This window comes from Carassius auratus, chromosome 6 (genome assembly GCF_003368295.1).
Source record: "Carassius auratus strain Wakin chromosome 6, ASM336829v1, whole genome shotgun sequence".
NCBI classification, from domain to species: Eukaryota; Metazoa; Chordata; class Actinopteri; order Cypriniformes; family Cyprinidae; genus Carassius; species Carassius auratus.
This window is the reverse complement of record NC_039248.1, coordinates 7,744,697-7,888,875: the sequence shown is the minus strand read 5'-3', so window position 1 is coordinate 7,888,875 and position 144,179 is coordinate 7,744,697. Positions and strand designations below refer to the sequence as shown.

The window sequence follows — 144,179 nt, the reverse complement described above, 5'->3', positions numbered from 1 at the left end:
TGTTAAAAAAAAATTATGTTGATTTGTAAATGGTATTTTTTATTAATCCACTAGATTAAGTCATCTTGTTCAGATAGCAGGTGAAACCATTCACATTTTGTTTGTTTGGTCGTTTTTGTTTGAAGACTCCTGTAAGTTCATGCTAACTCTCGCGTGGGAAAGAGAGCAGGGTGAGCACATCCTATTCATTTAAGAAAAAGTATTAAACATTTGACCAAACTTTTTTATTATTTTGACAAAACACAACAACATTAAAGAATGTTATCCGTTCCTATGGCCATCTTCTTTGACTCAAATAAAGCAACATCTCTGGTGTACGCAAGCATCTACAATGTGTGTATGTGCTAAACATCTGTTTCTCCACTTCTGCCAGATTTGTTAGATGGGCTTTTGTTGTAATACAGACACATTTGAGAACTACGATGTTCTCACTTTTGTAATGGTTATAGAATAATTCAAAAATAACTCTTGCATACGTAGCAAAACTGACTAAAAAAATCACTGAATTATGAAATGCAAAAGTGTGTACGGCATTTGACAAAAAAGGATTTTAGCTGTAATGAGCACATAAGACAAAAATGGTCAAAGTGTGACTTGTAAATATATTCTATTTTATTTTATTTATTTATTTATTTTTACCAGAGATAGTCGACTGATCTGTTTACATGTTGTTTTGCCGTTTTCTGATGAAGAGTTTTCTCTGACTGTGGTCAAACATACAGTGCCTGTTCATATGAATTTTTACAGCATAAAACTATCGCCCCTACATCTAGAGCTCTTGTTCATATAGCTGATGATGATGTTCACATTTTTATTTGTCGTACTCGTTAGTTTCAACATTTCTACTGGACATTAAAGAGTAGGCCTATGTGTACTCCCTTTATGTCAGAAGCATTAACATCTACTGTGTGCTAAGAATTTTCTGCTTTCTCCACTTTTGGTCGATTTGCTAGAGGGACTATGTGACCTTGTTGTAATGTGATTACGTTTAAGATCCATATGATTGCACTAAACCCCCTTGAATAGGTTATAGACATACTCTTTTATACAGAAAATGTTTCCACAACAGAAATATGTATCAGAATAGCAAATACCTAATTTGAAAATATGAAATCCTCTATTCTAAACTATTGTGAAAACTTTTAATGTTGATCCGGCCCACCAGCCGTGTATCTTTTTCATTGTTTTTTAGATAAAGACTATTCTCAGAGTTTGGTAAACAGGCAAAAACATGAACAAAATGTAGAACAAGATGATTAAATGATTGTCAAGAGACTGTTTAAACTGAGATTGTGATGCACTTTAGAGCTTTTTCTGGTCAATCAACTTGAAAATGAGTCCTGCCATTTTCTGTTCTGACTGTTACACTTAATACAAACCCTTCTATTACACTTAAAGTTAGACATTAAAAGTCATGGATGCCACAGGAACTATTTCCTTTCTCTGTTTCTCTAAACATCACACTAAATAAACCAGAGATCACATGTAGAAAGAATTCATTGAAAGGGGTATGTTTTAGTCCATTTTAGATGGTCTGCACCAACACATGTTTTAGATGTTTTAGGTATTCATCAGACTAACAGGTTTGATTCGGGAAACACACACAACTGGAACTGAGTGTTGTCATGTCTTTATAATTGATCTAGTTTTACTTTTAAAACAACACAGTGTGAAATTATGGTCTTCGACAGCATGGGCCCCCTGAAATTTTGTAGTATATCTTTGTTTTCACAAAATATCTAAACATTTATCTATCTTAACCTCTTGAGACCCTGTGGCCTCATATGAGGACATTATATTTTTGTGAATTTCTCTGAGTCTGTTCATGCCACAGTTTTAGATCTGGATGTCCTGTACAGAGCACATTCAGGGCTTTTCAGAGATACCAAATGATTGGATGTTTCACATGACCACTCCCTCTCCTTGGTCATCAAAATGTCTGAAATTAATTTAGTGACACTCTTATAGAAATATGATAATATTTCTATAATATATTGTAGTTATCATTTAAATCTGTCTAATTTTTAAATTCTGTGTCATAAATCAACATCTCAGAAATATGTTATGGGGTTTCAAATCAAAATATGACTTTCCGTTACTAAACAGGACATTGATTTCATACATGTCCTCAGATGAGGACACCGGGACTAAACGCATGCTTATGACGCATTTTTGGAGACATAACAAATGAATAGAGAAAGAAATTATATTTCAATATTCTATGAAATATTATATATTATTATGAAAATCTTGACAATTATTACTCACATTATTACACTTCTTTTCTCATTACATGTTGCCCCAAAAACACATTTATATGCAAATTAGATTTAGTTTATAGATACATTGTATATAATTAGAAAACCCATTAATGGTAATTTTACACACATTTTGCAGAAAGAAAAATTTTATACTGAATTATTCTGTTATACCATAGTTGAGAATCATCTTTATACAAAGTTTGGTAAAAAAAAAAAAAAAAAAATCTTGAACATTAAAAATTTATTGGTGATTTAAAAAAATCTATTGTTTTTGCCTATGCATTTTCATTCATGTCTTTTCATTTTTTTTTTAGAAATTGAGTCCCGATGTCCTCTGCCGAGGACATAACATAACTTTATAAATGAAATGCATGAATGCAGAGCACAAGGCTGCACTGGGAAATCCTGTGTGCGATGCATGACATGCAATGTGCATCTGTGCTTGCAAAGTGAATGAAACTGCTTTGCAGCATTTCACATCATGATAGACCCACTGTCCTCACATGAGGACATCTTTTTTCTGGGAAAACTACTTCCTGTACAAAAACAAATTTTAGGTATTATACTTATTAGGTCCTACATATCCCAAATAGCAAGAAAAATTATAAAATGCACAACAGGCAATCTCTCGGGTTTCAGGAGGCTAAAATATTAGTTATTACGTGTTTACAAAGTTGTCATGTCTGACGTTTACATTTTTAAGAACATCTGATATAGTTTATCATCTTTTAAATTTTATAACGTATATTTCACCAAACCTTGACGCCTGAAAAACGGGTTTAGCATCAGTCCACATTTCAGTTGTTAGCCAGAAAATGCAAGTGAGCCGAGATTTCATTACTGAGATAATCTACATGATGTGAAACTAGCTCACAGTTACATTAGAGTTTTGGGGTTCTAGTTTATGTTGAATAGTGTTTGTTACTGCTCCAAATGTTGAACACCACATTACTCCATTGTGAAGATATGTACTGTACAAAAAGTTTTTCACTGTAGTAGTCCAACTCTGAAACCAGACCAAACAAAAATGAGCTTGAGGCTTAGTTGTGGCAGAATTAAAATGTTTTCTTTTTATCTTTCCATGATTTGTGCGTGTTGTTCTGAACCATGGTTTCATTTTAAACATCACAATCGTATTGTATTGTCCCGCATGATTGTAAAGAGTTTTGTGTGTGTCAGTCTCTGGATTTTTTTTTTTTTTTGCAAACAGAACTGCTGTAATGTTAGCGAGCTCTTTGTGTTGTCTGTTTTACTGTGTTTATATACCTCAGATTTCTTTAAATTTGCTCGATTAAAGTATTTAACACAGTTTTGGGTAATGTGTGTGTGAATATAGAGGATCTTTACAAATATTTTTTCTTGAAATATCCATCTAACACTCTGAACCAAGACTGCTTCTTTTAAATATAACATTAACACATTTTTCATGAGCTTAGACCCATTGTTTCATAAACCACAAAAGATTAAAATGTGATTCAACTTTTTATTTCAACAATAGATTTTTGAATATACATTCATACATTGAAATAGTAAAGAAAATGGTCAAATTGGCATTACTAACAAACAGTAATAATGACATTACAGGTGGTCTAGCCAGAAAAGAAAATCTCTACAGGCCAGCATGTTTTGTTCTAGTATGTAGTTGACGTAAGTTTGAACAATTTCACATGTCATGGAACCATAATTTTTTGAAACCAACAATGTACATAAATCTGTTACACATGTACACAGACAGAGAACCTCGTTAATGTCTATCTCATCGTCACATTCAGACACCACATCCAGAATTTTTCTAGTCGTTACACAGACTGATTCTTTACTGGTAATAAACATACTAGTCAAATCAGGCCATGGGTTATTTTTCAGGCTTCTTACAACATTCATTTCATTCTTAAGATTTTTTACACACTTGGTATCCCCGGTACAATCATGATTTGGATTCTCTATGACAGCATGCATCAGTTTGATCATTTGTTCTCGGTAACGCTGTTTAAACATAGTATCTATGTAGTCTGTTACATGACACGCTTCCCCCCGGGGTGCAGTCGCACTTCATCTGATCATCCGTAGTGGCGCCAGAACTCCAGTTGCAATCCATCTGCTTTTGCCCTGCGTCAGACATCCTTTTCAGAATTTAATTCAAGAGATAAACTTTGTACCCTAATCAATATAGAATGTTGTCACCATTTCCCAGAATCTGGACTGACTGTATTAATCCACGACGATCCAGGCCTTGTGCAATTTCAGTTTCAATTTCTGGTTTATGGTTCAGATCCGTCGAAGCCTTATTATTTGAAAAATTAGAGAGTGCATCAGTTTCAGACAAATTTGATTGTTGAAGCTGATTCTGTCAGTCCACGTAGATGATGTTTTGATCGACAAGATGTTGCAGTAGCTCCGCTGACCGTGCTGTAAAACCCTTGTTCGCAGATCTAGGAAAACCTGCGATAACTGCAGAGTTTATGAGGTCAGCCGCTCACAGGGGATGAAGACTAGCCATAGTCACGAAGAAGTAGTGGTGGATATTCTGTACATTTGAACAAAAAAATAAAAATGGGTGGTCTTGTTTCTATGTTTCAAATGTTGGTTGTTTGTTGAGATGGGGGTGTTGCACTCTAAAAGTGGAGGAGGGTGAAGGGGCCTAATTAGGAATGTGTTTTGACCGGCGAAGCCTAGCTTAAGAGAATTCTGTCATTTTCACTGGAAGATATTTGGATTAAAGATTACAAGGTTTATTAGGATTTTTGTTAAGACACTTGTTTCAAGTAACGGTAATGTATTGTGCCTTGGGAAAACTTAATCCAACAGCCATTTATTAAACACAGAGCAAGGAACACATAGAAGGGTGATTAAACACTGAAAAAGAAACATTACAACATCATTGTTCAGGTTTGTTATACCGAATACACTATTATCTGACTGATCATTCGGTTTTAAAATAAATTTAAATTGACTTGTTTATCATTGAAAAAATTGTGTTCAACATGGGTATGTCACATTGCTCAAAATATAGTCTCTTTTTGCAGCATTCGTAAGAGTTGACCTCAGGAAGGGGCCAGTCACGATCAGACTCATCAGAGTCAAAGTTTGTTTCAAAGTCCTCCCGACGTTTATTTATCTGCATGAGATAATTCTGGTCATGAAGCGTTTTGTTCCAACAGGATGCTATAGATATGTAGTCTGGTGGCTTTCTTGCATAGTACCGCATACCAGGCGTTGTACCATCCCATTGGAAAATGTACCAGATGTTTTCATCCATATTAAAGTTTCTCCAAATTTGATTGTAGAAGTATGCCCAGTCTACGGCGGTCAAAAGCAGGTAGGTGCATTCGGATGTATATTCTTCATAAGATTCCAAAACGTAGAGCTTCACAATCTGCAACTCTTTGTCAAACACAAATCTCCCCACACGATCATAAGACACGGTGAAATCTTGTTTCACAATATCTTCATCTTCACTGAGAACTTTTCTTATGCTCTTCCCTTGATTTTTTCCTTGGTACAAAAGTCAGCTCCTCTCTCATTTCAGCAGAACTTCTTGGCGGTGTTACACACATCATTCTTCTAGATGTTTCAGGACTGTTTGGAGCAGCGGCCGCCATTGTAACAGGAGCATGCAGAAAGTCTTCTGTGGTTAACTATATGCCCCTAAAGCTTTTTTAAGTATCACACTTGGAAAGTAGGTAGGACCCCACAGGTGTGAAACAATCAAGGATGTGACACCTTCAGTAGTCATAAAACATTGGATGCTTTAGCACATTCAGTGAGATTATTTTCTCTTAAACAATGTATGTTTTCCTTGTGAACAAAGCATCAAAATTATCTTTCTAGTAAATCTAAAGTACACTGTTGCATGCTGGTTTTGTTTACACCTTAAGTTTGTGATGACCACTAATATAATTTAATAATGTACAAATCGGCCGAGAACTATAATTATTATGAATGTGTTAATGTTATATTTAAAAGAAGCACAGTCTTGGTTCAGAGTGTTAGATGGATATTTCAAGAAAAAATATTTGTAAAGATCCTCTATATTCACACACACATTACCTAAAACTGTGTTAAATACTTTAATCGAGCAAATTTAAGGAAATCTAACGTATATAAACACAGTAAAGCAGACAACACAAAGAGCTCGCTAACATTACAGCATTTCTGTTTGCAAAAAAAAAAAAAAAATCCAGAGACTGACACACACTAAACTCTTTACAATCATACAGGACAATACAATACGATTGTGATGTTTAAAATGAAACCGTGGTTCAGAACAACACGCACAAATCATGGAAAGATAAAAAGAAAACATTTGAATTCTGCTTCAACTAAGACTCAAGCTCATTTTTGTTTGGTCTGGTTTCAGAGTTGGACTACTACAGTGAAAAACCTTTTATACAGTACATATCTTCACAATGGAGTAATGTGGTGTTAAACATGTGGAACAGTAACAAACACTATTCAACATAAACTAGAACCCCAAAACTCTAATGTAACTGTGAGCTAGTTTCACATCATGTAGATTATCTGGGTTATGAAATATCGGCTCACTTGCATTTTCTGGCTAACAACTGAAATGTGGACTGATGCTAAACCCGTTTTTCAGGCGTCAAGGTTTGGTGAAATATACGTTATAAAATTTAAAAGATGATAAACTATATCAGATGTTCTTAAAAATGTAAACGTCAGACATGACAACTTTGTAAACACGTAATAACTAATATTTTAAGATAGATAAATGTTTAGATATTTTGTGAAAACAAAGATATACTACAACATTTCAGGGGCCCATGCTGTCGAAGACCATAATTTCACACTGTGTTGTTTTAAAAGTAAAACTAGATCAATTATAAAGACATGACAACACTCAGTTCCAGTTGTGTGTGTTTCCCGAATCAAACCTGTTAGTCTGATGAATACCTAAAACATCTAAAACATGTGTTGGTGCAGACCATCTAAAATGGACTAAAACATACCCCTTTCAATGAATTCTTTCTACATGTGATCTCTGGTTTATTTAGTGTGATGTTTAGAGAAACAGAGAAAGGAAATAGTTCCTGTGGCATCCATGACTTTTAATGTCTAACTTTAAGTGTAATAGAAGGGTTTGTATTAAGTGTAACAGTCAGAACAGAAAATGGCAGGACTCATTTTCAAGTTGATTGACCAGAAAAAGCTCTAAAGTGCATCACAATCTCAGTTTAAACAGTCTCTTGACAATCATTTAATCATCTTGTTCTACATTTTGTTCATGTTTTTGCCTGTTTACCAAACTCTGAGAATAGTCTTTATCTAAAAAACAATGAAAAAGATACACGGCTGGTGGGCCGGATCAACATTAAAAGTTTTCACAATAGTTTAGAATAGAGGATTTCATATTTTCAAATTAGGTATTTGCTATTCTGATACATATTTCTGTTGTGGAAACATTTTCTGTATAAAAGAGTATGTCTATAACCTATTCAAGGGGGTTTAGTGCAATCATATGGATCTTAAACGTAATCACATTACAACAAGGTCACATAGTCCCTCTAGCAAATCGACCAAAAGTGGAGAAAGCAGAAAATTCTTAGTACACAGTAGATGTTAATGCTTCTGACGTTAAGGGATTACACATAGGCCTACTCTTTAATGTCCAGTAGAAATGTTGAAACTAACGAGTACGACAAATAAAAATGTGAACATCATCATCAGCTATATGAACAAGAGCTCTAGATGTAGGGGCGATAGTTTTATGCTGTAAAAATTCATATGAACAGGCACTGTATGTTTGACCACAGTCAGAGAAAACTCTTCATCAGAAAACGGCAAAACAACATGTAAACAGATCAGTCGACTATCTCTGGTAAAAATAAATAAATAAATAAAATAAAATAGAATATATTTACAAGTCACACTTTGACCATTTTTGTCTTATGTGCTCATTACAGCTAAAATCCTTTTTTGTCAAATGCCGTACACACTTTTGCATTTCATAATTCAGTGATTTTTTTAGTCAGTTTTGCTACGTATGCAAGAGTTATTTTTGAATTATTCTATAACCATTACAAAAGTGAGAACATCGTAGTTCTCAAATGTGTCTGTATACAAAAGCCCATCTACACCAGAGATGTTGCTTTATTTGAGTCAAAGAAGATGGCCATAGGAACGGATAACATTCTTTAATGTTGTTGTGTTTTGTCAAAATAATAAAAAAGTTTGGTCAAATGTTTAATACTTTTTCTTAAATGAATAGGATGTGCTCACCCTGCTCTCTTTCCCACGCGAGAGTTAGCATGAACTTACAGGAGTCTTCAAACAAAAACGACCAAACAAACAAAATGTGAATGGTTTCACCTGCTATCTGAACAAGATGACTTAATCTAGTGGATTAATAAAAAATACCATTTACAAATCAACATAATTTTTTTTTAACAATTGTATTCTGAATTTTATATGCATTGTAAACATTTGCTTTCTTGCTATACTCTCTTTCTTAGTGATTTGGTCACGTGAATACACAAAAGGTTATGGATAAAATTTATCTCTACACAGGAGTGTGGAAACTTTAACATGCTCAAACTTAAACGAGTGGGCATCTTTCAGTGGAACCGTTTCATTTGTTTAGGTTGTAATAGTTTTAAGTGTAAAACAGCTAGACTTAATTTTTTGTTGTGTCGATGCTTCATGTGATCACACTTTTTGGACAGACACAAAGTTGCACTAAAAGAAATATCTCGAAGAGAAAAACTGTAACTTAATTTCTTAATTTTCATTTATTCCTATTATGATGACACCACACAGAGATCACCTAAAAACGTACAGTCCAACAAACAAATTGTGAACGGCCGTCCAAAATCTTGATATGGCTAAATCTTGAGGTGTAAGAAAAATGTCATTTAAAAAACATTGTGATTCTTAGATGTGAAACACCCTTGACATAATCTGCTGGCATGCAAAAATAGTCATAAATGTTTTAGCACAGCTATCTACACAAATAGTATGAGAACTGTATATCGTGTCACTTGCATAGAAAATTCATTACCAGTTTATCAGAGTCAAAAGGAAATGATGATAATAGTTGAAACATCCTTAGCTTGTACATTTCTTTCATTTTGAAAATCACAGCTGCTGGTACTAAATTTTTTTTGTAAACCATTTAACATTACATGATGCCTACAAAATAGTCAAATAGTCAAAGTGTATGTTTTCTGTTCTAGGTAAGAACATTTACACCAAGTGTTATAGGCCGGGTAAATAATTAGAAAATAGTATTTCTGTCGAATGAGAAAAGTTCAGTCATGCATTTAAGATGTAGAAATGATGTTTGCCAAACACATCCAAAGAGTTTTCTACTCGTGCGAAAAAAGCACTTGTGTGCGTAAATGATCTAAAGAAACAATGCTGGTCATCAGGTTATTTAAACATTTTTTAAGACAATAGACAGTGTGCCTTGCTTTAGTGACACACAATGTGTAATCTTTTAAACATGTTTAAAATGGAAGGTGTAATTATTTTACTGAGTTTAAGCTAAATGTATATTTGTTCATTTACAGTACACATACTACAGGCTAGATTATTAAATTAAAACATTTCTTACATAACACAAAGTAAAAACAACAAATACGAATTTGCTCATAAATAAAATTTAGTTTACTCAGATTTACTGTGTGTGTCTGTGTGTGTGTGTGTGTGTGTGTGTGTGTGTGTGTGTGTGTGTGTGTGTTTGTGTGTGTGTGTGTGTGTGTGTGTGTGTGTGTGTGTGTGTGTGTGTTTGTGTGGTTCAGGTATACCCCATGTTATGGGGAACAATGATGGCAATATCCAAAATCCTTGGGGATTGTTTTTGTCCCCGTGAGGAAACAAGTTTATAAAGCATACAGAATGAAGTGTTTTTGAAAATCTTAAAATGAAATAAATTTTCTGTAAGGGGTAGGTTTAAGTGTAAGGTTGGTGTAGGGTGATGCAAAATACAATTTGTACAGTCTAAAAAACATTACGTCTGCAGGATGTCCCATAGAACATGGAAAACCAATGTGTGTGTGTGTGTGTGTGTGTGTGTTTAGAGTTGGTTTTAAAATTAGCGTGAGATTTCAACTCCTTTTACACATCACATATTATGGATAGTATTTTCTTAACATTAAGGAATGCCTTTTTGATTTTATTAATTCCAGATAACATTCAATTATTTATCTCTTCAGCGGCTTGGTTAGTTGATGATTTAGATAATTGTCTCTCTCACTCTTTGAAATTCTCACCTGGAAAGACACCAGACATCGTCCTCCTTTTCAAATGTGTTTGTAGACGGGGGGGGGCATGTGGCCTGTCGGTGCCTAGGTATCAACACCATATAGAGCAAACAAACATTGATCCTGTTAAGGTGTCAAAACCCTCACTTTTGCACAGCCATTTTTTTTCCCAGGAAGAACCCAAACACCTCCCCACTGTCTTTAGGTGTGAACAACAGGACTTCACAGAAACCCCCCACAGCTCTGGTTACAGATACAACCATCATAAGAAACCCCCTACTGCTCTGGTAAAAGATACAACCATCATATATCCAGTAATAAACACAACAAAAGTCAAATCTGAGATCTCTTTGATCTTTTGATTTACACACCTATGCTGCCATGTCAATCAAGGGTCACAGGACCCAGTGACATGGCAACCGCTTTGACTGACAGGCCTTATAGTCATAAATCAATCCAAACTGACCATGCACACTTCTGACTACCTGTCAATCTACACGGACTGTACGGCCATAAATCAGGCCATAAATCAGGGTCATAAATCATCAAGACTTGAGATAAAGTGTATGATAGGACTACTAACTTAATTAATTATATTGGGTTTATAAACATTATTTTAAACATGATGCACTTTTTCAAAGATAGTCATGTTATTTTATTGCTTTGAATAAACATTCATTCGTAATATTTTGCTTGATGCACCCTGTTGTGGCCTCAAAAGAGAAGCCAAATTCTTTTTCCCCCCTAACTGAAGTTATGCCTTTTAAATTTGTATATAATTTGAATATTGATCATATTTAAGTACAAAATTCCAACATTTTACACTGCACACATCTGAGGTGCATTTCAGCTCCACCACCGGAGCTGATTATGGCCATTGGCTTGTGCTTATACCAGCCGTGCTGTAGCATGTTTCAAAAGTGTCCCAGAAGCAGCTCTCTGTGCTGCTTTGCAAAAAAATACTCACCTTCGTCTAAAATAATGGCTAATGCAGTGGCTAAGATATATGTAAACCTACCAACATGTCTTGATGTATCATAAGAGGAAAATAATGTTTTAGTCGCATAACGTCGGTTGATGAAAACATTGTCATTTCATAATCATTTTATATATATATATATATATATATATATATATATATATATATATATATATATATATATATATATATATATATATATATATATCAAATATCCCAAAAGTCTTGCATGAATCTGTAATGGAAATGCAGCTAATGAGATTTGCTCTGTTGGTCACATACCCAGAGCTGCTGGTGGTTCCAGAGATGGAAAGTCACTGCTACCCAGATAATTTCTGCTTTGCCATAAGTGCCATATACTGTCAGAGAGTAAACTTGAATTTACATTTGCATCGCATCAGCTTTTTGTTTTTGTGTGTGTGTCTGCATGTGTGTGTGACAAATCACATGTTAAAACTGGACCAAATGCTTTATTTTCACATGCTCACGACAGACACTGAAACTGGGTGTTATAGGTTATAAGTGTCAGTATTGGTGGGGGGGGGGGTGTTAAATGATAATAGAAAATGTGTAAAATGGAGTTAATTGGAGAAGAGATTCATTCTTATCTTTACAGTCCGAAATGCATTCAGTGACACTGACATAGCAAAATAAGAATGTTAGGGTTTAAGAACATTGTGAAAAGTAAGCAATCAACAGAGACTGCAAATCTGAATCAATGCAATCAGAGTCAGAAAGAGAATAACCTTATTTTAGGACTATTACAAGTGATGCTTCTGCAACAAATTGTGCTCTGAACTCTTTAGTTACACTATAATGATACTAATGCATTTTGCTTCTATACTGTAGTACAATATGCTATAGACATCATTTATTTCTGTCTATGTTTTTTCTAGTATGTTCACCTTTGAGACTACAGCTACCCAACTTTTTACAACACCAAACTATTTCTGTTTTGCGAGGTGTTGCAGGTTACACCGAAGCCAGTCACTGCTCACCACGCCACCTAAACCATGCACACAGACTCACATACACGAACAACACACCCTCACCTCCCAGCCCTCTGCTGAGCTGTTTGTTTAGGAATCTTGGCCTGAAAATTGTATTCCATCGACCATGCTCGCTATCAACACACAATTATCTGGGTTAATCATGTGGAACAGTGGCAAATTCACCTGGGGCTTAGGAACTAATGACATTCGCGTCTGGCCTGCTTTAGTGAAATAGCCCCACACCTGCAGCAGGAGAGACGAGATTGCCAAAGAAAATTTGGTCTCATTTTGTCCCCCTCCCATCTAGCGCTGCACCCTCACCCCCTTTTTTGCAACACTCCCTCTCTTGCTTTCATTTACCTGCTCTCTTTTTAAATCTCCCTTTTTTTGCTCTTACGACTGTTTACTCTCCCATTACTTCACCTGTTTCCATTCATACCTTCTCTTTCCTTCTGTACATTTCTCTATTTTTATCCTGTCAACTTTTTGTTTTTTGTGACTGCCTGTCATTCTTTCAATCTCCTTCTTCCACGTACCCATTGCTTTCCTTCAGGTGTCACCTTCCTTGTTCCCATTTTTAAACAGTGAGTCTGCCAGAATACATCAGCGAAGGCGTCTGAGTTGTCATTGTCAATAGGGTGAAGAATACCATTCTGATCAGCGTACCAAGACTCATCAGATGGGAAATGCATAAAACACCAGAGCATCAGTCGAGAGCCGAGATGCTCACATGCGCGCTGGACAGCGAGATGTGCTCACACTGCATAATCATGGTGCGATTGTGAGCCGGCAGAAAGATGCTGTCACAACATCACCTCTCCCACAATCCCCCGGCTTTATGAAGTCATTTCAGCCAACTTCCAATACAGGAAGAGAGTCTCATCGCTCATAATTATTTATCGATACTGTAACATACTTTTCTCATCACAGGCCGCATCCATGTGTGAAATAGCAGCGTGCAACTGGGAGATTATTACCTGTGTGATTGTGATAGGCTCCCTGTGTGCTTGGGATAATCAGCAAGGCACCGCCACAGACAAGGCTGCCAATCAATGCGGCACTGAATCAACTCAACTCCTTCCCCCAATCACATGGGTGTTGCATCTGGGTAAGCTGGCATACCGTCTTACATGCAAACTGCATTGCCAGCACCCGTCGCGTCCACAATAGAAGATGTGCATTTACGTTAATCATTATGTCGGATGCCAGGCAAGCATGAATAGAAAGTTATTGTATGGCTGTTCAGTCCTAGAATGCAGAGTATAATATAGCAAACAGCTCGCACGAGAGGCCAGACGCCATCGAGCACTCTTGTTTATGCTATCTATATGCACACAAAGCACATCTCCTCTGCAAGTCGACTCCTCCACACTGGGCCAAGATGTTCAAAGTTAATTGAAAACTAAAATAAATAATCAAATTTTAGGCTTAAAGGTGCATTTAAGCACATGCAAAGGAAGCTTGCACATAGGACCATGCTGGTGTTATCCTCCAAAGTCCATGACATGGTTTAACAGTCTCATAGAATTTATAAAACGCCCCTGAAGGCCTACATAATCTCTCCTTTTTTCCGCTTAATGGGAGATAATACAGGAGCGTACCCTGATGAATCAACACGCAACAGCAGCTTTAGTTTGATAATTAATACCAACGTTGGAAATAGATTTGTGATTTGGCAGCGAAGGTCTCTCAGTCTGATACGGCACAAACCAAGCCCACCGTTCCAGCCGGATCTGCATCCATTCAGCTAATCTCATTTTTTCAATAGTGTTAATTCTTTGACTAAAGCCTGTTATCTCATTAAGAGCCCTGCCATGGGATCCGATGGCACCCTGACATCTGTATTCATTTGCCTCAAAATTAGTCCTGACACAAATTTAATGAAAAAAATGTCTTCAAAAAACACAGGAGATTAGAAGACGGGCCAGGAATATCAGAAAAATTCCTTTCTATAGAAAGGGATGTTATTCTATTTTTTTTTTTCCTTCAGAGGTGGTTTAATAACATTTGCATGCTGCCTCTGTATTCGGTTGTTTCATTAAAACCTTGTGTGTATTGAGGTCAGACGTAAATCCCTCCTTCTAAGATCCTTAAATCTTGAAGCTGAACTGGTCTTTTCTACTGCGAGTTCAGGATTCTTCATGTCAGTCTCAGATTCAATGAACAATGACATATTTGATTAGACTGTCGCCTCACTTTCTTTATTAATCTCGCGACCAAAACAATTCCAGACAAAAGAGGCGGATACTCAGTAAAATCCCTCTTCATCAGGCACCTTACTACATCATTCTTCACACCTCCTCCCATCAGTCCCTGCTGAACGAGTACCAGCGCTGATAATTCTCTGCTTGAAAAAAGACATGAAAGCACTCATGGATGAAAGAAACTTGGATTTAATCTTTCTTACGCTCACACTTCCAGTACACTGTGTCGATCATTTTTCTCAGGAAGAGTGTGGAAAGGCTGGGATGTGAAAGGGGGAGGACAGAAGAAAAGAGAGAATGGGTGCAAACTCATTCTGATCATTAGTGAGAAGAAGTTTTCCCTAATGTGTATGGTGACAAATAGGGGTGTCTGTGATAATGAAAGGAAAAACTTCTTTAAAATGTACTATTTGAATTCAGGTTGGTTTCATTTGATTTTGAAAAACTTTGAAAAGTTTACATTCAATTACTCTGAAATGTCTCGTGGTGCAACCATTAAGTAAAAAGTAATTACATGTTTGCTTACTCCTTGCGAGTGTACACACCTTAATTATTTTGATTTAAGTATATTTTACAAATATCTTGAATTATTAATACATAAACAGTCATACCTTGCTTCAAAATGGTCATATTATTTGATATTTTAAGAGACTTACTGACTTTGACAAACATTCATCGGGGTCGAGCAGAGTCCTTATAATGATGGGTCATCCAGTGTCCTTATAATGATATCATTTCCTGTTTTATAGTTTTTAAAACATTAATAAGCAAAAAATAAGTTTTGTTAAAGTATTTTTTCCCCCTAAGAAATAATCATAGTAGTCCGTGCCGATCAAGTTTCAACCCTCAAAATAAAAGGCGAAAATACCAAAACAATTTAAAAATAAAATAAAATAACATTTGAAAAGAAATAATCATAGTAAAAAAGTTTGTTTACAAGTGTTGCATTGTTTAAATTAGGCTTTCTCTTCATTAATGTCTATAAATTAAAAACATAAAATGTGTATCAAAGTCATTGTATGTATGAATTGCATAATTTATTTATTTTCAAATAGATTAACACAAAAAAAGGCTCTCATGTCAGTAACTCTTAAAAACTGACAATAAACCAACAGCATCACTACAGCTGCCGCATCCATATTTATTTCTAAGCTCCTAAATTTAGTAATGTTTGGAAATACATTTTAGTAACATTTGGGGCCTAATGTTAATAACCAAGGGAAATTATAGAAATAAGAGGAGAGATTTTCTTCCTTCAACATGACTTTTCAAATTAAAATGATTAGAAGACAAACAAATAAATCAACAGATAAGGAAAATGAAACAAAGAAAGTACAATATGATGCAATACATACAGTATGTAAATATTATCTCTCCTAAAAAGAGTAGCTAGCAGCACTGGCGGGGTAAAAGAGAGGAGGATCTGCCAGGCTCAGTGCCAAAGATGGACAGGGGTTTGTTCAACACCTCAGCGTGTGTGACATGTCTAACAGCGGCATGCTGATCTCTCCGATCCTCATTAACCTGCTGCAGAGCAGAGAGGGGAAGTACAGGGCACAGGGGCGCACAGCAATCACAGAACTCATTATGGACCCTAAAAGAGTTGGCCAGAGCGAGTGCACAAAAGAGAGAGAGAAACAGAGAATAGCCAAAGGAATGAGAGAGCTGGCTGGCATCTTTGGAAAATTAAAAAACAGCCTTTTGCTGAAGAGTTCTCCACAAATGAGATATAAGTGGGATTCACACAATGCAGAAGACGTTCACAGCACAGTCGATTGTGGCCCCAGAATTTGATTCAACTGTCTGTTTTCCTCCCTGATAATATAAAAGCAGTCATCCAATGCCCTCTCCAGAGACAACATGCCAGGCCCCAGGCCCTTTGAGCAAGAGCCCAGACAAAGCATCATCTCAGAAAATGACCTCCGGAGGGCCCACTCATAAACAGGCAGCGCTCAAAGGAAGAAGGGAGCATAATTGTGGAGGGGACAGTGGTCCAACACCAGGTCCCCTGGTTGAGAGGTCTTGAATCCAGAAACAGTCATTTTCTCTTCTTGGCTAGCATGTGTAGGAGGTAATTGTGCCCCCTGGGTGTGTCCTCTAGATGAATAGTATGATCCAAAAAATGAGAGCCAGGTATACAAGCGGCCTTTGGACTTTGGCCTGCATTGAATAAAATCATATGGAGTGCAGTTTATAAGTTAATATAAGTTAATTGTCACAATAAAATGTCACGTGTAACCATCAAGAATAACATGATGGCATATTCCCTTAGACCTTGAATATATACATATATATGTATGCATCTTAATACTTCATAAAATTACATCTTCTTTTTTTTTCAAATTGAAGAACTAGCTACCTAGAATTAATAGGCTACATAAATATTATGTTAAGTGCCACAAAAGTGTAAAGTGACACATATAGCCTAACTATCTTTGTTGCAAATATATTTAATTTTTATATAGCCATATAAATCTATTTTATATAGCTTATTACTTGCATGTAATTCTGCATATTGTCATCATAATAGTAAGTACATGTAACGTGTAACAAGGACACCTAAAGTGATAACAAATTTTCCATGTTAACATTAAAAGAATTAATTCATGTGCGCATTCACATTTCACAAAAATGAGAGGGATGCCATAAGAGGCCTGTGTGCTTGCTTTGCAGTAAACTTTAACATATTTTATTCATTTATTTATTTATGCGAGCGAGTTTAGTGTCAAGTATTTCCGTCTAGTCGCCTCTTTTAACCGTACCTCCGAGAGAAAGTGCGAAGAGATTAAAATGCTTCACCGCTTGTCCTTAAAGGTCCTGAGTTAATTGTTTTGGACAGTTCTATCTCTCTGGGACAACGATAGTGATGAGGGGGACGAACAACTGCGTGAGCCACGCGGGTGACAGTCGAGCCGCCTGAAAATATCGCGCGGGGGGTTGTGGGCAAGCATCTGTAATGAATCTGCCAACGGACGCCGTGGAAGGAAGAAAAAAATTTAATCCGAGGTGGTATGACCGAATCCGACTCCCCCTTATTCATTAAAACCTACCTTAAAACATCAATACATTGCGGTGGTTGGGTCGGGACTGACAGAGATGTTTAAATTGGTTGCGGCGGCGGAAGCGGATGTGACAGGTCCAGGTGTAATTATACGCGCCAAACTAGCGACTCAGATTAACAGTGAGGCGCGTTGCGTCAAACATTAAAGACAGATCTGCGTTGATGATGCGCTTCACATCATCTAAGTCAAACTCCACCATCTATCGGAACATCTCAGGGGTCTGTTTACCTTTTCCAATTATAAAGGTGTGACAATAGACCCAACGAATGTATTGTAATTCTTTCACGCAAGAATGACTGTAAAGGAAAATGGAGAACACTGGGGTTTGATCAAAATGTGCCAATTTGATTCATGTTTATTTCAAATGTACAATTATTATCTGAGCTCCCGTGTCTTATTCATAAAACAGTGATTTATTTTTCAATCTCAGCACTGTTGTTTCAGCTATCTGGGATCAGCTTTTGGATAAGTCCCAGAGTTCCCTAGGGTGAGCGATTCTTCCATAATTGTGAAAGCTTTCAAGATCTGAAGCAACACTGCTCTCTAGTGGTTACTTAAATAAGACAGGGTCTATATTTATTCATTATCCAAATTAAATGCATCCTCAAATTTAACTATATATTCCTTTTGCGTAAATAGGAATATATATATATATATATATATATATATATATATATATATATATATATATATATTTAATAGACATGAAAAAAGACATGAAAATGCAACAACAGTGAGATTTCTGTTTTAATCACAAATACATTTTTTATACCAAACTTTATATAAAGATGATTCTCGTCTATGTTATGAAAGATGTAGCAGAAGGATTTGCTATACGATTTTTTGCATTGTTTTGCATTTATATACAATGTATCTATAAACTGTATGTAATTTGCATATTAATGTGTTTTTTGGGACAACATATAATGAAAAAATAAGTGTAATAGTGGGAGTAATAATTGGCGAGTATGATACTAATTCATGAGATAATAATAAATATTATTTCATAGGTAAATAATTTTTTCCCTATTCATTTGTTGTGTCTCCTAAAATGTCTAATGAACATGCTTGGTGTTCTTTACAGTGGAAATGTATTACAGAAAGTCATATTCTATTTTGATTTTAAAGCCCATATAATTTTCCACAGATGATGATTTATAACAAACTTTGAAAATTAGTCAGATTTGATAATTAGTCAGATTAGATATTGTCCACTACTAAGGACAAAACTCAGTAGTGGACTGGTAATCAGGAGGATATATCACTTATATATATAGTGATATATCCTCCTGATTATATTATAATTGGTGCTGTCAAATGATTAATCGCATCCAAAATAAACATTTTTATTTACATAATGTACTGTATGTGTGTGTAACGTGTATATTTATTATGTATATACAGTACAGACCAAAAGTTTGCACACCTTGATGCCTTCAGTGTGAATCTACAATTTTAATAGTCATGAAAATAAAGAAAACTCTTTGAATGAGAAGGTGTGTCCAAACTTTTGGTCTGTACTGTATATATAGTAAATACATACTCGTGCATGTATATATTTAAGAAAAATATGCTATTTTTATATATTAAATATATTAATATATAATATTAGTTATTATGAATATAAATATATACATGTAAATACATGCAAAACTAAAAAAAAAAAAAATACTGTATGTGTGTGTGTTTAGGCTGTTTTTACAGTTTTTGCTATTTTAGTGCTTGATAAAAATGTTCACCTGGATCTGATTATGGCCTTTTAACAGTCATAAAGAAATAGTGCATCTGGTAATAATATAAATAAATATACAAATAACAATTCAGTTTTTTCTTCTACCACTTTTTTCTTCTACCCAAAACTAGAAGTTTAGCTAAATTTTGGGGGTTTACATTTTGCTCTTTTAGATACAGTGAAAGTGAATGGTAACTATAGCTTTTCAGAGCTGTGGGTGTCAGTAGAACAAAAAAAGTGAAAAATTCCCACCTTTAAAAGCTATTTGAAATATCTGATGAAATTATCATGGATAGTTACAAAATCTTTTCTGTAAACCCTGTAGCACCCCCTTGTGGCCCCCAGATACTTTTAATTATTGCTTCAATGAAAATGTTATAAAATTTTGATTACTCTCAATTATATTCTCATTGTAAAATGTCCTCTGAATTCTCCTTTTGTTGTATATGGAGGGCAGAAAACTCTACACATTCAGAAAAAATACTTGAGGAAAATATTACATAACTCTACACACATTCCTCTCGCAGTGAGAATAGCTGATTCTCTGTGTCTCTGGCTGATGCTTTGCTGACTGATGGAATAAGCAGGAGAAAAAGGCCAGTAAGCAGGCAGAGGAAGGCAGCAGTGGGAGCCAGCATAAAAGACGGACCATAGTGCACACTGAGCTGCAGATTGTTGCATACTAAGCGTCTGCGCTGGAGGCCATACCGCTCTAAAGAGTCTGAGACCTGGACCCACACAGCAAACAGCATCACTACAGACATGATTAAGATTCCTGCATGGAAAAGAAGAGAAAAGGAGTGAATGTTTCAGAAAAATCAATATAGAATAACTGGTAACTGGATGTTTTGGCAACTATTTTCTCACCCCCGGTTATAAAGAGAGCCCCTCCAGTCTCATAAAGGCGATGACTGGTCCCTGGGGTTGCACAAATTGTGACAAACCCACCAGTCACAACCAAGATGACACCCAGCACAAATATAACACACCAAAAGGCCCTTTGCACTAATAATGGAAATCAAATTATGTTATGTTACTGTGACAGTAAATGAGAAAGAATTCCATTATATTGGGAACATATGAGCAAACTGCTCCTTGAGATCTCACCTGTGGCAGAGTCTGAGGTTAGAACACTATTGGGAAGTCCAGAAACTGGAGCATGAGACAAGTAGGCTGGCACGCAGACCTTCTGGCAAGGTTGATTGGCTGGTGAAAAATGAAGGAGTATGTTTACAAGAAAGAGCAAACACTAAGGTGCTGTGGTGTCTCTGCAGAAAAGATGCAAATAAAGTTTATTTAAAAATAAGCATCTTTAGAAAAGAGAAAGTAAAGAGAAAATGTATCCAGATTTAAAATCAAAGATCTTTAGAAAGTATTCAGAACCCTTGTTTTTTCCATATACTGTATATATTTATATATATATATATATATATATATATATATATATGTGTGTGTGTGTGTGTGTGTGTGTGTGTGTGTGTGTGTGTGTGTGTGTGTGTGTGTGTGTGTGTGAGATTAATAAGGGAATTAAGATCAATATAACTCAAAGGGGATTGAATTGCAGTGAATAAGAACCAAATTAGTATGTAAATTTTTAAGAATTAATATTTACCACTTTATCAACTATTCGTCCACCGATAAATTGAAATTAGGGTATTTTATCAATTCTGGACAAAATATTATCCCGTGGCCTATGGTAATAATATCATAAAATTATGATAACTGATTACAGTATGAGCAAGGTAACAGAATCTACAGTTTAAGGCAGTAACTTGTAAGCACACAGCAAAAGAAGCTGGTATGTAAAATCAACCAAGGCTTTACTGAACTGCTCTAATACACACAAACATTCATCCAAACAGTGACAGAGAAAAGTGAAGTTATTAACGGAGGGTAAATGAAGTCCTAAGTGTCTAGCATTAGACACTATTTCTTGACCGCAACCTGAAAGAATCAATCTACTAGCACTTTAATCTTAGTTTGTTTTCTTAATAAGATTTGCACCAGTTCAGCCAGAATTAGGAGTACCCTTATCGAGTCGGTCTCTCGACATTACATATGGGGAAATCCATTTCCTCGAAATTTGAGCAACTATTGAATAACTATTTTGCTAGCAAATAGCCAATGGCACCCCCGCCCTCACCTGATTGGCTGACAGCCATCAATATAGGTGACGGTGGGCGCCAAAATACCTCAGAATCTTTTTTCTTCACTTGAGTCTGGTTTAGCAGTGGATTCAAGCATTCAGAGCGGAAAATAGTGGAAAATTATCCCCTCTCGTGTTCCGGCGATTTTTCTCTTAAAATGTCACTTTGCCGCATGTGTGGTGGGCCCATTGATTTCCTGGACGCACACAAGCAGTGTGTGCTGTGCCTGGGTTTGAGCTCATGCAGAAGCTGCATTTGAAGGATCGGTATGTCGTGCCTGTGAGGAGCTTCCCATCAAGATCCTTCGTGCTAGGCTGGCCGTTACCCGTAACGGTGGCCCTGTATCTCCTGCCTCTCCCCAGTCCGCCGCCATCGAGCCACGAGACTGCAGAGAGCTCTGTCGATGGATTCTGTCGAGGTATTGGCATCGGCCCAACGCCCACGCCATCCTCACGTGAAAGATCCCCTCTCATACTCTGAAGCCAATTCCCGCCCTCCACTAGAAGCGCGGGAAATGGTCTCGTTTGGATATGACGAGGATTACGCCATGTTTACGAATGCCTCAGACCCGGTAGTGTGGTCCACGGCCCCATCTGAAGCCGCCCCTGCCTCGCTGGATGCGGAGCTTATGGCGATCTTCACGGAGGCGGTGGCAGATATGGAATTATTGGAGTGGAAAGCCCCCAAGGCGCTGCCATCTTAGAGATGGATGGAAGGATCCTTCCTTGGCGCGGGCCATCAGGCTGAAGCCCCGCAGAGACCCGCGCCCTTTTTCTCCAAGGTCCACGTGGAACTCACGCGGTCATGGCGCTCCCCTTACTCAGCCCGAGCCCATGCACAGGGGACCCAGCTGCTGACGACGGTGGAAGGGGCAGAGAAATTAGGATACGCGTGACCGCCTCCCGTCGAGGATGCAATCGCGGCCCACCAGACGTCTTCTCCCGGCTGGAAGAGCGCCTCTTTGCCTTCTAGGCCGTGTCAAGCTACTGCTCACATCGCAGAGAAGGCGTACATATCGGCTGGACATGCAGCATCTGCCCTCCACACGATGGCAATCCTGCAGGTCTTCCAAACTCGGTTCCTGGGGTCCCTGGACGAGGGAAGCCAGGATCCAGAGTCGCTCAGGAAGCCAGGATCTCGCGGCATCGAAGAAGGTCGCACAGGGAATCGGCCGCAATATGAGCAGCCTTCAATGCTGCTGCATTGCCATCTGTGCCTGACGCTGTCCGGCATGAGCAATGCCGAAAAGAGGCAGTTCCTGGAAGCGCCAGTGAGCCCTACCGGTTTTTTCGGTGTTGCATTGGAATCTCTGTTGGAGAAATATGCCGAGACCGTTAAGCAGTCTCAGATGATGCCTCATCTCCTGCCGAAATGGTCTCAACCCCCCCCCCTGCAGCAAGGTCCAGGTCCTCTTCAGCGCAGCGCCTGGCAGGATATACTAGGCGGCGTTCCGTGCACAGTAGAGCGTTGTGAGCCAGAGCCACCATTCCGCTAGAGGCATCCCAGGAAGCCCTGTTTTGGTACGAAACTGGCCTCTAGCAGCCAAGGGCGCCCGGCGGGCAAGAAGGAGCAGCGTTCCTGATGCTCGTGCCAGGGGGAAGAGAGCGCGGGACGTGTTCGTTGGACCCGCGGCGAAGAGGGCGTGTTCCCGCCCAGAGTTCGTCAAAAGTGTAAATGTTGTGTCAATGAAACTGCTGTGTTCTGTTTCAATAAACATGCATTATATGCATCAGCAAAAGCTTTCTTCCTCCCTCTACTATTACCCACGAAAAAAGCGAAGCCTCTTCCCCGAGAGACGCTTCGCAAAGCGGATTCTACTACGAGCAGAAACATTCTGTCTCCTGGCCAAACAAGCAGTAGAGATAGTGCCCAGGGAATGGAGAAATTCTGGTTTCTACAGCCGTTATTTTCTAGTTCCCAAAAAGGAAGGAGGTATGCGCCCCATCTTAGACCTGAGATTACTGAACAAAGTGCTTGCGAAACGCACGTTCAAGATGATAACTGTGAAGCAGATCCTCGGGCACATTCAGCCTGACGGTTACTTCATAGAGTATCACAGTCCCGCCCACAGCCCGAGAGAGCTTTGGTGCCGGAAGTAAATTTCCCATTCATTTCTCCCATTGACTTTCGGAAAAATACGTATCTAAAGTTTTAGAGCATGTCTGAGGATAACCAGCTACGGCTGAACTCATAATCATACAACATATCATTTAGAGTGAAAAAAGTAAGAGAAAATCCAAAAAAAGTCAAAGGTACAAGACTGTGTATATATTTTCATTTCGAGCGAAGGAACTACTCATCCCATAAACCACCGCGCCTCACTGAATTCGACTGAAGCCCACAGCCGCGAACGAGCCATTTGAGTGACTTCCAAATTTGACGACGGCCGCACAAACTTTTTATATAGTGAATGTGCAGTAATAGCAGTTCTTTCAGTATTGAAAATAAATAAATAGTGTTTTATATAGGTATTGTGTATGGATTTTTATATTTATCATCGTGTATTTTATATATTGTGTGCGTGTTTGAAAGCGGTTAATGATAACGTCAGCAACATGGTGCAGTGCTTTGTACCTGACTGCAATCACCACTCAGTAGTCAACACATGTCGTTGCCATTACACAAATGTTCAGTAAATGCACAAAAAGGTATGCCTAGGCTAAATATTGTTTTGACAGCGGCATCATAAAATGCCTGATATGACTCATACCGTATGAAGGCTACAGTAGCCTAGCTAAAGAGCACGATAATGCTGACTAATGTTACCAATCAAATTGCAATCCCCTTAAGAACGTTTCAGAGGTTGCTCGGTCTGATGGCGGCTGCAGACTGGGCTTGTTGCACATGAGACCGCTTCAACACTGGTTACAGAGCCAAGTGAAGCCGCGGGTGTGGAGAGCAGATGCATTCATGCATTCATGTCTCGAGACTCTGGCGCCTTGGTTCGGCACAACCATATTCAAGCAGGGTGCTGCTATGGGCAGAGTGGTCAGACGTGTAGTGGTCACTACTGATGCATCACTGTCAGACTGGGGAGCCCTATGCGATGGCAGACCAGCATTCAGTACGTGGACAGGGGACCAGACGCACTGGCAAATAAACTGTTTGGAGATGGAAGCATTTCTTCTAGTGCTGCAGAGTTTCCTTCCGTTCGTGAAAGACTGTCATGTTTTCATCAGAACGGACAACACGGCGGTGGTGGCATACATCAATCGCCAGGGAGGTTTGCACCCAGTCAAGTTAATGCCACTGGTGCTGCAAAAGATCAGGGAGGAGAGATGTGCGCTGATCCTGGTAGCACCCAAATGGCCCAACCAGCCGTGGTTCCCGGAACTGGTGAACATGTCACAGCTTTCCCCGTGGTGGATCCCGCCGAGAAGGGACCTCTTATCCCAGGCGAGGGGCACCATATGGCACCCCAACCCAGAGCTTTGGACCTGCATGTGTGGCAGATCAGAGTGGAGTATATCAGCGAGTGCTGCAGACAATAGCTGAGGCTAGAGCGGAAAGTGGAATGTATTTGCTAACTGGTGTGTTGACAAAAATGAGGACCCCAGGAGTTGCGATATCTCCATTATGCTGACCTTCCTACAGGAATGTCTGGATGCTGGCAGTTCTCCATCTACATTGAAAGTCTATGTGGTCGCTATCACCGTTTTATCGTGACTTGCTAGACGCCCATTCAGTGGGCAGGCTCCCCCTGATAACGAGCTTTCTTCGGGGAGCTAGGCGGCTTAATCCACCTCGCCTTCGTCATATGCTGGTCTGGGACCTGTTGTTAGTGCTTAGTGCGCTGTCTGACCCACCTTTTGAACCAGCCGAGTTTAGTGACCTTAAAGTGCTCTCATTTAAGACGGCGCTACTGTTCGTGCTAGCTTGCAGGAAATGAGCGGGAGACTTACATGCCCTGTCAGTGAACAGCGCGTGTATGCAGTTTGGACTGGACAATTGTATGGTCAGAATTTTACCCAAACGCGGCTATTCGCCTAAAGTGCTCTCAACGCCTTTCAGAGCTCAGATAGTTACAATTCAAGCATTTTGCCCTGAGGAGGACAGTAATTCATTGTCTCAGAAGTGCTACGCGGGTGCCAAGAAGGGCACCGTGCTGTCGAAGCAGAGGTTATCACACCGGATAGTGGAGGCTGTGCGACTGGCTTATGCTTCCCGGGGAACCGCCTGCCCAATCAAGGTGCACGCCCACTCCACAAGGAGTTAGGCGTCGTCATGGACTTGGGCGAAAGGCATGTCTATTCAGGACATTTGTTTCGCAGCGGGCTGGTCATCTCACAACACGTTTGCGAGATTCTATAATTTGGACATTCCCTTGTTCGCATTACATGTGCTGTCAGTGCAGGAGGAGGGAGTTGAGCAGTCATTGGACTAGGCTATGGGCATAATTAGTGCTTATGCTCTACTGTGGCTCGATGCAAGCCGGGCCGGACAGTTTTTTTCCGCACAGTGGGGGTTTTATTGCTCCCCATACATAATGTAGAGAGACCGACTCAATAAGGGAACGTCTCTGGTTACTCACGTAATCTTAGTTCCCTGAGAGGAGGGAACGAGACATTACGTAACCTGCCGTGTGGAAAGCCTTCCAGCCTCGTAGCTCTGGTTCAGTCGAAGATTCTGAGGTATTTTGGCGCCCGCGGGGGCGCCATTGGCTATTTGCAAGCAAAAGAGTTATTCAATCAGACTTCATAATTTCGAGGAAATTATGAAGTCTCGTTCCCTCCTCTCGTTCCCTCCTCTCAGGGAACTAAGGTTACGTGAGTAGCTGAAATCATTATTGTGTACTTGCATTTGGGTGCTCCTGTGTGTGCGTTTGTTCCTTTCTTTAATGAAGTTGGTTGAGAGGGAATCTCTGGTTGTGATTGGCTGGCAGTCGGTCGATGACACGTTCTGAGGGATAGCACTCGATGGTGAGTGGTTGTTTGGCTTAGCCGGGTGGCGCTTCATTCGCGAGACTTCCTGGATTGCGGGTTGCTATGCAACGGAGTTTCCTCTGAGTCTGGAGTGACTCTGAGAGGGTTTTCTTTGACGTTCAACGAAGAAACTTACAGAAGAGTTGATGAGTTTTGAGTGAGCTCTTGGTGGTTTGAAGAGTACGTAAGCATACACGCTGGACGATGGAAAGGTCAGCACAAAACATAGGCAAGAGCAAAAGTCACTGCAAAAGCAAGGCCAAAAGCAACGCATAGCTGCCTGTCATTGGGTTATAAGCGTGTCCATCTGACCCGTCCTTCCTAGTGCGACAGCCAATCAGATATTGTCTTGGGTGGGACTTACGCCCCGTTCTCTGGTTCTTGCATGTAATTAGTGTAATGTACACGTGATCGTGTGTGTCCAAACTCCTGAGAGTTTAGTTAAACGCTTTAATAAGCAAACCTATTTTTTTAAGTTGCTGACCTTCAATGATCCAATTAAGCCATGCAAATAAGCAATGTTGGGCAGTAACTAGTAATAATGTCAGTAACTAGTAATGTAATTAATTATTGTAACTATTAAGCTATCAATAATAATAATACATATACAACCCATAAGACAGCTCATTACTTAGTTACTTTTGATGCCTCAACCCATATTGATTTGAAGTCCAACAATCAAATAATTCCTAGATGTATTGTCATTATTTCCATGACTTGCACAGATACACGAATCACCAGTGTAGCAATACAGAGTAATATAATAATAAATTATTTTTTTGAGTAACAAGCCAACACTGCTAATAAGCAAAAATGACTTCTCCTGCATCCTATAGTAATAATATTACAGATGCAATCCAGAATGGCAGCACCGCTGAAAGGTTTGTTTGAGCTGCACCCTCTAATGTACAGACGTGAATTTACATTTCATTTAGCCTGCCTCTTATTAATTTATTCTTATTAATTTATTCATTCCTTTACACTGCCACAAATATAGCTTTTTTATTATTATAAACAAGCAAGCAATCCCATCCCAGATGAGTAAAAGTTACAGAAAAGTAGTTTAACACATTACTTTCCATAAAAAGTAACTCATGCAATGAGTTACTTTTTAGGGAGTAATGCAATATTGTAATGCAATACTTTTAGAAGTAGCTTTCCCATTCACTGGCTATATATATATATATATATATATATATATATATAGTGCTTTTGCTCAAGTTTCAAGTTAATACAGAAAGTTAATATACACAGTTAATACACTTACTTATTGAAAAAGCCAGTATGCTGCCCTGCTGTCCACTTGAATCCCTATGGTAGGAACATCTCCAAAAAAGACCCTCATGGTAGAACAGAAGTGAGTTTTCAGCCTGATTGCTACTTTCTGGTTGTGCTTGAGAGATATCCTAATTAATAAGATGATAAATGAGTAAAAAAGATGATAAATAAATGTTCCTTCAAAATTGATATTGTTCCAAATATATTAATCATACTGAAAATGTACCATCATGTTTGCTTTTTTGATGCTAGTGTACCTACAAGGTTTAACTAGCTTAAGAAGCAAACCTTCTTTAGTCAGCCAGCTTCTTTAGAAAGACTATGCTGCAACTACAAACTACAACACAATGAAGACTTATGATTCTGGTCCCAGGTGGATTAATTAATTCTTTGTATGTCTGATTTGTCATTAAAAAAATTATTGGTGAATTCTCTCATAAATTGTTTAAATATATAGTTAAAGTCTAATCAAACAGATGGACAAATCTTTTTAAAACATGGAAAATATGTCCGAGCCTTACCTTTGTGACTCTCCATAATTTGAAAAGAGCAGCATCTCCACAAGATTCAGATGCTATAAGCCAGTAATCAGACCCAAGAGATCCCAAGAGGAACACTGAGCTTAGAGCTCCAAAAAATCCTGCCAGGAACTGTAAAACTACCAGACGCATAGCTGCTGAACAACAATTTTCTCAGTCTTTCAATTTTAAATGCACACATTACTAGTTGGTTTGTGTTCCAAACACTGTTCAGCTGGTTTGCTTATCTGTCTACATTATTTGTTGTTCTTCAAATGTTTGGTTCTGTCTCTAACTGGTGTGGCCACTGTGCAATGACCAGTGACAAAAAAGGACAAGACACCACTATTCTTAGAGTGTAGCTGTAGGGACTTATTTAAAAATAGAAGTCTGATCCAATTCAACAAAATAAATAATATCTAATAAAAATAATCTGTTTGAAGAGACCAACTGGATGTGACTGAAATTCATTTTCAATCAATAATTGTAGCCCTACTGATATCAAGTTCCACTGGCATCCTTGGATTTTCATGAAGGAATCTGTACTGGTGAGGTAATGGTATAGAAAATAGCATCTGTCATCATGGGTTGCTAGAGTCCGTATTTAGTTACCTACTTCAATAAAAATAGCTGTGCGACTGTGAAAAGTTTATTTAACTGTGAAATGGATCTACACATGTCTCAAGACACCAATGTTTTAATTAAATGTATTCATGTTATTGTGAAATAGGTTTGCTGAAGTATTAACTTGTATTGTCCATTTTAAATTATATAAAATATACCTAAATATAAGTTCACTTTAGCATGACAGATTATTCATGTGTGTGTGTGCACTGGTGGTTTATGAGGATGCACAAATTTGTATAATGACATCGGTACAACCAGGGGCGATTCTAGGATTTTGATTTTAGGGGGGCTCAGCCCCCAATAAGGGTATGATTAAAAAAATATTGTTTGACTATTAGGGTAGGGTGGTATGCTACTAACCTTACTGCAATCCACTATTCCATTGTATTCCCTGTATTTCATATATGGGAGTGGGAGTACTGACTGAGCCATATACAACACTGTAATAAAAAAATAATTATTGGATGTGACCACTAGAAAATAGGGAATGTTGATTTTTTTTTTTTTTTTTTTTTTTTTACAATGAAGACCTCCTGATTCATTCACTGTACAAACACACGCACACGTTTCCAGTACAAACACAACATTTTACTGTTTGCATTTCTATGCTCACATACAAACCTTAGATAGGAATTTTTCTGACAAAATTAAATAACATTTTAACCAGAAAATAACATAAAAGCCATAAACTTTGATCATCCATATCAGCAATATAAACAACACAGGTATGAGGCTGGACAATGGATTAAGTGGGGGCTGTGGTTAACTATCAGAAGTAATGGAAAAACAAGCCAAAATGAAGAAGCAGCCGGTGAGAAGCAGCAGTCTTGCAGCCCAGTTACTGGTCTTTCATTGGGAGCATCAACCTGTGTCTTCTCTCCTTAAGAGTAGCAAACCTGTTGATAATTTTATGATCCAATTGCTCAACAACATCTTTCTCGATGGCCATAACTGCCAGCTGATGGAGCCTGCTCTGACCCATTGTTCTCCTTAGCCAGTTGCGGAGACGGCGAAGAGCACTGAAAGACCTCTCGCACGAACAGCTGCTAACAGGTACAGTGAGGGCAACCTGGATGACAGATTTCAGTGATGGAAACATTTCAGAATCCAGCAGGTTATAAAGTGAAACCATGTCTTGTGGAGCTGCACCAGCTTGCTTTTTACGTGTCAAAAAGTGCCTTGCTACCATGACTTCCTCTGTCTTTAAATCAATGTTGTAATGGTGTGCTAGTTCTTCCAAATGTGACTCAGACAGGAAGTTTTCAGACACTGGACTGCATGCTTGAATACCTTGCAGCAATGCGCCATTTACAGCAGAAAAACGGTTCTCCAGTTCAGTTATCATTCTATCCAGACATGGATATAGTAACTTTGTTTTGACTTGTTCGGCATCTGTGCTGATTCTCCTATGTGCACCATAAGTTGTTTCAACAACAAAATCATCCATCCTTTTTTTTTCTGTCTCTGGCCAGAAAGTTGCTCCTCAACTACAATGTCATTATCTTCACACACTGCCTTTGCTCTAGCATATATATCTGCAGCAGTGGGATCACTGCGTTTCTGCTTTAAGGAGTCACACACAGCATCTTTGTATGCCACTGCCTGGGGAAGGTCAATGGTCTCTTTTTGGAGATATTTGTGCAAGCCTGCTACTACAGATAGGAGATCCTTGAAAAGAATCAACAAATACACAAATGAGAATTTGCATATTTTTGTTTTCAACCCCACTGCAGTTGCTGTATTGATGGCAGAGAGGCAATCAATGATGGCAGGCAGATTTTCAAGCACAGCATTCATTGAGTGAAGCTGGCACGCCCACCGTGTGTTGGACAGCTGCACCAGTTCACATGGTTGCAATCCTAATTTTGCTTGTGCTTCTTTAAACTTGTGGTGGCTGACCAGGGAAACACTAAAAAATGAATACAAACTTTCCAGCAGGCTAAAGAACTCTGCGGCCTCAGTAATCCCTCTGCATGTGTGGCACAAGACAAGATTCAACTCATGAGCATAACAGTGAACATATATAGCCTCAGGGTGCTTCTCCCTGAAAAGAGACTGAACACCTCCAGCTGCTCCACTCATAACTGCTGCTCCATCGTATGTCTGGGCAACACACTTCAACTGAGCAATTCCTTCTTCTTGTAATTTTCTTTCTAATGCCTCGGTTATTGACTTTGCGTCGAAACTTCTCAGCTCTGTCAGGGACAGGAATCTCTCTTTAACTGTTCCCTCAGTGACATACCTCACACAAATTGCTAGCTGTTCTGTGTGTCCATCTCTGGCCTCGTCCGCCATAATGGCAAACATTTTTGACTCATGCATTTCTTTGATAAAAGTTGCTGTCACCTCTTTCGAGCAGCACTCTATCATTTCATTCTGACTGACAGGGGAGAGGTATGTGCTGTTTGATTGGGCAGTGTAATGCTGCAAGAAAGGATCAAACTTCTGCAAAAGCCCCATGCATTCCAAGAAGTTGCCCTTATTATGACTTTCTGCTGTTTCATCATTACCCCTTAATGGTAGCCCTTGCTTCCCCAACATGCAGGTCACAGCCACAATACGTCGCATATACTCCCTTCTTTGTCTAATTTCATCAGCATTTGCTGCTTCAATCTGCTGTATAACATTTCCCTGTAATGCACTAGCCTTGTAACTTTTCCAGGAGACAATACAATCCTTGTGTGACTGAGTCCCCTCATGTTTGTGAAATGCTTTGAGTGCCTTTTTCCAGTTTTTGTATCCACTACTCACAAATACATCATGCTTCAAGTTTTTACCAAAGACACGGCAAGTAAAGCAGTAGGCAGAATCTGTCTTCTGTGAGTACTCAAGCCAAGCAAAAGTTTGAAACCAGCTTGGCTGGAATGATCTTTTTTGTAAGCCAAAGTTCTCCTGGGGATAATAGTGTAATTTTGCCTGTTTTGGGCCTGTGTCCTTTTCACCTAAGTCACACTGATCTAAAGGTGCAGCTGCTGTCTGTGCTTCATCTGACATTTGTTTCTCTGTATGTCTGTCCTCTCTCTCCTGACTCATGTCTTCCTCTTCTTCATGCTCTCTCTGTCCTTGTACTGTGACAATCACGTAAATATAGTTTGGTAACTAAAGAAATCTTAACTTCATTTGTATTTATTAACTGACCAGACAAATTATCCAAAACAACTGTTCACTTTCTGACCTCGATCATGATCTTGCCCTTTCTCTGATGTGCCTTCATCAATCTTCTCTGCCTCCACTTCATTCACTTTTTGCACTGACTTTTCTGAGAAACCAAAAAAATAGTTTCAGTTCAGTTGACTGAAAGACAGTTAATAATTTCTTGTTGAGTGTCAATAATGTCAGGAGTCAGGACATTTGTGTTTATCCTTTGACGATACCACTGCTTTTTCTTATAAAATGTACAGGGAAATTGGCAGACAATTAAAACAATGTCAGGGTTCAATGACTGAAATGAGTCTTGGGAACACAGTGGTATTGTGTGTGTGTGTGTGTGTGTGTGTGTGTGTGTGTGTGTGTGTGTGTGTGTGTGTGTGTGTGTGTGTGTGAGAGAGGCTGTCTACGTTCTATTCTCACCTGACTGTTGCTCATTTGCAGACCTACTCCCGCACGACAAGAAGAAATGTCGTATATCCATCTACGATGAAATATAAATTATTTTAGTTTTTTAGCTTTTTAGCCTTTATAATCAACAATATGGTTGGATATTCATAAAGTCACCCCATGAAAATTGATGTCATTTTAAGTATTTTAACTAACCAGCTAATATTCATTAAGAATATAGACAAACCATGTATTAATGTAATTGTCTATTGGCAATATAATTAATTTGTTCTATATTTATTTCTATTTATTAAAAATAACAACATGAATTATCAATTTGCCACTTCTATAAATCAAGTACAAAACAAAAATCCCTTTACTCTATGCTTACTCTAATTTATGTATCATGACACTCCTCCTGATTCATTATTACTTAATACAAAACTATATTTAATAATACAGAACAAAATAACTCCATATTCTCTCTCTGGGCCATCTAGTGCTTTCAGACAATGTGTGTCATTTCTGTGCATGGCTGCATAATGCAATGTCAAAATACATTATAATATGTCTGTAATTGTAAAAAGTAAATTAAAATAAATCATGATCGTTTTCTGAATCTAAAGTATGTTTTCATGGGTGTTAATCACTTCATTTTTGTAGGAATAAAAAACAACTATCACCCAAGGGCTGAAGGTGAACGCAGCGAAACGTATTGGTATTGGATGAGAAACCGAGCCGTCCCGTGTGCTCCCAATACTCCAGTAACATTACATTATGTAAACTGCAATGCATTTATGACAAAGAACTGCACCGATGCAGGTGTAATATCATAGCATTAGCAATCTATCAATAAATGCACGCACACACAACACACAACACACAACACACGCACACACAACACACACCTTGATGTTCGCTCTGCTCGGCGCCCCTGCAGATTGAAAAATGCGCTAAAACCAAGCAGACTCAGATAAGAGGAGGAGCCGAAACTTGACGCAGCTTGTCGTCGTTTCAAATGAGTTTTTTTTAAAGGGGACTGAAGCGATCAAAAATGTATTAATCAAATATATTTTTTAGGGGGGCTGGGCAGAAGTTTAGGGGGCCCCTGAAGCCCCCCTAAAAAGGGCCTAGTGACGCCCCTGGGTACAACAACTTAAACATGGTTTATGAGGACGCTCCCTGTGTCCCTGTAAAACAAAAAAAAACAAAAAACATACAAAACTGTGTTTTATGAAATTCTAAAATTGCCAGTAGTTTTTTGTAAGGTATAGAATGACAGAAAATACAGTTTATACAGTATAAAAACCGTTACACCTGGAGAGTCCCCGTAAACCACAAATGCAAGTGTGTGTGTGTGTGTATGTATTGATCTTTGCCAAAGCAAGAAATAATTTCTGGACAGATATTAAGTTTAAAGTACCATGTGGTTCTCAGTGTAAAAACATAACATAGGAGGCATCTGCAAATATAGTGATTTATCACTTTTATAGTGACTCTTGAAGATACATATGTTAAATATACGAAAAAGCAGTTTACCCCTGTTTTACACTAACAACCATGTGAATATTAAATGTGCCATAGAATGCAAAAATCACTGTTATAAGGTGTTTGTTGTTCCACAGTGTGTGGAAACAACCTATAATGGTAAAAATCCCCTCATCGTTTTATAATTCCAAAAAACTATTAGCATATACATACAGCCCTGAGTGAGAAGCAGCGGTCTGCCATTACTGTTCTCTTGCTGTAGCTGCTGACGATAAAATGTCAGCGCCAAAGAGCCATTTAAAAATTCAGTTCAAGTTTATTTGTATAGTGCTTTTTATGATACAAATCATTGCAAAGCAACTTTACGGAATATATAGTTTCTACAACATTTAGGAGTAGGTTATCAGTGGTGACTAACAGTTTATGTGCTTATTGAAGAAATTTTCTGAAAAATGAATTAAAGACGTAGTCAAACAGACGATGAACACTATTAACAGCAATTATTATATACACACTCGTAGCTAAATTTGGTAGTTCAGTATGTTGTTTCAGGGTTAGCATCATCTGAGCTCCTCTGGGGGGGTGACATCATCTTTTCTCAGGTGTTGTGGATCCAGACTGGAGCTTGTGTAAATCCTAACTCATGGCAAAACAGAGAAACAAATAGAGACATAATTAGCATAAGTAGCTGCTGTTCCAACAAAGTAAAATTTGTTTAACCCAAGCTAAAGAATAATAATACAAATTTTTCTAAATTATGAGATCCATTATTTGAATACTTGGCCAAAAAAATGTGTTTTTAATCTATATTTAAACAGAGAGTGTGTCTGAATCCCGAACATTATCAGGAAGGCTATTCCAGAGTTTGGGAACCAAATGCAAAAAACCTCTACCTCCTTTAGTGGACTTTGCTATCCTAGGAACAACCAAAAGTCCAGCGTTTTGTGACCTTATAGGGAGCGTAATGGATTGTAGCTTGGTAGAACGCTAGTTAGGTATGCAGGAGCTAAACCATTTAGGGCCTTATAGTTAAGTAATAATATTTTGTAACTGATACAGAACTTAATAGGTAGCCAGTGCAGAGAATTGGGGTAATACGATCATACCGTAATTCCTAAAATAAAAGCCAAGGGGCCTTTATTTACCTGAACTGCAGAAGGTAACAGGCTTTTATTTCAAGCAGGTTTTTATTAGAGGCAGGCCTTTATTTCTAAGTCCATCTATTTGATAAGTAATTGTTTTAAATAACCCATTTTAAATTAAAAGCAATAGCGTTCCAGTGGACAGAGATCATAACATTAGCACAGAATCAGTTTAGAATCAATCACCAAAAGAATCAGTTCGGTTCAGACACTCTCTGTGTCAGTCTGCTTCATGCTGAATCTTGCATGCACACTATCATCAGCTCCTCGGTTCTCAAATCGGACACGTCCGACAGAAACGGTTCTCTGTTCAGTGTACTGGTGATCCGAAATCCGATGCAACTGGTTCTTGACTCGAGAACGAGAAATGCTCCAGCAGTAGGCGTGTATGTCACGCTGTCAGTCTCTGTTTTCCTGGCTGTCCACTAGTGAGCTCACTTCTCCTTAGGCACTTCACCATAGGTACTATAATTCCTCTAGTCTGGTCCTGTCTTCACAGTAATTGCACTCCAGTTAATTGCACATGTGCAGGCAATCGATTGTCATTAGTCTCCTTATAAATACCTGTCTTTCCCTGTTGTTTGTATGGAGTCCTTACCCTTCGTGTACTAATGTTCTCATCTATAAGAGGCCCGGCGTTTATTAGACTACTGGTTTTTATTTGAGGAATTACGGTATTTTCTTGACACTGGTAAGGACACTAGCTGCCGCATTTTGGACTACTTGTAGCTTATTTATTGAAGATGCAGATATTACCAAGGGGCAATATATAGATTAAAAATACCAAAAGACCTATGACAGATCTGTGTGGCACTACATATTTTACTGGCAAATAAAATTGTAGTGATCGGACAGGTAGGATCTAAACCATCTTAAAGCCTGTACTTGAATAGACCTACCTGTATAGTTTTGCAATTGATCAATGAGTATGTCATGATCTATGGTGTCGAACGCAGCACTAAGATCAAATAAAACTAGCAATGAGATGCAGCCTTGATCTGACGCAAGAAGCAAGTAATTTGTAATTTTAACAAGTGTAGTTTCTGTGCTATGGTGGGGTCTGAAACCTGACTGAAATTCTACATACTTCATTTTGCAGGAAGGAGCACAATTGAGAAGACACAACTTTTTCAAAACTTTTAGACATAAATGGAAAATCTGAAATGGGCCTATAATTTGCCAATTCACTATGATCTAGTTGTGGTTTCTTAATAAGAGGCTAAATAACCACCAGCTTGAATGGTTTTGGGATGTGACCTAAAGATAACGAGTTAATAATATTGAGAAGCGGCTCTTCAGCTACAGATAACAACTCTTTCAGAAATTTAGTGGGTACAGGATCTAATAAACATGTTGCTGGTTTAGATGCAGTGATAAGTTCATTTAGCTCTTCCTGTCCTATAGCTGTAAAGCACTGCAGTTTATCTTTGGGTGTGATGGATGAAACTAAAGTATTAGAATCTACATTTGTTATTGTATTTCTGATGTTATCTATTTTATCAGTGAAGAAACTCAAGTCATTACTATTGAACGTTGATGTAGGCTAATATTTATATCGGGTGGGTAACATTTTACACCGGACTCGAATGCAAAAGTTGTGCAAAGATTGCTTCTTAAAGAGGGATCGATAATGTATGTTAACATAATTTTACTGCAGGTTTGAAAGAACACCCATCACCTGCCCTGAACGCCTCTCCACACATCCATTCACAATAACAACTCCTGCAACCCACCCTGAACACCTCTCCAAACAACTGTTCACATCATTAACAACTCCTGCAACACGCCCTGAACACCTCTCCAATCAAGCGCTCTCACCAGTTACACCTCCTGCATCCTCCCTCTCCCCCACACCTGCAATTCAGATAAGCGAGGATGCGGTGCGCCAGGTCTTCCGGAAGCAGAAAAGGAAAAAAGCACCAGGCCCAGATTGTGTTACACCAGCCTGTCTGAAATCTTGTGCTGACCAGCTGGCCCCCATCTTCACACAGATCTTCAACAGATCACTGGAGCTGTGCAAAGTCCCTTCATGCTTCAAACGCTTCACCATCATCCCCATCCCAGAGAAACCCTAAATTACAGGACTGAATGACTACAGGCCTGTGGCTTTAACATCCGTAGTCATGAAGTCATTTGAAAAACTGGTGCTGGCCCACCTGAAGGACACCACTGGACCCTTGCTGGATCCTCTTCAGTTTGCCTACTGATCAAACAGGTCTGTGGACGATGCAGTAAACATTGGACTGCATTATGTTCTGCAACACCTAGACAGACTTGGGACTTATGTGAGGATCCTGTTTGTGGAATTCAGCTCGGCCTTTAACACGATCATCCCAAACCTCCTCCTGCCCAAACTAACTCAGCTTTCCGTGCCCACCTCCGTCTGTCAGTGGATCGACAGCTTCCGGACAGACAGGCAGCAGCTAGTGAGGCTAGGAAAATACACATCCAGCACCCGTACAATCAGCACCGGAGCTCCCCAGAGCTGCATTCTCTCCCCACTACTCTTTTCCCTGTACACTAATGATTGCACAGGACCCCTCTGTCAAGCTCCTGAAGTTTTCAGATGACACCACTCTCATCGGCCTCATTCAGGACGGTGGCGAGTCTGCTTACAGACAGGAGGTTAAAGAGCTGGCTGTCTGGTGCACTCTCAACAACCTGGAGCTTAACACCCTCAAAACAGTGGAGATGATCGTGGACTTCAGGAGAAACCTCCCCTCACTCACCATCATGAACAGCACTGTGACTGCAGTGGAGTCATTTAGGTTCCTGGGCACCACTATCCACCACTATGTAGTGGGACATTCACATTGACTCCATTGTGAAAAAGGCCCAGCAGAGGATGTACATCCTTCGCCAGCTGTGGAAGTTTAACCTGCCACAGGAGCTGCTGAAACAGTTCTACTCCACCATCATTGAATCCATCCTCTGCACTTCAGTAACTGTCTGGTTCAGCTCAGCTTCTAAATCTGACCTCAGAAGACTACAGAGGGTAGTCCGGACTGCTGAGCGAATCATCGGTACAACCCTCCCTTCTATTCAAGAACTGTACTTATCTGGAGTGAGCAAAAGGGCTGGTAAAATCACTCTGGTCCCCTCACATCCAGCACACTCCCTCTTTGAACTGTTGCCATCTGGTCGAGGCTACAGATCACTGAGCACCAGAACGAGCAGACACAGGAACTGTTTCTTCCCTCAGGCAATCCATCTAATGAACAATTGATATCTAATGAACAATTGATAATAACTGTGGAACACACTACACTTTATATTTATATACACATACACTTATTTATCTAAGACACATACTTAGTGTACACTTACATTTGGCACATAGTATACCTGTACATACATAACCGCTTTTTGTAATATACCTGCCTACAATTATCAATTTGTATATTGTCATTCCTTACCTACTTTTTGTATTTTTGTATTCTTTTATTATGTGTTTTATGTTCTGTCACTGTCATTCTGTTGTACTGCGGAGCTTCTATCACGAAAACAAATTCCTCGTATATGTAAACATACCTGGCAATAAAGCTCATTCTGATTCTGATTCTGATAACGCTTAGTGCAAAAACGTCCAGACTCCTCCGGACAAAGTAAGCACCACGCATCATATTTTGTTTTCCAAAAGAGATTCTTGGCTCACTGTCAGGCTAATGTTGCTAAAGCTACCACTGACAATTCCTTGTTTTCACTAATGCTGCCTAACAGAATGATAGGAATGTGGTAGTTAAAAATTGCGTTTGGAAGCAATGTGTGAGGTCAGTAACACACGGTCACCAGCAGCCTGTGAGCATGCGCTTTTGAAGCTCTGCTCTCTTCTTAGAAGGGAGCTGGGTTGCCAGGTTTTCGCAACAAAAGCCTCCCGCGGACATGAAAAGTAACACGTGGCAACAGTGTTAAAGTAGCCAAATTCCGCTGGAAAACCGCGGACTTGTCAACACTGGATAGAAGGCGGGAGCACCAGCTCATTTTCATTTAAAGGGGTCAAACACATAAACAGTTTTGGCTCATACCCCAAAAGTGACAATTTCATGAAGCTATAAAAAATTATCTGTTGGGTATTTTGAGATAAAACTTTGCGTACACACTCTGTGGACATCAGAGAACAATTTAAAATATTGTAGGAATTTTAATCAAATACACATTTGTGACCCTGGACAATAAAACCAGTCATGAGGATAATTTTTCTTAAATTTGAGATTAGGAATTTGTTAGGATAATATTTGGAAGAGATACAGCTATTTGAAAATCTGGAATCTGATATATATATATATATATATATATATATATATATATATATATATATATATATATATATATATATATATATATATATATATATATATATATAGTAAATATTGAGAAAATCGCCTTTAAAGTTGTCCAAATGAAGTTCTTAGCATTGCATATTACTAAGAAAAAAATTACATTTTGATATGTTTACGGTAGGAAATGTACAAAATATCTTCATAGAACATGATCTTTACTTAATATAGTAATGTATTTTTTGCATAAAGGAAAAATCAATCATTTGGACCCATACATTTTTCTTTTTCTTTTTCTTTTTTTTTTGATATTGCTAAAAATATACCCAAGCGACTTAAGGATGGTTTTGTGGTCCAGGGTCACATTTATATTAAATACACATTCGCATGCATCTATGTAAATATGTGGTATGAAAACTTTTATCTATCCACCTAAGAAAATATTCATAAACCAGTTTAGGCTATTCATAGAAATAATAGTATTGCAGTGTTAATTTGATCTTGAGGCTAAGAAAGACCTTTGAGGTTCACTTCTCTCTCTAAAATAACAGTCTGTTACTGAGCTTATTGTAGATGCACCTGCTATCTAAAGTGAGATTTTTAATCAACATCTTCTGATGTCCATAAGTACAAATGTGTCAGCTGTATTAGCTTTCTTTATAGATTTAACAATTCACAAATGCTCTTCTTCTGGAACATACATCATGAGTTAAATCATATTTAGTGTTAATTAATATTAATAATTTGTTGACCCCAAATAATGGATTTCTATTTCCGTTACCTCTACATTTTTGTTTCATGATTTTATGATTTTACTGTTTATATTTTTGCTAAATGTCCTATAAAACATACAGCAGAATTGTGGCTATTTACATCATTTATTGTGACAACAAGCCACACTACTGAATGTATGAACTGTGTCTTCTTCCAAAGTATAATTAAATAAAACTTAATTTGAGCAATATTTACTGGAGTAAGAAGTATGACAACCAGCCCTAGTCTCCCTTATATTGATTATTTATTGTCATGTTATTGTAAGAAAAAAGAGACTGCTTTTGATTAAGTCTCAAATCATTTTGTATACTAAAATGATTTTATAATGAAAAATATGAACACCTGATTCTTCTTTATATTTCATGATATAACATTGTTTCCAACCTGCATCGTGTAATACGATTAAAAAAAATTGTTAGGCTACTACAAACAGAAAGTGAAATAAAATTAAATGAAAACTGTGACTGTGACTGTTTTTTTACAAGCATCCACAAGATGGCAATATCGTTTTTGGAACCCATGACCTCACATATTTTGTGAGGAATAAGATTTGTGGTTGCAGATAAAAGCATTGCACTATGAAACGAGGATCAATCTCATCAGTATAATTTGTAAACTAATCATAATCAGAGATATACTGCCTCTCTTCAAAAAAAACACTTAGTGTCCAATTAAAATAAATGTCACAAATATAATTAAACGAATTAAATGCAAACCAGTATTTTCAACTATTATATTGTTTTATTTTTATTTATTTTTTATCACTGCGTTGTCTTGGATAATATTTCGTGTTTGTGTCCGCACGTGTAGTTGCGGAGAGAGCGCGTGGGAAAGACGGGGCCGAGCGGGGTGACGTCGCACATAAGGGCGGGGCCACACTATGCTGCAGCGCAAAGCAAAGAAGAGCGAGAAGCAGCGCTCCGGAATTTGGCAACAGAGCTAGCATGTATAACAACTCTTCTGAGGGCAATATGGATTAACACAGCGCCCACTGAGATGTAAGTACATTTGGTTTGTGAAACATTCGGAACAGTCAGTCTCGAGGTTCTTTGTTGGTTACACAACCAGAGAAATAACCATAAAGTAATCTGTGTTGTTTGTATTCTCTGTAGTGCGCAGGGAGGCGAACTGGAGATAAGTTACATTTGTAAGCTGTTTGTATGACTTGGCTGCGATATCATCTTATAATCGCGCTCGGAATTTTCTGTAAAATAACCTCCTGACACTGCCTGCCAAATCGAAAGCTACTAATGTTTATTTGGGGGAAACACTGAAACGTCTTTCATAGGCAGAGGGTGAAGGTATGTGACGTTATGCATGCGGTGTGACCTGAAAGGCCAGTGTTCGCTGATCTCACGTTTAAAATGTACTATGACAGCGAAACAGGGCCATTCTGAGCTGTCCATGATTTGACTAAATCCCAGTGCATCTGTAATTGCCTTGCAAACTTGTTAAAATTAATTATATATGTCATTGCTTAATTGGATGTTTAATGTCTTAACCCTTTAATATCCAAATTGTGTTTTAGGAAGATATGATATATGACAGGGTACTTTTTTTATACTCTAGATGCAATTTTATAAGATGTTTGCGTTTGGTTAAACCAGTTTATTATATTTTATATAAAGATAACTCCAAATAGAAATGTTGATGCAATGGAGTGTAATGGCTAATTTCTGTTTGTTTACAGGCAAATGTTTTTGTTGTTGTTTTTTCCGTTTGGTAGCATGTTCTGCATATTTGCAAGAATTAGAGTGAGACTTGTTTTTAAAAAGTTAGACTTATATTTAAAGTTCAGCTAATAATTGGCTCTTTAGAAAATCTCATAAGTTTTGTCTGATAACCAGAAATTCCTTCCATAAACAAAGTCCTAAGAGGTTTGGACTGGTTTGCTTCTGGTTGGAGTTTGATATTTCATGAAGCTGGCAGGCTGTTGCATAAGTACAGTTCAAATGCAGTGTGCTTGATCACACTTCGGTTGGGGATTTGTTGTAGTCTGGGCCATGTGCAGGCACCACACAGCAGCATTAAGTGGCGTTCTGCATTAAGACTTCATGACTGTACAAGTCAGGCCCTGTAAAATCAAGTAGAAGATTCATTTCTTGGCTTTATGGTTATATAATATATTGGGTCCCACTTTATATTAGGTGGCCTTAACTACTATGTACTTACATAAAAAAATAAGTACAATGTAGTTATTGTGTTCATATTGTATTGTAAAACACTTTTGCTGCTATAGAGGTGGGATAGGGGTAAGGTTAGGGAGAGGGTTGGAGGTATGGGTAAGTTTAAGGGTGGGTTAAGGTGTAAACTATGGGTCAACAGTGTAATTATACATGTTATTACAGAAATTAAATACAGATGTAATTACATGTCGTTTTTTTTTTTTTAATATAAGTACAATGTAAAAACATGTATGTACACAATAAGTAAATTGTACTAAATTATTAATTAAAATGTAAGTACATAATAGTTAAGGCCACTTAATATAAAGTGGGTCCATATATGTCTTGTTTTTCAGTTACTTTACATCAGCAAAAAAAAAAAATCCCCTTTAATAAGTGAAACAAAGAAAGACGTGTTTGTCTACATAAATTGGGTTGTGTTTTAGGGCATGATATACACTTGGCAGGTTTGCAGTTTGACTGAAATATGAAAGCTGTGTACCTAAGACATCTAAATGAACCAAAAACAGGATGTAATGTCACAAGATGTGACCTGAAAAAGGCCAAAATGTTCAAGCGTACAATCTGTACATGGTTCTTCTCGTCATAGGGGCTATTGTTGGCCATGACAGTTTGGTTACAGGGATCAGAACGGCCGTCTCATTACAGCAGATTTCCATGTGTCCAACTGAGATATTCTTTATAAGCTGTTAGTGAGTTATCAGCTGGTAAAAATACCACTGTATACACATGTACATTGAGCACATTTATCCCAGCACACCTTAGTTTGGATGATTGGTAATTTCACAAAATATGATGTGTATTTTGAAAACTTGCCGATCATTGAAAACAATGTTGTTAGGCTAAATGCACGCATCCAATCGGGGGTGCACTTAACTGAACAATTTTTCATACACTATGGTCAATAGTTCAATTAAACTGTATTGGTAATTACATAATATGATTAATGTGACTACCTTAATTTATGTGTTAGAATATGTATAACTCAATATTTTAACTAATTGCAAAAGCTGATTAATCAACTGAAGTCTACAGATTAATCAGTGAAATAATCGACGATTAATCGTCGTAATAATCAATGATTAATCGTCATAATAATCATTAGATAAATTGATTTATAATTTTTTTGTTGCAGCCCTAATAAACCCATCATTTACTTGTTTTGGTCCAGACCAAAAAAAAACAAGAAAACCAAACTACTACTGTAAACCTGCTTAGATGGCTGATAAAAATGATCTTACCCTCTTTATCGGCATCGCCTCAACCCAAGTCACATGTAACTGTAACATGTTGTGATCAGTGTCATGTCATAGCCTGTTACAATCAGTCATGTCTGTGAGTCAGATATAACCCTTTCCTCCGGCGGTGTGAGCTGTTTGATTATTCCCCTTCACTAACCGAAAAGGCACCTTCAAAAGATTTTCAGACTGAGAATTTCAGTCACAGACATGTTATTCTCTTAAAGATTGGCAGTATCCTCAAGAGATGCTGCAGCCCCGTTCCAGGTTTTCAAAGTATCTATTTTTTCCTTATGGCTCCTAGAGACCATTAGGTCTAGCCTGGGAAGCACTTTACCACTGAGGTTATGTAAACTGTGTGTGTGTGTGTGGGGGGGGGGGGGTCATTAATTAAGTTTAAATAAAAAGTCAGTTATTATCAAATATTTATCAGAACTAGACTAATCATCTTTATTTAGAAGAGAGTTTTTTTTTTATCTTTAAATTGGTAACATTTTATTCTAAGCTTCTGTTGCATGCTGAACACCAAAGGGCTCATGCTGAGCTGAACTGAGATGCATGATGGGATACATGCTGTGGTTCACATGGAATCAAATTAGGATCTTCTTGTTATATCTATAATGACTCAGCTTCTTCATCTCTGCCTGCAGGCTGGGAGCAGATCAGAACCGATTAGTGGAGCATGTTTCGTTGAACTTATGCCGTGGCGATTCCCAAGACTTGCCCACTAGTTATGCAACACAGGCCTGCATTAATATTGATATTTCTTTGGATATAAGAAAGTGTGGAACTAAAAGGTCTGTTTGCTTCTATTTTTGCCCTGTAAAAGCACTTGTATGATTGTAAATGTGACGGTGTGGAAAGGGTCCTCTAACATATGCTATATGTTGAGGCAAGAATGTTATGTAATTGTGGTCCAGATGATGATTTCCACAAAATGTTCTGTTCTCCATTCATGTGCATGATGGAGTCTTGAAAGCAATTTGGGACGAATATAGTAAATATGAAACTCTTTATCAGAAACAGCTGCTCTGTTTTATAATGACCACTAATGTACTATTTTATAGTTTTGATACTAACTAATCAGTGCAAAGACATAAAATGATTTTATAATTGTGCTAAATGTTAAACTCTGAATATGCATAAAAATGAGGCCAAATGCTCTAGTAGCTCGTGTACCTTTTATAGCTCTGTAAAAATGTGACATTCTGGCTTAACAACCCACCAAGCATGCCCTACTACCATAAATTAGGTTACTATTATTTTCTTCTCTACAGTTTTGTTGTTGTTGATGTTGTTTTAATACATTACAAATGGCACATATTATGTTCATTTCACTCAAGACCCCACAAAACCTAAATGGGCTAAATACAGTAATTTTAGCTAGTTTGATACCAGAATAGAGTCATGGAACCTAGCAATCTCTGCATTTCTCTCTTCCCGCATGTGCTTCTGTGAAATAGGAGCTCAATACCTGACTAGCTTCTGTGTATCAGTGGAGAGCTAAGTCATTTCCTGATGACCTTCAGAGTCGTCCTCCTTGTTAGTCATAGTGAAGCATGCTGAACAAGTGTACTAGATTCAGTGATTGGTAATTATATATATATATATATATATATATATAATTTTTTTTGTTTGTTTTTTTATGTTAGAGAGTATGCTGTAGGTCAGGGTCTAGTAAAACTCTTTTTCTAGTAAAAACACAAGTATTCAGTATAGAATAAAAGTCATCGCATCATAGTCCAGAATAGGGAATGTGATCATCCAAGTTGAGTACCTTTGATTCATTTTTATCTACTTCCTCATAGTAGTGCTTCTGCTGCAAGTGACAAACAACTTCCCAGACCCAGACAAACCAGACCTCTTACAAGCTGCAAAACATCCTGGTTCAGCTGCAATTACTTGCACATATGCATTTCCACTGCCCACTTCTTGTTAACCCGTTTCCTGGTAAACACTCTGTTTTAAACGATTCTTTAGTTGCAGTGTTCTGTACTTGCTAATTCTTCAGTGGGCAGTCGTGGCCTAATGGTTAGAGAGTCGTAACCCTGAAGGTTGCGGGTTCGAGTCTCAGGTCCAGCAGGGATTGTTGGTGGGGGGAGCCCTCTCTTCCACCCTCAATATCACGAATTGAGGTGAGACCCTTGAGCAAGGCATGGAACCCCCAACTTCGGATGTGTGTTCACGGTGTGAGTGTGTTTACTACTGTGTGTGTGCACTTGGATGGATTAAATGCAGAGCACAAAATCTGAGTATGGGTCACTATACTTGGCCAAACGTCACTTCACTTTTCTTTAATGTTTTCCTATAGATAACATAATTTAACTTTTACAATTGACTTTAAACAAAATCTCAAGCTTTCTCTTACATGTAAATAAAGAGTAGGGAAATTCCCTCTTCACATTCCATTCCTTTTCCCCTTTACATTCCACTAAGGGTGTCATCCAAATGAATTGCGCAACCCAAAACATGCACATTGTTTTGTTTTCATCCTTTTTTTTAAAAAGAAACCTCTTAGGCACCTATAGCCTAATGATCATTGCATCAACATCTAATTAGGGATGCAATGATACCATTTGTTTCTAGAGCCCGACCGATATATCGGCCGGCCGATATGAGCTTATTGCATTTAAATCGGCATCGGCGTTTATAACGGCCGATGGAACATGAGAAACGGAGTCTCATGCTTTACTCATGTTATGAGTGTTGCATAGTTTACCCACCAGAGGGAGCTCTGCAGCTCCAGAGTTGACAACAGCGCCAGAAATCCACTAGCGAAGAAAGCGATCAGCCAAGCCAGCCACGGAGATTTTTTTTCTGTTTTGACGGTGAGTCTGTCGTTCTTCATGTGAAATGATTTAGTTCATACACTGTATATACAGTGATGTGGTAGTTCTAGCTAACGGTCCTATCATTATCACTTATAAATATTCTGTAACATCACTTACAGCCACTAATGCATTGCTATATTAGAATCTATATATTAGATTAGCCACGGAGCTAATACCATGTTTATCAGTGGAAGAGTGCGAACGTTAATAAGATGTCAAACTATAACGTTATCGTTTAACTTATTCTAAATATATCTGCAGTGTTTCCCACATAATGACCGGGTAACTGTGGCAGGGGGGCAATGACTAGAAGTTATGTACAGCGTGCCTCGAAAAAACAACAGCTGTTATGTTATTGAATGAATTCATTAAAAATAGGTCATTGCACTTACATCAAATCACGATATTGACGAATATCTGTAAGTATTAAGACGGAATAGTCTGTTTAAATATGAATCCTGCATGTTCTGCGTGTCTCTGTTAATGAATGGTGCAGAAGCGCCTCTTCATTCATTAAACACACGTAAGCGCGCATTAAGCTCGCGGTGAATTCAGCGTCCGCTGTCTCACTAAATAAGCACGTGAACACATGAACAACATCTCCAGAACTGCTCTGACAGTCACTTCATGAGCATTTGACCGTTTGATTTAAGTAAAAGCAGCATCACATCACACACACAGAACTAATTATTACTGTAAATGTACGCCAACCCGTCAAAATAAAAGTCCAGTTAAAGGCTGTTGTTCAGCAGAATGTACAAAAGCCTATCATAGACTCGATTACTAAAATATTCGATATTTACAGCCTTATGTTATTCTAACGCTAATATAGCTTCCTTTTTAGCAGGCCCCTTATGCTTGCTATTAACGTGATTGAAGGTGGTTCTTCTCAAAATTGACAGCGGTGTGTTCATGACACTAACGTTAACCATTCAACTTCGAGTAGGTGCGTCAGAAATGATTAACCAGAGGGGACATGTAAATAAATGTGAGCTGAACAAGCGCTTTTTTTATTTTATTTATTTTTATTTTTTACAGATTGTTTCAAAGCAGCTTTAAAGACATAACAGGAAAATGTTGTAATATTGTTAAATAGAAGTAGGTAATAGGTAATACCTATTGGTTGACAAATAAAAAATATATATATTTCTCATTTTTGCCTATGTAGGAGATCCCTGTTTATTATCATTCTAATTCTAATGATGACACGAGTAATGATACATGGTGATATTATTAATACACATGCTTATTCTTTCTCTGTCTCTTTCTGCCCTACAGATGGCTGAAAAAGGTGAATGCTGTAGCAGCAAAGTGTCGGACTACTTCTGCAAATACTTTAACTTTAGTATTATAATTTATTTACAGAACACACACAGACTGTTAAAACCAGCTTCAACTGGAAGAAAGTAAAAGTGTTAAATGTTTAAAATCAGACTGTTTTTTTGACCATTAAAAAATATATACTTTTGATGTGCAATTGTTTAGTCATTTTTTTTACATAATCTCTTCTGGAAAATGGTTTATACAGCCCACATACATAGAACAGGCAGATATTTTGCTATTGAATGTTGTGTAAGTGCAGTATATAGGAAATGGGTCTAATATCCAGTTTATTTTCAAAATCAAAATATCGGCTTATAAATCGGCTCTTTTCGAGTTAATATCGGCATCGGCATCGGCCCCCAAAAATCCATATCGGTCGGGCTCTATTTGTTTCAGAACCATGTTTCATAAATCAATGTAGATTTTCTATACTTGACCTGATTAGGGATGGGTATGATTAATCGATGATCAATAATTGATCGTTAATAATTCTGTCGATCACGTTATTTTGTTATCGATTAATCTAATGCATTTTTTTTATTTAATGCAGGTTGCATTGCGTAGTGTGAGTCTTGAAGCAATTAAATGAATTTCACTGTGTGGCAACAAGTTTTGGCAGCATATTTGACACCATACTCGGTTATCTGTGATCTTCTGTTTTGATTTCAAAAGAATAATCATGAAGAGGTCACGGCGAAGTGTGGTGTGGGACCATTTTGATTTAAAAAGCAAAATAGTTCAATGAAAACGATGCCAATGCGATGCCAACAACACGCCACCACTCAAATGATGTACCACTTTAACAAAAAGTATCTGATCCTGGTTAATGTCGGTGGCGGTGCATCCTGCTCTCAGACTCAACCTAGCGTCAAGTCGGATTTAGCATGGACTCTGAGCTATTATGCACATCGAGCAGAGAAAATTACCCAAGGGATCTGCAAGTTCATAGAGATGGATATTCTTCCCTTAAGTGTTGTTGAGGGCAATGGTTTTCGAGAACTGATAAATTTATTGGAACCAGCATATCAAATTCCATCACAACGTACCATCACCAGACTGGTAGAAACTCACTACAAAGAACGAAAGCAGCAGCCGTTAAAAAAATTTAGCAAAGCTGAGAGAGTTGCTAGAGACTGCTGGACTGCTGAGAGCTACATCACCATAACCTGCCACTACATCAGTGATGACTGACAAATTAACTCAGCGGTCCTGCTCACAGAAAGCCTGCCAGACCAGCATACAGCTGACAAAAATGAATGGAGCTGTAGAGCAGTGGGGACTTAAAAGGCAAGAGTTATTGCATGCGTTCATGACAACGCAGTCGATATTGTAGCTGCCAACAGTCCCACCAGAGTGCCCTGGATTTCCGTTGCCTGCTTTGCACACACCCCCCAGTTGGCCATAAATGATTACTATCTGTATCGGGTAATATCAGTGGCTAGTAAACTCGTTAGCCACTTTAATCACAGCACTACAGCAACCAAAGCGTGTGCAAGATGTTTGATCGGCTGGTGGAGCAGCGGTGGGCTGTTTTGTTGCTGTGCTGTCGGACTGGACCGTGACGTAGCTTCAAGATGCCAGGATCCTGGAGTTGAAGGATGAGTACTGGCAGCTGATGGAGGACACACAGCCCGTGCTGTCAGCACTTAAAGGGTTAGTTCTCCCAGATAGCAAAATTATGTCATTTAGTAACACACCCTCCTGTTGTTCCAAACCAGTAAGACCTCCTTTTATCATTGAAACACAGTTTAAGATATTTACAGTCCTTCCATTGAAGCTGTGTGTACGGTATACAATACTGCAAGTCGGCTACAAGGTTGCCAAGTCTGCGGTTTGGGGAAGCCTTCCACAAAACGTGTATTTTACCCCCTGGAATACTGGTGGACCCCCCTTGAAACATGATTGGGATAGTTTTAAGTAGCAATTTTGTGGGTTTTGGTGTGAAAACCTGTCAACCCTATGCACGGAAATGTTTGAAAGTGTGTATATATAATATGAACGTATTCCGAAACGGCACATTGAAATTACTCAAGCAGTGTTACGGTGCATTTCATTACTGAAGACTTCGACCTTGAAATAATATATATATATATATATATATATATATATATATATATATATATATATATATATATATATATATATATATATATATATTATAATAAGGTACAAATATATATTCTTATTTATTTATTTAAAGTCTTTTTAAAGCTATGGTTCTCAAAGTGTGGGTGCGTGGGCCATCAGCAGAAAAAGAAAAGAAGTAAAACAGTCAATGGACGTAACTTAGAATGGGAGATGAATCGGTTTGTGAAAGGGAAGAGAAAAGCCATAGATGATGGCGCACAGACCCAGACAGATGCTGGTCATTCAAAAGCTAACGGCAGAACATATGACAGGGCATATCTTGCTCTCGGCTTCACTGACTGTTAGGGCTGTCACTTTTGTGAATAAATCATTTTCTATTTTTTAAGACCTAAGTGTTCATTGAATCGATTGTAAAATCGATTTTCCATGTCTAAAAAAAAAAAAACGTTTCCTTTTTCAACGTCAAATAACGGACAAATGCAAAGAGAGAGCTGGAAACGCACAAGTCAGCAATATTTCTAATTTATTGGTATGAAGTTTTGTGCAGAACAGCAACAGGAGTGCAACATTCTCGAAAAAATTTATATGCAGAGGGGACGGCTGCCATAACAAAAGAAAAACATCACTGCAGGCTTCAACCCGGCTGTATTTATGATTTAGGCAATTCAAAAATCTCCAAGATTATTTTAAATAATGATTCAATCCATTGCAAACAACTGTTCAAAAAAATTTAACTTTAAATGGAATTGAGAACAGGCCATGTGTGTTTTTTTTATTGAACGTAACCGACACTTAGGCTAGATTGTGCAATCGATTTTTGAACTAAAGGTGACAGCCCTACTCAATGTGTCCATACCAGATGCACCACAGAAGCTCTACTGTACACTGGATGCGACAAAGCGACTGTTGCAAGTCATTTTAAGTTTGTGTCATTATGCCACAAATAGAACAAGGCATCAGTTTAATGTCTGGTTTTGTTGCGCTGTGCCTCTTCCATTGTAGACCATTGTCACTCGCATCCAGTGTAGACACTGTGTTTAATGTTGTTGGTGAGGAGGAAAGCCCGTGTGTGTCCTATGCCCGTAGTGGACAGTAGTGGTGGGTGATATGGAAAAAGTATCATATCGCAAATTATTTATTTAATTTTTTTTGTAGAAATATCACGATTTTATCAAAATTCTTTGTCATGTTGGTTTTACTATTTTGCAAGTTTTCTGGGCATTACAGCCAAACTAATTTCCCTATTATAAAGACAAAGCTTTTCAATGTAAAAAAAAGAAAATAAAAGAATGGCAGATATTTAGGCCAAAGATAAAAATCTTTGTTCTTATTTTTTAATAGCAAAGATAAAAGAATGACAAAGATAAACATTACAACTAGGGCTGGGCGATATGACGAAATATATAGTCTGGACAATAGAAAATATCTATCGTTTTATATAAGGCTCTATCGTTTACGCCACGATAAGGATTTTACGTCAAGATGCACCTCACGCAACGGCATGCCCATGCACGCTGCAATACATAAACAAACATGGAGGAAGACGGTAGTAGACGCGGTTTAGACCAGGGTAATTCTCAACAAGATGACCAGCCAACCCAAACCGAGGAGCTTGTACCTAAGAGGGGCGACTTCTGTTGCATGGACGCCTAAAACGGATGAAAAAGTTGAAATGTTTATAACTCAATGCGGTGCGGACGCGCCTGAAAAAAAACAGGCGCGTCGCACCGCGCTTCCATTATGATTATGACCGCGCGTACCGCGCGCCTACATTGGTAATAACGAACCTGAATGCGCAAAATATGAAATATGTGAACAGCTCCACAGGCTTTTACCCGTGGCACACCATATAGCCATAGCTCCCGCAGATGGAAGGAGATCACTTCTGCTGTTGCCAAGCATATCTACACGGTCGATAATAGCGGGTTGAAATATTTTAATGGCAGGTGTTAACATGACCAACAGTCTTGCTTGAAAAAAAGGTTCTAAATAAAATACATATTTAGTCCATACTACCTTTATTTGTTTTGTATCATTTCAAACTGCATTTCCGCATTGCAATTTTATATAGACTATTCATAAACTGAATTAACAGAAAAATTGCTATATCGTTATTGGGATATCAAATGAGCTATATCGGGATATGAAATTTTGGCCATATCGCCCAGCCCTAATTACAACTACACATAATATACAAGAAAAACAAACAGTGCTTTATTTCCAGGTACAATATTTAGCAGGAGAATTTAAGATATTTACTGAACAAATATAAAAATAAAACACTATATAAACTGATTCCTAAAGCAACTGTATAAAATGTATTCAGTCAAGAGCAGTGAGTGATAAAGGCTATTTTGAGGAATGTGGAAAACCAAACAGTTGCTGGTACACAGTGATTTCCATAGTATTTTTTGCTACTATCAAATGCAATGTGGACCAGCAACTGTTTGGTTACCCACATTCTTCAAAATATCTTCTTTCAGAATCAGAATGAGCTTTATTGCCAGGTATGGTCACACATACAACGAATTTGTTTTCGTGACAGAAGCTCCGCAGTGCAACATAACAGCGACAGAGCAAAAAACAATAGAAAAATACAAATAGGTGGGTAAGGAATGACAATATACAAATCGACAATGTATGGCAGGCATATTACAATGAGCATTTATGTATGTACATGTATATTATGTGAAAAAAAACTTAAGTGTACGCTAAGTATGTGTGTTAGATAAATAAGTGTATGTGTATATAAATATAAATAGTGTAGTGTGTTCCACAGTTATTATCAGCTTTTCATAAGATGGATTGCCTGAGGGAAGAAACTGTTCCTGTGTCTGCTCATTCTGGTGCTCAGTGATCTGTAGCGTCGACCAGATGGCAACAGTTCAAAGAGGGAGTGTGCTGGATGTGAGGGGACCAGAGTGGTTTTGCCAGCCCTTTTGCTCACTCTGGATAAGTACAGTTCTTGAATAGAAGGGAGGGTTGTACCGATGATTCGCTCAGCAGTCCGGACTACCCTCTGTAGCCTTCTGAGGTCAGATTTAGAAGCTGAGCTGAACCAGACAGTTACTGAAGTGCAGAGGATGGAGTCTCAATAAAGATAAATGCACACACTACAGTCACATATTCACACATAGGATTCATACATTCACACACATAATTCATAAATACACACACAGGATACACAAATGCACACAAAATTCACAAATGCACACACAAAATTTAAAAAGCACAGAAGATTTACAAATGCATACAAAATTCAGAAATGCACACAAAATTCAGAAATACACACACAATTTAGAAATGCAAACAACATTTAAAAATGCACTCAAGATTCACAAATGCACAGGACAAGATTCAGAAATGTATTTCTGATGCACACACACATATATCTTGATTTACAAACTGCTTGCGGTCTGTTAACTTCACTGCATTTGTGTGTGAATTTTGTGACTCCCTTGACTTGGCTCGACACACAAATGCCTTTTTTTAAACAGGGAATGATCTGCAACCAATCAGATATCTCCCTTGTTTTAGCCAATCACAAGAATGCACCCCACGTGGGGGATTGTTTACTTATAAGCCAATCAGCGAACGACTCACTTTCCTCAGCGAACGACTCACTTACCTCACACAGCCGGCGACCCACTTTGCGCAGCGAACGACTCACTATCCTCATGAGTCACGCAGCGAACGACTCACTTTCCTCACCCAGCGAGCGACTCACTTACCTCACGAGACACGCAGCGAACGACTCACTTTCCTCACCCAGCGAGCGACTCACTTACCTCACGAGACACGCAGCGAACGACTCACTTTCCTCACCCAGTGAGCGACTCACTTTCCTCAGCGAACGATTCACTTTCCTCACGAGTCACGCAGCGAACGACCCACTTTCCTCACCCAGCGAGCGACTCACTTTCCTAAGCGAACGATTCACTTTCCTCACGAGTCACGCAGCGAACGACTCACTTTCCTCACCGAGCGAGCGACTCACTTTCCTCAGCGAACGATTCACTTTCCTCAAGCAGCGAAGTTGAGCGAAAGATTCACTTTCCTCACGCAGCGATCAATTCACTTTCCTAAGCGAACGACAGCCGGAGACCCACTTTTCGCAGCCAGAGAGCCACTTTCCTCTCGCAGCGGACCACTGACTCTCTCTTCATGTAAGGACTGAATATTATAATTAAAGTGACTTCTATATTGCATCCAAAAGAATATTTAGATATATTTAAATATTCATAAAGGTTTAAACATTTTTTTTTTTTTACTTTCATTAAAATATTTCAATAAAATGAAATAATTGCCTATTGCAAATTTATGAATCCATGTTTAACTTTTTTTCTGCAGTCACTGGGCTATATGTATTGAGACATTTTTTAATTTATAAATACAATTGCTGTGTGAACACGTTCATGTGATTGGCTTATAATTAAACAATTCCCCCACATGGGGTGCATTCTTGTGATTGGCTAAAAGAAGGGAGATATCTGATTGGTTGCTGATCATTCCCTGTTTAAAAAAAAGCATTTGTGTGTTGAGCCAAGTCAGGGGAGTCTCAAAATTCACAAACAAATGCAGTGAAGTTCACAGACCGCAAGCAGTTTGTGAATCAAGATATATGTGTGTGTGCATCAGAAATACATTTCTGAATCTTGTCCTGTGCATTTGTGAATCTTGTCCTGTGCATTTGTGAATCTTGAGTGCATTTGTAAATGTTGTTTGCATTTCTGAATTGTGTGTGTATTTCTGATTTTTGTGTGCATTTCTGAATTTTGAATGCATTTGCGAATCTTCTGTGCTTTTTAAATTTTGTGTGTGCATTTGTGAATTTTGTGCGCATTTGTGCATCTTGTGTGTGCATCTATGAATCCTGTGTGTGCATATGTGAATGTAGTGTGTGCATTTATCTTTATTGAGACTCTTCTGGCTCCATATAGAACTGTTTCAGCAGCTCCTGTGACAGGTTAAACTTCCTCAGCTGGTGAAGGAAGTGCAACCTCTGCTGGGCCTTTTTCACAATGGAGTCGATGTGAATGTCCCACTTCAGGTCCTGAGAAATAGTGGTGCCCAGGAACCTGAATGACTCCACTGCAGTCCCAGTGCTGTTCATGATGGTGAGTGGGGGAAGTGCAGGGGGGTTTCTCCTGAAGTCCACAATCATCTCCACTGTTTTGAGTGTGTTAAGCTCCAGGTTGTTGAGACTGCACCAGACAGCCAGCTCTTTAACCTCCTGTCTGTAAGCAGACTCGCCACCGTCCTGAATGAGGCCGATGAGAGTGGTGTCATCTGCAAACTTCAGGAGCTTAACAGAAGGGTCCTTAGATGTGCAATCGTTAGTGTATAGGGAGAAGAGCAGTGGTGAGAGTACACAGCCCTGGGGAGCTCCGGTGCTGATTGTACGGGTGCTGGATGTGTATTTTCCCAGCCTCACTAGCTGCTGCCTGTCTGTCCGGAAGCTGTCGATCCACTGACAGACGGAGGTGGACACGGAGAGCTGAGTTAGTTTGGGCAGGAGGAGGTTTGGGATGATCGTGTTAAAGGCCGAGCTGAAGTCCACAAACAGGATCCTCACATAAGTCCCCAGTCTATCTGGGTGTTGCAGAACATAATGCAGTCCGATGTTTACTGCATCGTCCACAGACCTGTTTGCTCTATAGGCAAACTGAAGAGGATCCAGCAAGGGTCCAGTGGTGTCCTTCAGGTGGGCCAGCACCAGTTTTTCAAATGACTTCACGACTACAGACGTTAGAGCCTCTGGCCTGTAGTCATTTAGTCCTGTAATTTTAGATTTCTTTGGGATAGGGATGATGGTGGAGCATTTGAATCATGAAGGGACTTCCAGCGATCAGTTCCACAGTTCCAGCAATCTGTTGAAGATCTGTGTAAAGATTGGGGCCAGCTGGCCAGCACAGGATTTCAGACAGGCTGGTGTAACACAATCTGGGCCGGGTGCTTTTTTCCTTTTCTGCTTCCGGAAGACCTGGCGCACCACATCCTCGCTTATTTGAATTGCTGGGATGCAGGAGGTGTGAATGGTGAGATCGCTTGATTTGGAGATGTGTTCAGGATGGGTTGCAGGAGTTGTGAATGGTGTGAACGGTTGTGTGGGGAGGTGTTCAGGGCAGGTGATGGGTGTTCTTTCAAACCTGCAGTAAAACTCGTTCAGATTGTCTGCCAGTCGTTGATTCTCCACAGTGCTGGGTGGTGTTGTCTTGTAATTGGTGATCTCCTTTAGACTTTTCCACACTGATGCGGAGTCGTTCGAAGTGAACTGAGTCCTTATTTTTTCAGAATAATTCTCTTTGCCACTGTGATCTCCTTTTCCAGTGTGTATTTAGCCTGTTTATACAAGACATTTCCCCCCTTCATGTAAGCATCTTCTTTGGCCTGACGGAGCTGTCTGAGTTTTGCAGTGAACCAAGGTTTGTCATTGTTGTAATTTAGTTGAGTCCTGGTAGGAATGCATATATCCTCACAGAAACTGATATAAGATGTTACAGTCTCTGTGAGTTCATCCAGAACGGTGGCAGCAGCTTCAAAAATACTCCAGTCAGTGAGGTCAAAACGAGATTGTAAATCCTGCTCGGCTTCATTAGTCCATCTTTTTACAGTCTTTAAAGGGGGGGTGAAATGCTCGTTTTCACTCAATATCCTGTTAATCTTGAGTACCTATAGAGTAGTACTGCATCCTTCATAACTCCAAAAAAGTCTTTAGTTTTATTATATTCATAAGAGAAAGATAGTCTGTACTGATTTTTCCCGGAAAAACACGAGCGTCTGTAGGCGTGACGTGTGGGCGGAGCTAAAGAATCAGGAGCACCCGTAGGCTTTTGCTTTGATAGCGTTTGGAAGCTGTGACATTACATGAGGACAAAACCAACCAAAACAAACATGGCTAGCAGTCAGATTCAGCATATATTTATGATCCAGAATCAGATCCAGAGGCTGAAATTTAACAAGAGCAGCAGCAACAACAGCGTCTCTATGTGGTATGTACTGAAACTGTATATATTTGCTTAGCTTGGAAAATGACTAAGTTCCACTTTGTCGTCTTTTTTTTTTTTTTTTTTTTAAGCTGTACATGTGGGAAGTGCAGTCTGATGACAACATCGCATGTTGTTTACTTGATGTGCTTACACGCTGATAGCTAAGTTAACAACACTTAGCAGTTTTACTCACCGCATGCGGTTCCAACACACGATCGTGACCCTTTTTCGTTGGGACTGCATTATCCTTAAGAAATAAACGATGTGCAAATCCGTCGTCAAACTGGGCATTGTTTGTAAAACAAGCATCTTCGAAATGCAGGGGAACAAACACAAACACTTACACAACTCCGTTGATGCTCTGTAAAAATAAACTCCATCCACTGGTCCCTTAATGCTGTTTCTCTTTAGGTAATCTGTGCAGGGTTTTCTTGCCCTGGCAACCAAAAACACACTCCTTTTGTGACATTTCGCGACGCTCTCACTCTGATCAGTGAAGTCTGTTGTGCTCTCAGTGTTGTGCTATACGGGAGCGCGCGCTCTTCCGGGAGAAGTGCCCTCAGGACCCATAAAAGGAACTTCCGCTCCATCTAACGTCACACAGAGCCATACTCGAAAAAAAACTTTCAGAAACTTGTGACAAACCGGAAGGAGTATTTTTGGAACAGAAATACTCCTTCAAACGTACAACTTAATTTTTGAAACTTTGTCCATGTTTAGCATGGGAATCCAACTCTTTAACAGTGTAAAAAACTCAGTATGCATGAAATAGCATTTCACCCCCCCTTTAATACAGGTTTAGCTGATTTTAGTTTCTGCACATCTTCTTTAACACAGTTACATCTGTACACCACCGTTCAATGATGTAAAAGCATTTCCCGCCGCTGCGTGATTTCCCTCGTTGATTCTGCTTCGCGATCCACTCTAAACAGCTGAAAGTCCGGCAGATGTAGTGTGTTGTCCGGTATGGCGTCATTCAGCCAAGTTTCTGTGAAACACAGAGCAGCAGAGTGTGAGAAATCCTTATTTGTCCGAGAGAGCAGAAGCAGTTCATCCGTTTTGTTGGGTAGAGAGCGGAGATTTGCCAGATGGATGCTAGGCAACGGCGTTCGAAATCTGCATTTTATGAGCCTCACGAGCGTGCCAGCTCTTTTTCCCCGTCTGCGCGTCCTCTTGAAGCGTGTGATCAGCGCAGCCGCTCCCCCGACAAGAATGTCCAGCAAAACATCAGAATAGTCGAAATCCGGTGATATATCGGGAGATGTGTGTTGCCGAATGTCCAGCAATTCGTCCCTGGTGAAACTGATTGCAGGAATATAACTAAAGACAGGACAAACTAACAAAAACTAGAGCCCGACCGATATGGATTTTTGGGGGCCGATGCCGATATTAACTCGAAAATAGCCGATTTATAAGCCGATATTTTGATTTTGAAAATAAACTGGATATTAGACCCATTTCCTGTAAACTGCACTTACACAACATTCAATAGCAAAATATCTGCCTGTTCTATGTATGTGGGCTGTATAAACCTTTTTCCAGAAGGGATTTATGTAAAAAAAAAAAAAAGCCTTAGATTACGGTCTCAATGACTAAACAATTGCACATCAAAAGTATATATTTTTTAATGATCAAAAAACAGTCTGGTTTTAAACATTTAACACTTTTACTTTTTTCCAGTTGAAGCTGGTTTTAACAGTCTGTGTGTGTACTGTAAATAAATTATAATACTAAAGTTAAAGTATTTGCAGAAGTAGTCCCACACTTTGCTGCTGCAGCATTCACCTTTTTCAGGTATCTGTAGGCAGAAACAGAGACAGAGAAAGAATAAGCATGTGTATTAATAATATCAGCATGTATCATTACTCATGTCATCATTAGAATTAGAATTATAATAAACAGGGATCTCCTACATAGGCAAAAATGAGAAATTTATATATTTTTTTTATTTGTCAAGCAATAGGTATTACCTACTCCAATTTAACTATATTATTTCAACATTTTCCTGTTATGTCTGTAAAGCTGCTTTGAAACAATATGTAAAAAAAAAAAAAAAAAAAAAAAAGCGCGTGTTCAGCTCACATTTCTTTACATGTCCCCTCTGGTTTAATAATTTCTGACGCACCTACTGTAGTTACTGTAACTACACTGTATTTGCTCTCACAGACACATTCACAACGGACCCGTATATCTTCTCCTCTTCTCTTTCTGCAGTCTGAATCAAAACCTCGTCATGCGCTGGCGAATGTAAAGTTAGCCTACTGTTACCGGAAGATTACGGAATCAATTCGAAGTTGAATGGTTATCATTAGTGTCATGAACACACCGCTGTCAATTTTGAGAAGAACCACCTTCAAACAAGTTAATAGCAAGCATTTAAGGGGCCTTCTAAAAAGGAAGCTATATTAGCGTTAGAGTAAGGTAACCAGCCTGAATTCACCAAATTGTTCTTTGGACCTGAGGGTAGCGTCTTCTTCCTTGCTTCTCTCATAATTATCATCAGCTGGACTAGCGCTATCGCTCTCTTCTTACAACGGGACAGATACATGTTTGCTGCTGACCGAAAGGAGGAACAACAGACTATGAAAGAGCTCCCGCTAAAAGTTTTTAAAACTCCGCCAAAGCCATAGCGCAGCGCAGCGCAAATCGCGTTGTATCTGAAGGGCAACGTTGTCAACTCTGGAGTTACAGACCGCCCTCTGGTGGGCAAAGTATGCAACACTCATAACATGAGTGAAGCATGAGACTGTTTTTTCATGTTTCATCGGCCGTTATAAACGCCGATGCCGATTTAAATGCAATTAGTTCATATCGGCCGATAATATCAGCCGGCCGATATATCGGTCGGGCTCTAACAAAAACACAAAAACAACTGCAGAGCACTTCACGGAGGCAGCCATCCTGTATCGGCGCCAGCATGAGAGTACGTGTTCAGCACAAGAAAGAAATTAATACAGGTTGGGGACAACATGACAGTGAGTATATAATAACAGAAATGAAATTTTAGGGTGATCTATCCCTTGACAGTAATGACAGTAGGCAGCATTTTTTATAGGCGTATTGTCCCTTTAAGACCGCTGAGTTAACACTGCTTTGAATGCATGTGGTGTTGTACAGCATATGATGGAGGTGCCAGAACTGCAGCTGATAGAATATGCGCTGTAGCATATTTCTTCAAAAGCAGATTGTGGAGACATTTTTATCCTCCATAATCATATCCCACACCCCTAGCGGACAGCATGAAACCCACAATAAATAATAAATATAATAACAGTTATTCACTCTGTGGTATTTTATTTTTCAATGTTTCAATGTTTTTTTTTTTTTTCTGTAGGTTTTTAAAATTAAAAAAAGCATTATTTTTCATAACGTTTACTAAAATTATTTGGCAAGACCAATAAAGTTTGAGAACCACTGGTCTAAAGTTAACAGACGGTGTATAAAGTGCAGTCCAAATGTTCACATATGTTTATTACAGTGACTTTGAATACCTAAAGTAGTGTGGTAAAACAACAGATTTATTTTTATATTTCTGCAATATTCTTCAATCTACTACTGTGATTGTAGTTGTTTAATACAAATGTAATTCATATCAATTCATGCATCACCTAATTTCATCGTAACATAGGCCTGGCCTACAGAAATGAATGTTTCTGTTTATTCTATTAAATATTGTGTTGGTCATACTATACAATGATTTTTTTTTGCTCATCTTTGTTGAATAATACAGAACATAAAGTGCTTTAAAAAAATTGCATATTGCAATATTGGTAAAAAAAAAAAAGTTAGATTTTCCTATTTTTGTCTTTGTTTGTTTTATTTTTAGTTATTTTATTTATTATAGGGCTGAACGATTTAGCTAAATGCTTGATCAAACATAGGCTTACTGTCTGGTGCTGGCAGCTTGGTGGTTACAAAAAAAAAAAATATTTTTTATTTATTATTTATTATTATTAATTATTATTATTATTAATTTGTTATTATTATTATTTTTTTTATTTTTTTTAGTAACCACCAAGATGCCAGCACCAGAGAGTGAGCCTATGTTTGATTAAGCATTTAGCTAAATCGTTCATTGTATTTTTTTTAACAAACAAAAAAAAATACTTCTAAATTAACTTAATAAATCTAAATCGTTCAGCCCTATAATAAATAAAATGAGTAAAAAAAAAAAAAAAAGACAGACAAAAATATGGCTTTGTATTTGTGTGTTTATGAGCTCATGCTGGGGGAAAGATGGCTGTTGCTCATTTTCATCTCAAAGGGTAACATCTGTCGTTGTCCTCTAAAGAAATTATACCAGCTTCAATTGGATGAATAGACCATCTAAAAGGAGGGGTATTCTCTTTTTTCCGGAGCACAAAAACGCATACACGCTTGCACAAGGGGTCTCTCTCTCTCTCTCTATCTCTGTCCCTCTCTCTCTCTCGGTCCCTCTCTCTGTCCCTAGGGGTGTGCTGGATCACCAGCTTTCTGACAGATAGGCAACAGTTAGTGAGACTGGGGAAATACACATCAAACAGCTGCTCCACCAACACTGGTGCCCCTCAGGGATGTGTTCTCTCCCCTCTGCTCTTCTCCCTGTACACCAACGACTGCACCTCTAAAGACCCCTCTGTCAAGCTCCTAAAGTTTGCAGACGACACTACAGTCATCGGCCTCATCCAGGACGGTGATGAGTCTGCTTACAGACAAGAGGTTGAGCAGTCTTAACAACCTGGAGCTAAACATGCTCAAAACAGAGGAGATGATTGTGGACTTTAGGAGAAACCCCCCTGCACTTTCCCCACTCACCATCATGAACAGCACGGTGACTGCAGTGGAGTCATTCAGATTCCTGGGAACCACCATCTCTCAGGACCTGAAGTGGGACAATCACATTGACTCCATTGTAAAAAAGGCCCAGCAAAGGTTGTATTTCCTTCGCCAGCTGAGGAAGTTTAACCTGCCACAGGAGCTGCTAAAACAGTTCTACTCGGCCATCATTGAGTCTGTCCTCTGTACTTCAATAACTGTCTGGTTTGGTTCAGCAACAAAATCAGACATCAGAAGACTACAGAGAACTGTTCGGGCAGCTGAAAGGATTATTGGTGCTCCCCTGCCCACCCTTCAAGAACTGTATACATCCAGAGTGAGGAAAAGGGCTCAGAAAATCACTCTGGATCCCTCACTTCCAAGTCACCCCATCTTTGAACTTTTGCCATCTGGCCGGAGCCTCAGAGCCGCAAACACCAGAACAGCAAGGCACAAGAACAGTTTCTTCCCCCAGGCAATCTAACTCATGAACAGTTAAATGTTCTCTACTTATGCTTATAAATGTGCAATATCCTTATATTTATTTGTTAACCCTCCATCCTAGAACATTCCTGCATCTCACTCAATCCTATTCCATTATCATTTATAGCACAATTGTTTATACACTCATTTAGTTGCCAATTTGTAAATCTTTTTTTTTTCTCTCTCTCTCTCTGTGTTGTTGTCTCTGTGTACTGGAAGCTTATGTCACTAAAACAAATTCCTTGTATGCGTAAGCATACTTGGCAATAAAGCTCTTTCTGATTCTGATTCTGATTGATATTAAGCAGATGTAATTCATTTGTTTAACTTAGATCAAAATGTTATAAACTTAAACTGTGAACCTTTAATGCAGGGTCTAAAAATATATATGGTATTTTTATAAATTAAAATTTTTAACTAAAGGATCCTGCAAGCACTTAATTTTTTCCCCTTTTACTTATACTGCACAAAAAGTTTTTCATTAACGTTGAATGTTACAGGGATTGATTATTGCAAATGCAGATCCCACTGTGTTCTGGTTAAACAATTATTTATTTATTTATTTATTGCTAAGGTTTGCATATGGTGGTGTTCTTAATGACAGCTTTCCATACTATTCCTAAAATAAGAAATATCCCAATATATCTCCTTGCTTACAGTATCACAATGCATCGCAACGTATCGTATCACAACCCCTGTTTTGTGATGCATATTTCAACGCCAAATTCTTGGCAATACACAGCCCTACAGTTTAGGGACTGTTTAGCTGTTCAAATCAGACACTAGAGCATCCCTTCATTCAGACACAGTGGAAGATCTGATAAGAATCGGTGTAGAGGGGCCAAGTCTGGAAGATTTTGATGCTAGAGAGAGTGTGGCTAGCTGGTTTAGCCAAGGCCAAAGATCAAGAAGGCCAGACTACAGGAGTTGGCCATCTGGGGCATGTGACTGCAATGGAGGATAGTCCATAAGACATTGAGCCATGAGATGTTCAGTTTGAAGCCCTTAAAACACTAAATTTAGATTTTATTTTTGTGTTGAGATGTATTAAGTTTAAATGTCAGCTCCGTAAAGCACTTGAAGCACCAACACTTTTTCAGTAACTTACCTTTCTTGTAGAACTGTGCTCCAAATAAAGAACTTTATGTTGACCAGATTGTTAGTTAATCATTTAGGCTACAAGTCAATATTGCCTATATGGACAGCTATAAAAAAAAAAAAAAAAAAAAAAGTGACCTTGTAAAACTGCTGTGTTAAATGCAATGTAGTTGAAAAAAAAGCACCAGTGCAACCAGTGCAAAAAGATTGTATAGAGCCCTGTACTTTGTCAAAAAATTTAAGGAAATCGCAGTAGATTTCTAAAGTTACATTAGGCAGAATTATTACAATGTACAGAAGAATGATGTCATTTGAAACAATTTGTTTTATTATTATTATATTTTTATAATGAAATAAATTATTGTAAAATGTATAACAAAAGGAGGAGCCTTCAGTTAGAGCTCAATTCCAGTATGTGTTCTTAAAGGGAAAGTACTATCTTTAAAGAGATTATACTCTTGAAGTTTACATTTGTGACATAATCCATCCCTTTAAATTAATGCTAAATGATGGCAATATATTATTAATTTGAAATGTATAGAAAGCCACGATTGATTATCTAATAAACTTACTTGACCCATATTAGCAAAAAATAAATTGTGAATTATCAGCCAATCAATGATGTCCAAATGCGTATATGTAAAAGACTGTATATTCAATAACTAGGAATTAGCTTGTTTATGAAAAGCAGGATAAGACTTGACTGTTTTGGGGTTTAAAAATATTATAGTGTTATATTTGGTTAAATGGTCCATTGTTGAACATTTTAAACTGAAATGATGGTTTGGAGTTGACAGAGTTTGAGAGGATAAAAAATGACAGTTTAACACTGTAGAAAGTTTTACCTGAGTGTACGTGTGGGAGGAAGTGATGCAGCTGTAAATGAGAGGTGTGTGGGAAGAGGAAAGGAAATGCTGATGTGTTATAGAGATGATCAGTTCTGGATCGTGTTGAGCTTGGTTTGTTAACTCTCTCTCTGTGTGGGAAGTTTAACTAGAAATACTGAAGAACATCTGAAGGGGGTTTCAGGCCAATCACCTACTTAACTGCTTAAAGACATTATACTGTATGATTGTATGTGTGTATGAGAGAGAGAGAGAGAGAGAGAGTGAGTGTAAGAGAAGTAAGACTATAGGTTCGAGGTTTGGCAGTTAGACAGAAAAGTGAAAACTGGGAAACTAAATTTGCCCTTTTACGGTCTCCAGTTTCTGCCCTACTCCTGAGTCGATGGCTGTGAAAAAAATCTCTCATGGATAATTGAAACGAGTTTGTTTTGACCATTCTTCTCTCTAAAGAAAAATAACAGCAGGCTTAAAATGTAAGGTGCCTTTGGTGTAATACTTTAGAAGTGGGCTATTTAAATCCAGAATCTTCTGACAAGGACCCCTCAGTTGATAGTAAGGCAGAGAAGGGACCCACTGTTGCATGTTGTATAAAACTTGAGTGTTACATTTTAAACTTGGGCTATAATTATCTGCATATTATAAGGTATTGATTGTATATTCACACATTTCCTTATGATGCTTGCAAGGCATTTAAAATGATATTATATATTAACTTATAAACGTGCTTATATATAGGGTAGACATAATTGTTTTAATGATGAACAGACATTTGATGGACATTTTAAGGATTCTATTACTCTTTTTGTTATGCTTTCTGTATGTGTTAATCCATTTTTATATATAAAAAAAACATATGAAGTCACAATTTCTGTTTTACGATCTCATTGTCATCTGAGAGCGATCTCTTTTTTCAAAATAACTTTATTTGTGTGTCAGGTAGGGCTGGGCGATGTGGCCCAAAAAAAGATCACAATTGTTTCATATATTTTTTTTTTTACATTTCAGTTGGTATCGATAATTATCACGATAAATGTGTTTAAAGCAGCCCTCTACATTGCGAGTAAATCACTTGCATATGCGACCCAAATCTTCACTTCTTAGTTTTTACTCACCAATGTTTGAGTTGAAGGCTAAGTCTAAGTTTAGCTCAGACATATTTTCACTCATCGAACACTCTGACTGAGCTCTTCAGAGTTTCATCTGTCAAGCGATCTGTGCTTTTTTTCAGTTCATCTGAATGGTCCGTGTGTCACGATTAAAATGAGTCGCGATGTTTCGTTCTGCTTTTGGCGCATAAACATTATATCCAACATTTATCAAACTCTTCAAATCGTTTTATCAAGGAAATTTATACTGTGACAATTATCGTCACCAAATTATTGCCCAGCCCAAATTTAAAACCGCATGATGGTAAGTAAATGATAGTTTTTATTTTTGTGTGAATTATCCCTTTAATTAAAGCCTGCTGCTGTCACCTTATGTGGATCAAAGAAAAAAATGATGCAAAAATGAAATGAAAAATGCTGTAACCAGCTAGAGAGAAGTAAAAAGTGTTTTCACTTCAGTTCTCCTTGCCCTCTGCAGGAAACCAACACACTAAAAGGAGACAACTGCTAGTGCCTGTTGAAGCATATCTTCTTTGAAATGACACTGGACTCCTACAGTATTTCATATTTGGAAGAGTCTGTTAGAATTTGTGTGCCGTTTTCAGCAGGACACATGAAGAAAAAGTGTGTCAGGTAGTCTGTAGGGATTATCTGAAAAAGCTCTCCCTGTCTTCCTGTTCCAGTTCATGTGACTCATAAATCTGGTGGGGTCTCCAGGACCTAAATATGGCACTCAGTATTGGTTTTAATGTCTCTTTCTGATCCACTGAGATTTCCACTTCTCTGACACTTTAGTACATAATTAGTCTTTTTACTAGCGATACGTAATGTTTTGTAGTAAAATGTCACCAAAATGCCATTTTTAGTTTTCATCCAAAAGAGGAAAAAAGAACTTAAATTTGACCAGAAAATATTATTGTATCATCCAGTACATGGAAAATCTATGTACCACTTTGTTAGTGTGGTAAAAAGAAGGAAACTTACTAAGTAAGCATATTTGAAGTGTCAAGCCCAATTGCAGTTTATATGTGTTTTACAGCTGTGCATGCAAGTCCGCATGGCCAAAAGTAATCGCTATCGTGGTTTCAGAGCATTAATAAAAATAAAAAAATGTTTCCCATGTTTGGATAGAGGCTATTAAACACAAAATCTAATTTAATGCATGAGAAGAGGAATTGTCTCTAATTTGAAACAATACTGTTTCCAAACAACCTGCCACTGTTCCTGTGTCTATTGTCCATTGTTTGCTGTTCTTGAGAAACTACAGGAGCTTATTTTAGTTAAAAGTCAGTGTTTGCATTAGTAAAGTTTAAAAATATTATTTGAAAATATCAGTTATTGTTGTATCACCAGGGAACAAATAAATGAAAGAACAATTATGATAGCATTTTATAATTGTTATCAATTAAAATGTATAATAATAATAATAATAATAATAATAATTATGAGAATTTGTTCCAAACAAAATAGAAATATTCATTTCAAACTAAATGAAGGATTTTTAGTCAAGAATTTTCGATTTTGATGCATCACTACTTTCATAAGTTTTGTTTCTCATGGCATTGCAGAAGCTGCAGAGCTGGGTCATTGAGGTTGTGTCAGTACCAAGTGAAAGTTTGCAGCCCACTTGCTTGAATAATCTCCCACAGCAGGTCTTTCTCTTTTTCATTTTAGCAGAAATAAAAGAACGATCCCACAGGTAGTGACAATACCATAAAACTTCATCTCCATGGAGACAACCAGGCGAGCAGAATTTAGGACATTTTCTGTCATATTTCTGTCAGTTGTCTAAATAAAACTCTTGATGTTTAATAAAAGATGATTTATAAAGACAATTATTTATTACCTGCTTTTTCTCCACAGGAAGTATGATGAATCCTCACTGTTCTCATGTGTAAAAGGCATGGGCACATGCTTGCTCAACACACAATAAACAAGCTGCCACAACATACTGCATCCAAACACACATGCATGCACACACTCACCATTCACATACTGGGAACTAGGAGTAATTTTTTCTAAAATGTGTGCATTTTTTCAATATAAATTGTGGTTAAAGCATTTTGACAGCGATATGTGTGAGTTATTGAGTAGCAGAATTTCTTACATTTTAATATTTGGTATGTTCCCTTTTGCTTTATACTAAAACTTTGTTTATTTCCATGTCTAGATAAAATAAATCCCCTAAACTGGGCATTTGTTGAGATTTGCTGCATCTGTGTGTGTTGGATTTAACATCAGCTCCTCTTGTTCATGTTTGACTCATAGTGTGATGTGGGCAGGCGAGGTTCTGTTCATCAACCATGTCTATTAACATTATGAAGTTATCTATATGCCTACTACAGGCACAGATGATTCATAGACGGTCTTTTAAATGCTTGAAAAATCTAGATGGATAAACAGATGTACAGAGGGACTCCCTTTAACACATAAGGGCATACTTTCCAATACAATCTCAATCAATCTCAATACAATCTCTAGCTAATGGTCACTTTTAGAGCCGTTCTCAGAGATTTAGTCTTCAATTAAATATTTCTCTTAAGTTTCCAGACCTTTCTTTCTGATGGTGTAGTTTTAAAAGTGACATATCATGAAAATCTATCTTTTTCCATGTTAAGTGCTATAATCGGGTCCCAAGTGGATCTACCAACCCAAAAAACGTGAAACGGTAAAAAAAAATATATATATAAATGTCACACAGGGTTTTTTGGCAGAATATCTGGTGAGCGAGCTGTAAAGGGTACAGCCCTATTCTGGAAATGGGGGCAGGGAGGAGCAGCTTATTTGCATTTAAGGATGTATGTACGAAAACAGTTTTTCAATTTATGCTTCCACTCAAAATAGTTTTTTTCAAAAATATACAATCAATGATCTGTGGGGTATTTTGAGCTGAAACTTTACAGACACATTCTGGGGGCATTTTAGTTTACTGAGACATTTTACATTTTCTGAGACAATTACATTTTGTAAAAAGGGAGATAGTATGCCTACTTTAAAGGTATTAAATTTTGCATGTTCAGAAAAAAGATAGGAATAATAAAATATTCATAAAAGAGGAGTGGAGGAGGTATATTGGACCGACTTCTTCAGAGCAATGCCATCTTGTCCACTGGTTTCATCCATTCTGAATGGATTTGCAATACTCTGCCTTCCCAAAGAATCGCACAGTTGAATTTATTTCTTGTACTTAACTATTTGAAAAATTATATATTGCTTTATATATTGCTATATAAATTTTCTCTCTCTCTCTCTCTCCCTCTCTCTCTCTCTCTCTCTCTCTCTCTCTCTCTCTCAGATAACAGAGGAGGAAACGGCCACACAGGAGTGTGTCTGGCTGTGTGTGGGTTTCTACCACTCCTGTTATTTGAACTTCAACACACACACAAACATCCTGCCACAATGTCACGGAGGGAACGGCCGTGGTCGGTGTACAGGTCCAACACTTTTGAGCTTTCCTCAGAGATGCTTGGACTAGCATTGGAAGGTAGACAGTAGTGCTAGTGAACATGTGTTTGGAAATTCTCTCGTATTACATTTTACTTTTGCATTATATCAGTCAGAATTATATAAGGTCTTTCTCTTTCTCCTCTTTGTAGGAAATAGTCAAGATCCAGATGAGCCAGTACTGGAGTTCAGTCTTGGTCCGTCTAGTTTTTTTTTCTAACCATCACATCAAACAATGTATATATATATATATATATATATATATATATATATATATATATATATATATATATATATATATATATATATAATAGATCATTTCTGGTGCCACAAAAAAATAAAATTGTAATATATATATATATATATATATATATATATATATATATATATATTACAATTTTATTTTTTTGTGGCACCAGAAATGATCTATTCTCCACTAGGGGCCAAGAATACAGGGAATGTAATTGTTCGGCTGGCTGTCAGGTCTGATCTTTAGACTGTAAATGACACTAAACAGTAGTATAAATATTTCTGTGAATTCTCTGTGTCCCTAATCTATGCTTACGTAAAGTAACTGCTAAAGTAGCTGCATTTGGATTAAGTGGCTGGCTCTAACTCTCATAAGCAGTAAATAAAGTGGTTCAACTGTGGAGGTCTGATTTTATCTCTGAGCGCCGGCAGGTTTTAGCAAATAATGCTTCATGTATACTGTAGCTCATTCATATATACAATACTTCTTTTGGAAAATCTTGACCCTGAATGTGAATGTGATTTGTATAGTCTGTAGTGAGCTGACTACGCCGTCTTTGGACCGAAAACCCAACAGTTTTGTTGCTGTGAGCTGTACCACACCTCCTCAGGCTTTCTGGACCAAACATGCACAGACAGAGATCATTGAGGTGAGCGATATAATTTGATTCATTGTGGCGTATTTCTGTTATGGCACTCTTTGATCATTTATAATGCTATAAATTATGCAAGTAACCTTTTAATAAGTTCATGAACACTTAACTTATGAATGAATTATTTGTTCAAAAACATAGTTAAAAGAGTAACCCTGCTGCATAGTAATACAGGTTTTAATAACTGTCTATACAAGCGGTCAACAGATGCCAATTATATTATTTAATACTTTTTTATATATGCGTTTACTTTCATTGTTTAACAGTTCTGTCTAATAATTTATTAGACTGTAAGAGACTGTAAACCTATAATGAATGGAAGAATGGGAGCACTGTGCACTGGCATTCTAGGGCCCTATGATTTCAATGATGCGGAAAACTCAGAATCGTGGAATCTAGTAAAAAAACAAAAAGGATTTTACTGTATAACATGGAATGTAATTGAATTTGCAAAATTTTGGATGAATAAATTACAAAAATTGGTCAATACTCTAAAATCAAAATGCCATATGAACCTGTGTCTGTGAATATTAATTCGCAAAAATAATCTAAATATGATTGTATATGAATGGGTGCAGACGCGCAGTTTCGTTTACATACTGAAGCACACATAACGTGTTTTCATTCTCTGCCGCTTCAATATATAAGAACTTCTTGAGTGTTTTACCATTTGAGAAAACTGTCATCAAATCAAATACAATAAGAAATTTAAGATCTTCATAGTAACCATATATATATATATATGTATAGATATAACAAATTAATTAGAGGTGCTTTTGATTATTAAAATTTAATAAACCTTTAAATCTTGGAATCCAGAAAATTATTGGAAAATGCTGTATTAGTTTAAATTAAAACTCTAAGTTTCATCATTTCAATTAATTAGACCTGTTTTAATGTATGAAGAATTTGGTTCCAAAATACAATAAATCCATTTTGATTAATGTGAGTAAAAATATGTTTTCTTTACCAAGAAAGTGGCATGACAACCACTATTTTTTTTTTTTCAAAATTTACATAGCATCTTTAGATTATAATATTATTTTTTTTTAAAAATCTCAAAATGCAATACATCCACTGAATCAATATGAAAGTTATTTTTCATACAACATAGTAAGTTGATCCACATGTGACAGCCTCCGAACTAGCTCAATACTAATCTTATATAAAGGCACTGGACTAAAAATACATTCCAAAAATTCATTCAACAGGTCATCTTGTTAATGCTATAAATGAATTACGGGAATAAAATAAAAATTCATCATGAACAAGAACATGAACAACATCACATTAGACCATAAAAATTCCAAAATGACATTTCCCTTACATTCAACTTCCAAAAGTGCATTTATCTTTGCCATGTTACATTTATTTAGTTTACTAGTGCTATGTGCTGCTGTATTAACAAAAACATAAATGGCATTAATAAAAACACTAACACTGACAAGCTACGCTATATTGCGTTCATAATCGAATGCGATTCATCTAATCAACACGATATAGCGTAGCTTGTCAGTGATCTACGGCGCTGTCTATTAAATGCATCTGAATAATTTCCATCTGAAAGCAATTGATGGAGATTTACTGGTACTATTAATCACAGAATCAGCTTTACTGACGAGATGAGCATGACAATCACATGCAATTTATCGTGCAGCCCTTGTTTGCTGATCACAAAATACAAAATAGATGAGGAAAACTAGGAATGCAGGGTGTATTCAAAGCACTGCCATTACTGGATACTGGAGTTTGTCGCTGTTTGGAAAAAGTTTGCGTAAAATTTCAAAATGGACTTTTCAATGCTGACCAGATACAATACTGATTTTGGTCTAGAAAAATTTTAATGGGGAAAATAATGAATCCAGAGAAATATAAACTGAATTTTCTAATTTGGAAAAAAATGAAACCGAATTGAGGAAAAAAATAAACTAGACATTTCTGACACATCAGCCAAACAGAAAAGCTTATTAGCCTGAATAGGATTAATTAAAAATGTATAATATTGGCGGTTTAAAAGATAAGATGAGCTGATAAGAGTCATATGTTGTTATGAGGACAGTTAAAAAGAAAGACATGCTTTTTTTTTTTTTTCTCATATTATGGTACTCTTGTCTAATGTTCATTTTGGGTTACATACTCAGGTAAAAAATGGTTTCTTTGCCATGGGCTGTAGAAGAAACATTTATCAAGATTGTTCAAACGAAGGACACAATTAAACACAAAATCTTTTTTTTTCCAGCCCTAGTGTTTAGTGTTGACCACTTGTGATCAAGTTTTTTCTGCCATTTATGGAACAATGTGGACTGATGTGGATGACTAATCGAAAAACAAATGGTTTGACCTCTGTTTTGCAGGGTACAAGTAATCCCATGTTCCTCAGCAGTGTGGCTTTCTTCCAAGAATCCCACATTAACCAGCACACACAGGTCAAGCTCTCTGTGTATGATGTAAAAGATCGCTCACAAGGAACGGTGAGATGCATACCATGCACAACAAATGAGAAGAACAGCTCTGATTCCGCTATTTTGTCTTATCTTTTGGCTCTTTTATTTTATATATCTCACTATTTAGATGTATCTACTTGGCTCAGCGATGTTTCCAGTGAAGGATCTTCTGCTGGAAAAGAACCATAGACTAAACTTACCTCTCAGGTGATCCACCTTGACAGTGTCTTGACAGTTTCTAGATGGCTGTATAAATGTGGTTCATGCTGAAAGGTTGCAGGCATATGCAGTTTGAGCATATTGACATCTGTTATTCCTTTTCCTCAGGTCAGCAGAAAACAAGCATGTGGGTAGTATTACAGTCATTGCCTGGCAGCTAGAGGAGAAGAGAGATCAGCATACACCAATCAAACAACTACAAGACACCATCAATGGCAGGGTGAGCCTACCTATGCCCCAGTGACCCAACTAATGGCATGTTTGCTCTCTACTTTTACTTGTTCTGACATGTATTTGTTCTATCATTTGGCATTGCTGCAGACTGTCCTCCCTGTGGATGAGAGTCTGACAGAATCTGTGGGAGTCCGAGTAAAATACGCCTCTCTGTGGAAAGACTCTTTTCTTCGATCTGGTAAGAATGTCAGCCTCTAGAAGAATGGCTTAGTTTTCACAACCTTATTCAAGACTTCTTCATTGTGATGGAAATGTAGTGTATGGCCAAATATTTGTGGCATTGAATGGTTTCATTGATTTCATGCTCTAAACACGTCATTTTGATTTACAATTGATCTACAATTTCATAGTCATGAAAATAAAGAAAACTCTTTGAATGAGATGGTGTGTCCAAACTTTTGGTCTGTACTGTATATATGTATGTATGCATCTATGTATGTATGTATGTATGTATTTGTGTTACATAACAAAATATTAAAACAAGTGGCATTTTCAAAATGTATAGTACATTTTTTTTAAACAACACATTTGGCAATATTTTTTTTGTAAAAACCGATATATTAGAAATAAATAAAAAACTGTTTTCTATTTTTACAATTGTAAATGTCGTATTTATTCCTTTGATGGCAAATCTGAATTTTCAGCAGATATTACTTCAGTCTTTAATATTACATGATCTTTCAGAAATAATTTTAATATGCAGATTTAGTGCTTAGGGAACATTAATTGTTAAATTATAATGTTTAAATATATAAAGTGTAAAACTACTTTTTTGTAATTTTGTACTATTGTCAAAAAATTTTACTGTCACTTTTGACAAATTTTATTTATACTTGTTGAATAAAAGTGCCCCCCCCCCCCCAAAAAAACAACACAAAAAACAGTTACATATGTTGTGAGTAACAGATGACCAGAAAGTGCTCAGAGATACAAATACAGTTATTGTTGTAATAGTGCTTAGTCCCAAGCTCAGTGGTATTTAGTTCCATTTTTATTGACAGAAGTGAAATCCAGGACCTGGTCATAATGTCATAAATGCAAGCAAATACAGTTTAAATGCTACAGCCTGGCACAATTGATTTCTCTTTTATTAGTTAATTCTATTTCTGTGTCTCAGTGTTTGGTGGCACCATGTCACGTATGTACCGTTTTCCAACCACTGATGGGAATCATTTACGGATCCTGGAACAGATGGCTGAGAGCATCCTGTCACTTAACATCCCACGACAGTTTGTCAAACTCTTACTGGAGGAGGATTCCTCAAGGTGTTTATCATAATTTCAGACATACACCCAGTTGCATGCACACTATGACCATTTTAGTGGCATGAATATATACAGAGAGAGTTCCTTTACGGGATTGTGTGTTTTGATGTTCGTAGAGTATCTGAGCTGGAGGAGTTAGGCGAGTTATCACCGTGTTGGGAGAATCTCAGACGGCAAATTGTGACACAATACCAGAGCATCCTTCAGACCTATCAGGATACACACACAGACCTGCAGGACTACAAAGGTCAGTCATCACTTTGAGGTTGCAAGAGGTGTTCCTGTGAAGTGTTACACACTTCATTTCAGAACTTTCAGATGTTTGTAATACTTGTGTAAGATGTGCAAAAGGAACACATGATCATAGAGTAGGGTCCAAAGATGTGAGGTAACACTGATAGTGTTGGATTCAAAATATAATTGAAAATTTGGAAATAAACTAGCATTTAAACATTTAAAAAATTACAGAAAAATTTAGAAAAGTCTATTCGCTATTTCCAGGTTACTAATCAATTAATTCTTAAATCATAACATGAAATTGGATAACATGGTCATCAGGACTTACGCTTGTGGAATTCATCGGAAGTCATTATATTTCCATGCATGCATTTATACAATATTTCCATTATTGAAATCACTTCCATCACTTACAATTTGGTGCAGTTGCTGATATTAATATGGCCCAAAATTAAGAAGAAATTCTGATAGCCTGTAAATCATTGTTATATAATCAGCAAATTACTTATCAAATGCATATATATATAATTCACACTATTTGTCCCAATGAAATGTCTTCATAAGATAATACTTAAATGTTCATTTTTTTATGAGCTCTGTAGTAAAAATTGTGGGGAGCAAAACCTATGATTCAATGCAATACATTGAAACAGCCTAATGTATCATATCTGTTACACTCATTTTTTGGGATAAACAGGCTGCTTTAGTCAAGTGTTCATTTTGAAATATTACGTTTTCTTGAGAAAAATCAGTAAAGATTTCACAGCAAAAAGACTTGTGTACCATGACATGAAGTCTAGACATTTTTGAATGATTCTTTTAACTTGCTAAAGTGTATAAATTATTAATTAGACATCAGAAGGCATGCATTAGATACAACACGTTTTCAGCAAAGTTTTAAACGTTGATAATTAAGAGTTTTTTTATTTTATTTTTTTACATGTCAAATATGATTAGACGAGTTGTCTTTAAAGGGTTAAACTGGTAGAAAAACTCTTTCAGATGACCCAGAATTCTTTGAAAGATTCTCCTGGGACCTAAAAGGCTAAGAATAGTAGACATATCTACCCTGTTTGAATGATAAAGGGGTGTCAGGAGATTTATTTCTCTCTCTATCTCTCTGTGTCTTACAGGTCCATCATTTAAAGCCAGTAATCTGAAAGCTGAGAGGAAATTGGAATTTATGCCTACCAACCTTCATGTACAGAGAATGAGGGTTCAGGATGAGTCTGGCTGTGGTTAGATGTCTTTCATTCATTCTGTGTTCATATTTCCTTATGTGTTCCACTTTACATTATTTTCCTCAGTTTGAAAGGGTTTTGTCATTGCTCTATATTCTTGTTGGTCACTTTGGTCTATTAATGTGCTCTTTACTAAGTCAATCCCAGCAGGCAGTAGGAGGTGTTATTCAGAGCACTTAGCACATGTAAATAGTCGCTCATACAGAAGTTTTCATGCACTCAGCATAAACACACACTCAGACGATCACTGATGTTCTTTTAGTTTTGACCCCTCCAGTCTTGCAGTTACACTTCCCAAGCTATAGTGCTACATGAGAGACATTTCTGCTGCTGCACATGTAACATATATGAAACAATCCCCATATTTAACATACATGGCATTTCCCTGTAGCAGATCTATACAGGTGGAGCTGGGGAAGGTGGAGGGTTTTCCGAAACAAGCTGAAACTGCCATTTATGGAACAATTTTTGCAACACCTGGGGCAACTCATACAAGACCAAGTCCTATCTAAATGAATGCTGAAATCTCAAAAATCGCTTGCTGAACTTGCAAATAAATTACATATTTCAAATCAGCAACAAAATCTTAAATGAATTGCCCCAGGAATGTTTTTTTTTTTTTTTATGCCTAAATAAAGTTTAAAAAGCATATTTTTCAGACTAGACCAGCCAATCTACAGTTATAACGCGCCTATGACTGTGCATGCGCATTGGCTGGTCTAGCCTCAGGTTTCTATGGGAACCGGTGCTTCTGACGGACGCTGCAATGACACATTGACTTTAACAAATCAGTGATAGGTTCTTTCAGAACTTTGTAGATATTAAAGTGCAGTTTCTCATGACTTTTCTGCATAATTGTGACCTTTTATTTTGCAGTACGACTGTATCTCACACTTTTGAATGACTGTATCTCACACTTGTAACTTAATATCTTACAGTTCAACATTTTTGTGTGACTTTTTGTGTGTGTATTTGTGATCTCGTAATGTAACTTCACTTTGTATTTTGAAATGCAGCTGTTTTGTGTATTTGCAATTGTATATCTTGTACCATTACTTTATGCCTTCCAATTATTACTTTATATATTGCAGTGTGACCTCATTTTCTCACAATGAGTTCTCATGACTTATTTTCCCCCTGTAATTGCAATTTATATCAGAATGCAGCTTTATTCCTTGTTATTCCAAATTTAAATATTGAAACGCATCTTTATTTTTCCCAGTTGTGACTTTATATCTTGTAATGTGGCTTTGTGTCTCACATCTGAGATACATGTGTGTTACACTGCTGAACTTCATGTTAATGTGCAGGGTCACTATTATTACATTTTCAAATACTGACAGTAATGACATATAAACTGGCCATATTATGGTCAGGTCTCTCTTGAAAAAGAGGTTTTAAATCTCTATGAGATCATCTGGTTAATGGTTAAAGGTAAATAAAGGTTAAAATAAAGGTTAAATACATTTGTTTTTTTTTTGTTGTTTTTTTGAAAACTTAAGAACCAAGTTGTTCATCTTGTGACATGGATGTGTGTGTTTGTCTATCTAGATCACACCTATGATGTGGTTACGATCGGGGCCCCTGCAGCTCACTGCCAGGGCTTCAGAAGTGGTGGTTTGCGGAAACTATTACAGAAATTTGAGGAGGCAAAAAAAGTGTAAGTCACGTTTTGAATCTAACTTTGAAAATATGCAAGATATGAACTGAATGTACTATTCATATGTGTTCACATGTATGTGCATGTGAAGCAAGAGCTATCATGTGGATTAAATTTGTGGCAATGACCCAAGTCACCGATCAGATGGCAGTTTATATATATTTGGTTAAATGGCTGTCTGGTAGTTTTACTTTAGTAAATTCAATCTGTGTCCTTTTTGCTGTGATATATTAACAGGAAAGAAATGTGTATTCATTCATGAAGGACAAAACTTTTTTTTTTTTTTTTTTTTTTTATAAAAACCTTTAGAAACATTTAAAATCGTTTTTGCTAGCTAACTATTTCATTTATAACTACTGTACTTTTTGCCTGTTAATGTAGAATGTATATTCTACTTTCAAAATCATTGCTCTCATTAGTGTTTGTCACCTTCTGGGCTGCTTTTGGTTATGTGTTGGTTTGCTAGTGTTACATCAGTAGCAGTTTCCCTTTTAAGATACATTCTTGGTTTATTTTTTCATAATTTTTAATTGCATTTTTGCTTTCTAATCAGCATTTATGAGGAGGAATGGTGAGTTAGTTTAAACTTATTCTTTTTTTTTGTTTGTTTGTTTGTTTGTTTTTTGTGCCATTTACTGCATGACATCCCTGATTTAAAACCTAGTGAGCTGCAGCATTATAACCAGAACTCATCTAATGCATTTTGGTGTTGCCTTCAACATTGTCTTAAAATTTGGCGGCAACATAATTAGATTGCCTATGTTCTGGTGAATGCATATGATGGCTACACTTCCTCACTAAGTTTTGAAACAGAATGATATTCATTGTTCTGTGATTCCATCATCCCTTTTCTGTAGTCGCTACAAAAGAGTAATAGGAGTCTGTGTGTTTAAATGAAAAGACATAATTGTCTTTTGCTGAGCACACACATCTGTGCTTCTTGTTTATTTTTTTATTTAGTCATTTGTAACTTTGATTGTTACATTTCTAGGCTGTTTTACTGCAATAACCGGGGGAATCTCATGTATAAATGTCTGGGTTGGACAGTATTAAGTCCCTAGAAACAAAGAGTATATATTATTATGCATAAAGACAATTATGCACATATTTTAGGGTCATTTATTTTTTTTATTTTTAATAATAATAATAATATCAATTCAGTTATTTTTGACTTTAGTTTTTTAAGTTAAAATATCTCCGTAAAAGAAAGGAATAAAATTACTGGACCCTAAAAATAGATATATTTTGTCTTGCATATCACATTTAAAACAGAGGTGAAATATGACCTGGTTCTTAACAGGTTCACTCAGCTATATGTGTTTCCTGAAATTATACTGTCTGTTCATCGAAGATGTACAAACACACTTCACTGCACCTTTGTATGTATAGTGAAACATATCTGCCATTTAAAGGACTGATGGCACAATTCTCCTGCAGCACAAATAACCCTGATTGTTCATCCCTGAGCAACTTGTTCTCTTTTCTCTAAAAAATCAAGTTTGAGGACCTGAAGTGTTTGCTGCTTGTCAAGGTCTCTGGAGCATCACTGTCTGAATGAAATGCACAATCATTATCTGTCTGTTGTTGTTCACTAATGTAGTGAAGTGCATGTGCATTTACTGCTTGGATGGTGTTTTTAAGTAACCATGCTCTCTCTGGTCCAGCAGCAGTGCACTGTCCAGCTCCCAGTCCATCGTCTACATCCCTCAGGATATTATCCGTGCCAAAGAGATCATCTCCCATATCAACACACTCAAGACTCAGGTCAGCTACTACGCTGAGCGCCTGTCTCGTGCTGCTAAAGAACGCTCCGCTAATGGCATGGAGAGAACCCTCGCCATCCTAGCGGATAAGGTGGGTGTTAGAGACATTCATATCCATTTGATGATACAAATTGGACCCAGTGTGGTCTGAATTTGACATTATAACCCAGTTTCCAATTTATTTATTTTAATTTTTTTTTTAAGATTTTTCTCTCTCACTTTCAGACACGGCAGCTGGTGATGGTGTGTGACTGTAAACTTCTGGCGTCTGCAGTGCAGGCCCTGAACGCAGCTAGACCCGAGTACATCGCCTCTAAAAACTCTCCCTCTGCTGACTCAGAGCAGGTGGTGCTGAGGAATGATCAGGACACACTGCTGGCCAAATGGAGTGGCAGAAACAGTCGTTCATCCCTCCATGTTGATTGGCATGAGGAAGAGTGGGTAAGAAAGCTGTAGAGGCCTGTTAACAACAAATGTATTATAACTAGTGCTGGGGCAATGATTAATCACGATTAATCACGTCCAAAATAAAGGTTTTTGTGTACATAATATATGTGTGTGTACTGTGTATATTTATTATGTGTATATAAATATACACATGCATGCATGTATATATTTAAGAAAAATGTTATGGTTATATATTCAATATGTTTATGTATAACATAAATTATATATATATATATATATATATATATTTAAATATTTTCAAAATGTATGCTTGGGTGTGTATCTTTATATATGCATAATAAATATACACAGTACACACACATATTATATAAACAGAAACTTTTATTTTGGATTCATCACGATTAATCATGGCCCAGCACTAATTGTAGCACGTGGACGCACGTGCAGTTGCCGTACTGTATTAAAGCTTTAATCAGGATAAAACCCTATATTAAAGGGATAGTTCACTCTCAGATTAAATTTTGGTATGTTTTAGCTTACCTCAAGGACATCCAAGATGTAGGTTTCTCTGTTTCCTCAGTATTTCCTATTTTGATATTTTTAGGTCCAACCGTTCTTGTCTGTGTCTCACATAATTGATGTCTATGGTCACCACCTCAAAGAGCATGCACAGAGGAGTCAAAATTAAACAATTCCCCATCGTAAGACACGAAACGAGCGGTTTGTGTAAGAAAACTAACAGTATTTATATCGTTTTTACCTCTTGTACACAACGACGTCCAACTGATCTGAGGGCACGAGTGCTTCCCTATGTGACGTGCGCGCACACTCTGGCTTCGTCTGCGCAAGCGCGGAAAGCACCGGAAGCGATCTCTCACGCACGCACATCACTCATTGTTTACACTTACTGTCTATGGTTTACACGGATTTCAGACATATTACCTTTCACTGTGAAGATCTAAACATATTTAGACGTACAGGAAATTGCAATGGAAGACGATTTCAATATATCTATAGACAAGGTTGAATTTTTTTCACAACCATATTAATTTGAACCAGAATACTCCGGAGCGATCCGCTGCAGCAGCACGCCTTCAAGCCTCAGTGAGACAGAGATCTATTCAAAATTGGTGGTGTTTTAGTAGCAAGTGTTGTGAGATGCCAACAGAAGTGGAGAGCATATGTTGTCACGAATGGAACAACAAGACGACAACGGGGGCATTGACAGTATCGCATCACACACCTGCCTGACTGAAGATCCTGAGTTTTCTCCACTGTTGAGACCCAGCGTTTTGCACGTTGTGTGTAGAATGCCACGTATAAACTGGAGGCGACGTCCAACGCCAGAGGGACCCAATGGCACGCTGTCAATAGAGTGAGTAATGTGTTGTATTTTTATTATAATCGCAACGATTATAGGGTTCATTATAAACAAATGAATTCATTACAATTACTGCATTATATTTCATACAGTGCAGATTGGTGGCGTAGCGTGTGGTAAACAATGAGTGATTAAAAAAAAAAAAAAAATACAATGAGTGATGTGCATGCGCGAGAGAGCACATCCGGGGCTTTCCGCGCTTGCACAGACTAAAGCCAGAGCGCGCACGCACGTCACATCGGGAAGCACTCGTGCACTCAGATCAGTTGGACATGGTTGTGTACGAGAGGTAAAAACTAATATAAACACTGTTCGTTTTCTTATACAAACCGCTCGTTTCGGGTCTTAGGTCATCAATGTGTACTCACGATGGGGAATTGTTTAATTTTGACTCCTCTGTGCATGCTCTTTGAGGTGGTGACCATAGACATCCATTATGTGAGAGAAAGACAAGAACGGTTGGACCTAAAAATATCAAAATGGGAAATACTGAGGAAACAGAGAAACCTACATCTTGGATGTCCTTGAGGTAAGCTAAAACATATCAAAATTTAATCTGAGAGTGAACTATCCCTTTAAGAGCTAACATAAGCAGTAATAACAAATAACAGCGGAGCACATGCCGCTGAGGTAAGAGATAGGACATTTAGACATGCACTAGAGACGGTTAAGCCAAACATAACACATTGGGCTAGCTAACCAATCAGAGCCCTTCACCTATTTCTGAGGGAGGGGCTTCATAAAATAAGGAAATTATCAGCCTGTTTTTCAGAGAAAGGTCATATAGAGAAAAAGTCATATTGTGAAATATTATTTCCATTGTAAATAACTATTTTCTATTTTAGTATATTAAAGTGTAATTTATTACTGTGATAGCAAAGTTGAATTTACTCCAGCAGCAGTCATTACTCCAGTCTTTAGTGTCACGTGATCTTTCAGAAATCTTTTTTAATATGTTGATTTGGTGTGCAAGAAGCATTTCTTGTACTGCTGAATGTTGTACTGCTAAATATTTTGTGGATATCATGTTACATTTTATTTCAGGATTCTTTAATGAATAAATAATTCAAAATAATATATTTTTTTTTAATTCTTTAATTTTTCATGAAAATGTAAGTTTTACTGTGACATTTGATCAGTTTATCAATTCGGTCAGGTTTTGGTTTGGTTTCAGGTTTCATTTGATCAGGTTTGCTCAATATTGGTTTTATTGAAACCTAGATGAAGAAAATGTAAATGCAGATAAAGAAAATACTCCCCAAAAGATTTTTTTTTTTTATAATTATTATAAAGATACATGCTTTCACTTTTACCATTTAATAATGTAAATCAAAGCTTAAATTAAATCATATTATGTGATTTGTGTCTCTTCAGAAGACTTGGATTAAACGGCTCGATTCAGATGGATAACTTGGTGGTGTTATGAATTTTTTGAAGTGTTACAATTTTGGGGGACTGAAATTTCTGAATGAGTGCATCATTTGTTTCAAAATGTTTTCATGCATGTGTTTGTGCCGAAAATTTGCACTTTGTACAAACAGTTTCTTTGTCACAGGAAAAGGTGTGGGGGAATGTTGACAAAAGTCTGGAGTGTATCATCCAGCGAGTGGACAAACTGCTGCAGAAGGACCGTTTGCACAGCAGCAGCAGTGAGGACATGTTCCAGACTGACCAGCAAAGTGGCACCAGTAAGAAAGGTAATGCCAAACCAAAAGCCTTCTGGATCAACCCTGTCCGCGTGGAGGAACCTTCCTCGGTCCCTGAACTGCAACAACAGTCACCTTCACCATCACCGTCACCATCATCACCATCGTCTTCACCACCCGATCTGAACCCTGCATGCCCTGTTAATGCAGAAACGCATGCCTGTAGGTGCCTTTCACTGTCTTGTTCACACCTTTTCTCTCTCTCTCTCTGTTATATTTTTAAGATTAACTTCGGTCCTAGTTTCCTGAGTCTCATCCATTTCAAATGTTCCATTTTTCTGCCTTTCTTCACTCAGCACTGCTTCACATTCCCTGCTGCTTGTCCATTGTGTTTCTATAGTGGTACAAATAGTATTACATATACATACTCATCTCTTCTTTCTTTTCTAGTTATTATTACACTTTCAGTCTCTGTTTTTCACAAAGCCTGTCACCTGTTTGTCTTCAAATAGGTTTGCATGCTGCCATAGCAACTAGCATTTATATTACTTTTACTTGACTGGTTGTGGCTTGAAATTCTTCTCCTATTGTTTCTAATCCACCTCATCATCTGTATTTGTTTTTACCTAGGAATCTATTATGCATCATTGCGTATGTTGTCTGATTTGAGTCTAGTAGTATGTGTGTATTTGTTTACTTTGCCAAAACAAAGCAATGTGAATGTATGGAAAAACTGACATCCAAGTGCATTCCCCAGTTTATGTTAATGAATGTGTGTTGACTCTGTGTTGACTCTCTGTTGATGTGCCATGTCTCTGGAACATGTTTCTGGAACATTCTGTTGTTTGACCCAGCATATTTCCCTACTGTGAACATGTGACCAGGTGCTCTCGTTTGATTGGCTGGCTGGCTAACAGGCTCACAGGCTGTCTGTCTGGTGCTGGCTGTCTGTGCCAGTTAGTCACTTGGCAGTGCCAGCATGCTGTGTTTTACAGTAGCCTATTCCCTTATATAATGACTTTGAAATCATTAGCTTGCCAGGCAGCTGTGAATATCACTTGCATATGTGACTCTGGACCACAAAACCTTAAGTGTACATTTTTAGAAATTGAGATGTATACAGCATCTGAAAGCTGAATAAATAAGCTTTCCATTGATGTTTGGTTTGTTAGGATCCGACAATATTTGGCTATTTGAAAACCTGGTATCTGAGGGTACAAAAAAATCTAAATACTCAGAAAATCACTTTAAAAGTTGTCCAAATTTAGTTCTTAGAAATGCATATTACTAATCAAAAATTAAGTTTTTATATATTTACAATAGGAAATTTACAAAATATCTTCATGTTACATGATCTTTACTTAATATCCTAATGATTTTTGCCATAAAAGAATAATCAATAATATTGACTCATATAATTTTTTTTTTTTTTTTTTTTTTTTTTTTGCTATTGCATTATAAAAAATAATACCCCAGCAATTTTAGACTGGTTTTGTGGTCCAGGGTCACATATTGTATCTAGGCAAACCTGTCCAGCATTCCACTTTGCATCTGAGTGTAAAAACAGTAGTTGTTAAATCTGTGAATCTGTGTTGTAAAGTTGCTGTTGTCTTTAGTTGTATTCATTGTCTATAAGTGAGCTGCGTGCGCTATGCTAGTTGCACTCGCCAAGTTAACTGTTGCATGTTGCACCTCCATCCTCTAGATGGCAGCAGCAGCAGTGGAGAGGAGAGTTACCCAGGTAGGAGCCCCTTACCCTCGCTTATGTGCTTTTGCTGAATTAGTGTTCACTTTTATGTCCCGTCTGTTGTTGTTGTTCATCCTTCTTAAAGGTGTTTCTTGTAAACTTGTAATTTCTACTGTTTTCTAAATTATATCCACCCTCGTTTACTTTTAAAGTCTCTGTAAATTGGCTTGTTACCCCATATGTGTTAAAATATTTTATTTAAACACGAAGTGACGGTACAACATATCAAAGAGTTTGTCCATTTTTTTTAATGGCTGTAGGATTTAAAAATACTAAAAGTACACATATAGTATTCTAAAATCTAATTAATTCTTACGGAATCTTGTTTAATATAACTTACATTTTTTTGTTGGTTTTTATTGTATTTGTTAATTACTTTTTGTAATTGTTTTTGCCATGAAGAAAATAGCCTAAGATTCTGACATGGCATTAAATTAAATAAAAATATACTGCTACTACTACCACACCACTTACGGGAAGCAGATTGTTATAATGGTATTTCTGGGGCAAACAGACTTTTCAGTTCTAGAAAATTTACATGAAACTAAACAAAATAGTATATTTTGCATATTTCCTAAAATCATTTTTGTCAGTGTTTACTATTAAACTAGAGTACTTTAAAGGGTTAGTTCACACAAACATCCAAATACAGCCATCAGTTACTCACCCTTACATTGTTCCAATCCCATAAGACTTTCATTCATCTTCAAAACATAAATGAAGGTCATTTAAATTAAATTTGAGAGATTTTCTGTCTGCCAAAACTTTAACTCATCAAAAACTTGTAATCCATATGAATCTTGAGCTGTTTCAGTCCCCTGAAGAGACACAACCACCTCAATTTAGGCTTTTATTCACATGTAAACATTGATTAACACACTTACATAGAGCCCATCAAATATGGTCAACAGAAGCTCAAACCTCATTGGTTCTTCAAACTTGTGCTCGTGAGACTTCATTGGTTCTCGCACATCACACAAGCACATTTGCGCTTTAGTTGACTGTTTATTTTTTGAACAGACTGCTCTATTCATATGGATTACTTTCACAGTGTCTTTAATGAACTTTCAGTGGATGGACAGAAATCTTTTAGATTTCATTTAAAAATAGTCTGCAAAGATAAATGGAAGTCTAATAATGCGACATGAAGGTGAATAAATTATCTCAAATTTTTAATCTTTGCACTAATAAACTGACATAAAAGACTTATGTTTTGATTTCATGAGGTTTTTAAATTGAAACATGTAAATATGTGATGTTTAATAACGATATTAGCAGCAGATTCTTTGTGTGTGTCAGGTGAGTGGAGCGAGGCTCTGTATCCCCTCTTGACGACCCTAACAGAGTGTGTGGCCATGATGAGCGACAAAGCCAAGAAGTCAATGGTTTTCTTACTCATGCAAGACAGCGCTCCCACCATCGCAATGGACCTCAACCTGCAGTACCGCCGAGACGTGGTCTTCTGCCAGACAGTTAGTTTTCAATTAAACACATTAGTGAACACCTCCAAAACCTTAAAGGAATAGTTCACCCTTAAAAAATTCCTTTACTCAACCTCATGTCTTTCCAAGCCTAGCAGACTTTGGTTCAAATTAAAAACACAAATGTGACCCTGGACTACAAACCTATAAAAACCTGGACTACAATCATAAGGGTAAATGTTTTGAAATTGAGATTTATACATCATTCGAAAGCAAAATACATTTTCATTGATGTATGGTTTAGCTATCCACTGATGTATGGTTTGTTAGGATAGGACAGTATTTGGCCAAGATACAACTGTTTGAAAATCTGGAGTGGGAGGGTGCAAAAAATTTAAATATTGAGAAAATCGCCTTTTAAAGTTGTCCAAATGAAGTCCTTAGCTATGCATATAACTAATAATAAAATAAGGTTTGATATATCTACATTAGGAAATTTTCATGGAACATGATCTTTGTTTAATATCCTAATTATTTTTGATAATTTTGTACCATACAATGTAGTTTTAGCTATTGCTACTAATATACCCATGCTACTTAAGACTTTTTTATTTTTTTATTTTTTTTTGTGGTCCAGGGTCACAAATGAAGATATTTTTAATAAGACTTGAGAGATATCTGTCACTGAAACCAAAGCCAATTCAATTCAAAAAGACTAAAACAATTAAATACTTCTGAAGAGAAACAATTGTTTTATATGATTAACATATTTTATTTAGGCTTTTATTTACATCTAAAAGCATTAAAGGGATAGTTCACCCAAAAATTAAAATTTGATGTTTATCTGCTTACCCCAGGGCATCCAAGATGTAGGTTACAGTAGAATACAGACTGAGATTTTTTAAAACAAACTGTTGCAGTTTGTTAGTCATATAATGCAAGTGGATGGGAATCATAATTTTTTTTTTCTTTATATGTTATAGCCGTGAAACCCATCCACTTGCATTATATGACTAACAGACTGTCTTCCCTGGGGGTAAGCAGATAAACATCAAATTTTAATTTTTAATGTTTTGGATGTAAATCTCTTTAAGCACATCATAATGCACACTTAATTTGTTGAACGACAGCTCAACCACACTTTCCTGACGCACAAGAACAAACCTCATTAGCAAGGACGTTTGAGCTTCGGTTTACCCTCGTGCTCAATGTATGTGCACTAATCAATGCTTATGTGGAGAAAAAGCAGAAATGAAATTTTTTTATCTTATAAAGTGATATTGTCTCTTAAGAAGACTTTGATTGGACTTATTTTACAATGTTTTTATGAACTTTCCATATTGTCAAATGGACTTTTATTGGAGGGACAGAAATCACACAGTTTCATGAAAAAATATCTTTATTTGTGTTCCGAAGATCCACAAAAGTCTTACGGGTTTGGAATGACATGATGTTTTTGGGTGAACTGTTCCTCTACACCTGTTTTTCTGCCGTCCTCTAACAAATGTCTTATTGCTATGTGTTTTTCTCTCTTTTTGCCTCTCTAAAGCTCACAGCACTAATTTGTGGCTTCATCATCAAATTGAGAAACTGTCTCCGTGACGACGGTTTCCTGAGACAGCTCTATACCATCGGTCTGCTCGCTCAGTTCGAGTGCTTATTAAGTACTTATGGTAAACACACACATACACAGTTGAATCTGGATACACAGTGACCACTGAATCACTTTTGTTATGTAAACTCATTTAGAGCACATTTCTTCTTCATCATTTCTATGTAAGTGAAGCAATCTGTTGTGAAACACGTTACACTGTCTACATTGGTTTTGCTTTGTTATATGTATGTTTCACAGGAGAGGAGTTAGCCATGTTAGAGGACATGAGCATAGGAATAATGGATCTTCGAAATGTGACGTTCAAGGTGACGCAGGCCATCTCTACCTCATCCCCCGACATGCTGCCGGTGATCACCGGAAATAGAGACGGGTTCAACGTTCGCATCCCGCTCCCGGGAAGCATGTTTGATGCATTGCCAAGGGAGATCCAGAACGGCATGCTGCTGCGGGTACAGCCGGTGCTGTTCAACGTGGGCATCAACGAGCAGCAAACGCTCGCCGAGAAGTGAGTCCTCAAGAGGGCTTGCATAACATCAACAAATTACATTCTTTTTTTGTTTGTTGTTTGATTTGTTTTGATCTCGTTTTCAGTTTGGCATACACTTGTTCAGATTGAAGATCAAAATGTTTGTGTTGTAGGTTTGGAGACACGTCGCTTCAGGAGCTCATCAATGTGGAGAGCCTGGCACGTCTTGGCTCTTACTACCAGCAGTTCAAAGAGGTTTTACCTGACGACTGTGAGTCATCACTCTTCTCTAATGTTTTTTTTTCCCCTCTCTACGTGATGAAAAATACATTTGAATTATGCAAGTGAGTCTGGTTTTAATTGTCTTTCTCTCTCAGGTCTTCCTCGCTCTCGTAGTCAGACGTGTCTCCCAGAGCTGTTGCGGTTCCTTGGTCAAAATGTTCATGCTAGGAAAAATAAAAATGTAGACATCTTGTGGCAGGCTGCAGAGGTAACCGTTCTTCTACTATTAAATTATATTCAAATAATTGTTCAAACTAATTTGGCATTGCTTTCATTTAAAACTATTCTCATTGAAAAAATAGAATAATAAATAAATAACCCATAGTTTTCATGTCCAAAATAGAGTAAAATCCATGTTTGAGTGCCAAAATATCTCATATGTACTGACGCTGAAATATTGAAGTACTGAAATATTAAATGTTAACGTTGTGAGGTGTTCTTTTTTAATCCATTTTAATCACAGCCGTTCTCTTTATCACTAAATTATTGTATAGTTATACATAGAAAAGAAAAGAAACTGAAAGCTTATGTAAAACCCTGAAAAAATAAATTTTCGTTACTGATAATCCAATAGAAGTCAAATATAATTAGTTTTGATGTACTTTGCTGTAGTTTTATGCACATAAAGTAGGCATAATGCTTGTTTAGGTACATTTGGCGGATCACATTCAGTCATTTTGGATGTGTAGTTATAATTAAGCTACATTTGGGTTTTTGTGGAGTCGAGCTACAGTGTCTAAGAATACACATTGCACGTCACCTCTCTTTCGAGATAAGCACACAACATTGAGGCCAGTTGTTGTCTGATAATTATGATTTCAGATATTTTATATTTATATTTTTGAAACACATTTAAATAGTAAATATACTAAGTGTAAACACTGTTGCCAAGTTCCCGCATGATCGGACTACATGCCTTGGGTTGAAGTGACCCAACTAACATAATCTTTAACCCCTAGAGTGAAAATTTTACCAGGGGAGCCCTGATAAAAATGTGTATTTTACCCCTGGAATGGGATTGTGCTAGTTTGATTAGCAATTGGGTGGGTTTTGTTGTCAAAACCTGGCAACCCTGAGTATAAACCGAATCAAAACAAAAGTGCACACAACAACCGTGGAAAAACAGGGGTGCTTCACAAAAAAATATATCATGAAAATAGAAAAAAAGCACACCTGGGCTCCAAAGATGAAAAAAAATAATAATTTATAATGGCTATCACACATATGAAGTTTCGAGCATGCAAGATCTTCATCAGAAATATTCTAAGTGTAAAATAATTCAGTGGTATTCAACCAGATGGGGCCTCACAAAACTCCTAAGGTGCCCTCAAAAGGAGACTTCAATTGTTTAATAAAAAAAAAAGTTAATTAAAATTCTGCAATCATAAAATATAAGGATACAAACTGATATAATGTTTCTGTATTCCCCAATAACATTTTTATTATTAAATAATATACAGAATAAGAATCTTAGATGCTCTGGGAACACAAAATAATTTATTTTTTAATTAAATATATCAACACGACCAGTTTCTGCTAATAAAAAGCTTGAAAAGCTGTATTATCATAATTACAATAGAAATACCTGTCTTAGCTCTTATTGAAAATTGTGTTAGATCATGAAGAAGCCTTCAAGTCAAAAGGATTGATAACCACTGGGAACATTGCTGCACTCTTAATAACATGAACATGTGAAGTCAAAAGTTTATATATATATATATATTTATTTGTATGAAGAGTTTGGTTCCAAAACACGATTTTTAAGAGTTTCCGCCAAAATCAGTATTGTCTCTGGTCTTTCTTGAAAAGTCCATTTTAAATTTAATGCAAGATGCGACATTAGGTCATGTTTTCTCCCTTTTTGTCCAAACCAGGACAAATGCCAGTCTCCCTTTTCTGCAGAATGCAATATATCTGCTCAACCAATCAGAGCGCACCATTTCATGCACTGTAAACAGTAAGAACCAATTGCAGAGCACCATTCCATGCACTCTAGACAGTAATGGCCGCACTTTGAATACACTCTGCATCTTAGTTTTACTAATCTACTTTGTACTTTTTTATCAACAAACAAGGGCTGCACGATAAATCACAGGTGATTGTCATCCGCATCTCATAAGTAAATCCGGCTCTGTTATTAATAGTATCAGTAAATCTCCATCACCTGCTTTTAGATGGAGCGACATTTAATACACAGAGCCTTAGATCACTGACAAGCTGTGCTATATCGCATTCATTAGATGAATCCACTGATCTACAATATAGAACTGGATTGCTCATGACGTCATTAAAGTGAAGCAGCCACGCCGCCATATTGGTAATCCCTAGTATGCGTAAATGTTCTATTGAATTAATATTTTAATTTATGATTTTATTGAGAAAACATCACCTAACAAGTCAGCGTTTATAAATATGATGTATCTCTGTGCATTATTACACTGCAAACACCCTAGGCATGTAAACGGTTATTTTTTAAATGTCGAGAATTTCCCCTACTTATTAAAAAGCTACGTTCATTACAGTAGTGAGCATCATGAACATGATAAACATCAGACGGACACGACATCAACACATATATCAAACGTCAAAGTGTTCGTTCTGAAATCTGAATTTATTCAGAGAAATAACTGACTATATACAGTACGGATTTAAAGACATAAAGCTTTGTTTCCCAGATAGTAAGCTTTTCATTTCATTATAGAGCAATATTAACAACATAACTGTATTATTCATTGTAATATATTAAAAATAAATTTCTGATACTAATATGTTCATGTTTAAGAATTCCTGAATAATTATGTTCATAAAAAAATAAGGTATATTTTGTGTTGGATCGTTACCTGTACCATCAGTGCGCAGCAGACACACCCACCTAAACGATTTAAATACAATCGCTTATCCTTCCCCAAAAGACCATAAACACTGCAGATAACATCTGAAGTAAACATTATTTTATTACACATAACATAAAAAAACGAGTCCCGTTTGACTGATTTGCTTCAAAACGAGTTTTGATATTGCAAAGATATTGCATACCTTGTCAGTGTTAGTGTTTTATTAATGCCATTTATGTTTTTGTTAATACAGCAGCTAGGGCTGGGTGATATGGTCTAAAAATAAAATCTCCGATTTTATTTTATTTTTAATTTGATTTCCAATTTTTTTCCCCCTACTTAAGGAAAACAACAACTACAAACAGCAGACACCTTAAAGCAAATTTTGCTTTTATTTAATCAAAAGTAGGGCCGATCGTTAATGCGCATCTCGTCAGTAAAAGCCGGTTTTCTAATCTGCGGTAAATTCCCTCAGGTGCATGATTTCACATAGAGCAGCTGTTACCGTTCATATAGAGCTGTTTGTTAACTGAGAAGATGCGCAAATAAACGCTGAAAAGAAGTGGATTTGCGCATCTTCTCAGTTAACAATGGCTCCTTGTAGTAACAGCTGCTTGATGTGAAATCACGCACCTGAGGGAATTTACCGCTGATTAGAAAACCGGCTTTTACTGACGAGATGCGCATTAACGATCGGACGATCGTGATCGGAGCAGCCCTAATCAAAAGCAAGACAAATGTAACCCCCATTTTCATATTCGGCTGGTGCTGCTGCTTTTGACTGCGATGGGCTTTAGGCAGCGTGGGGTCTCTTGCTCCACATCTGTCGCAGCTACCCCATACCAGTTCTAAACAACAGATGATTTTATTCCTTTCTTGGGAACAAACTTCCAACTCTCACCGGTAGCCATGTTGTCGCTTGCTGTTTCGTGTGTGCTATGATGTTGTTGTTGTGACTTGCCATACTGCCATGTGAAACTAACGCTACGGAAGCTCTGGGGAGCCAAAAAAGCCATTACACAAAAACTCTACTTTTTTTTTTTTTTTTATTTACTTAAAAATTTACTTATTTTTTAAATTGCCTGTAACAAAAAATTCGAATTAATTAATTCAATCGATTTTTCGCCCAGGCCTAACAGCAGCACATAGCACTAGTAAACTAAATGAATGTAACATGGCAAAGATGAATGGACTTTTGGAAGTTGAGTGCAAGGTAAATGTAATTTTGGAATTTTTGTGGTCTAATTTGATGTTGTTCATACTCTTGTTAATTAATTTATAGCGTTAACAAGATGACCCGCTGAATTCATTTTGGAAGCGATGACTGATTAATGTATTTTTAGTCCAGTGCCTGTATATACAGTTAGGTGCCCAACCAAAATGCCTAATACCGCCATGTGTACCAGCGCCGCAGCGTTAACTGCAAGTCAGTAGCGTGTTAAAGTCGTTCATGAAACTACGGCCAGGTTGCGCAAAGGGGCAGTTTGCAAACTGACAGGAATTATATTTTGTTTTGTAATTGAAATCAAATAACGAAATGAAATAAAAATATTGGCGTGTCAAAAATGCATGCTATTTTATTAAAGGGGTCATATGATTCTTCTTTAAAGATTATTATTTTGTGTATTTAGTGTAACAGAATATGTTGGCATGCTTTAATGTTCAAAAAATCCATTATTTTTCAAATACTGTACATTATTGTAGGTCCTCTATGCCCTCTATGCCCCGTCTCTCTCAAATGTGTCGTTTTCTACAAAGTGGCCCTCATTCTAAAAAGTGCAGTCTGCTCTGATTGGCCAACTGGCCCAGTGCATTGTGATTGGCTGAACACCACTCCTTGGAAATGAAATGCCATTATCGTGAGCTTCATCTTTCAAAATAAATGTAAACACAGTTAATAATGTCCTAAGTTTTACCATCAGTTCAAGCACGAAAGGGGAACCGAGTGGTGTGACAGACACTGATAAAGCTTTGTTTGCAGTATACAAGCCACTGACGGTTAAGACAGCTGACTCCATTGTGTGACCCTCTCTCTCTCTCTCTCTCTCTCACGCGCACACACACACACCCGCACACACACACACTTTTGTTTTTGTGAAAAGTGGGGACATCCAATAGGCGTAATGGTTTTTATACTGTACAAACTGTATATTCTATGGCCCTACACCAACCCTACACCTAATCCTAACAGTTTAAGGGGGGTGTGGCAGAGTCTTAAAAGAATAAAGAATATCTCTTTAGATTTGAGACTTTAGTCTTTGCAACTTTACAGGTCTTCTTTATGCACAAAGAGCTTGTAACACTACAAAGAGAAAATAAAAATTGTAATTGTATCATATGACCCCTTTAAAGGAATTTTAAAATCTGAATTTAAAAAAATGTGCTTGTGACAAATATAGGCCTAATACAGTATGTGAGAATATTGACATTTTGCATATAGATCCATGTATGTAGCCTAGCTCACTAAAATAGGCTTACCACCTTTAATGCGCCAATGAAAAGTAAACCACCATTTCTTTAGGATAATATAACAATGTTAAGAGTTAAATGTTTAAAAAAATATGGTGTAATACTGTGCAGCTTAAGAAAATATAAGCACAGGCTCATTTGGCTTGACATTTATCCTGCTTGAATTCATTCTAAGAAACGCACATAACTTAGGCCTATTAAATTTTCATCTGTGAATATAAAATATTTTAACTACAGTGTTTTTCTTTCATTTTCCCCAACTGTAGCCGTCAAATGTAACACATCAGCAAGGCCAATCTCACAGCTATTTGCAAAAATGTGCTATGATGCATTTGTTTGATAACTTGTGGTTAAAGCGCCAAAATCTGCAAATGCACTTTGCAGACGCAGTGGCGTTTGCAGCAGTAGAAAGCAAACTCTAGTTGGCCACCTACTGTAAGTATTGATTATGATATAATATAATTAGTATTGACCAAGTTCAGAGGCTGTCATATTTGGATCAACTTACTATGTTGTGTAATTTCATCAGTTTCAATATAAAAAATAACTTCCATATTGATTCAATGGATTTATTGCATTTTTGAAAAAAAAAAAAAGTATAATAAATATTTGAAAATCAAGACCCTGATTTAAATTTTTAATGTTATTATAACCTAAAGATTCTATGCCAGAAAATAGTGGTTTTCATCTTGCCACTTTCATGGTAAAGAAAAAACATTTATACTCAAATTAATCAAAATGAATTTATTGTGAATTGAAATCAAACTCTTCATATATATACTCCAGCACAGTGCAAACAGAGTTTGCATCTGAAGTCCTTTAAGTGGTTCTAGTGCCTTTTCAAAAGATACTTAAATGCTGAACTGGAATAAGTGTGAATATGCTGTAACACAATATTTGTGCCCCTTAACTCAGATTTGTCGGCGACTAAATGGAGTACGTTTTACCAGCTGTAAAAGTGCCAAGGACCGCACTGCTATGTCAGTGACTTTGGAGCAGTGTCTGATCCTGCAGCACGAGCATGGCATGGCCCCGCAGGTCTTCACCCAGGCCCTGGACTGCATGCGCAGGTGAGACTCCTGAACAACTGCCTGCACTTCAATTTATAACCATCGCACGCTTTGGGGATGTGCCTCTCTTCTTTTTCTCTTTTCTTCCTTTCTCTCTGAATGATCCCCTCCAATGCATCATACCTCATTGCTTGTGGCTTCTTGGTGTTTTCACTTTTCTGTCTTTATTGCTCTGTGGCATATGTGTCCTAATATGTTCATTACTTTTATATTTACTCACTCGTTTAGGGTGTTTGTTCATTCCCACTCCACACTTCCATATTCCATCCCTTGTCTCCACACTCTACGAGAGGTGTAAACACAAATAATAAAGAATAAATCGCCCCTGTAGAGTGTGAGGAACCTGCTGAAATGTTAAATCTGCAGATTTGTTTGGCTGTGTGCTTGCCAGATGTTTTGTGCTTATAAATAAGGGTATATGAAATTGTTTTGTCACACAATTTACTCCTCTTGACTCCTTTGCAATCTAAGGACAGATCTATACAAACATATGTAGTTCAATTTGTACAGAAAACTGTTCATCTGTCCTATTGAAGCTGATGAAAGAGACAAGATGAGTGCAGGAAGGTTTTGTTGCCGTTTTATAGTCTCAGTAAATATGCAGTGGTAACACTTTACGTTTGTTAATGAATTGGCAGTCATAAACTAGCAATGCACAGTTTACAGCATATATTCTTATAGATAATGTTAACTTGTATATACATCGCTGTTTGGTTATAAGTTTTACATTTTCAGAAACATTCAGTTGATTTAAAGTTGACAGTAAAGACATTTTTAATGTAAAAGGTTACATGGTTTCCACAAAAATATCAGTCAGCACAACTCTTTTTAACACTGTAATAATAAGAAATCACCATATCAAAATATTTGAATGATTTCTAAATATAGATAATTTCAAATATGGATAATTTGACTAAAGACTGGAGTAAATTTAAACTTTGTCATCACAGCAGTACATTTCATTTTACAATTTATTTATTTAAAATAAAATGTATTTATATAAAATTTCACAATATTACTCTTTTATCTATGTTTGTTCACTCAAATGCAGCCAGGGTGAGAATAAAATATTTTAAAAATACAATAAAAAGTGTAACTGACCCCAAACTTTTGAATGGTAGTCTATTCTAATACATTTTGATTTGTACAAATTTGATAAAGTATATAAACAAAGTAAATAATATTTAATTTATTAATTAAAAACCAAAAAATAACCCTCTTCTTAATTTACCTAAAGAAGGTAAGAATAAATGCTGTAAAAATGTTCTTCATTATTAGTTTTATAATTAATCTAATTCATTAACCACAGTTAATATATTTGATGTTTAGGTAAAGTTCTACCCACAATGCACTGTGCTGTTGTCCCCTGTGTGTATGAGGCTGAGTGACTTGAAATGTATAATCTCAAAGAAAGCCAGCAGTCTATCTGTACCTAAAAATATACTCTCCTTCACAAGCCTGGATATAAAACAGATGGATGGAGAGATGCTGTACACAAGCCTGTTTTTATGTTAGCAGTTGGTTTGTTATGATAGCTCTGTTGGCCTGTTGCATGCTGGGAGGACATAGCAAGCTTTATTTGCATGGCTGCAGCAGCCCTACATATGCCCCCTTCTGTCCAACATGGAGAACCAATCTCTTTAACTTTCTATACTTCAAACGGCAGAGATGCAGAACATCACTCTTAATTTTCTCTTTCTTTATTCTCTCTCCTTCCCTTCTCTGTGTCTGTATTTCTTTTCCTACTTCACATTGTCTGTTTTATGTCGGATTTACTTTTTGTTTGCCTCCCCATCTGATGGATGGATGTGAATCAACACCTTTCCATTGTGTCTTTCCATTTCGTTTTCACTTTACATTCATGTTGGAACCACCCCAATGGTCACGTCACCACATTCTGTGCATGTCGCCCCATTCTGTTTGTCCTCTCTGGCCCTTGCTGCCGTCCTCGTCCCCGCCCCTCCGTCCCTGCCCCTCTCTGCAGCATTGGGACCAGGGAGGGGGTAACTCAGAAGAACCTGAGCGGCTTATTGCCCATACGTGACTTCAGGCTGGACCCCAGTCTGCTCTACTCTCTGCCCCTTCTGGCCCTGAGCCCAAACCTGCTCATCGTCTGGGTGTTCCTCAGCATAGCCTACCTGCTGGCCAAACTCCGCTGCAGCTGAGCCTGAGACCCCTTTTCCATTTTTCTTTCTCTCTTTCCCTCACCCTGGCTATTTCAGCACTTCCTTTCTCTGTTTTTCTGTTTCTTCCTCCTCTGGGTGAGGAGCTATTTGCAGACAATGCTGAATTCTTTCTGGTTGATTCAGCTCTTTTCTCTAACAGCCAGTCTAAAGGTCTTGATGTTCATTTCTGCCTTACCCCTCTCTCTCTTTCGCTCTCTCTCTCTCTCTCTTGCGCTCTCTCTCTCTCGCTCTCTCTCTCTTTCTCTTTCTCTGTCTCTGTCTCTCTCTTTTTCTCAAGTAATCATGGATGAGAAAAGTTTGTACAATAATTTGTGACATATAACAAATATTCTGATTATTTTAGAGGGTTCATTGAAAAATAGATATTCATATATATTTAAGATTAAACATTGATCTATTTATTCAATACTAAATATTCTTTTAATATTGAAATATTTTATTTGTGTTTATTATAACAAACTATTTTTAGGCACATGGATATTTGTGCTAGTGGTCAGTTCAGTATGTATATAATAGGAGTGCATTAGTGCCCTCACACTTTTTCAGCGGCGTTTGTTCCGGAATTTTATTTATTTTATTTTTTCAAACTTTTCACACTTAATTTTTTCCCCATAGGGATTTTCCAAAAAAGTGTTTATTAAAATATTATAAGATATGAAACAAGCCAAGCAACTACAAGGCGTATCACAACATTATGAACTTCTAAATTGGACAAGAGACAAAGGTACAAAACTGTGTGCTCAACCGTTTTAGTGAGGGAAAAGAACTGCAATCCCATGCAGCATTGCAAATTACAATCATGGTAAAAACAACTGAGGAAAAATAGAAACTACTTATTTAAAGTTGATTATTACATCTACAGAAATTACTTAAAGCTGCGGTAGGTAACTTTTGACGCTCTAGCGGTTAATAAACAGAACTGCTTGCGTCTTGCAGAAGAACATCGTAGCCGGAACTACTTCTCTCTGTTTATGTCTATGAAGAATCACAACGGTACTGGGTTACTCTGCCGTGGTGCCCCCGAAGCAATCTAAAATAGTCTGAATATAAACACTTATTATAGGTGCACCCTAGTGATTCAGGACAAGCTAAAAACACGGTTTGGAAAATGGATTCGTGGTGTACTCGCTTATTATATACATTTTTCTACATTTTGAACACAAACAAAGTTACGGACCGCAGCTCTGATTGGTTGTTTTCTTACCAGGAGCGGTCTGTAACTGCAAATGGCAATAGGAGCACTGGGAGGAACCAGAGGAGCTTGATTTTTTTCACAGATTATCTGTCTCATATTCTACTGTCAGGACATATTGACAGGTTTAACAAATATGTAAAAAATACATTTTTACAAAAGTTACCTACCGCAGCTTTAAGTTGATAGCAAAATATGCTGTAAGTATTTTGACTGCATAGCAAATGTTATATAATTTGCAGTGCTTTATGGGATTGGGCATTCCTCACTAACTGTTTTACCGCAATTTCTTGAAATTTCTGTACATAATAATGCGAAAAGATGACTTCAAAAAAATGATATACCATTAGATATCAACTCACTGTCTTTATAGGTTTACAAGTCATCATTACAAATGAATTTCCCTATGGAGAAAATGAACAGATTTTTACTTTCGGAACCTAACTGTTGCACTCTATAATGAGATATTGTTATTCTCTAACAGTATCAAAGAATTTTCCAGTGATTTTTGTGGTTGATTTTGTTGCGTCTTCCATGTGTTTCTATCATAATGCAAAGATAAGGCCTGGCCAAAGTTAATCTCACCTCACATCACACTTGCTTAAAATATGTATTGCACTTTAGGGTATTAAGTGTGTCCAAGTCTTCCCATGTTTGGCTGGAAGAACACGTGTTGCTCTTTTACCAAGATTGGTTTGCACTAATGTGGTTGCATCCTTTCCAATGAGCCCATTAAATTTGGCCAAATAAGATTGTTTTTTCAGGGAAATCGAAATATGCACTTGAGTATTTGGTTTAACATCTTTTAAGGATGTTTCCACTGTCAGCTGACAGGAGGTACATGGCAATAGGTTTAATAGGTATTTTGTGTAAAGGAATGTTCCGGTTTCAGCACAAGATCCATTGAGTTGACCACATCTGAGGCATGCAATCATTTATAAGAACATTTCGGCTCTTCTCTCAATTTGTAAAAACAAACCTTATTTACATGAATGCACTAAAGTCTAACATTGAAATACACAATTTAGAAAAAAACAACAACAACCATGTACAGCTTCCATTGTATGTGTATTATTGTAAATTTGTTTCTTTTCTCAAATTGAGGCATAAATGACAATGACATGCTAAATGTTGTAAGTTAAATCTGTGTGTCAAATCTGGAACAGTCTCTTAAGATGACCGTCTGTTTAGATGACAATAGCATCCACATGTTGCTTTAAGACACTTATGCAGTAATGATAAATAGAATGTATGTTGTTTTACCAAAACGAATCACTTTGTTTCCTAATCATGACATGCAGTCTGCAAATCATCAGATTTCTTCCCTTCTTTGTGTCAATATATATATTTTTTTATATGTAAAAGTTTACCATGAGAGAATTCTACAGAACTACAGTTTAATTGTGCTTCCCTTTGTGCCAAATTAGTAATGGCCGCTCTGTGCTTTGTAAAATTTGTCTGGCCACATGCCACGCCAGTACATCTGCTGTTTACAAGTTAGCACTGCTTGAGCTTACATGTTCTAAAGAGCTGCCCATTGCAAGAACTTGATATTTAAAAAATAACATTCACCAGGCTACAGAAAAGTGTGCATTTCATCTGACCTACTAAAAAAAATGAACTGTCCCAAAATATCTCCATTTGAGATGCTGAAGGGGTTCATTTATATAATAATAATATGGCTCTGTGAGTCGGTTTTTGTTTTGTTTGCTTAAATATATCAGAGATAGCGTTCTTGTTTCATGTTTGTTTTAAATCATGTTGGACAATGTTTCAAGCTGTTTTCTGAGTACGATGTCTTCGACATTTAAGTTGGAGAAAGGTTTTGCTGACTGATTTTGGAGTTTCGTAGGTTTGGCTGAATATCACTGGTAGGTTTTAACAAATAGAATTTAAGGATAGATCTCAGTTTAGTTTTGATCGTTTTAAAGTTTGAGCATTGGTTTTAGGTGGGGTTGCATGATTATAAAATTGTTGTTTATTTGCCATGATAGTGTAATCTCAATTATGAATTTACAAAAAAAGAACTGATTCACACAACATATATGTTTGTGAATGGTTACAATGTTCAACTAAATATATATAGCATTCAAAATAGAATGTTGTACTAAATGCTTTTTCTTGATTAATCATGGCAGCCATCAAACATATTTAGATTAATTTTGAAGCCATAGTTTTAGAGATGGGTTGTAGGTTTGAAATGGACTACATCGTTGTTGAATGTTTTGGGAAATAAATAGGTATCTTGGGTTAGGGAATAGTTAGGTGGACTTGTTAGGTTTTCTTGAATAATGAATTTGCTCAGAGCCAGCTCTTTTGTTTTCACTGGGCTTTTACTCTCAGAGAATCCTAATAAACGCAGTGTTGTTTTTATTCTTCTTACAACAATTGACTTTTTTAGATATTATTTAGCTCAACCTTGTTTTACTAAAGCATGTGAATTGAGCATCATGCTCTTTTAGTCACAAACTAACAAGGTTGAACACATGGACTATTTATTTATTTTTTACATTTAAGTGGTCAGTTAATGCAAAAATTTTGATCATTTACATACCTTTGTTCTTTCTGTAGGAGTATGTAAAACGGGATGTTTAATAGAGTTTCCAAGCTGCTATTTTCTGTAACCTTTTTTTTTCACATGATTTTTCAGTGAATAATAACTTCAATATCATTCTGTTCATCATATAAGTCATACCACTTTTATATTGCTTTTTTTTTCAGAGATTGATAGCCTCTGGTTGTGTTCTGATCCAATTTTTACTGTGTGAAGCAGCATGAACACTCTTTAGAATTTTTCCTTTTGTATTCCTTGGAATAAAGTCTGTCATATGGGTTCGAAACAAGCGAGAAGGACATATTGTACTGATGTTTCATTTCTAAATGGTCAGTTTGCCAGACAAAGGCCTACACCTGAGTAAACTGTACAAATCATGCTAACTGAGATCATTTTCATTTGTTACAACTCACTAAAAAAGTTTATATGAATTGCTTTATTGTTCTTATATGAATATTACTAAGATATTTATGTGTAAGCACATTTTTGAAAGAATATATTTATTTGTATAAAACATTACTTGCGGTTGTAAAACTGAAATTTTGGAATCCCAATAAGAGGGACGTGCAATAGTTGGCCTGATCAAATGTAATTATTTACCATACCCTAAAACACAACCAATGAAGTCTGCTGATCTTAAAGCTATATTTCCATTTCTGTCAAATTTGCTTCAGAGCATTAACTGCCTGTGTGCTACCTTAAAAAACATTAGCATTTTCAACTGTATTTTGCCTTGGTTTGTTCATATATTTGCTTTCTATCTTCACCCATAATACTCCTGCTCACAACACTGCTGAGATGTCTGCTGCCATCTTTTGTGGCTGTGCTAATTTTTGCTTGTGATTTTTCTAAACATGGCTTCATGTTCTGTTTGTTTTCACACACTCAATCCTGCCCCTTTCCCTACCAGTGAGGGCTGCCGCCGTGAGAATACCATGAAGAACATTGGATGTCGCAAGTATGCCTTTAACTGTCTGCAGCTGAAGGCCTTTCCTAAACTTTACAGACCTTCCGATGGCACTTTCGGAAAAGTGGAAACTTGACGAGATGACTCTTGTTTAGCTATAATACAGTAGGATCATTAATTATGATGTGACAAGTCCTACACATTAGAAATTCGAGCCTTCTTCAAGCTAAACTAAAGTAAATCTGCTCAACGCATAGGCTATTTCGATTTGCACCGATAGTTATGGAGCATTTACATTTCAAGTGTGAGTTTGAAGTGAAAATGTTGACTGCATTGATTTGTATTAGTAGCAAAAGACTGCATACCTGATCAGTTCTCTTTCATTAGCTCAATATCACCGCACATATACATACACGTAATGGCTCTCTGTAGTGCACAGTGAAGGGTTTAGTCATTTATACTAGAATCCTGACCCTTTATAATGCATAGTGGAGAGTTTAGACGTTTATGGTGTATTTCACATTGTATTCTTGTGGTTAGTTTAAGCAACACCTTCTGCAGCGTTACAGTAATCAGAGTCATGGTTTAGAGTTGTCACATTACTCTTCTTGCCTTGTTTATTCCTTTCGTGTGTGTACATTGAGGCTCCACCATTTTCAAGTGTCATTTCCTGTTCTACCCATAGACCGGCAGAAGAACTGTTGGGAAACAAACCAGGCCTTTTTTAGGTTAGCATTTATTCATTTTTTTAAACCTCTTACATTCAGACTGATCATGCATGGTACATGCTCTCAGTTGCTTTAACTCTGAGGTTGTCCTTTATGAAAACAATGCCCTCTTCGAGTAAAAGCAATGCACTTCTGGCACGTTTCTTCTATGGACCAGCAAAGAAAATGAGGATGTGAGATCAGTGTATCACTGTGTTCAGTTGGCAGCAACGACTCCTAGATGATGCTGATGTTTTATGCTGTATGTTTTAATAAGAGGTACATTCAGAAATGGACTATTGATACATGGAGACAGTACAGTAGAGTGCTAAGCACTTGTAAAATTAACTTTGAAATGTGAATCTGTTACAGTTTTGCAAATTATTTGTTACAAGTTATTTTGTGGTGCATATAAATGTTGTCATTTTCTCATTTTGTTTCAATTATTGTTTGTTTATACACCGTTATTTAAGATAGAGATGCTCGCAGATTTTTGGATTGATCTTGATTTGTATTTATTTCTTTTATGGTAATGACCTTGTATCTTTTATGATGACCTCTTAGATATATTATGTGGGTCTAGAACAGAGTTCTGCTGTATTAAAATCCTGTCATCAATATCTGATGCCATTAAAGAGAATATAAGACCAATGACATCTGTTGTGTGCTTCTTATCATGATAAAGCATGTTGGTTTCTGTGTCTGTGCATGTTTGGATCCAAAATATGGTTAAATATCTACTATAATGTAACAACAATTTACTTGTTGGTTTGAATACATATATATATATATATATATATATATATATATATATATATATATATATATATATATATATATATATATATACTGTATATATATATATATATACTGTATATATATATATATATATACTGTATATATATTTATCCTTTAGGAAAAAGTTTTGATTTTTTGGCACTATCGCTGTAATTTCCGCTTCTCCTAGCAAAAGGTGGACACACTTACCATGATGATTGCCCACAACAAAAACGACATCTCATCATTACTCCCCTGATGAGTTTCTGCTGCCCTCTTGTGTTCCATAGAAATCAAATCCGACAGAGATTCAACCATTTTATGAAACTTCTATTTCCAAAGAAAGTATGAGTATTGTATTATTTTGCAACTTCATTCAATAACAGAGACGTCACATTAGATGATATAATAGATGATTATGGAAGTGATAAAGTTGCAAATGTCACTGCTGTTATCTGTACAAAATAATCTCAAGAAGAGAGTTGCACACTGTACATCAAAATTTAGGAAACGGTTAGAAGAGCAGAAAAACTGGCATCACCGATATGCTGATACTATCCTGAGGGGAAAAAAAAAAACATTTCAATGTCAATTTACTAAATGTCACAATTAAAAGACAAGTTTCCTTTAGTAATATGTTACTTAGTACTGTTAAAACTTATATTAAAAAATAAATTCCTTCTGTGATAAAACAGCATACTTTGCTTGACAATAATGTTCTGCAGAAAAGAAGTCAGACTCTTGTTTAGCTATAATACAGTAGGATCATTAATTATGATGTGACAAGTCCTACACATTAGAAATTCGAGCCTTCTTCAAGCTAAACTAAAGTAAATCTGCTCAATGCATAGGCTATTTCAATTTGCACCGATAGTTATGGAGCATTTACATTTCAAGTGTGAGTTTGAAGTGAAAATGTTGACTGCATTGATTTGTATTAGTAGCAAAAGACTGCATACCTGATCAGTTCTCTTTCATTAGCTCAATATCACCGCACATATACATGCTTATTGGATATTGAAAAGAGCAGAGAAAATGTTGTTGGGCTATAAGAAGAGAGGCCATTAAAGACAACGATTTTTCTTCATTGAAAAACTTGTTTTTTTCTAACTTAACTTTTAGTTACAAATGTCCTGTATACCTAAAGTGACACCAAAAGCCAGTTTTGTTTTCTCCAGTACAGGTGGGTCCATAATGACAAAAAGATAACTAAATACACTGTCTACAATGAATGTGTTTTAAATCAAACCCAGTTCATTTAATTTTCAATCCAAGATGAAACCAAAGAGGAGATGAGCTGCTAACAGAGTCTTCAAGGTATAGTATATTGTCATCTTTGGGTAAAACAATGCCCCCCCCCCCCTTCAATAAATTAGAATGTTGTGGAAAAGTTTGTTTATTTCATTAATTAAACTCAAATTGTGAAACTTGTGTATTAAATAAAATCAGTGCACTGAGACTGAATTAGTTTAAGTCTTTGGTACTTTTAATTGTGATTATTTTGGCTCACATTTAACAAAAACCCACCAATTCACTGTCTCAACCAATTAGAATACTTCATAAGACCAATTAAAAAAAAAACTTTTTAGTGAGTTTTTGGCCTTCTGGAAAGTATGTTCATTTACTGTACATGTAATCAATACTTGGTAGGGGCTCCTTTTGTTTTAGTTACTGCCTCAATTCGGCGTGGCATGGACTTGATCAGTTTGTGGCACTGCTGAAGTAGTATGGAATCCCAGGTTTCTTTGACAGTGGCCTTCATTTCATCTGCATTGTTTGGTTTCTTGTTTCTCTTCTTTTTCTCTTGACTTTCAGGTCTGGTGAGTTTGCTGGCCAGTCAAGCACGCCAAAACCATGGTCATTTAACCAACTTTTGGTGCTTTTGGCATGTGGGCAGGTGCCAAATCCTGCTGGAAAATGAAATCAGCATCTTCAAAAAGCTGGTCAGTAGAAAGAAGCATGAAGTGCTCCAAAATGTCTCGGTAAAACGGGTACAGTGACTTTGGACCAACACCAGCAGATGACATTGCACCCCAAATCATCACCGACTGTGGAATCTTAACACTGGACTTCAAACAACTTGGGCTATGAGCTTCTCCCCCCTTCCTCCAGACTCCAGACCTTGGTTTCCAAATGAAATATAAAACTTGCTCTCATCTGAAAAGAGGACTTTGGACCACTGGGCAACAGTCCAGTTCTTCTTCTCCTTAGCCCAGGTAAGACGCGTCTGACATTGTCTGTGGTTCAGCAAAATCCTTGACATGTCTGTGTGTGGTGGCTCTTGATGCCTTCACCCCAGCCTCAGTTCATTCCTTGTGAAGTTCACTCAAATTCTTGAATCGATTTTGCTTGACAATCCTCATAAGGCTGTGGTTCTCTCAGTTGGTTGTGCACCTTTTTATTCCAAACTTTTTTCTTCCACTCAACTTTCTGTAAACATGCTTGGATACAGCACTCTGTGAACATCCAGCTTCTTTGGCTTGTGAAGGGTGTCAATGATTGTCTTCTGGACAACTGTCAGATCAGCAGTCTTCCCCATGATTGTGTAGCCTAATGAACCAAACTTAGAGCCCATTTTGAAGTCTCAGGAAACATTTGCAGGTGTTTTGAGTTGATAAGCTGATTGGCATGTCACCATATTCTTTTTTTTTTTTTTTTAGATTTGTTGTGATTTGGTGGGTTTTTGTTAAATGTGAGCCAAAATCATCACAATCAAAATAACCAAAGATGTAAACTACTTCAGTCTGTGTGCATTTAATTTATTTAAAACACGAGTTTAACAATTTGAGTTGAATTACTGAAATAAATGAACTTTGCCACGACATTCTAATAATATTGAGATTGCACCTGTTCCTTGGGGGGGGGGGGTGCAGGATTTTCATATTGCACCCAATAACGGCTCTAAACGGCTTCCAAAGGCCATCAATAGAGCTTAGGACGAAATGTGCATTTGATTTGTTATCGTCTGTTAAAATGAATCAAATTGTTTGACATAATAGGATTTATTAGCCTGTTCAAACAATAGCGCCACTGTGTGGAGAAAGGGTGGTTGCGCTATATTCTGCTACTGTTCCACAAGCTCATAACGAATTTGTATTGGTTTTATTACCAGAGTAACAAAACACCTACCTTACTTAAAACAGCTATTTAACTTCTGCTCTCTCAGGTTTTTATTATTATTATTATTTATTAATTTTACATTGTTGTTAATTTGATGAATTTGTTTTTTTAAGCGAAGTTTTATCCAAACCAAAACAATGAACTGTCGCTCATTGCCACCACACGAGCGCGCAGTGCTGTGGTGCGCGCGCACCTGACACCTGTCACACTGTGACGAATCTGTGGCAAGTCTGTGGCTCCTCTGATGCACGAGAGCACAGCGGATCCTGACGAGCGCAGGGAAACACACACACACACACACACACCACCGAAGCTGGATCAAGCCGTCAGAAACCCTCCAAACTTCCACTGGGCCGGGCCAGCAGGCCAGCAACCCCCGATCTGGACCGATGTGCTGGCCGAGATGTCTCGACACATTTATATCAGGAATAAGATCGGCGAAGGAATTCAAGCGCCTATATTTCAGGTGACCATGTTAGGATTTAAGATAAGACATCAATTTTACTTCATTAATTTTGTCGGATAACTTTATTTAGCTAAACACAGATAGCTATTATGATATGAATATAATTGTTTGTTTGGTATTCTCTGTAAAACTGTTTTAAATGATGAAGTACGTTCAAGTACACTCTTTAGTGGGTTCTGCTATTGTTTCTATGTGGGTGTCAAGGGCACTTGAATGAATTAAAACGCTGAGATTTTTACTACTGTGAACTTGATCAAATCACATGAAATATTTGAAGCAGAAAAAACTAGTTTGCTAGCATTATTTGAGTATATATAGAATTATTTTGTCCTGACACCAACAATGAAGGAAACTCACCTAGCTCACCTGACTACATAAAGAACAACCCTAATGCAGTGAATTGAGCACACTGACCCACTTTTTGGTGGCCCTATTAAACAAACTTTAAAAAGAACAAGCTCTCTGTCTATCCTCAACACTACTATAAAGCTCTAGAGACATTTAGAATAGAAACAAATCAGACCTGGCTAATTAATGTGTCCCTGTAGTGACTGTTTTTTGTCAATCCATCCCCATGTCTCTATTTCTCTCCTTCTCTGTCTTGTTCTTTCAAACTTCCTGTTGTTTGTACAGCTGTATTCCTTTTCTTCCCAGGGGTAATTTATAGAAGGATTAATATCTTTATGTTACGTCAAGCTGATTGACTTGAGGTCCGCTTCTACCGTTATATCAGTCCATTAATAAATTTGCACAGATAATTTACATTGATGCAAGTGGCTCTCATTACCGAATGAACTTCCTCATTAATGGTCACTAATGCACTGCACACTGCACAGTTTTATCTGCTGGCACCCTCACATTTGGATTACTTCCATGTTTCTACGCAATGTACAGTCTAGTCATATTCTACCTATTTCTAATTATGTGCGACATTCAGTCTATATTTCCATCTAAAATTATTTATTTATTGTAAGTGATTTATAAAGGGATGAACAATGGCCAACCATGTCTGAAGCAATTCATTCATGATTTCATCATTGCTCCCTCTACAGGTGAACAGGGGAACATATTCAAGGCGTAGTCGACTGAAGAGGTCTGATGGCAGCACCACCTCCACCAGTTTTATCCTGAGACAGGTAAAGGAATGGCCCATTTCTGACGGTGATCATGCTTGGTTCTCAGAGCCAAACAGGATCAATTTAAAATTGATTCACCCCTTTTTTGGCTCAATTAAATTATTACCTCAAGACCAGTCACTTAAAAATAGGGGCTAAAAATCAGACACATTCTGTGTCCTTATTCATTGCTTTGTTCAGAAAGGTGTTGATGTAGTGTGATGATTGAATGGTGTCTCTGCTATAACCTTTTTCTTTCCTTTAAATTTTTGCAATTAGTAGACACTTTTATACAAAGTGACATTTTTTACCCAACATGTCTTCCCTGGGAATCTAACCCACGACCTTTTGCGCAGCTACCGCAATGCTCTACCACTGAGCCACAGGAACACTTCTTTCACGAGCATGAACTAACAAGGAACAGGAACATTGTTAGTTAATAGTAGATACTTTATTAACTAACGCTAACTAATAGTTCCTTAATGTAAAGTGTTTGCATAATTTCTAACTATAATCTGTTGTTAATCTTTTGATTACTACACACACACACACACATATATATATATATATATATATATACATATGTATAAAATATGTATATATGTTGGATTAAAAAATCATTAGAAAGTATGTTTATAAAAGTGGAAATTAAACTTAAAATATATTGATTATATAATATATTTATAATTCATTATATATCAATATATTTAATTTATTGTATATATAAATATATTTATAATATTCTCAAAAACGTATTAAACTTTATTCATGTTATATTAAAATGTGGTAAGATTTAAAATGGTGAGAACAAATATACATAAAAGTGGAAATATAATTTCAAATATATTATATATTTATACATAATCAAATATTTAATAAAAAAATGTATTATTAATTACATTATATTATTTGCATATTGTATAAAAATCAAGCCTTATGAATTTAATTTTCAATCCAAAGTGTGTGTGTGTGTGTGTTATTTATTTAAATATTTATGTATTTCCTAAATATTTGTTTTTGTTATGTTAAAATTTGGTTCAATTCAATAAATATAAATATGTTTGTAAAGAAAAAAAAGACCATGTTTTTGATGGGGAAAATAAAATACACAAAAAAATAAAAGCATTTAACCACTGAAGAAAATAACATCACAGCAAATAAAGGGGAACATCGTGGAGAAAAAACTGACTGTGAATTCAAATGAAATGACAGACGGAAAGAGAGAATGAAAGAGGCAGAGGGAGGCTCTCTCTCTCTCTCATCAGCGCCCACAGTCAAGGAGAACACACGTCAGCAGCAGCTCTGACTTGAAGGCTGCTCAGCCAATCAGCACACAGCTGGTCAACTGTGTCATCAGCCTGAGATTGAGGAAGGGTTCTCTCTCTCTCTTTTTCTCTCTCTAACCCTCTCTCTCTCTGATGCGGGGAGCAGCGCCGTGCCGTGTGAGTGTGTGTGTGAGCGTGTTGCTGAGAGATGATGAAACATCCGCGTCAGTGAGCCGTTGGGAAGCTTCTCCCTGCCTGAGGATGTGAGAGAATTGGAGGCTGAACGAGGGATCCACTCCATCCTGCAGGCTGAGCCGTCTGCACAGGCCTGCTTTCCCTCTTTCTCTCTCTCTCCATCCTCTCTTTCTTGTGAGGCTACTCTCACTCGTTTTCTCTTCTTGTTCTTCCTCTGTGTAGCAAGGGGATCGTCATCCCCCCATCGAGTCTTTTTTTGTGGTGGTGGCTCCCTCCTTCTCTTCCTCCTCCTCCTCCTCCCCCTCTCTCTCCATCTCCACCACCACCTCCTCCTCTCTTTTTTCTCTATTCTTCAAGAGGACCTCTTTGGAATAGCAAACCTCCATGTATGACAATTTGTACCTGCATGGATTTGAAGACTCGGAGGCGGTGAGTTATTTTTCTCGTGATCAGAATTGGCTATGGCTATATATAGTGTTTTCCCACTGGCTATATGTGTGTGTGCGTGAGCGCGCTCTTATGTTTCTGTGTGTGTGCTGAACACTGGCTCAGCTGTGCTGCACATACAGGGCCTGCGAGACTCCTTGTACCATGATTTCTACGATTCAGCCCACCGATCTCCGTGGGTGTACTACTGGGAGATGCTCATCAGAGGCTTGTGTGTGTACGTCTTTCAGTATGTGTTGTTAATAGCACACATTCCCATTGAACATTCACTCCTATTCCATACAGTGCATTTACAGCAGAAAAAAAAAAAAGCACGCCTCTCATTCATTTTTCAGTTGGAGTTTTTTTCAGGATTATGATACGTGGCTTTCTGTTCTTTGTAGGACATACCTGATCTCTTTAAGGTTGAATTGGTTTAGGGTGTTATCATATAGGTAAAATTGTAAAGCTTAATTTATTGTCTGGCTGTTTAAGGGGCAGAGACGTTTCTTGCTGATGTGTAGAATGTAATGAGTCACATGGCTTAGGTGCCCCACTTGAATGCCTCAAAATGAAATCGAGCCAGAAGTCTGGAAAAGCTATCAGGGATTGTGTGTGTATAAGTTAGAGGCCCTTAGAACCCACTGTTATTCTCATCAGATGTGTTTATTTCCATGTTCTGTATGTACAGAGACCATTTATTTAAGATACACATCATAATCCATAATCGGGTTCCTGCACTTTTGAGGATGAATATATGGTATGTCATGTTGTTTGTATATTTAATCCGTTTTTTTTTTTCAACATCTTTTTAAGTAAAACTGTGTTTATTGTTATTAATAATTAAAATTCCATCTAATAGTTGTTTAACCATGTAGTCTGTGTTCAAACACTGGTGTCAAAATTTTCACGCAGAAATTGCTAATACATTTTTCAGTTATTTACGGAGAAACGGCTAGTAACAGAGTTAAATGTGAAATTTTGAAGTAGAAAGACTGGGGTGGGGGGGCAATACAGTTTATGACTGGTTTTATATATTCTACATCGCCTGCTTTCAAATAGAGATCTGGGAGAATTTTTATTTAGAATTATCTATTTTTATATAGAATGTTTATTTGCTAATAAAATACAGATGCATTTAAACCACGTTCATTGCACTCTGCACATCCAGTAAAATTGTGGCTGTAAACCTTCTAAGATTAAGAAAAGCTTCATTTGGTTAATGAGAAAATATCTGTTTGACTTTATTTTGGGCCATTGTCTGTCTTTGTCATTATATATGAATCTTTAAAGGCCCTCCAAAGTCATTCTTCAGCAAAAAGACCGTTATCTCGTCAAAATCAAGGTTGAAATCCATTCATTTGAATTTTTATTTTTTTTGCTCACAATCATCACTTCTGCAGTGAAAGATAAGCAAACTTGTGCATTTTTTGTTTCCCGAATCAGGCGTTTTGTGATTGGACTCACTGGCCTCAATTGGGTCCCTGCTGAAGTAAGCTTGTGCGGAGCGGCTGCCTTCAGGGAAAAAGTGTTTCGCCATAGGCAGCGTGTTGAAATTTTTTAGCCGACTGCAAGGCTTTTTTGCTTTCTCTCTTCCTTTCTCTCTAATGCGATATTGACCCAATCATTCTTTTCACTGACTTGAGCTAATGTTGTTTCCAAATTGGATTAACAGAATACAGCTTCCTAGCTTCACTTCACTTTGAGCAGATCTCTCATTAATTAGAGGACGATGAACTTGCTGGTTGGATCTTCTTTACTATCTTAAAAGGGGAAAGTGTGAATACCGTACAGTATATGTTTTAATTAAGCTGATAGGGATCAGGTGCTTCTCTTGAACATGATGGAGCCTTCTGAGGACTTTATGGAAATTTCAGGTGAAAATGTTCAGATTGTGTATTGTGAAGTTTTTCATGGTCCTGAGAAACCAGCAGTGAAGGTATGTATGCTTAAGTGAAATCTAGATATGTTGATGCTTGAGTGTTTCTGGGTTCTTTTTTATTTTTATTTTAAGTATTTGTACTGTAAATTAAGTATTTTTACTATTTGGAGTAGTTAATGAACTTCGCTCACAACTGATGGATGATAGAAAATAACAAGGATACATTGAAATGAATCTATGGCAAAAAAAAAAAGTGATGGAAGCTCATAATTACACATTTAATCATTTTGCTTTAAGATAATTGGTTTCAAAACGGCTGCAATTGATTTTTAAGATATGTAAGTTTCATAGCCTGTTTCTCCATTTTAGGATTCAGTATTTTTATATTTGTCTCAGACAGTGGCATATGCATCAAGGTGAGAATCTGATTCATGGTGAGATGTATCACAGTCCAAATCATTTTGATATGTTGGTTACACTGTGAATGTTTTAAATCAATTATTCTGTATATGAAAATATGTGATGACTTCATCCATAAAATACTGAGTAACATTTTACATGATCATATTCATTTTGCACTCAATAACAAAGTTTAATAAAAAAATTACTTGTGAAACAAATGTAAATTATTACATAGTTGATTACCTAGTAAATGTATCTGTTGTTTTGTTGTTTTTAAAGAGTGTGTAATGTAGCTAACCTGTGTATTTCTCTGTTTGCTTAAGAAGCATGTATCTCTGCAGCTGTGTTTGCCAGAACTTACCAGTGAAAAATGTGAAAACAAAAATGTTGTTTAAGCCCTAAGACTGGCAAGAGCGGCTACCAAATCTTTTATATTTATCTTGTTGGATCTGTCCGCTGCTTTTGATACATTGAACCACCAGATTATCATGTCAACCCTATTGGAAAATGGCATCTCAGGAACCGCATGCCAGTGGTTTGAGTCTTACCTCTCAGATAGGTCCTTCAAGCTATCTTGGAGAAGTGAGGTGTCCTAGTCACAACATCTAGGTACTGGGGTGCCTCAGGGCTCAGTTCTTGGACCACTTCTCTTCTCTGTCTACATGGCATCACTAGGTTCTGTCATTCAGAAACATGGCTTTTCATACCACTGCTATGCTGATGACACTCAACTCTACCTCTAATTCCATCCTGATGATCCGATAATAGCGCTCGCATTTCAGCATGTCTTACCGACATTTCTTGTTGGATAATGGACCATCACCTTCAGCTCAACCTTACTAAGACAAAACTGCTTGTGGTTTCAACAAACCATCCATGAAGGCTCATTAACCATAACTTCTTCAAAAATACATAGAAACCTTACAGTTGTTATTATTGATAAGCTGAATTTCTCAGAACATATTGCTAAAACTGCCCGGTCCTGCAGATTAGCTTTATAGAACATTAGGATGATCATGCCCTTTCTTTCAGAACATGCATCACCTCCTTGTTCAAGCTCTTTCTATATCCAGGCTGGACAACTGCAATACTCTCTTGGCAGGTCTTCCTGCCACTTCTATCATACCTCTACAATTGATCCAAAACGCCTCTGTAAGATTAATCTATAATGAGCTGAAAAGAAACGCACGTCACACCTCTGTTAATCAGATTGCAGTGGCTACCAGTAGCTGCTCACATAAAATTCAAGGCATTAATGTTTGCCTACAAAACCACCACTGGCTCTTCACCTCTTTACCCTAAATTCATTACTTCAGAGTGATGTGCCCTCTAGAAGCTTGCATTCTGCATGTGAATGATGCATAGGGCACAAAGTCACTTTCACTGACTTTTTCATTAACTGTTCCCTCCTGGTAAAATGACCTGCCCAACTCAATCCAAGCAGCTGAGTCCTAAGCCATCTTCATGAAACGACTAAAAATACGTCTGTTCCTTCTTTATTTAACCCTCTAACTCTAGCACTTTCCAGTCTATTTAAATTCTACTTCATCTATTTACCTTCTTTTTCATAAAAAAACACTAGCTTTCTATTTTTTTCTATCTAATATATATATATATATATATATATATATATATATATATATATATATATATATACCTTTCTGTGTGTACTGATTTGTCAATTTGCACAAATTTAGGAACAAGCCATTTTTGTGGTTTTAGTAACTGTTCTGATTGGACAGAACAAGAAAACTGCCATTTTTATGACTCACCTCTTTTAAAAGCCATGACCAGACTGCTTGCATGTAAATAATGTAGTGTGTGCTATCTGTTCACAGGGTTCAGCTGATTCCTACACTAGCAAGCCGTCTGATTCAGATGTGTCATTGGAGGAGGAGAGGCCGGAGGGGGGTAGTCAGGGCCGGCAGGAGCGAGAACAACAGGCTGCACTGCAGCTGGAGAGGGCAAAGGTCAGAGCAGAAACAAATCGCACTTTATACATATCACTAAAGTATACAGATCTTATAATATTCAACATATACTTCAGCACACAACAGTATGCATTGCTTATTTACTGGTATGTAGCAGGTTACATTTCATTTTAAGATCATAGGCATATTAGCCTTATACATTTTTGATATAAATTATTATTTGTGCAATAATAAAGAGATAGTGTCTATTAATCTTATTTTATATTGTAGTAGTGTTTTTTTTTATTATTTAAAAAATATGCATCGTATTATATGCATCGTTCTTCACTCATATTATTTACAGCAGTTATTTTTCCTAATTCGTTTTTTATTATTGAAGCATAAATGAAAGTTGCGGTAACACTTATGCATAATGCATTATAAAAGTATTTAATGCATTAATTATGCCTTGTAATTCACCTTATAATTTATTGTAAAATCTCATGAATAACTGAAACCACAATTAAAACATTATAACACTTATCAGTTCATTGTTGTAGTATGCATTTTAAATTTGGATATAATTATTTACGACAAGATATAATGTTTTACAATGCACATTATGAATATTAATTATAATGCATTATACCCTTTAATAACTCTTTAAAATGCATTATATATAAAGGCTTTATTAAAACACTTTTATGTTACCAAAGATCCAGTATAACTGTTTGGAAACAGCTATTACAGTGTGGAGAGTGCAGATTGTGAATACACTTTGATTTGAGTAAATCTCAAAAATCTAAATCTAAAATTCAGATGTCTACCCTATTTGTGATCCTGGATAACAAAACTAGTATTAAGTGTCAACTTTTCAAAGTTGAATAAATAAGCTTTCCATTGATGTATTGTTTGTTAGGATAGGACAATATTTGGCCGAAATAAAACTATTCTAAAATCTGGAATCTGAGGGTGCAAAAAATCTGAAAACTGAGAAAATCGCCTTTTGAAGTTGTCCAAATGAATTCTTAGCAATGCAAATTACTAATAAAAAATTACGTTTTTGATATTTACGGTAGGAAATTTACAAAATATCTTTATCGAACATGAGCTTAGATAATATCATAATAATTTTTTGCATAAAAGAACTTTGACCCATACAATGTTTTTTTGGCTATTGCTAAAAAAAAAAAAACCAGCAACTTAAAGCTGCAGTAGGTAACTTTTGTAAAAATATATTTTTTACATATTTGTTAAACCTGTCATTATGTCCTGACAGTAGAATATGAGACAGATAATCTGTGAAAAAAAGTCAAGCTCCTCTGGCTCCTACCAGTGGTCCTAATGCCATTTGCAGAAAGTCATCCGCTCCCGGTAAGAAATAACCAATCAGAGCTGCGGTCCGTAACTTTGTTTGTGTTGAAAATGTAGAAAAATGTATATAATAAGCGAGTACACCATGAATCCATTTTCCAAACCGTGTTTTTAGCTTGTCCTGAATCACTAGGGTGCACCTATAATAAGTGTTTATATTCGGACTATTTTAGATTGCTTCGGGGGCACCGCGGCGGAGTAACCCAGTACCGTTGTGATTCTTCATAGACATAAACAGAGAGAAGTAGTTCCGGCTACGATGTATTTCCGCAAGACGCAAGCAGTTCTGTTTATTAACCGCTAGAGCATCAAAAGTTACCTACCGCAGCTTTAAGACTAGTTTTGTGGTCCAGGGTCACATTTGTTTTATATCCACTAAACTGAGTCAATGAGGTGGACTAGAACAATGTGTACATTAAGTGTATAAAAATTGATTTAGAATTTTTTTAATTATTATAATTTAAAAAACATCAACTTCCAGGCCAAAGCGGTTGCCTTTGCCGTGAAAACAAATGTCAGTTACTGTGGTGCGCTGGATGAAGATGTGCCTGTGCCAGGAACTGCCATCTCATTTGATGCGAAAGACTTCCTGCACATCAAAGAGGTACTGTGGCCTGCTGGCCCATTAGTGAACAGGTCACTGCTGATTCAGATTCACTGATGACTTTGAATACAGAAAAAAAAGTTTTCCCAGATTTTATTTCTTTTGTGCTTCTCTGTGCTCCGTATGCAGAAGTTTAATAATGACTGGTGGATTGGGCGGCTGGTGAAAGAAGGCTGTGAGATTGGTTTTATCCCCAGTCCCCTAAAGCTGGAGAATATCAGAGCACAGCTGGAACAGAAGAAAAGCCGTGTACAAGGGTAAGCAGACAGAGAACATACTTACCTAGGTGAATGGAGCATTTGATTTTCCATAACCTTAGTCGTTAATATTCTGTCAGTTTATAAACCTGGCAATGAAATCTTGGATAGTTTTCCAAAAATGTGCGCTACCACATATTTTTTGGCTATTTTTATGTTATACAATTTGTATGCATTAATAAAAAGTTGTTTTTTGATGCCATTTCCATGTGTAGAAAACCAAATGCTCTTTAGTTGCTGTTCTATAGATACAACATATACTATAGCTTGTTTATAATATTAAGTCTTATAGGATACAATATACATTTTGAAAAAGCTTTGGAAAGATTATGAAAATATTCCATTCCAACATTAATAAAGGGTGGTGGGTTTCAAGAACAGAGATGGATTTATTAAGAAAATTGACTTGTGACACTGTGAGCATGGCATTGCTTGAAGTTAGAGGAAGTCCCAGATTAAACCCAGAAGGTATGGTGGTTTTGCATTTCAGTTTCACTCTTTTTACCCTTTGTTGTTGTTTTTTCTCCAGCTGCCTGTTACTTTATGTAGTCAGGACTATTAGCTTGGCCAGAAGCATTATGACTTAAATTTGTCCCTAGATTGAACATGTATCACAGTTCACTGTACATTCACTGCTGCTCATTATCATCATGTCTTAGCTACAGAAATGCAGAACCAGAGCCAGACTTTTGAGAATTGACATAAAGTCCAGTCCACAGTGTAGTTTATTCTGGCCAAGAACCATCCACTTAAACTGTGTTTTTTAGTTTAGTTTAGATGTGTTTGTTTATAGTGTCTCAGCTGAATATCTTTCAAAGATTCAGTGCTTTGTTGATTGTAGCAGCCTGGTACTACACTATATAAACAAGTTTCTTTTTTCCATGCAGACTTATAAAAATGTTTGAAACTACTAGGAAACCAATTAGATTTGAGCTTACTATTTTGGAGAGCTCTTGTCATTTTAGTAATATTCTTCAAATGGTCTATGGGTCTGAGGCTGAGACTACCAGATGAGAGGCCCAGTATCAAATTATGAGACAATTTACTTGAAACCTGAAATGATCCAATAGTATGGAATTTTGAGATTGTTTGACATTTGATTTGTTGAAAACTGGGTAAGTTAGGTGACACCAGCTCGCAGTTTGAAATCGGATGACTGACCCTCAAACCCAGGTGACTATCGATAACAATTTTACATGCAGCATCAATTCATGGACATTGACATAGAATCAGTGTGGGTCAGACCAGGTTTTCTTCATTAGTTATAAGACATTACGGTATAAAATATAGAGATTTAGAGAGTAGTCCACTTGTATGTGTACACACAATGACTAAAAATGTTCTGTCTCTGTTTCTGTTTGTCTGCTCATTTCTTTAGTAAGTCCAGTGGAAGCTCCTCCTCCAGTTTGGGGGATGTGATGTCATCAGGTGAGCCAATGAGCTGTTGGGGGTGGGGCTTTATCAGAAGGGGGTGGGGTTACAGGAGTCCCCCCCCGAAAAAACGGAATCGTAGGCAATTCATCAGTGGATGATTTTACTGCAACACTGTCCTGCGTAAGGCTAAAGATCAAACAAGCAGCTTGTTGTGAGCATGAGGCAGTGGACCATGAATGACTTGAACGGCTTTCTCACATTTGAAGAACTTGATGATGCTTTATTCTGACTTCCCTTCTTTTTCCTCTTTTTACAGGCAAGCAGAAACAGAAAGTGGTAAGTGTAAGTGTGGATGGAAGAATCATCACTTTACCTTCCTGTCCAGTCACTGAAGAGAGATTTCTGCCACCACTGTCCTTAACACAAATTTGTCTTTACACTCTCTTCTTATTCTTCAAAACGTCACTCATTGTGACATACTTTGACTATGCCGTGCTTTGTTACTTACCTATGATCTCATCTGCAGACTGAACATGTGACTCCCTATGATGTTGTGCCTTCCATGAGGCCTGTGGTGCTGGTTGGTCCATCGCTGAAAGGATATGAGGTGGGTTGTCTCAAATGATGTGGAGGCGTAACATCATCAAACCTGGGTTCTTGTTTTTCTGGCAGAAAAACACTTTTGTCAAGGAAGGATCTGGAGTGTTTTTACAGGTGAATCGGCGAGTTCATCATAAAATGACATCGAAGAGAAAATTCCTCCTTCAAGGCCATAGAGCTGGCGTTCTTTGTTTATGACTGGCTGCGTGTCTGTGTGTGCGCATTTTGGGTTTTTGATAGCAGCAAAATATAATATCTATTCCAGTCTCTTCACACAGAGAAAACAAAAACATACTCCCCCTCTCTGCCGTTCTGTTACCACGGCAACAACCTTCCGGGGTCCAAGAGACGTCAGTGCTAGAAAGTAGAGCACGGTTTGAAATTAGAAAGAGACAGAAAAGGGAGAGAAGAACAAGAACAGTGATGGAGGGAAGGGATCGGTGAGAGGAAAAAAATGAAGGCATACAAGACAGTGAAGCAGAGAAAATAAATGAAGAAAACAAGTTACTTGGCAATTTAAAGGGCATTAATAGATGCATTTTATTATTATAATTTTTTTTTAAATAAGTATTTCATTTATTTATGCAGCTGCTTTGTATATAAATTACAGTGAGGCTAAGTAAGTTTATGAGTCTGAGGCAGGACTTAACATGTTGCTAAGGTACACCACAATAACCTAATAAACATAAATATTGTTTTAGAATAGATCGAATATTATTGTTTAAAGTATGAATTGTATAAATGTATTATGTGAAGTGATATAAATACACTATTAACCCCATTTTAGTCATTCTAAATCACATTCAAATTCACTTTATATGTTTTGTGCAGGTCACTGATATGATGCAGAAAGCTCTTTTTGACTTCTTGAAACACCGGTTTGATGGCAGGTAAGTTACAAAAGTGGTTTATATGTGATTACACTGTCATTTCATCATGTTCCTGCACAACACAGAGACATTTATAATATAGACTAATTTGTTATAAAGAAGACAGGGTGGCTTATATGTTATAATGAAAGATTCTCACTGCAGCTAACTACAGGTTATTTGTATATTGTTATATTTATTGTCCTAGGATAACTATCACGCGTGTGACGGCAGATATCTCACTGGCGAAGAGATCAGTGCTTAACAATCCCAGCAAGAGAGCCATTATTGAGCGCTCAAATACCAGATCCAGCCTTGGTAAGACACAGAGAGAGCCAAAACATGCCTCAAAGAGGGTTATTAAAAAGAAATACCGTATTTTCCGGACTATAAGTCGCACTTTTTTTCATAGTTTGGTTGGTCCTGCGACTTATAGTCGGGTGCGACGTATTTATCAAAATTAATTTGGCATGAACTGAGAGAAATGAACTAAGGGAAATGAACCAAGAAAAAACATTACCGTCTCCAGCCGCGAGAGGGCGCTCTAATGCTGCTCAGTGCTTCTGTAGTCTATCACTGAGCAGCATAGAGCGCCCTCTCACGGCTAAAGACGGTAATGTTTTCTTTTGGTTATTGGTTCTAAATAAATGCGACTTAAAGTCCAGTGCGACTTATATATGTGTTTTTTACCTCATCATGACGTATTTTTGGACTGATGTGACTTATACTCAGGTGCGACTTATAGTCCGAAAAATACGGTATACCAAGTTAAATTCAAGTTCTGTCGCCTGAGACATGTAATCAGTTACCACAGAAAACCATTTTGACTTGTTCCTCAGTTTATAAATTCAAGTAAATCCATTGGTACAGGGATGCATTACGAAGGCTGTGGTTCTAAGTGTAAGTGTACTGGAAGGTTTAAACCAAAAAAAATGTGACATTGAAAAAATATATTGATGTAAATGAAAATATGTGTAAAGAGCCATGTTTAGTTGGCACGGCTTCTGGTATTTTCTGTAGTTTTTTTTTTTTTTTTAGAAGAAGAAGAAATTAGAAGAAGCTATGCCTGAGAAACTTCAACTATGACGAGTTTTTTGGAAACTGTTTGTGTTTAACTTAGAATATTCTTTGACCTGTCATACTGCCATTAAATGTAATATCAATCATTTCCAAGTCCTGATTGTTTTTGTTTTATTAGTGTGCGAACTGTAGACTGATAACTCTCTATGTGATATACATGTACAGCTGAGGTACAGAGTGAGATTGAGCGGATATTTGAACTCGCTCGCTCGCTCCAGCTGGTTGTGTTGGACGCAGACACCATCAACCATCCTGCTCAGCTGCTGAAGACTTCACTAGCACCCATTATCGTCCATGTCAAAGTGTCCTCGCCAAAGGTGTGACCTTCAGAGACGCTTGTGTCATGGTTTGAGTGTTTCATTAGAGAAAAACCAATCAAAATCTGATTGCTCTTGCCTTGTAACCAACTCTTCTGTGCTGTAGGTCCTCCAGCGGCTCATCAAATCTAGAGGAAAGTCACAGAGTAAACACCTCAATGTACAGCTCGTAGCCGCAGACAAACTAGCACAGTGTCCTCCGGTGCGTCTTCTCATACATACAAACATCAACACACCTGTGAAAGAAAACTACAGAAATAATTCCAGTTTTGCACACTTTTAACATAGTCTTATGTGTTTGTGTGTGGTATTCTTCTTTAATAGGAGATGTTTGACATCATCTTGGATGAGAATCAATTGGAAGACGCATGTGAACACCTGGCTGAGTATCTTGAGGCATACTGGAAAGCAACCCACACCTCCAGCAGTACCCCACTCAACCCTCTGCTGGGCAGCAACCTCGGCCCCGCTGCCTTGGCCCCTTACACTACGTCTGCGATATCTGGCTTGCAGGTGCGAAAGTCATACACACTCTACACTTATAGGTATTTATAAAGTGTTTATAGATTTTTCAATCAGTGCCAAGATATTAGTTCAAAATTCTTCTGAATGTATAAAGATAAATCACCTATTAAACCTTTCCAACACTGATGATAAGTTATTTCTGAATGATGCATTTGACACTGAAGACTGTAGTAATGGGTGATGAAAATTCAGCCTTTCCACTATTGGAATAAATTATATTTTTTTAGAAAAATAATTGTAATAATATATCTCAATATTACTTTTCTACTGTATTTTTATCAAATACATGCAGCCCTGATGAGTGTAAGACACTGAAAACATCAAAGATCTTGCTGATCGCAAACTTTTGAACAGTAGTGTTTAATATATGTACATATTACTATTTAAAAGTCATTTCAAAACTTTTTTTTAAATGTTTTTGAAAGAAGTCTCTTATGCTCATCAAGGCTTCATTTGTATGATCAAAAATGTGTTTCAAACAGTAATATTATCAAATATTATTACTCAAATAACTGTATTCTGTTTTTATTTATTTTAAACTGAAATGTATTCCTGTGATGGCAAAGCTGAATTTTCAGCAATACCGTATTTATTTCAGGGTTATTTAAAAAAAAATTAATAAAAAATAAAAACATTTATTTGAAATTGAAATCTTTTGTAACATTACAAATGTCTCTACTGTTACTTTGACCAATTTAATGCTCTCTTGCTAAAAAATTTTTTATTCTTTTGCAAGAAAAGGTTACACTTTATTTTAAGATCCAATTCTCGTTATTAACAAACCATTAACTATGAAATTTGCCTCAATTAACTCCAATTTGCTGCTTAGTTGTTAAGTTCAGGTATTGGTTAGAATTAGGGATATAGTAAATGGTCATGCAGAACATGTGCTTTATAAGGACTAGGGCTGGGATAAACGATTATTTAACGATTTTTTAACGATTAATCTAGCGATTATTTTTTCTTTGCACTTGTATAGAGAGAGCATTCAATAAAACCTTGAAGCCTTGAAAACACATAGCTTACTGAAACAAGCTTACTGAAGACATAGGGCCTAGCTTACTGAAAAAAAGTTCTTCTTTCAGATGAAAATAACAACAACTTATTGTCTAGCATTCAATAAAAAAGGTCACCCAAAATACTTGTTTAGAGCAATTGAAAGGATACAGTAACCAATGTAAACTTGAGGGCTTTAAGCTAATACAGAGAGTGCTTTTCCAAAAAAAATAATAATAATTTACAGTGGGAGCCAGCAGCCTGTCATGGAGAAAAAAAAAATCTCTGAATGCTCCACGTGAAACTTTGGCGTTCCGCCCTTTTTCTATCGTGTCTAATGATTTTGGTTAATATGCACGAGAGAGAGAGAGCAAGACAAGCGCTCATGTAGTTTGAAGACTGTGAGTGCGCGAGCATGCGTGAAACTTTGGTGTTTCACCCTTTTTCTATCGTGTTTAATGATTTTGATTAATATGCACAGGGGAGAGAGAGAGCAAGAAGCGCTCGTGTTGTTTGAAGACTGTGAGTGTGCGCGCGCAGCCGGGGCTCTCTCTCGTACGCGCCCTTTCAGTCGCAGCAGTCATCCTATTCAACAAAACTCACCGATCAAATAAGGCTTTGACAGCCGCCAAAAAAAAAAGATCAATGCAGAAAAACCCCTGGATTGGTTATATAACACTGGACAGAATGTTGATCCGGCCATCGCGTATATTCAGCGCACATAAGGTAAACGTTTTGCAAACGTTTTTTAGAAAAATAAAAACAGGTCGACGAATCGATGCGCATATTTTGCGTCAACGTATTTTTTGCGTCGACGTCATCGATGACCTCGACGCGTTGTCCCAGCCCTAATAAGTACTAAACAGTGAATATGTTAAAATAGCCAAGCTAATAAGCAACTAATTAATAGTGAGAATTGGTCCCTATACTATAATGTTAACAAAAATGGTAGTGCTTACATTAAAACTCATGCAGGCTCTTACTTTATGTGGTACTTATGCATCAGAACCAACAGGGGCAAAAAACACGGCATGCCAACCACACCGGGGACCACTCCACCCCCAACGAACGGCGCAACCTGATGACCTCAGACGAGAACTACCACAACGAACGAGCGCACAAGGGACGGAATCGGGGCTCTTCTGGCTCACAGCATGGAGGCAGCGGTCGAGACCAATACTACATGGAAGAGCAGCAGGGCTACCAGGACCCCTACCAGGACACCTACAAGCCCCACCGCAACCGCAGTTCCCCAGGCAGCTACAGCCAGGACTCACGACACCGGCTCTGAGCCACCCTGCCCCGTTTCGTCCTCCAACCCTGAGCCACAGAGCCACCGAGCCAAGATGGCTTCTGTCCAGAATTGTATACATCTTCCATTACATTTTCGTTTTGTTAGGATCTCTTGAGTTACAAAGTAGAAACTGTTTAACCCCTCCTGAACCTTCGCCATCTGACCAAAGCCTGCATTTCCGTCTGCTTATACAAGGCTCATCTTGTCTGCCTGGGAAAAGGAAACTTTTCTAAATGAAACGTTGCAGCTGTTATGCTTTCACATGTTAATATGCTTGTTGATTTTTAGTTTTTTGTCGATTGTGTTGCAAAAGGGCAGGTTTTACTTCTACCAAGCAACCATTTAACTTAAAAACGAATGATTAGTTGTTCCTTAAAAGCAAATATTCTGTGAAGCTAGCAATGGCCGAGAATTAGACAGTTGTAAAGGGTCCCTGAGAACTGAACAAGGAGCTCAGTTAGTCTTTGTCATTATTGCCAGCATGTTACCTGGCCGCATGCTTCCCCTGTCATTAGTGCAAACCTTGAGCAGACATAGGATGATGCTCTGATCTTTGCCATAAGCAAGCCCAGAGAAAGTGGCTGACGAACTGGAACATTTCAATAACTTAACACAGACCTACTGCCAGCTGTCTTTTCTTACAGAAACAGAATCTTGAATATAATTATCTTGGATTTTTCCAAAGCCTCGAAATCCCAGGCGGTGGAATTTCCACATAACTTCTACCGTAAACAGCAGGAATCTTAAATTCAGCCACAGCCAGCCAATCATCTGTGCAGGTTAGCATGGTGCACTAGCATCTAGCCCATGGTCTCATTTCTTACAAGGCATTATTTTCTAGTAAAGAAGACCGCTTAAAGAAATGCCTAACATAGGAATGCTGAACAAAAGTGTTGCTGTGATCTACTCCTCAATAGAGTTAACAAGCATTGACATCTTATAATTAGTTTTCATCATTTAGAAGCTGGAATTTAGGCACTTTTGGTACATTGTAATTTAAATAGCTCTCAAGGGTGCTCTATTAAAAAAATAATATTTTTCTCAGCACTATGTGTAACTCAAGTATGAACGGGTAGATTTAGTTCTGATTCTTTAGGAGTGACAGGCACCCTGCCCTCCACCCTACCAACTGGAGCTGCTGCCATCTGGTCCACCTCTGCAGACATGCAGTGATCTCCGGGGTGGCTCGCCACATCTCAAAAGTTACAGACTAAACCGACCGCCGAAGTGTTGTTCTTCTACTACTTATACGTTTTCAGTGTGAAAGGGACTGGCAGAGGACGAATAGATCCTCAACATATGGAAGAAGTTCAGACCTGGACCTGAAACTTACAGACCCAAGGCCTTGGCACACCATGATTTTCCTTGGCTGCATATTCTCGCCTTCTTGATTTATGCTAGTTTGTGCATTTTCAAAAGAATAAATTTTAAAGAAAAAAATCAACTCGGGAAAACTGAGAACCGCAACGAGTACATTCTGTATGCATTTGTCTATTCGCATGCTTCTATGTTAATTATATAATGAAGATGAATGAACATGAGGAATTTGGCAGTCGATGCCCATTTGACAAAAAAAAAAAAATCTTCTATGAATTTGCTGCCTGAGACAATCAGATGGAACTTCTCTGTAAAACCGGAACGTTGTTCATCCCTTCCCATCATCCTGCCCTCTCCCATTTCACACCAGCTTCATCTGAGCTCCAGATAAAAGAATAAAAAGCTGTCAATTTTTCCTTTTTTTTTCGTGAAAGTTGAAAATTAAAGATGGAAATGCAAAATCGCATGCATATCATTTTAATTTATAACAAATTTGAAAGAAAAAAATTGTTTTATGGAATATAATTGTGTAAAAGGCAAATCAAGCAGTATTTAAGTTCTTTTACAAAAAAGAAAAGAAGAAAAAATAAATGGTCATTTTGAAACTGTGTCATATGTTCTTTATTAATTGTTACTTCTTGGAACCATTGGTTAACTGGCATTATGAAGGTCATTATCATACCACAGTAAGATGGATGACAATTAAACACATGCATTTTAAAAAGCTGATTTAACTGTAAATTTCAGATTTTCAATGTGTCAAAAAGACTGCACTGTACCATATCAAGCTACTATTGGACATGAATAATGCTATGTAAAAGTTTACAGGGCTCAAACTTAGAAAAGCAATTTAATGCTGCTATCCATCAACAAATGTGGTAACAAGGTTAACAGAAGTAGATATTCTCTTTACCTCACAGAACTCATATCTTTTCAGAAAGCCACATTAGAAAATATAGAAAATTAATAAAAAGGCGTGACCACAATGTAACAGAATAAAAATAGAGTACAACAGTAAAAGATCAAAGTTGCCATTGGCAATTAAAAAGTTAAAGCAATTACACTGTTGAAGGACACGAGAGACATGCACCTTAATAAAGTGACCAAGATATTGTAAGGCCACAACAAAAAAAAATTTATTTGTGACTTTCATTATTATTAATATAATTAACTAAACAATGTATTCATGTGGAAGTGGAACATTATATGTAATTAAATTTGGAATAAGAAAAAATTGTATTCTAGATGATTATTCCATCGCTACTGTTTTTGATAATATTTTATTAATTCTGTTAATGAACTAGGGGAAAATGTATTATACCGTCTGATAATGATAATGAAGGTTTTAACCTAGCCATGACTAATGAAACAGGTTAATAAAGTTATCAGCTCATTAAGAAATGCTAAATGTAGGGATGTTCATCAATTTGACACTTAAGTTTCTCAAAACTCATAAAGACACATTAGCTCCTGTTATCTCTCACCAAATTAATTTATTATTTGAAAAATAGTGTTTTTTCTACAGCAAGGAAACAAGCCATTATTTCTCCTATTTTTAAATCTGGGGATTATTTTGAGGTAAGCGACCAATCAGTATATTACCAGTAGACTCAAAGGTTGCAGAAAAGGTAGTTCTTGAACAACTCCAATAACTTAAACTGTACCATGGGCGAACCCCAAGGATCAATACTAGGCACTTTATTATTTAGTTTATGCATTAACGATCTTCCACAGTATTGTAAAGGGATACAACTGCAAATGTATGCTGATGATACTGTTATTTTTGCACATGCGAGAACAGCAGAGTTAGCAGCTGAAAAGTTAAATGTTGCTATGGAAAGTATTATACAGTGGTTAGAGCAATCGTGTCTTACATTGAACACTAGTAAAACAAAAGGGATTTATTTTTCTAAAATGAATGTGTTTTCTGCAGTTAGAAAAATATATTTTTTTTAGCTCTGACAATTTTAGACTTTTCTCAAATTTGTGTATGGTATATATGATTTTAAATGGTTTTGCACCTTCTAAACTTCATGATTTTGTGTATTTTCACTCTACAGTCTCTGTAAGGTCTACAAGATCATCATCTGCTAGTGATTGTGTTGTTGCTTTTCGACATTCTGCCTCTGCTACATCTATTGACATGTTTAAATTAAAACTACAATCTCATTTAAAATCAACTCAAATCTTTAAACACTGATGCAGTTGTGGATAAACTGAACGTTATTTTAACTGTTCTTTTTGTTCTGATGGGATGTGAATAAGTATTACTGTATTATGTGTTTGTTGTTTTGTTCTTATGTTTATCTGTGACTATGATTACCTGCCAAGGGACTGCGGATGAAAACTAGCCATTGGCTAAATTCGGTACAATGAATAATAAATTTGAATGATAATAATAAAATAAATCAGGCCCTGAATTTCAGCGTTCCTGCCTCTAGATGGCATATCACTTTTTCTTTTTCTTTTTTACTGATGATCTTAAAAATTAAAAAGGCAATGAGCCCTTTAAAAATATATAATGTGACTGTTGGCACGGATATATCAAATATTATTTGCAGGGAATACAATACGTATGAACTTTGACTGAACAAGTAATATCAACATCTTAATGTTTGGGTGATGTTTCAAAAGTATTCAGGGTGCACCTCTTTGCGAGAACGTCCAGTGTGTGCAGAACTGAATCTACACAACAGATGGCGACTCTGAGGGACGTTGAGGAACAACTTTGAAGGATAACTAGGCCACTTAAAAAACTTCCTTTACTACTTTTATGACTTCATAAGTATTCTAATAAAAAATAATATCATGTGTCCAACCTTGGACAACGCATTGGCTTTCTGACAAAGCAGTCAGAAAACACTCACTAAAAACATTTTTTTTATATAAACAGCAGGGAGCGGTATTGTCCTGTAACTCGCCGATGACGCTCCCCATTAGCAACATTTTCTCCTCCCTCCTCCCTTCTTCCTCTTTAGTCTAGATTCTAGATTAAAGGCACTTTGTAGTGTAGAATGCTTTAAAGACAGCGTTGGACAGAGTGTTTCTTTTGTGGTGTTGAAAACTTATACAGCATGTGTTTAACATGTTTAAAAATATAACATTACTTAAATATAATGACCTTGGTTCATCCAGCTTGTTTATCAGTCGGACAGAAATATCCCCATTTCAGGATGCAGAAATGATAGATATCCTGTTGAAGAGGTTGGAGTTCTGTCTAAGGAAGGGATTACATTTCTCTGGCTCTAGATGTTCTTTAAAAGGTTTTGTAATGTGAGAAAATAACAATAGCACTGTGAAGCTAATTCGTTGTTTAATGCACAACACTTTAAAATAAGTGCTTTTGGCTTTGCTGATTACATCAACACCTACTTTTTAAGGAAAGGGCTCTTTGTGGTTGCCAGGCAACATTCAATTTTCCCTCTTCATTGAATGAGATGGTTAGGGCTTATAATAGAAATGGCCACATGGATAAAGCTGCATCATGAAAAATGATTGTACAATCAGCAACTTGTAATTGGGGAATATGCATACGTTTAACTAGATAAAAAAAACTTGTATGCTTTACTTCATAAGGCTACATATATTTGATCATAAAAGACCGTAAAAACAGTAATATTTTAAAATATTCATACAGTTTAAAATAACTTATTTTGTTTGAATGTATTTTTAAATCATTCATTCAGAAATCGTTCTAACATTATGGTTTGGTGCTCAAGAAGCATTTATTAGTAGTAGTATCAATGTTGAAAACCCTAATCGATTTTACCAGGATTTGTTGATGAACAGAGCATTCGAAAGAACAAAATTTATTTGAAATGAAAATCTTTTATAACATCATAAATAACACTTTTGATCAATTGATTCCATCCTTGCCATGCTAAATCTTACCAGCTTCAGACTTTTGAACAGTAGTGAAGAACAGATCAAAGCAGTTACTATATAATTGCCTATAACAAGATTGTTATGCTGTATTGACTAATCAGTTTTATAATCAGTGTTTTTGAGCATTTAAGAACTAGCAAATGACATGCCAAACAAGGATGGGTGATTATAGACCTTCTAACTCTTCTTTGTTGGCAAAAGCAGCATAAACATTACATAAGCTGTGTTGCCTCCTCTCACTGACATTGGCTCGATGGAATGCTCATCCATCATCATCAAAAAAAATAATGCCTTTTTAGCCTTACTGTGCTGCAGCATGCTCTGTGTGGATCCAAATCTGATATTTTTAGCACAGAGTTCTCTAAAATTAAGTCAAAAGTGAGATACATTTTTGAGCAATATAGTCTAACATGGAGGGTCGGGTTGGATGTGAAACAGAGTTATATTTCAATGGCATTACACAATGCATGTGCTATTATGAATGGAAAGTGTAATGTGAGCCTACAGGCACTAATAGAGAGATGGCAGTACAGCAATATAAGCACAGATGGTCACACATTTGGGTTTCATGATGAGTCCAGTCACCTCAACATGAGCGTGAAAAAACCCAAGCCTGTTACCACATGTCCAGCCTCTCTCTCTGACTCTTTCTTTTTCTGCCTGGTTTACTGAGAGTAAACTTAAGAAGAATGCTTGTCATTTAACCTCTGATTTTTTAGCACTTGACTAAACATAATAGGATGAAACATAATTGGGATTATAATTGGGATTGGGATAACGCAAGGGATCAACCCAGGTCTTCATTCAGAAATGTCCATGTTAAAAGCTTGCTATAGCTGACTGGTTTGAACATTTATCGTAACAGCAACTGGACCTTCTTCTGTGTTTATGAACATGTCTTACACACAAAAGTGAATGACATCGCCATGTAATTTCCCTGTGAAACTCGACCCGACATCTCTTTAATATTATTGCAGTAGTGAATCAAGATGCTGATTACAGCATGATTCTTGTACAGGTGTGCCTCAGGCTGGCCATAATATAAGAGCGTCTGAGACCGGCCATCCGGACAGCTGCTGCTACAATCGGTTTGCATAACCAAAGAATTTCTGCACAAACTGTAAGAAACCGTCTCAGGGTAGCTCATCTGCATGCTCGTTGTCCTCTTCGGGGCTCGACCTGACTGCAGTCAACTATATGCAAAGGAAATGTGTTGCACTGCGTGAGGCAAATGGTGGTCACACCAGATACTGACTGGTTTTCGGACCCCCCAGTACAGTAAAACAGAACATTTTAGAGTGGCCTTTTATTGTGGCCAGCCTAAGGCACACCTGTGCAACAATCATGCTGTCTAATCAGCATCTTGCTATGCCTCACCTGTGAAGTGGATGGATTATCTCGGCAAAGGAGAAGTGCTCACTAACACAGATTTAGACAGATTTCTGAACAATATTTGAGAGAAATAGGCCTTTTGTGTACATATAAAAAGTCTAAGATCTTTGAGTTCAGCTCATTAAAAATGGGGGCAAAAACAAAAGTGTTGCATTTATAAATTTTTTCAGTGCACATTGCTTAACATAAACTATAGCAATGTAAAATAAACATTTCTAAAGCATTTATTAATCAGTTAATGTTGATGCCAGCATTTACTAATGCATTATTAAAATGTAAAGTTTCAGCTAACATGGACTAACAAAGAACAGTTGTACTTTTATTAAAGGGGGGGTGAAATGCTCGTTTTCACCCAATATCTTGTTAATCTTGAGTACCTATAGAGTAGTACTGCATGCTTCATAACTCCAAAAAGTCTTTAGTTTTATTATATTCATGAGAGAAAGATAGTCTGTACCGATTTTTCCTGGAAAAACCCGACCGGCTGGAGGCGTGATGTGTGGGCGGAGCTAAAGAATCATGAGCGCCAGTAGGCTTTTGCGTTGAGAGCGTTTGGAAGTTGTGACATTACCGTGAGGGAAAAAAACCATCATCCAAAACAAACCATGGCTAACAGTCAGATTCAGCCATTTATTTATGATCCAGAATCAGATCCTGAGGCTGAAACTGAACGAGAGCAGCAGCAGCAACGACTCGCTCCGAGCGGGGCTCGAACCCGGGTCTCCGGCATGGGAGGCAGACGCACTAACAAGGAGGCAGAGATATTTTAAGCAGTTTTACTCACCGCCTGCGGTTCCAACACACGATCGTGACCCTTTTTCGTTGGGATTTCATCATCCTTAAGAAATAAACGATACGTAAATCCGTCGTCCAACTGGGCCTTGTTTGTAAAACAAGCATCTTCGAAATGCAGGGAACAAACAAAAACACTTGCACAACTCCGTTGATGCTCTGTAAAAATAAACTCCATCCACTGGTCCCTTAATGCTGGTTTTTATTTTTTTTTGGTAATCTGTGCAGGGTTGTCTTGCCCTGGCAACCAAAAACACACTTCTTTTGTGACTTTTCGCGACGCTCTCGCTCTGATCAGTGAATGTCTGTTGTGCTCTCAGTGCTCTGCTATACGGGAGCGCGCGTTCTTCCGGCAGAAGTGCCCTTAGGACCCATATAAGGAAATTCCGCTCCATCTAACGTCACACAGAGCCATACTCGAAAAAAAACTTTCCGAAACTTGTGACAAACCGGAAGGAGTATTTTGGGAACAAAAATACTCCTTCAAACATACAACTTAATTTTTGAAACTCTGTCCATGTTTAGCATTGGAATCCAACTCTTTAACAGTGTAAAAAAACTCAGTATGCATGAAATAGCATTTCACCCCCCCTTTAACTAATGTTAAAAAAGATTAATGAATACTCATAACAATGTATTGCTCATTGTTAGTTAATGGTAGTCAATGCATTAACAAAAGTAACGTAATTGTGAAGTGTTGCTAAAATAAGCTTCACATTTCTGTGAATCTTTTTAAAATATACTTCTGTTGAATTTGCCTTCCACTACAGACTTACTGAGGAATGAATCCAAAAAAATTATATGTATATTTTGTGTGCTTAACATTATGTCACACATGTTGTCAGTTTTTTAGCCCACAATATTCCTTTAAAAACAAAAAAACAAAAAAAATGGTTGAAACATGACACTGAGACTGTGCAATCTACAATATGTGAATATTATGATGTTTAAAGTTCACCTAGCATTATAGAATTTGCTGAGTTAACATGTTTCAGGCTTGTGTCAATATGTGCAGTGAAGCAGGTAGACAAAGAACTGGCATTCTTCCACTAGACCCGAGGTGTGATAAGATTTCGGTCATGTTACAGACCAAATAATAGAGCATATAAAAATTGACACAATTTGGAATGACTATGCCCTGCAGTTGCAGGTCAGTGGCTGTAATTATTCTTGTATTTGAATAAAGTTTCCGCTAATAATTTTCTTTATCTCTAATGGCAGAAGGTGATAGGATTACTGACCTTCCATGCAAACCATCACAGTGATTGAATATTCAATGATGAAGTTTAAAAGGTTGACTCCTTGATCCTGGATAACCACAATGTGTGTGTGTGTGTGTGTGTGTGTGCGCGCGTGTGTGCGCATGTGTGTGTGTTTTTTTTGCGTGTATACGTGCGTGTGTGTGTTTTGCTGATGGCATGGTCTAAAGGTCAGTGGAAATTTGACAGCATGCTGATGGCAGTCTGTTTTTTTAAGACAGGATGTCTACTATTTTATTGTACACCTTTATTGTCATATTTCCTTATTTTTTATGTTTAAGTGATCATGACATACTCAGTTACAGATAATGTGTTCTTTGTGAGTAGAAAATGTTTGAGACCTTTACAAGCCAATCACTGCCGTCTTTTATCAGAGGTGGCCATAACATCACCTTTCAACTTCTCGCCTCTATTGAAAAGGTCATACTGTAGATGGTATTTGTTCTTAACTCTTTTCTCCTCCTCTTCTCCATCCTGATCCATATGCCTTTTTTTCATTTCTCTCGTAGTGTGGAGAATAATGCGGAGCTGACATTTTCAGCGGCTTGCTCGGTTTCTTCCACCACATTGTAAAAAAGATCCAATAGCAACATCAAAACAATTTGCGTCACTGGAGCACTGGCAGGTTATTGTGAAATGCCATCCGTCATCGGGGCACACTGCTGGAGTGTGGCAAGGAATTGGAAAAAGTGAAGAGTCCTAACAGAGGTGTTATATGGCTTTCATCAAAATGGATAGTTGTGATCATTGTATTTACTTCTTAACAAGCACCTTTATGTGATGGGCCTAACAAATTGGACATTTTGTTTGTAATAACAGCCTGTGAAAGTATTCTCAAGGACTCAGTGGTGTCTTGTTAGTATAAAAGTGTAAGTTAGGCATGGATGACAGAGTTTCAGAAACCACATGCTTGTGCAATACAGGTTTCACTGAAGAAAGGAGGCTGTATAGCCTGCACTTTTAGCCTGTTAATTTTAAAAAGAAAAACATCTGATTGCCATGAAGTTTTAGTGGCCACACTAAACACTATATATTAGGTAACACTATCTTTTATCTATCGCAGACTTGCTTACATACAATAAGTGCTGATATATGTACACAACAACACACATTATACTCTCGTTGGCTTAATAATTGTTATACCAGTAGCTCTCAACTAGGTAAAAAGGGCAGCTTTTTTACTCTGTGTGTCTCTCAGATAAGAGAAAGTAATAAATAAAGACATATATTCTAGTCAACTGACTACCTTCAAGCTGTTCAACTATCCAACCCTGTTACCTTACTCAACTGACTTGCTTTATTGTTACTGTTCAACACAATCAATGTTTTAACTCCAGATGCCCCAGTATTAGCAGAGCTTCAAAACTTGCTGTTCGTGAAATACAAAAAATAAGCTCTTGTTGAACAAAATGTGTGCTTCTATGTGTTTTTATCTGTCTGCATGAGTTGAGCTCCCGTCTCTCTTACGCTCCAGTTACCCTGAAGCTTGCTTAAAGCAAGCAGGCATAGCAGCCGTTCAGACACATCGGCACGGCAGCTGGCCTACTTTGGTTTAGTCTATTAGCAAAAGCTGAGTCCCCACACACTCAATCAGCTTTGAGCTGCATTTGGGACAAAGGTTTTGGGGGAAGGGGTTGATGTTTCTAACAGAGGCTCTAACTCTTTTAGGGTAGCTGTTGACCTTCCGGAGCTCCTGATCTCACTCTAAACACTGCTGGAGCCCTGTGGGCTTAATGTGTTTACTTGCATTTCCTACACCTACCTCATACTCCTCCCCCAGGCAGCCAACAGTCTCCTGTCCCAGCCAACACGGTGCCCTCCCCGGCTTCATCAGCACGCGTGAAAACCACCAGCTCTCAACACTAGACCGTTGGTGAGGGTGTAAATGGATTCAAATAGAGGAATGACAATGGAGAGAGGGTGTGAAGAGACCGCCTCTGAAACACCCGATCCTCAGACAGAAACGGAGTGATAGACAAGTGAGAGCTTGTATGGCCATTGAAAAATCTGTGTGTCTGGCTATTCTTTGTTTGTAACAATAACCACCTCCCGGAAATGCCAGTCAATGGATTCATGCTTTCATATACAGCGATATTTTAAGCCACACTGTTATTTTAGGTGGTGAGACAACTAGGACATGTCTAATGCAGTTTATTTTAGTAGCATGCAGTCATATTCATGAAATAAAGTGACACAACAAAAAAAAAACTACAAAGAGTCTTTCATATTATAATTCAAGGGTGTCTTTCCTGAACGATTGCTATGAGCGATTGTATTTCTTTTCTCTTACGAAGCTTTTTTTGATTTGTGGGTCACTCCGCCTCTTGAAAATCTAGTAGTTCCATGAGTCAGCTCTGTTCTCTTTCTCTGGTGCTCTTTCTCTCTCTCATGACCAAGGTATCTCCATGGCTACAGGATCCTCAGAGGTTCAGGTTGCAGACGTGGGTGTGTGGGTAGGTGTTAGATGTAGCCGTGGTAAATGAGCCTGAGAAGACGCATTGAAAATGCAGAAGAACACAGAAAAGTGATCATGAATTTGCTTGATTCAGATTCTTTTTAACACCTCCTCTTAACCCTGTTCCTGTTTTAAAGAACGTGACAGAAATGGTACAGTCCTGAATGAAAGTAAAAGATACAAAAAGTGAATGGATGTCTGGAATAATTGTAATAGAAACTTCTTAAAATGTCATTTAGCCTTTTTGCATTTAGCAGAGGCTTTTATCAGAAGCGACTTACAGTGGTGGGACATCGGTGTCAAAGAGTCAACAATATTCGCGTACACAATACAAGGTTTACAATAAAAAATAACACTTGTGTGTATGTGTAACTGCAATAGTTTAAGATTTAATTGTTTATAGATACTCATTTTATAGATTTAGATAAATCTACAAGCCTCTCAGTTATTCTCAGTGTTTTTCATAAAGTAAAACTAACCCTGCATTTCACAGATTTACTTGAATAATTAAAAAAATGTATTGAAGACATGTTTTCTGTCTCGTAAATGTCATTATTTTTACTGTCAAGCATTTGTGGTGCATTTATTTGATTAAATGCTTTCATATCCCTCTACACACATTCACATAACCGTGCTTGTCCGCCATCAATCAAGGGGAGATTTTCGAAATTACAGCTTTGAATGAAAGAGAATCGTTCCCTTCAATTACAGGGAGCACTAGGCAATCACAGGTTTGATGTATCCTGTATAGCATGACACACCAGAGACCGTGAAATGAATTTAGCTCTCCCCGAAGAAGAAAACAAACACCGTGACTCACACCCAGCACAACAGCAGATCAAGGCTCTGTCACATATTAACAGTCAATTAATAACATACTGCTTTTCCGATCTCAGAAAGTAAGTTGAAACATCGGCATGAGTCAGAGATGAACGTTCATGAATAGAGTGCTTATGACTCAACAGAAATGTGAAGTTGCTTTGGCTACAGTGTGCAGAAGAGACAGATACGTTAGGTACTGCAGCATGGTGCCATTTGATTGAATTTAGAGCATATTGTTATGTAATAGCGGCGTTTGAGAGCTATATTTAGCATGGCCTCGCAGTCGCGTGGAATGCTGATGAAAGCTATGGCAACCTGTTTAATTTCAGGTTATGAGGAGCACTATTACTCAGTTTAATGAAGTTGCTTAGCATTTATTGACAGGGATATCAGCCCTCAAACAGTTTACGGATTGGTTTTTCTACAGTATATTAAAGAAACAAAATAGTCAATGATTTTGCTGGTGATGAGGCCTGCATTTGTGTGTGTGTGTGTGTGTGTGTGTGTGTGTTAGTGTGTAGAGAGAGAGAGAGAGAAAGAGAGAGAGAGAGAGAAGGCTGAAAGATGACTCACCTAGACAGTGGTGTGTAACATTCATGTTGCCATCAATGCAGTGGGAGTTTCTCAACATTTTTCGTCTCGCACAAATATTTTGTTTAATAAATGATATTAGTGTTCATGTTAAACTAATTTAAATAGAACTATAAGAAAAAGTAACTGATGCCTTTGGATTTACCTTAGCTCACACTAAACTCAGATAGCTTTTGAAGAAACCAGTCTAACTGTACTCTTTCAGTCCTGCACTGTAAATGTTTTATTGTTCAAACAAAGACAAGAACACCTATGATTATTTGTTTGAGCAGACTTTTTGTTGTGTGTTTTTAGGAATTATCCAGAAATCTGGGTTTACAAACTGCACCGGAAAGTGATTTTTCTTTTCCATGCACTGAAGATAGCATCAACAATTTATGAACTTTTTAGAAACATATAAAAATGGTTATGAAAACTTTATTTTCTTCAAACAGTAGCCTCTCATAAATCTCTCCATGCTACCTCGCACAACCCTGAAATTGGTTATTCTTCCATGACCTTCCACAAATTAAGCAATCGAAGGATATCTAAGCATTTGTGATCAAATATGATTATTTGTTTTGTGTACCAAATTAAATGAAACGAAACATAAGTATAGTAAAGTAATAGAGTACAGTAGAGTAGACATTAGCTTTGAAGTTTTTAAGGTTGTAACCTATAAGCAGGGAAACCAGAGATCAGACATCACTGTCTGATGTGCAGATGTTTCTTTGAGGGGCTGGCATGAATAATAGATCAGACAACAAAGAGTTTTCCCACAGTGGAGTTTCCCAGCAGGCAGCAACACTGATTTTATAATCTACCTCCTGACAGGGGATTGTGGTACTACGATCATTTAAGGTGGTATATTAATCTGACTGTTTTTAAAACTGGTGTGACTAAAAGTGATCTCTAAATTTAAAGAATGAGCAAAAACACATGTTGTGAGGAACTTTTTCATTGGCATGAGATTATCACAGAGGATTCCAGTCATTGTCCACAGTGACACGTCCACTCTTCTATCACCCAGGATAGAGGTCAGTGGTTTCTAAGGCCCAGTCAATATTCACACCGAAAAGGCAATAGCTAAACATTTTATTTCTACTTTTTACTTTTTATTTCTACATTTTATTTCTATTTTTTTTATAACTTTGAAAAAGTATGGACAATATCAAACAATAAATTCATAAATTTAAATGTGCCCAAGCCTAAATCTGCAGGCTTTATTTAAAATGCAATATATATGTGTGTGTGTGTGTGTGTGTGTGTGTGTGTGTGTGTGTGTGTGTGTGTGTGTGTGTGTGTGTGTGTGTGCTCTTGTTTTTGTGACATATCAGGACACAACTCTGTATAATGACATGGGCAGGGCATAGCTGGGGTTAGCGGTGCCCCGGTGCAGGTTGTACCAGTGGGCCCTGTTTGAAAGTGTTTAATTTGTATGTTCATTCTGTTTATTTGTTTGTGCTATTTACACAATGTTTACATTTTTTTTCAAGTTTGTAAGTGTCACAGTTTATTTGCTCTAGTTTAGAAAAATGGTAATAAAATCTGAAAAGAACTCAGAGTTTGACTGTTAGAACAAATGAATCTTAATATCATCCTAATATCAGATAACTTTAGAAAGATAACTTTATAGAAAGATATGTAATGGATTACAATCAAACGGAAACTTCAGACAGCTGTCAATACGATTAATTTTGTTCAGTCTGTGGTGTTAAATGGTTGCATTAGCAATTCTGGAAAAAAACACGTAAGAAAAACATGGTTAGGTCAAAGTGTGGTCTTTGGTCCCAAAAATTATTTATTTATTTTTTGTATCAATTTTTTTTATCAACCTTTATGAAAGTTTATTTGGGTATAATATGCCACAGTTCACTTTATTTTGCTATACTCACTTACATAAAATCATTATAGTGTCCTGTACATACTAGTAATAAAAAAAAGAAAAGAAAAATACAATATCAAAAATGATATCTGGTGTTTGTATAATTGTTGGTTTGACTATGCATGAATTCTTGTTAATTCAGTTGAGAGCAGGGAGTGATTTCTTTCTTTCATTTCTTGGATTAACATTACATCAGCTAGTAGCTAAATTAGGCGCGGTCACATTAAGAGACAATGAATGCATTTAATATAATACACATCCAAACTGTTTACTTTCACTTAAGACAACCAATAGTTTTTTCGAACATACTTTCCAAGATGGGTATTTTGACTTTTTTTTTTTTATGTATTTGTCGTACAAGAAAAAAAAAAACTGGCAAAAACAGACAAAGCGTTCAAGTGTTTTGCCCCGCCTCTCTATCAGCGTGAGCCCTGAACACCGAACATCGCAGCTGCTGAATTGGGCTCTTTTCTGTTTGTTTAAACTGCGATTTACATTTACTCGTTCAGGTGCAGGAGGAACTTCGAGGAGAACCTTGCAGAAGAGAGCTCGGTTCAGTGTTGCTGTCTGTCAGACTCTCTCTCCGCTGGCGCACTGAACTCAGCACGCGAGTAACCTACTCAGTTGAGCTTTTCCGCGTCGTGTGTTTGAATGCTTTAAACGCTTTTTAATGTTTAAATTGACAAGGCTTAAAAACACGTGAAAATTATAAGCTTTCGAGATGACACGCAGCAGTGGCCTGTCAACTGTCCTGAGCGTCTTTTTAGACTGGCTTCAGCCAGACGGTAGAGATCCCCCACCCACCCCCCTCGGCCGTGGGCCCCTGTAATCCTCACCAACTTTCACCCCACTAGCGACGGCCCTGGACATGGGTATGACACAGGTATTACAAGGAGAGGGTGGGTGACTTATGAGGACATAACTCCTGTCCTCATTTTTCAAAACGCTTAGAAATCATACAGAATGAGTTTTTTGAGAAAGTAAAAATGCACAAAGTTTCCTGTTAGGGTTAGGTTTAGGGGTAGGGTTGGTGAAGGGCGATAAAATATACAGTTTCTACAGTATAAAAACCATTATGCCTATGGGATGTCCCCACTTTTCACAAAAACAAACGTGTGTGTGTGTGCGTGTGTGTGTGCGTGTGTGTGTGCGTGTGTGTGTGTGTGTGTGCGTGTGTGTGTGTGTGTGTGTGTGTGTGTGTGTGTGTGTGTGTGTGTGTGTGTGTGTGTGTGTGTGTGTGTGTGTGTGAAAAATGAAGGTCAGAGCGGATTGTTAGTTTAGAGACCCAGTTGCCAATTCACTCTCGTCTCTCCTCGCTTCTGGCCCTTTAAAAGCCTCTTTGCGGTGGAGAAACATCTGGTTGTTGAATGAAACCCAGCCATTCATAAAAACACGACAGAGAACTCCTCTGATTGGCTGACTGCAGCTTCATGATGGCGTATGTCATGCAGAGACAGTCACTGGTCAATCCCTTGCCTGACGTAAAGAACTAACCAATGAGCGTGAGCTGCAATGTTAAGCGGATGCTCTCCGAAAAGCAAGCGATCCCATTGAGAAAATTTCAGTCGCGTCAAGCTGAGGGAGAGCGCATACCCATTACAGATCGCAAACGCAGACTGTTTCTCGCTGGGATTTACCAAATCACGCTTTTCATAAAAGCAGAGGATTTAATCACCACTAGGTGAGTATTTTCTGCACGCTGCACTAGTTTTGTATTGTTTAACTAAACCCCGATGCAAGTTTCATATTTTGCTTTAATTTTTATAAAGTTGAATTTACTCCAAACGACGCGTTTAGTTTTGCTGTCTCGCACGCCATTTTCTTTGTGCTCATATTTGGCAACCATTTCCCTGCTGTTTGTTTTCTCGGTACTTTTTAAACTCGGCCATAATGGCAGTTTGAGTTCTGCAAAATTCATATGCGGTTTGATGAAGTGCTTCTCGCGCGTTTGCTATTTTTATGAATGGAACGACATTGGTTTTTTTCGGGGTCGCGCGCACGGAGGATCAAATTTCACTTCATTGAGAAAAACAAGCGTCCGCGGGAACAGAGGGAGGGGGAGCGCGCGGCGATAATGGGCGCTGGGGGGGAAGGGACTGAACTTCTTGAACTCGTTTCTATACCTGTTAACTCGCTGTTGTAATGCAATAATGTCGATTTACTTATTTAACCACTATAGTTTCCGCTGGCAGTCTTTATTATAGCCAATAAAATCTTTAAAAGCACAAACTCTTCATTTTCGGTATGAAATGTGCAGACGCACGTTCCTCTTGTTTTATACGGGTCTGATAAGCTTCAGGAAGCAATAATGTTAAGCGATGGATGTTTAATTAGTTCTTAGTCCGGAGAGGTTAGGCGGTGTTGGATGTGAGGTGTTTTCTTGGCCTCGCGGCTGTAATACGATTTTATAGCCTGAACACTTGCGTCAGGGAAAATAAACACACGTGTGTGATAAAGCGTGACGAATAGCTTAGGCTTCGTTGTTTTATTCCTGCCTTTCCACTGTTTAAATCTGAATCTTATTTGTTTTAAGACGTGAAGCTGGTTATTTTTTATTAATTTTTTTCTCTAAATTATTAATTTAATTTAGACTCTTAAGTATGGAGTCTTGGGTAGTCTCACGGGCAACAGATGGCACTGTATGGTTATGTAAGGACCCCCATCTGTACCGTGAGTCTTAAATGGTTTGTGTGAGAGAGAGAGGAGAGGATGAGCGAGTGTAAGTGTCCTTCACTAATGCAACACACTTCATCTGAGATGAGAGTGAGTGTTACACAAACAAACAGGCTAGCTGAAGTTTTCACAGATCAAAGGGACAGTTGGTTCTGGACTGTCAGGACATGGGACGTTCACTGACAGCTGCATCAGATCCTGACAGAGTGCGTTGTGTGTCTTTCTCTAAGTGCCACTTTTCTCGGCTCTTCTTCCGACAGGTGACGATAACACCCCCCTTTCTCCCAGTTTACTCCCGCTTTCCCTCCTGCTGCAGCCCCTTAGGCCGCAGTGAGAAGCAAGCAACATGGACGGGTTTTACGACCAGCAGGTCCCTTTCGTAGTGCCCCCAAATGTAAGTCTCTGCTTCAACTCGTCATACCTCATTTTCTGGTATGAGGTCCAAACTGGATGGCTGTGAACAATGATCACTTGTTCAAACTTTCATTATTTGATTATTATTTGATCATTATTTTTTTTTTATACACAGAAGTCTCGCATGCAGGAACCATTTTGCAGGCTATTCAATGACCGAAAAAGGAAGTTTGTTGACACTGAGTTGGCACAGGATACAGAGGGTAAACAAATTAACATGCAATCAATCCATCCAGATCCCTCTAAAGCACACCATTTAACCCAGGCCCAAACAAATCAGTCTGTTTATTCACAAATCAATCTTTGTGTCCCACAGAGCTCTTTCAAGATCTGAGCCAGCTTCAAGAGATTTGGATAGCGGAAGGTATGGCAACAGGCCTAAGCTCTAGAATAGTCATGGTTATGGAATATGTTTCATAACTACTGTTAAAACGCAACTTGGTTGTTAATGCATCATCCAGTGGTTGATCTCTGGGGCCCCATTCAAACTGGATGAGACATTACGGCATATATAAATATACAAAACATTTATATTCACTTTAAATGTATCATTTATTTTTCTAAATAATTCAATTTTGTTTTCCCTCTCTATGTGCAGCCCAGGTACCTGATGACGAACAGTTTGTTCCAGATTTCCAGTCGGATAACTGTGAGTGCTCTTTGAACATTCATGCAGAATTACCTATAGAACTTGCCTTTATGAATTCTAGAAACTGCATTTGAATTAGAGAACCAATCCTGACACCTTCCTCCTTGAAACCAAGAAAACCAATTGAATGAATCTCAAAACACTGCATTCCAGACGTTTCTGTGCCAAACCCGATTCCTAAGCATGAGTTTAAGATGTTTCTATGGAGTGTGCGCACATGTGAGGCCCAGGCTGCCGCTGCGGTGCTGTAACTCATGGCAGCCTCCAGCTTGGTGACATTTTAATGGGGCTGTATCGTAGGCGCGCACACACTCTGGTTATTATATGCTGGTAAACAGTGCTCTTGCTGTTTCCCTTGTTAGTTTTTCTTCCCATTTGGCTCTGAATAAGTCTGATTGTGTGCATTTTCTATGGTGTCAATGGTGTTTATTGTAGAAGGTGAATGCACATGGATGTGTTTGCATAGAAATTGTGTGTGAAGGGTATGTGTGTGTTTGTCTGGCACAATTCCCCTTATCTGGAATCGTGCCTGTAGCTCTCACAGGCCCCTCTTTCACCACAGCTGGGCAGTGGGGCCCTTTTTCCATAGGAATCATGTGATAGTCTGCAAGTTCTAACTTGCAGCCTCCTTTTCTAGAGGGAAAGTTCTTTTTTTTTTTTTTTTCTTTTTTTTTTACAGAGTACTTCTAGAAGTCCAGTATTTGCATATCCATCAAAAATCTGACACCAGATGATGCTAGGTTTTGATACCGGTCAAAAGTTTGAAGTAATTAGGAGCCAAGCACTGAAGGTGCAATAGCACCTAATATATTTGCTAGAATTCTTTTTCTTCTTCCTCCTTGAGTCTATGGCAACCCATATAACCACTTGTGGGAAAGTTCTGAAACTGTTGTCTAATGTTGAGAACAAATTTTACTACAAAAGTGCATAAAAATGGATCTGAGGCTATTGAAACTGAACCTGGTGTGTGTTGACCATAGCAAATTTGGAGTCTCTAACCTGAACTCTCTAGCGCCACCACTTGTCCAAATTTTCACTCATGTTTATGCTAATAACTTTAACACCATAAGTCACAGAAGGAAAATTATGTAAAAATTTTCCTCTGAAACCTTGGCAAAAAAAAAGTTTTTCCGCTATTCTTAATAGTTCGTAAAACACACTTTTTTTGAACTATTCCTAGACAGTTTGTCCGATTTTTCACCAAAAAAAGACAATGCTGGCAAAAAGTTATGAAATTCAAGTTGATTTATCAAACCAATCTTGAATAACACGTGAACGAATTCTACTACGAAAAGTGCACAAAAATAGATCTAAGGCTATTGAGACTAAACTTGGTGTGTGTTATAACAAGCATGCCCTGAGGCTACCTGCAGTGTTTCGGCACTGTGCCACCTAGTGGTCAGGATTTAGGGAAAATGGCTATATTTTGATTATTTCTGAATGGTTTAGCCAAAAATCACAAAACTGGTCTCTTTAGATTCCATGGAGCAATTTTCCCATGTTAGCCATTTAGATTTTTTCATAAAATGCCATATTTCTTTTTTGAACGCATTGACATCATTACAAAACTCTATGTATATTCTTCACCATGCCCTGATGATACTCAAAACGTTTGAGGGAAACGCCACCATGACATTGTGGTCAAAAGTTATAATGAAATTTTGAATAATGCTAATAACTTTTGTTTATATCAGACTATTGTAATGAAACGGATCTGGATATATTCCTTGGGTCATGCAGAGAAAATCGAATCCAATTCATAATTGGATGAATTTCTTGTCCTCCATTTTGATTTTATGTTAAAAACCTATGTTTCAAACTTCTCCTAGCCCATTCAGATCATTTTCAGACCATACTGGAAAAAAGTTATCTAGTGAAATGCTGGATTTTGTGTCGATATACGAAACTGTTCTCATTTAGCGCATAAATGAATTTGCTGGAAAGATGCCAAACTGCATCCGAGGCTTTATCTTTGAAAAGCTTTGACATATTAACACCAAACTTTGTATGTACCTTTGTCACCTCACACTGACCATGCTACATCAATTTGGTAACAGCGCCACATATTTGTCAAGTGATTCAAGCCATTCATTAACCATTATGAAATTTCCAAGACTGCTAATGAAATTTTTATAGCATAAGCCTATTGTAATTAAACTGGTCTGATAATACTTTTTTGGTCATGCCGACAACATGGATGCCAATGATTCCATAGTCTGCCGTACTTCCTTTCTGTCATTTTGATTTATGTTGACAGCATACTTTTTCTAACTCTTCCTCGATTGTTGGTCCGATTTTCACCAAAATCGAATAAGATCATCTTCAGACGATGCTAGCAAAATATTATGGATTTTGTGTTGGTAGACAAAACTGTTTTTGTATAGTGCTACTACAAATTTGAGGCATGAGGCCAAAATGATTCTGAGGCCGTATCTCTGCAAAGCTTTAAAATATTGACACCAAACGTTGTGTGTGCCATTGTCACCTCACACAGAACAAACCACATGCCATCTATTGGTCAAAAGTGATAAGCCAATAAATCATATTACATATTAAAATGGTTTTAATTACTCATTATTAGAGCTGGTTTGATACTCCATGCCATGTTTAGCTCCTCATTTTGCCTCGGTTGTGCTTTCCCTTAATTGCCTATATTACATTTTTTTTTTTTTTTTTTTTATAAAAATAAAAACCGTAATATAAAATATTACAAATGACGGTTTCTATTGAATATATTTTAAAATGTAATTTATAAAAATTTTATTGACACATTTTTGTAATTTATAATGTGATGAGAAAGCAAAATTTTTTTGCAGCTATTACTGCAGTGTGTCACATGATTCTTTCGAAATTATTCTAATATGCTGATTTGGTGCTCAAGAAACATTTAACAATGTTAAAAATGGTTTCCTCAAAAATATTAAGCATTGAAAACTGTGCTACACTGCCATTCAAAAGGGGTAAGAAAAAATAAATAAATATATTATACACATTAGTGCTCATTAGACTTATCAATACAAAAAAAAATTCTAATTATTTAATAATTATTTGACCAGTAGTCTAGGTTCCAAGTTAAAGAACTGTGTTTTTGTCAGTATTTGTGAGACTTAGAATTGTTTTCCCTCTCTCTAGTGATGTTCCATGGACCCCCTCAAACAAAAGTAAAGCGGGAACTGAGCCCAAGCAGAGAGTATTCCCCGTGTGGACAAGAGCAGAGACTGTCTCCATATGGAGAAAAGTGCCTTTATAACTACAGGTATACATTTCTTTATCCTTACCTTTTCCATTTTTCTCTCTCTCACTCCTTCTCACTGACTCATATTCAATTTTGTCATTCAATTTTAGTGCCTTCGATGGGAAGCCATTTACTTTTAACAAGCCACTCACTCCTCCTTCTACACCGGCATCACCCTTTGGCTCCTCCACCAGCGCAGCCACAAACCCTTTGCAGAAAAGAGTGATGCCACCAGCCCAGACTCAGACACAAGGCCCGCCACTATTACCTGGTCCCAACCACAGCTCCACACCTCCACATCAGAGAGCACAGACTCCACTTCACAGTCAGAGCCCACCTTTTGCTGTGCCCTGCCCACCTGTCAATCACCCAGATGCCTCCTACAGCACAGAGCACAGGTATGGATATATGATCCGGTACTTTGTAGTCACTTTTTGGGACACAGTGATCATTTTCTAACCTAAATTCTATCTTTACCTCCTACTTGAGCTGCTCGTGCCTATTGAAAGTGCTGTAATCAGCTCAGGTTGAGCCTTTCATTGGTTT

At 37.4% G+C, this 144,179-nt stretch overlaps 4 protein-coding genes across 17 annotated transcripts in view; 3 read left to right on the top strand and 1 right to left on the bottom strand.

Annotated features, from left to right (window-relative positions):
* Positions 1-19,345: 19,345 nt before the first annotated feature.
* tmem182b (transmembrane protein 182b) lies at positions 19,346-28,627 on the bottom strand. Its single transcript, XM_026259553.1, has 5 exons — positions 28,321-28,627; positions 27,789-27,927; positions 20,560-20,658; positions 20,320-20,457; positions 19,346-20,227 (listed from the first exon to the last, which is right to left on the bottom strand). Exons 1-5 carry the CDS (start codon positions 28,468-28,470, stop codon positions 19,959-19,961), a joined length of 795 nt encoding a protein of 264 aa, XP_026115338.1. The 5' UTR covers positions 28,471-28,627; the 3' UTR covers positions 19,346-19,958.
* Positions 28,628-41,030: 12,403 nt separating this feature from the next.
* On the top strand, positions 41,031-103,235 carry LOC113093899 (type I inositol 3,4-bisphosphate 4-phosphatase-like). Of its 9 annotated transcripts, XM_026259507.1 has the most exons (25): positions 41,031-41,160; positions 68,439-68,627; positions 68,740-68,784; positions 69,368-69,486; positions 71,844-71,960; positions 72,061-72,140; positions 72,261-72,372; positions 72,474-72,564; positions 73,504-73,651; positions 73,768-73,898; positions 75,022-75,126; positions 76,681-76,789; positions 77,343-77,360; positions 78,457-78,643; positions 78,778-78,993; positions 81,897-82,209; positions 83,693-83,728; positions 85,034-85,206; positions 86,705-86,828; positions 87,008-87,275; positions 87,410-87,507; positions 87,614-87,726; positions 93,737-93,891; positions 100,734-100,899; positions 102,978-103,235. In XM_026259507.1, the coding sequence occupies exons 2-24, from the start codon at positions 68,543-68,545 to the stop codon at positions 100,864-100,866; spliced, it is 2,976 nt and encodes a 991-aa protein (XP_026115292.1). In that variant the 5' UTR covers positions 41,031-41,160; positions 68,439-68,542; the 3' UTR covers positions 100,867-100,899; positions 102,978-103,235. The 9 variants fall into 9 exon arrangements, with proteins under 9 accessions (XP_026115292.1, XP_026115316.1, XP_026115284.1 ...); XM_026259531.1 differs by lacking the exon at positions 102,978-103,235 and having other exon boundaries at positions 81,897-82,038; positions 100,734-102,088; XM_026259499.1 differs by lacking the exon at positions 102,978-103,235 and having other exon boundaries at positions 100,734-102,088.
* Positions 103,236-105,583: 2,348 nt separating this feature from the next.
* Positions 105,584-124,207, top strand: LOC113093884 (voltage-dependent L-type calcium channel subunit beta-4-like). Of its 3 annotated transcripts, XM_026259449.1 has the most exons (14): positions 105,584-105,800; positions 106,853-106,936; positions 112,924-113,055; positions 114,851-114,973; positions 115,103-115,230; positions 116,609-116,658; positions 116,921-116,940; positions 117,131-117,211; positions 118,036-118,094; positions 118,282-118,391; positions 119,319-119,470; positions 119,577-119,672; positions 119,795-119,983; positions 121,998-124,207. In XM_026259449.1, exons 1-14 carry the CDS (start codon positions 105,738-105,740, stop codon positions 122,280-122,282), a joined length of 1,572 nt encoding a protein of 523 aa, XP_026115234.1. In that variant the 5' UTR covers positions 105,584-105,737; the 3' UTR covers positions 122,283-124,207. The 3 variants fall into 3 exon arrangements, with proteins under 3 accessions (XP_026115234.1, XP_026115240.1, XP_026115247.1); XM_026259455.1 differs by lacking the exon at positions 116,609-116,658 and having other exon boundaries at positions 116,922-116,940; XM_026259462.1 differs by lacking the exons at positions 105,584-105,800; positions 106,853-106,936 and adding an exon at positions 108,294-108,804.
* A 13,975-nt stretch (positions 124,208-138,182) lies between these two features.
* etv5b (ETS variant transcription factor 5b) overlaps positions 138,183-144,179 on the top strand; it is an 8,520-nt gene continuing 2,523 nt past the window's right edge. Inside the window, exons 1-7 of one of the 4 annotated variants that reach the window (XM_026259437.1) lie at positions 138,183-138,343; positions 139,596-139,729; positions 139,868-139,952; positions 140,066-140,113; positions 140,348-140,398; positions 143,531-143,654; positions 143,744-144,031. In XM_026259437.1, coding sequence (XP_026115222.1) covers positions 139,682-139,729; positions 139,868-139,952; positions 140,066-140,113; positions 140,348-140,398; positions 143,531-143,654; positions 143,744-144,031 — 644 coding nt within the window. In that variant the 5' untranslated portion in view covers positions 138,183-138,343; positions 139,596-139,681. Of the gene's footprint in view, positions 138,344-139,595; positions 139,730-139,864; positions 139,953-140,065; positions 140,114-140,347; positions 140,399-143,530; positions 143,655-143,743; positions 144,032-144,179 lie in introns of all 4 variants that reach the window. The other 3 variants (XM_026259442.1, XM_026259435.1, XM_026259438.1) reach the window with 3 other exon arrangements.

Bases quoted from the DNA above. Each gene is read 5' to 3' on its own strand.
- LOC113093899 (XM_026259474.1), top strand. From the start codon at position 68,543: ATGTCACGGAGGGAACGGCCGTGGTCGGTGTACAGGTCCAACACTTTT. The intron at 75,127-76,680 runs GTTAGATGTCTT...TTGTCTATCTAG, and splicing joins TCAGGATGAGTCTGGCTGTG to ATCACACCTATGATGTGGTT. The intron at 86,829-87,007 runs GTAAACACACAC...TATGTTTCACAG, and splicing joins GTGCTTATTAAGTACTTATG to GAGAGGAGTTAGCCATGTTA.
- tmem182b (XM_026259553.1), bottom strand. From the start codon at position 28,470: ATGCGTCTGGTAGTTTTACAGTTCCTGGCAGGATTTTTTGGAGCTCTA. The intron at 27,928-28,320 runs GTAAGGCTCGGA...CTTATTAATTAG, and splicing joins AATTATGGAGAGTCACAAAG to GATATCTCTCAAGCACAACC. The intron at 20,458-20,559 runs GTGAGATCTCAA...TTCCATTATTAG, and splicing joins AACCTCAGACTCTGCCACAG to TGCAAAGGGCCTTTTGGTGT.
- LOC113093884 (XM_026259449.1), top strand. From the start codon at position 105,738: ATGTCTCGACACATTTATATCAGGAATAAGATCGGCGAAGGAATTCAA. The intron at 116,659-116,920 runs GTGAGCCAATGA...CTCTTTTTACAG, and splicing joins GGGGGATGTGATGTCATCAG to GCAAGCAGAAACAGAAAGTG. The intron at 119,471-119,576 runs GTGTGACCTTCA...TCTGTGCTGTAG, and splicing joins TCAAAGTGTCCTCGCCAAAG to GTCCTCCAGCGGCTCATCAA.